This window comes from Budorcas taxicolor, chromosome 6 (genome assembly GCF_023091745.1).
Source record: "Budorcas taxicolor isolate Tak-1 chromosome 6, Takin1.1, whole genome shotgun sequence".
NCBI classification, from domain to species: Eukaryota; Metazoa; Chordata; class Mammalia; order Artiodactyla; family Bovidae; genus Budorcas; species Budorcas taxicolor.
This window is the reverse complement of record NC_068915.1, coordinates 4,128,039-4,272,217: the sequence shown is the minus strand read 5'-3', so window position 1 is coordinate 4,272,217 and position 144,179 is coordinate 4,128,039. Positions and strand designations below refer to the sequence as shown.

General features: G+C 39.0%; 1 pseudogene; it reads left to right on the top strand.

Moving 5' to 3' along the window:
• Positions 1–64,474: 64,474 nt before the first annotated feature.
• Positions 64,475–65,669, top strand: LOC128049991 (eukaryotic initiation factor 4A-I-like; annotated as a pseudogene).
• The last annotated feature ends 78,510 nt before the right edge of the window (positions 65,670–144,179 follow it).

Sequence of the window (144,179 nt, the reverse complement as noted above, 5' to 3'; positions counted from 1 at the left end):
TCCGACGCTTTGCGACCCCATGAATCACAGCACGCCAGGCCTCACTGTCCATCACCAACTCCCGGAGTTCACTCAGACTCACGACCATCGAGTCAGTGATGCCATCCAGCCACCTCATCCTCGGTTGTCCCCTTCTCCTCCTGCCCGCAATCCCTCCCAGCATCAGAGTCTTTTCCAATGAGTCAACTCTTCGCATGAGGTGGCCAAAGTACTGGAGTTTCAGTTTTAGCATCATTCCTTCCAAAGAAATCCCAGGGCTGATCTCCTTCAGAATGGACTGGTTGGATCTCCTTGCAGTCCAAGGGACTCTCAAGAGTCTTCTCCAACACCACAGTTCAAATGCATCAATTCTTCGGCGCTCAGCCTTCTTCACAGTCCAACTCTCACATCCATACATGACCACAGGAAAAACCATAGCCTTGACTAAACGGACCTTAGTTGGCAAAGTAATGTCTCTGCTTTTGAATATGCTATCTAGGTTGGTCATAACTTTTCTTCCAAGGAGTAAGCGTTTTTTTAATTTCATGGCTGCAGTCACCATCTGCAGTGATTTTGGAGCCCCCCAAAATAAAGTCTGACAGTGTTTCCACTGTTTCCCCATCTATTTCCCATGAAGTGATGGGACCGGATGCCATGATCTTCGTTTTCTGAATGTTGAGCTTTAAGCCAACTTTTTCACTATCCACTTTCACTTTCATCAAGAGGCTTTTTAGCTCCTCTTCACTTTCAGCCATAAGGGTGGTGTCATCTGCATATCTGAGGTTATTGATATTTCTCCTGGCAATCTTGATTCCAGCTTGTGTTTCTTCCAATCCAGCGTTTCTGATGATGTATTCTGCATATAACTTAAATGAGCAGGGTGACAATATACAGCCTTCACGTACTCCTTTTCCTATTTGAAACCAGTCTGTTATTCCATGTCCAGTTCTAAGTGTTGCTTCCTGACCTGCATACAGGTTTCTCAAGATGCAGGTCAGGTGGTCTGGTATTCCCATCTCTCTCAGAATTTTCCACAGTTTATTGTGATCCACACTGTCAAAGGCTTTGGCATAGTCAAGGCAGCAGAAATTGATGTTTTTCTGGAACTCTCTTGCTTTTTCCATGATCCAGCAGATGTTGCCAATTTGATCTCTGGTTCCTCTGCCTTTTCTAAAACCAGCTTGAACATCAGGGAGTTCACAGTTCACATATTGCTGAAGCCTGGCTTGGAGAATTTTGAGCATTACTTTATTAGCATGTGAGATGAGTGCAATTGTGTGGTAGTTTGAGCATTCTTTGGCATTGCCTTTCTTTGGGATTGGAATGAAAAGTGACCTTTTCCAGTCCTGTGGCCACTGCTGAGTTTTCCAAATTTGCTGGCATATTGAGTGCAGCACTCTCACAGCATCATCTTTTGGGATTTGAAATATATTATGTATCACAAATATATAATTTATAAATATATACATTTATATAATATAAATATATATGATATATATAATTTATAAATATATCAAATTTTATATATTATAAATATATAATATATTTTATACCATTATAATTATTATATATAATATAATATTATATATATATTCCTATATAGACAGAAGATGAGATGGCTGATGGCATCACCTACTCCTTTGACATAAGTTTGAGTGAACTCCAGAAGTTGGTGGTGGATAGAGAGGCCTGACATGTTGCAAATCATGGGTCATAAAGACTTGGACACTACTGAGTGACTGAACTGAACTTATATAGTCTTATATATTATTACATTATAATAATATATAATATAATATTGTAATAATTAATATATATTATCATAATTATATTGCATATAATTTATATATAATTTTTATGTCATAAATTTCCTGAAAATTATATTTTTCTGGAATTTAGCAACATGATTTTTTCTAGTGAGGATTCCCTCTCTGTGCTGAAACACTCTTCTCCACAAATGTCTACCATTGATGAATGGAATTTCCTTTTTCCCTTATCCCTTTTAAAATGAGCCTCCCTGGAACAAAACATCCACTGAAAAATCATCCTTTGACTAACCTGTTCCTTAGGGAGTCACGCTGGGGATCAGGATCTCAAAATCTGTTCATAATAGGTGTGGCTGCTGAAGAGAGTACACCCTTAGTTCATTAGAAATGACTTTTACTGGGACGTTTGCTCAGGAATCTCAACTTATTCATATTAAATTGTTAATATTAGTTTGTGGCCACCTTTGAGATTTCCTAGGCTTCAGAGAAAAACAGTGATATGAAAAGGGAGAATCATAAGATGGAGCAGATAGAGATTTTATGTTTGCTTCTCAAATGACTTCACAAATGATCATTTAAATGTGCCCTTCTTAACCTAAGTCCTTTCTAATATATCCAGTTCTAGTTCATTCTATGTGTTACTCTCAATGGTGTTCTGTGCACTAAATCAAAACCAAGAAGTGACTCCTTTAAAAGACTTTTAAAGATCATTCTCCCAAGGGGAAAGGGACAGGGAGAGGAAAGGAGGGAGGGGCAAAATAGGGGTAGAGAATTAATTTATACATGATTGATTTATAATTATAAAATAAGCTATAAAAACATCTTGTACAACATGGGGAATATAGTCAATATTTTATAACAACTACAAATGGTGTATGTGTTAATTGCTCAGTCATGTCCAGATTTTTGCAACCTCATGGACTGTAGCCCACCAGGCTCCTCTGTCCATGGTATTTTCCAGGCAAGAATACTGGAGTGGGCTGCCATTTCCTTCTCCAATAAATGGAGTATAATCTTTAATTGTGAATCACTATGTTACACACCTGTAACAATATTGTATATCAACTATACATCAGTAAAAATCTTTGAAAAATAAAATAAATTCCATAAAATAATAAATATTAGATATAACACTGCACCGAAAACAGTCTCTGTTTATCATGTTCCCCAAACTGAAATATTTAAGGGTTAAATCTATAATTCCTTTTCAAGTATATAAATAAAAAATAAATAAACATAAAATCAAAGAAAAGAAAAGCCCCAAACCAAATTATTTAAAAGCATCCTATGGCAAAGAATAATTGACTTTCAATATATGGAACAATTACATGAAAAGAGAACAGTTACATGAAAAACTCCAAAAATAGCACTGCTTTCTAAGAAGACTTCCTTGACAATTTGTAGGATTTGTAATTTTGATATATCACTGGCCTTGACTGAGAATTTTCAGAGTCCCTGTTAGTGAAAAGATGTATGTGCTCAAGGAATTCAACCTCAGGGAAAATTTTGTATAAATATATTGATTCATCTGTCAATACTAATGACAGCACCAAACTATTTCATTATTATAGCATTATAGGACATTTTATTACAGTATTCTTGATATTTATTTAATTTCTTGAATATTTTCATTTATCTTTTCAATGATATTTAGACCAAATGATGGCTGAGGAGAGACTCCTTTACAAGCCTTTTAAAAATTCCTAGAAAAAGAATCTGCATCAGTTTCTCCAAAAAAATTTCTACTGGGACTTTACTTGGAATGGCATTCAACTTAGCAACTTGGGAGAAAGTGATATGTTCAAATAACCTTTTGTTTAATTTAAAAATTATTTTATGTCTTTCACTGAAGTGTTGGTTTATTCACAATTCCTACTAAAGTTGTTTCTTGGTATTTTTCCTATTGATTTTTTAGTAGAATCAATTTTTAAATTTTGCACTCTAATTGGTTTTAGTGAATTTAAATAAAAACAATTTTGTAAATTTGTCTTTATTTTTACTTTGCCAACAAAGATCCATCTAGTCAAGGCTATGGTTTTTCCAGTGGTCATGTATAGATGTGAGAGTTGGACTGTGAAGAAGGCTGAGCGCCAAAGAATTGATGCTTTTGAACTGTGGTGTTGGATGTCGGGAGCCACGTTAGGCATTACTAACAAAATGGAGGCACGGCCCCAACCCCCTCTCCTCATCTCACAGGCACGATCCTGGGATGAAGGAGTTAGGCCTTGTGATTCTGACTTGTTCTTTCCTTTCTTCAGTTGAGGTGGCCGGAAAGAATGTTAAGGTGCTTGAGAGAAGCATGAGAAAGCACAAAGCCTTCTGCAGTTGTACCCAGAATATAATCTATAAAATAACCATTGACATTTGTTCAAAGATCTTTATGAAGAACGTCCCAGGATGAGCACATAGGCCACAGCTTGAGGCCATGGGAAGGATTGTTTTCTGAGACCTGTTTGTGAAGGAAATATTTATGGCAAAAGTAGTTTGCTGAGTTTAGGGTTTAGAAATAATTAAAAATAGCTAGAAGTCTTTTTAGGATATAGTGATCTTAAGATGCTACAGGCAAACAGGATTTAGAAAGATAAGAAATAAACAGAGGAATGTGGTATGAGTCACAATGTAATCACAAGTTAAGTATAGGACACACAAGAGAAAGTAGATAATAGATAGTAAGGCCAATTCTGAGAGAATTGCTGAAGCAGGAACTCTGTTTGAAGGACAACAATGATTTCTGGAGATGATAAATCTGGGTGGGGAAAACTAAAAATGTCAAACCTCTGACCTAGTGCTTTTGTCAAAGTATAAAAGAAAACCTGAAGCTTGAAATAAACATGTGAGTCAGAGGCTACATCTTGGTCTGCCAACACTGCTCACCCCTTCAGGCTGATTCCCTGGCTGCTGGAGCTGGACTCTGGCAGTTGGAGAAGGCTCTTGAGAGTCCCTTGGACTGCAAGGAGATCCAACCAGTCCATCCTAAAGGAAATCAGTCCTGGGTGTTCATTGGAAGGACTGATGCTAAAGCTGAAACTCCAATACTTTGGCCACCTGATGTGAAGAGCTGACTCATTTAAAAAGACCCTGATGCTGGGAAAGATAGAAGGCAGGAGGAGAAGGGGACGACAGAGGATGAGATGGTTGGATGGCATCACCGACTCAATGGACATGAGTTTGGGTAAACTCTGGGAGTCGGTGATGGACAGGGAGGCCTGTCAGTGCTGTGGTCCATGGGGTCGCAAAGAGTCAGACATGACTGAGCAACTGAACTGAACTCCTTTTTAACTTTTTGACCTTCTTCACACATTTCTTCTACCCTCCAACCCAGACCTCTGGAAACCCAGACCTCTGTATCTATGACTCTATTTGTGTGTGTGTGTGTGTGTGTGTGTGTGTGTGTGTGTGTGTTTAATATATTTCATTAATAAGTAGAATTATTCATTAAGTATTTGTCTTTCTATGTCTGACTTACTTCACTTAGTGTAATGAATGCTTAAGGTCACTGATGTTATTGCAAATAGCAATATTTCATTCTATTATGGATGAATAATACTCCATTGTGTGTGGGGGGTGAGGGACAGGAATACCACATCTTTTTTATCCTTTCATTAATTGACACTCAGAGTTTTTCTACATTTTAGCTGTTGCAAATAATGCTGCAATAACCATGGTGGTATATGTATCTTTTTGAGTTAGTGTTTTTGTTTTTGGGGGTTAAATGTCCAGAAGTGGAATTTCTGGATCATATTGTAGTTTTGTGTGTGTGTGTGTGTGTGTGTGTGTGTGTGTGTGTGTGTGTGAAAACTTCATACCATTTTTAATAGTGGCTGTCCCAGTATACAACACCACCAACAATGCACAAAGAGAAGGTCCCTTTTCCTCCACATTGTCACAAAAATGTCATTTCTTGTCTTTTTGGTAATAGCCATTCTAAAAAGTATGAGATTATATCTTATTGTGGTTTTGATTTGCACTTCCACAATGATTAACAATATTGAGCATCTCTTTTTTTAATTGGGGTGTGGTTGCTTGACAATGTTGTTTTAGTGACTCAGCCATGTATTATGTTTTCTTTGGGAAAAGTTCTTCTTAGATCTTCTACCCATTTTTAATTGTATTGTTGGAGGTTTTTTTTATTTGCTCCATTTATTTTTGCTATTGAGTTGTATGAGTTTTTCATATATTTTAATCCCTTATTAGATATATGATTTGCAAAGATGCTCTCTCATTTAATAGGTTGTCTTCTCATTTTGTTGATCATTTTCTTTTTTGTTCAAAAGCCCTTTATAATGATATGATTCTACTTATTTATTTTTGTGGCTTTTGCTTTTGGTGTCAAATTAAAAAAATCATATCTAAGACCTCTGTCAAAGAGTTTATGGTTTGTATTTTCTTCTAGGAGTTTTATGATTTCAGGTCTTATGTTCAAGTCTTTGATTCATTTCAATATATTTTTAATATAATGAAAGACAGTAGATGAATTCCATTCTTTTGCACACAGCTGTCCAGATTTTCCAACACAATTTAATGAACAGAATATCCTTTCCCACAAGAGACTGAGCCAGACCTGCCTGTGAGTGTTTGCGGGTTTCCTGCAGAGGAGTGGATTGACAGTAGCCTGACACAGGATCAGGGCACTGGCAGCAGCAATCCTGGGAGGTGCAGCTTGTTGGCATAAGTTCTCTTGGAGAAAGTCACCATTAGCCCTACCATAGAGCCTGTAGCCCTACCATAGAGACTGAAGACTTCAAGACTGGGGTGACTCAGGCCAAACAACAAGTCAAAGAGGGAGCATAGCCCCACCCATCAGCAGAAAATAGGATTAAAAGTTTACTGAGCATGGCCATGTCCACCAGAGCTAGACCCAGGATTCCCCACAGCCAGACCCTCCCATCAGGAAGCTTGCTTGCACAAGCTTCTTATCCTCACCATAAATGGAAAGATGGAAGAAGCAAGAACCACAATCCCATGGCCTCCAAAAAGAAAACTAACCAAAATGATTGCATGAACCACAGCCTTGTGTAACTCAATGAAACTATAAGCCATGCCATGCAGGGCCACCCAAGATGAATGGGTCATGGTGGAGAGTTCTGACAAAATGTGGTCCACTGGAGAAGGGAATGGCAAGCCACTTCAGTAAACTTGCCTTAAAAACCCCATGAACAGTACAAAAAGGCAAAAAGATATGACACCAGAAAATGAGCGCCCCAGGTTGGTAGGTATCCAATATGCTACTGGGGAAGTATGGAGAAATAGCTCCAGAAAGAACAAAGAAATTGAACCAAAGCAGAAATGAAGCCCAGCTGTGGATGTGTCTGATTGTAAAAGTAAAGTCTGATGCTGTGAAAAACGATATTGCATAGGAACCTAGAATGTTAGGTCCATGAATCAAGGTAAATTGGATGTGGTCAAACAGGAGATGACAAGAATGAAAATTAACATTAGGAATTAGTGAACTAAAATGAATAGGAATGGGTGAATTTAATTCAAATGACCATTATATATACTACTGTGGGCAAGAGTTCCTTAGAAGAAATGGAATAGCTCTTACAGTTAACAGAAGAGTCCAGAATGAAGCAGAGCAAAGTCTAACAGAGTTTTGTCAAGAGAGTGCACTGGACATAGCAAATACACTCTTCCAGCAACACAAGAGATGACACATGGACCCCAGATTCTCAATACCAACGTGAGATTGATCATATTCCTTGCAGATGGATAAGCTCTATACAATCAGCAAAAACAAGACCTGGAGCTGACTGTGGCTCAGATTATAAGCTACTTATTCCAAAATTCAGGCTTAAATTGAAGAAAGCAGGAAAAAACCACTAGGTCATTCAGGTATGACTTAAACCAAATCCCTTATGATTATACAGTAGAAGGGACAAATACACACAAGGGATTAGATCTGATAGTGTACCTGAGTAACTATGGAAGAGGGCCATAACTGTGTACATGAGGTGTTAACTAAAACCATCCCTAAGAAAAAGAAAAATGAATCCCTAAGAAATCCCTAAGGAAAAGAAAAAGAAGGCAAAATGGTTGTATGAGGAGGCTTTACAAATAAATGAGGAAAGAAGAGAAGTGAAAGGCAAAATAGAAAGGGAAAGATATACCAACTGAATGCAGAGTTCCAAAGAGTAGCAACGAGAAATAAGAAAGCCTTCTTAGGTGAACAATGCAAAGAAACATAGGGGAAAATAGAATGGAAAAGACTAGATATCACTTCAAGAAAATTAGTGATTCTATGGGAACACTTCATGCAAACATGGGCACAACAAAGTACAGAAACAGCAAGGACCTAACAGAGGCAGAAGAGATTAAGAAGAAGGGGGCAAGAATACACTGAACAATTGTATGAAACAGGTCTTAATGACCTGAAAAAACCATGATAGTATGATCACTCACCTAGAGCCAGACCTCCTGGAGTGTGAAGTCAAGTGGACCTTAGGAAGCATTACTACAAACAAAGCTTGTGGAGGTGGTGGAATTCCAGCTGAGCTATTTCAAATCTTAAAAGTTGATGCTATTAAAGCACTGTACTCAATATGCCAGCGAATTTGGAAAACTCAGCAATGGCCACAGGTCTGGAAAAGCTTAGTTTTTATTCCAATCCCAAAGAAGGGCAATGGCAAAGAATATTCAAATTACTGCACATTTTGAGCTCATTTCACAGGCTAGCAAGGTACTGCTTTAAATGTTCAAGCTATGCTTCAAACTATGCTTCAACAATATGTGAACCAAGAACTTCCAGATGTACAAGCTAGATTTAGAAAAGGCAGAGGAGCCAGAGATCAAATTGTCAGTATCTGCTGGATCATAGAGAAAGCAAGGCAATTCCAGAAAAAAAAAATCTATTTCTGCTTCATTGACTATACTAAAGCCTTTGACTGTGTGGATCACAACAAACTGTGGAAAATTCTTAAAGAGATGGGAATATCAGACCACCTTACCTGCCCCCTGAGAAACCTGTATGCAGCTCAAGAAGCAAGAGTTAGAACCAAACATGGAACAACTGACTAGTTCAAAATGGGCAAGGAGTATGTTAAAGCTCTGTACTGCAGAATGAAAGTGAAATTCTCTCAATTGTGTTTGACTCTGTGACCCCATGGACTATAAAGTCCATGGAATTCTCCAGGCCAGAGTACTGGAGTGGGTAGCCTTTTCCTTTTCCAAGGGATCTTTGCAACCCAGGGATTGAACCCAGGTCTCCTGCATTGCAGGCAGATTCTTTACAGGCTCAGCCACAACAGAAGCCCAAGAATACAGAAGTGAGTACCCTATCCCTTCTGCAGCGGATCTTCCTGACCCAGGAATCAAACTGGGGTCTCCTGTATTGTAGGTGGGTTTTTTACCAACTGAGCTATGAGGGAAGCCCTCATATGCGGAGTACATCCTGTGAAACGCTGGGCTGAAAGAATCACAAGCTGGGATCAAGATTGCTAGAAGAAATGTCAATAACTTCAGATATGCAGATGACACCACCCTAATGGTAGAAAGCAAGGAGATCCTAAAGAGCCTCTTAATGAAGCTGAAAGAGGAGAATGAAAAGGCTAGCTTAAAACTCAACATTCAAAAAATGAATCTGGTCCCATCACGTCATGGCAAATAAATCGGGGGAAAAGAAAGTGTCAGACTTTATTTTCTTGGCTTCAAAATCACTGTGGACAGTGACTGAAGCCATGAAAGTAAAAGACATTTGCTCCTTGGGAAAAAACCTATGACAAACCTAGACGGTGTATTAGAAAGCAGAGTCACCACTTTGCCAACAAGGGCCTATATATCAGACCTATGGTTTTTCCAGTAGTCATGTACAGATGTGACAGTTGGAACGTAAAGATGGTTGAGCACTGAAAAATTGATGCTTTCCAGCTGTGGTGCTGGAAAAGACTCTTAAGAGTCCCTAGGACTGCAAGGAGATCAAACCAGCCAATCCTATCAAATCAATCCTCAATATTCATTGGAAGGACTGATGCTGAAGCTGAAGCTCCAATACTTCAGCTGACGCTGAAGCCTCCATCAGGTGGCTCCAACACTTTGCCACCTAATGCAAAGAGCTGACTCATTGGAAAAGACACTGACGCTGGGAAAGATTGAAGGCAAAAGGAGAAAGAGGCAGCAGAGGATGGGATGGTTAGGCAGCATCACCAACCCAATGGACATGAGTTTGAGCAAACTCTGGGAGATAGAGAAGGACAGGGAGGCCAGGCATGCTGCAGTAGAGTCAGACATGACTGAGTGACTGAACAACAATATATAATATCATATCATGTGCAAATAGCTACAATTTCACATATTCCGTTTCAGTTTGAATGCTTTTTATTTATTTTTATTGACTAATTGCTCTGGCTAGGATTTCCAATACTATATTGAATAAAAGTGGGAGTGGGCATCCAATCTTAAAGGATTTTCATAGTTGAGTATGATATTAGTTCTGGGCTTGTTATATATATGGCCTTTAATATGTTAAGATATGTTTCCTCTATGCTCACTTTTTAGCAAGTTTTTTTTTAAAATCATAAATGGATGGTGAATTTTGTTATATGCTTTCTCTGCATCTGTTTATGTGACCATATGATTTTTATCTTTCATTTTAATAATGTATATCACACTGACTGATTTGTAGACGTGGAATAAATCCTATTTATCATGGTATATGACCCTTTTAATGTGTTTTTGAATTTGATTTGCTAATATTTCATTGTGGATTTTTTCATCTATGTTAATCAGACTTACTAGCCTATAATTTTCATTTCTCTTGGGGAAGTTTAGAAGATTTTTGGAACAATTTGAGAAGTGTTCATATTATTCTTTGAATATTCACTAGAATTCACAGTGGAGGTTTCTGGTCCTGGACTTTTGTCCACTGGAAAATTCTTTTTATTACTAATTTAATCTTTACCTGTAATAAATCTGTTGATATATTCTATTTCATCATGATTGAGTCTTTGGAGATTGTATGTTTCTAGGAATTTATCCATTTCTTCTAGATTGTACAATACGTTGGTGCATAATTGTTCAGAGTTCAGTCTTTCATTATCCTTTGTAATTAGATGTTATCAATTGTAACATTCCTTCTTTCATTTCTGATTTTTTTTTTGTCTGTCTTTTTTCTTGGCTTTGGTAACTCTAGCTACAGACTTATCAGTTTACTTTTTTTTTTTTTTTTTGAAAAACCAACTTTTAGTTTTTTGACCTTTTCTATGTCTTTTTAGTCTCTATTTCATTTATTTCTGCTCTAGTCTAGTACTTACTTTCGGCTTTGTTGTTTTTCCTTTTCAGAGTTGGCACACGTCTAATGGACTGAGGAACTTCTTCTAAGAAACATGGGCTGTGGACACCATTTTGGTGCTCTGTCTCTGACTTGCTCTAGCTCACTGGTATCTCTCAGAAAAGAACTTATACACGTGTCTGGAGCCCCCTAATTTTTGAGACTGCCACCTAGGGAACACAGCCAGATCCTCTGGCCAGCAAAGCTTACTCTTTAGGTCCCATAGGATTGTATATATTTGCATTCTTTCAAAAACTGCTGCCTGGGGATCTGGCTTCTGAATACCTTGAATCTACGTGCTGAAATACTTCCCTTAGGGATACTGACATGTCTTGGCATATCCTCAACTACCAGGGCTATTAAAAGTATAATAGGCTGCTTGGATGAGCACAAAGTTTTGAGAGACCAAAAAGAGCTAGGACAGGGTTGAATAACAAGGTTCACCACCTGTATAAGGTCATTCCTTCAAACTGTGAGAGGTGGTTGTTTCATCTACTGTATAGAAACCTACAAAGAGAGCTGAGTTAAATTAAGAAAGAAGGGATGGAGAGAGAACAGGATGGTGGGGGAGTAGATAGACATGGAGTAGTTTCTCTCCATGGAAACATCAAGAATACACCTTCAGACACAGAAGTGCTTGCAAAACACCAAATGAGAGCAGGCAGGAGAACCTGAGCACCAGAAAAGAACATATAGAACCAGGCAAAACTTGGCAGGATGAAGGAAGAAGTGGGAAAAGAGGAGCTAGGAGGACTAGACCTGCCCTTGGCAGGTAGAGGAACCGAAGCAGTGGTCTGATCCCCACATCAAGGGAATTCTTAGGGACAGAGGAGAAGCATTTGAGGCTGAAAGTGAAGCAGCTGATCTGTGACAGTCTAGATGGAATGAGAATCATACAGAAAATCCTTGCCACAGTCATTTGTACAGTCGTATGTACCCCAGACAGCGATGTGGGTCCCCTGGAAGGCACAGCAGCTGGGAGCTGGAGCATAGGGATTGTGGAGCAATCCCAGGGTAAGGGCTGCTGATAACTATGTTGACTGTGCTGACGATGCCTCCCAAGGGGATGGGAGAGTGAAGATTGTGGTGGGAAATACTTATGGATGAAAAACAAGCAGCCATGGAGGCAAGGCGGTTCTGCTGAGTCATGTGTAGACGGTGGAGCCGTGACTGTGGCCTCTCTCTCCCCACACACCAGCACGGGCAGCTGGACAACAGAGAGTCTGGCCCTTTAAGTGCCTGACATGCCAAACAACAGAATAGGACCCCAGTCATGGGGCCCCTTTAAGGGCCTGAACAGGTGAAACAACAGAGAAGGACCAGCCAAAGAGGCCTTCTGATTGCCCGCTGTGAGGCTAGGAAGACTGTAATGGGCCCATAGCTCCTGCAGCTGAGGCAGTCAGTGTCCCTGAACTTGGCACCACCAGGGTCCCCACAACCCAAGCAGCTGTGCCACCACCATCCTCAGTCTTCACTGGGGCAGAGTTACCACAGGCTGGAAAAAGCCCTTTTGCTGTTCAGTCGCTCAGTCATGTTCAACTCTGCGACCCCATGGACTGCAGCACACCAGGCTTTTCTGTCCTTCACTATCTCCTTACTCAAACTCATGTCCATTGAGTTGGTGATGCCATCCAACCATCTCATCCTCTGTGTGAGGCAGAAGAATGATATCTGAGGCAGAAGAATGGATAAGTGAGCTGGAAGATAGACTGGTGGAAATAACTGCTGAAGAGCAGAATAAAGGAAAAAGATTGAAAAGAACTTCAAACAGTCTCAGAGACCTCTGGGATAATATTAAATGAATCAAGGTTTGAATTATAGGGGTCCCAGAAGAGGAATAGAAAAAGAAAGGGTATGAGAAAATTTTTGAAGAGATTATAGCTGAAAATTTTCCCCAACATGGGAAAGGAAATAGTCAAGAAGCACAAAGAATCACATACAGGAGAAGCCCAAGGAGAAACACCTCAAGATATATACTAATCAAACTAACAAAGATTAAACACAAAGAAAGAATATTAAAAGCAGCACAGGAAAAGCAATAAGTAACATACAAGGGGGGAAAAATACAAGGGAAACCCATATGTTTAACAGCTGATCTTTCAACAGAAACTTCCAGACAAGAAGGGAATGGCAGGATATATTTAAAACACTGAATGGGAAAAATCTACAACCAAGATTATTCTACTCAGCAAGAATCTCATTGAGAATTGATAGAGAAATCAAAAGCTTTACAGACAACCAAAAGTTAAGCGAATTTAATACCACCAAACCAGCTTTACAGCAAATGTTAAAAGGACTCATATTGTCAGGAAATACAAGAGAAGAAAAAGATCTACAAAAACAAACCCCAAATAATTAAGAAAATGGCAATAGGAACATATATATCAATAAGTACTTTAAATGTAAATGGATTAAATGCTCCAAAAGACACAGACTGGCTGAATGGATATGTAAATAAGACCCAAATATATGCTGTATACAAGAAACCCACTTCAGACCTAAAGACACACATATAGACTGAAAGTGAAAGAATGGAAAAATAATTCCATGGAAATGAAAATCAGAATTAAGCTGGAGTAGGAATTCTCATATCAAATAAAATAGACCTTAAAATAAAGAATATTAAGAGATAAGGAAGACACTACATAATGATCAAGGGATCAATCCAAGAGGAAGACATAACAATTGTAAATATTTACACACCCATAATAGCAGCACATCAATACATAAGACAAAATTAATGGATATAAAAGGAGAAATTGACAGTAACACAATAATAGTAGGGAACTTTAACACTCCACTTACACCGATGGACAGATCATCAAAACAGAAAATCTAGTAAGGAGACACAGTCTTAAATGACACATTAGTGAATTTCATTGCTATCTTCAGGATATTGCATCCAAATGCAGAAAAAACACCTTCTCAAATGCACATGGAATATTCTCCAGGACAGACCACATCTTGGGTTACAAATCAAGCCTCAGTCAATTTAAGAAAACTGAAATTATATCAAGCATCTTTTCTGACCACAACGCTATGGTACTAGATATCAATTACTAGAAAAAAAAACTGTAAAAAACAGAAACACAGGGAGATTAAACAATATGTCTCTAAATAATAAACAGGTTACTGAAGAAATCAAAAGAGACATTAAAAAAAAAATCCCAGAAACATGACAAAGAAAACAGAACAACTCAAAACATATGGGATGTAGCAAAAGCAGTTCTAAGAGGGACATTTGTAGCAAAACAATCCTACCTCAAGAAACAAGAAAAACATCTAATAGACAACGTAACTTTACACCTAAACAAGTGGAAAAAGAAGAACAAAAAACTTCCAAAGATGGCAGATGGATAGAAATCATAAAAATCAGAACAGAAATAAATGGGGAAAAAAAGAAAGAAAAAATAGTAAATATAATAAAACTAAAAGCTGGTTCTTTGAGAAGACAAACAAAGTTGACAAACCTTTAGCCAGACTCATTAATAAAAATAAAAAGAAGATTCAAATCAACAAAATTAGAAATGATAAAGAGAGGTTATAACAATATAAAAATACAATGTAGAAACGTAGAAATGCAGAAATACAAAGGATAATAATGAGACTATATAAATTCATGTATATATATATCCCATATATAATATGTATATAATATGACCCACCTAGATAGCATATTTAAGAGCAGAGACATTCCTTTGCCAACAAAGGTCCGTCTAGTCAAGGCTATGGTTTTTCCTGTGGTCATGTATGGATGTGAGAGTTGAACTGTGAAGAAAGCTGAGTGCTGAAGAATTGATGTGTTTGAACTGTGGTGTTGGGGAAGACTCTTGAGAGTCCCTTGGACTGCAAGGAGATCCAACCAGTCCATTCTGAAGGAGATCAGCCCTGGGATTTCTTTGGAAGGAATGATGCTAAAGCTGAAACTCCAGTACTTTGGCCACCTCATGTGAAGAATTGACTCATTGGCAAAGACTCTGATGCTGGGAAGGATTGAGGGCAGGAGGAGAAGGGGATGAAAGAGGATGAGATGGCTGGATGGCATCACTGACTCGATGGTTGTGAGTCTGAATGAACTCCAGGAGTTGGTGATGAACAGGGAGGCCTGGCGTGCTGCGATTCATGGGGTCGCAAAGAGTCGGACACTACTGAGTGACTGAACTGAACTGAACTGAACTGAATATATATTATATATATGGTATATATTTATTATATATACCATATATACAGAATGTAGAATGTAGAAGTATATATATAGAATGAACGTAGACTTTCTGTTATATATATAGAATGTAGAATGTACAGAATTATATATATAATATATATATTACATATATAGAGAGAGAATGTAGAAATATAGAAATACAAAGGATAATGAGACTAATAATCTCATATATATCTCATATTGTATATTTATATTTTATATTATTATAATATAATAAATTATAATATTATATATTACATAATAAATATATAATATATATTATATATATTGTTTTGCTACAAACGTCCCATTTAGAATAGTTTTTGCTGCACCCCATAGGTTTTGAGTTGTTGTGATTTCTTTGTCATTTTTCAGGGATATATTATATATTATAAAATATAATATATATTAATTATATATACTATTATATATAATATGTTATAATTTATAATTATAATTATATTATATATATATTCTATACAGTACTAATATATGTACATATGAGTCAGTTCCATTTCAAGAACGTATTCATTAAGTACAACAAATTTAGCTTAGGTACCCAACTAACACAATCAGCTATATAGTACTGTACTACAATAGGTTTATAACACTTTTCACACAAATAATACATTAAAAAACTAACAAAAATAAACATTTTAATTCTTTTTTAAAATTTTATTTATTTTCTTTTTCTTTTTTTTTTTTTTTGCCTATGCCATGTTTATTTATTTATTTATTTACTTTACAATACTGTATTGGTTTTGCCATACATCAACATGAATCTGCCACGGGTGTACACGTGTTCCCCATCCTGAACCCCCCTCCCACCCCCCCATACCATCCCTCTGGGTCATCCCAGTGTACCAGCCCCAAGCATCCTGCATCTGCATCAAACCTGGACTGGCAATTCGTTTCAGTACCTTGGAAAAGCTACCGAGGGTTTTGATTCATTTGACAATTATATTCTGATGGGCTATTCATTCCAAGCACTGCACTAACTAAGGTCCAGGGGTGCAAAAAAGAATAAACAGGCTGCTGTTCTCAAGAGTCTCCTCTACAGAGTAACATTTGACCTATAGGCCAAAGAAGGGAATAGAACATATTTAAAATTTCCTTTTCAAGCTTTATTTTTAATGCTGTAATGTATAGAAACACACAGGTCTTGCACTTTGTAGATGTCCTGGATCTTGAAAATAAAGATGCTGATTGTAAACAATCTCTGTAATAGTTATTCAGTGGCCATATGCAGAAAGTAAATTACTAAAGTTGTTGCTGAACTCTAGCTTAAAAATGCATATAAAGACATATATACATGCATACATTACACAAACCAAGCACAAGGTTTTTATTTTTAAATGATTAAAGAAAAGAATAAAGCAAATGATGCATTCTGAAAAATAGATTGACAACAGGTGGAAAAAACAAGAAAAACAAATTCAAAGTCTACTAAATCATTTTCTATCTCCTCTAACTGTATTACCTTCTCTCCCACACTCCAAATTTTCTCTTCTACGTAGTTTTTGAAAATGAAAATTTTTTCAGACTACAAGCTTACAGCGCACTTACATTTAGGTCATCAAATATTGTTTCATGAAAGCTTTTAGATGTCTTGAAGTTTTTGTCATAAATATTTGAAGAACTTCCTCACCTCCTTTCCTTTCCCTCAAGAAAGAATGACAAACTTCAAAAGGTTCAAATTTCATCTGAAGTCAAAAAATCAAGGTTCATAAGTTCTCTCTCTGTGATTCCTCAATGAAATCAGTAAATGTTTGAACATTCACCTGTCACACTGGACAGGACATCTCCTTCATGGTCCTGAAAGGTGGTCTGTGATCTCCCAAAGGAGCTCAGACCGACTGTCTCTGTTTTGCAGTGGTGGCCTGTGGTTCTCTCCTCTATGCCTACATCCCTGGTGATCCCAGGGAGGACCAAGGAGGCTACATCCTGTGGAGTCCAAGCAGGATAACTGAAGAAGTCCCCACAGACTTCCTGTTTTTGGTCTCCCACAGAGCAGAACACCCAGGACTATGAAGAAGGCACACAAAGCACTTAACCAAAGGACTCATGCATCTCAGAAGAGCAAACTCACACAAAGTCAGGATGAAGAGAAGTTATAGTTTTATTTAGCTTAATATTTCCGTTATAACACACCAAGACTCAGAAAGGGTATCCCAGGTAGCTGTTTCCTCTTTCCAATCCCCGTCTCATCCCTCTTCTATCTTTAATTTCCTCTTTCCACCTAGCCTAGTTTTTTCAAGTCCTTTGATCAATCCCATCTCTCTATCCAGGGAAATCTTCACCTTGTCACAAGAAGAAAAATTTCTGTTCCCATCCTTTACCTCAGTTCTTCCCTGAACCTTGAAGACATTATTCTGTCAGATCATCAGATGCAATGCATATTTCCCATGTTTCACTGATGGTCTACATCCTTAAATGAAAGTGAAATGGGTCTTCAACCAGCAAGAGAATTTATTTGGTTTCCTTACTAGCAAGTTCACCTATTGTTAGAGGTTGGGTTATTTGGACCATATTTGGAAATAAGGTCTTCACAGAAGTGATCCAGTTATCATGAGATCATGAGGTTGCCCCTAATGCAATTTGACTGGTGCCTTCATAAAAAGGGACATTTAGACACAAAGATGGAGAAGCTCTATAGAGTCAGCAAAAACAAGACTGGAAGCTGACTGTGGCTCAGATCATGAACTCCTTATTACCAAATTCAGACTCAAATTGAAAAAGGTAGGGAAAACCACTAGACCATTCAGGTATGACCTAAATAAAATCCTTTATGATTATACAGTGGAAGTGAGAAATAGATTTAAGGGATTAGATCTGATAGACAGAGTGCCTGATGAACTATGGACGGAGGTTCATGACATTGTACAGGAGACAGGGATCAAGACCATCCCCATGGAAAAAAAATGCAAAGAGGCAAAATGGTTGCCTGAGGAGGCCTTACAAATAGCTATGAAAAGCAAAGGAAAAAAGAAAAGATGTTCCCATTTGAATTCAGAGTTCCAAAGAATAGCAAGGAGAGATAAGAAAGCCTTCCTAGGCTATCAATGCAAAGAAATAGAGGAAAACAACAGAATGCGAAAGACTAGAGATCTCTTTAAGGAAATTAGAGATACCAAGGGAACATTTCATGCAAAGATGGGCTCAATAAAGGACAGAAATCGCATGGACCTAACAGAAGCAGAAGATATTAAGAAGAGGTGGCAAGAATACACAGAAGAACTGTACAAAAAAGATCTTCATGACCAAGATAATCACAATGGTGTAATCACTCACCTAGACCCAGACATCCTGGAACGTGAAGTCAAGTGGGCCTTAGGAATCATCACTACAAACAAAGCTAGTGGAGGTAATGGAATTCCAATTGAGCTATTTCAAATCTTGAAAGATGATGCTGTGAAAGTGTTGCACTCAATATGCCAGCAAATTTGGAAAACTCAGCAGTGGCCACAGGACTGGAAAAGGTCAGTTTTCATTCCAATCCCAAGGAAAGGCAATGCCAAAGAATGCTCAAACTACCTCACAATTGTACTCATCTCACATGCTAGTAAAGTAATGCTCAAAATTCTCCAAGCCAGGCTTCAGCAATATGTAAACCATGAACTTCCAGATGTTCAAGCTGGTTTTAGGAAAGGCAGAGGAACAAGAGGTCAAATTTTTGGCAAAGTAATGTCTGTGCTTTTTAATATGCTGCCTAAGTTGGTCATAGGTTTTCTTCCAAGGAGCAAGAGTCTTTTAATTTCATGGCTGCAGTCACCATCTGCAGTGATTTTGGAGCCCAAGAAAATAAATCTCTCACTGTTTCCATTGTTTCCCCAACTATTTCCCATGAAGTGGTGGGACCAGATGGATGCCATGGTCTTAGTTTTCTGAATATTGAGCTTTAAGCCAACTTTTTCACTCTCCTCTTTCACTTTCATCAAGAGGCTCTTTAGATCTTCTTCTCTTTCTGACATAAGGGTGGTGTCATCTGCATATCTGAGGTTATTGATATTTCTCCTGGCTATCTTGATTCCAGCTTGTGCTTCCTCCAACCTGGCATTTCACATGATGTACTCTGCATTTAAGTTAAATAAGCAGGGTGACAATATGAAGCCTTGACGTACTCCTTTCCCAATTTGGAACCAGTCTGTTGTTCCATGTCCAGTTCTAACTGTTGCTTCTTGACCTGCTTACAGATTTTTCAGGAGGCAGGTCAGGTGGTTTGGTATTCCCATCTCTTTAAGAATTTTCCACAGTTTGTTGTGATCCACACAGGCAAAGTCTTTGGCATAGTCAATAAAGCAGAAGTAGATGTTTTTCTGAAACTCATTGCTTTTTTTGATGATCCAGCATATGTTGGCAATTTGATCTCTGGTTCCGCTGCATTTCCTAAATCCAATTTGAACATCTAGAAGTTCACAGTTCATATACTGCTGATCTCTGGCTTGGAGAATTTTAAGCATTACTTTACTAGCATCTGAGATGAGTGCAATTTTGTGGTAGTTTGAATATTCTTTGGCATTGCCTTTCTTTGGCATTAGAATGAAAACTGACCTTTTCCAGTCCTGTGGCCACTGCTGAGTATTCTAGATTTGCTGGCGTATTGAGTACAGCACTTTCACAGCATCATCTTTTAGGATTTGAAATAACTCAACTGGAATTCTATCACCTCATTAGCTTGGTTTGTAATGATGCTTCCTAAGGCCCGCTTGACTTTGCATTCCAGAATCTCTGGCTCTAGGTCAGTAATCACACCATCGTGGTTATCTAGGTCCTGAAGATCTTTTTTGTATAGTTCTTCTGTGTATTCTTGCCACCTCTTCTTAATGTCTTCTGCTTCTGTTAGGCCCTTTATTATGGACAATTATAAAGGACTATTTCTGTCCTTTATTATGCCCATCTTTGCATGAAATATTCCCTTGGTATCTCTAATTTTCTTGAAGAGATCTCTAGCCTTTCCCATTCTATTATTTTCCTCTATTTCTTTGCATTGATCACTTAGAAAGGCTTTTTTTTTTTTTTAATCTCTCCTTGCTATTTTTTGGAACTCTGCATTCAGATGGGTGTATCTTTCCTTTTCTCCTTTGCCTTTACCTTCTCTTCTTTTCTCAGCTATTTGTAAGGCTTCCTCAGGCAATCATTTTGCTTTTTTGCATTTGTTTTTCTTGGGAATGGTCTTAATCACTGCCTGCTGTACAATGTCACAAACCCTCATCCATAGTTCTTCAGGCACTCTATCAGACCTAATCCCTTGAATCTATTTGTCACTTCCACTATATAATCATAAGGGATTAGATTTAGGTCATATCTGAATGGTCTAATGGTTTTCCCTACTTTCTTCAATTTAAGTCTGAATTTAGCAATAAGGAGTTCATGATCTGAGTCACAGTCAGCTCCGAGTCTTGTTTTTGCTGGCTGTATAGAGCTTCTTCATCTTTGGCTGCAAAGAATATAATCAGTCTGATTTCAGTATTGACCATCTGGCGATGTCCATGTGTAGAGTCTTCTCTTGTGTTGTTGGAAGAGGGTGTTTGCTCTGACCAGTGTGTTCTCTTTGCAAAACTCTGTTAGCCTTTGACCTGCTTTGTTTTGTACTCCAAGGCCAAATTTGCCTGTTACTCCAGGTGTTTCTTGACTTCCTACTTTTGCATTCCAGTCTCCTACAATGAAAAGGACATCTTTTTTGGGTATTAGTTCTATAAGGTCTTGAACTTGAACTTTCTGTGCTTGAACTTAAGCACAAATTGTTGTACTTAAGCTCCTCATAATTTGGAGTACTTGTTAGGTTAGGAAACCACTGCTAAAAAGTCACTCTAGAAATATGAATTCATCACATTAAATTTCTGTTGTGAACAAATCCATTATTTCTAGCACTTTTTAGCCACTCTACACCCATGATAACCACTCACGTTTCAGATGGTAATCAATGAATTAAATAGGGAATAGCACACTTCTGTGATTGGAGGGAATATTGTCCCCAGTGAACAACCCCCGTTGGTGTTTTTCTTTGGCTGGGCTCAGCAGTTGTGTCTACAGTGTGAGTAACCAAGGCAGGAAGCCCAGTGCCCAGTGCAGGGGCATCTCCCAAAGTGTTAGTCACTCAGTTGTGTCCTACTTTTTGCGACTCCATAGACTGTAACCCACCAACATCCTCTGTCCATGGAATTCTCCAGGCAAGAATACTGGAGTGGGTAGCCATTTTCTTCTCCAGGGAATCTTTCTTCCCAGGGATCAAACCCAGGTATCCTGTATTGAAGACCGATTCTTTACCATCTGGGCCAACAGGGAAGCCCAGTTCCCAAAGGTTCATTATTAATCACCATGATGAAGAGAGAGAGCTGGTAAGTAAGAGAAATGGCAGCCACACACATTCTGGTTGCTTAATAAGCAGCACCTTATATTTCCTGAGATCTTCTGGTCTCAAATTTCCCCACTGTCATCCCTAGCCAGCTGCTGAAATGCCTCCAGTTATGGATGTACCTGGGCTGGTGCAGGCCTGCCATACGGCTTAGTTTCCCCAGAGCTACGGCTAGTACATTTACCCTGGGCCATCTCTCAGGGTGCTTGACAGGACACATAGTTTCCTCACTCTGGCCCCAAATCAGATTCATAGGGGTAGCCCAGGGCAAAATTTGGAAGCAGTTACTTGCCCTGTGAGGCTACAATCATCCTGTAGTCAAATAAATGTAGATGACTCACCAGTAGATGAGTGTAGGGATACCCAGAGACCAGTTTATGGCTTAGGAGCTATTATGAATTTAACTGATGTTTGGATCAACTAAAGCAACTATAATCATGGCTTCAGAGTACTGGGAGAGCAACCTCTGTACTGAATAAGGCCTGAAATGGAAACAATGATATGTATAGAAACATTACAGGAGAGACAATGTTCTTGATCATTCCATTGAACTGGTTGAAGTAGTGCTGCATTAATGAGAAGAGACTTGGGTTCTTTATCTAGCCCTGCCAGGAAAGCAAAAGTACCTCCTACAACAAGGCACTCACCTCAGTGAGGTGGTTGAAGTGATCACAGAGGAATTTCAGTTTCAGTGTATTATGCTTTTACAAAAACAAACATTCTCCTCATGGACTATTTTTAAAAGGTACAAGCTAAAGACTGAAGACTAAGTATGCTGAAATCTCTATACAGCTCTAGAGGCAACTTCTACATTTTTTTGATGACTTCCAAGAATATGAATGAAAGCTTTCAAAAATTTGTGTGGCAAAAAAAAAAAAAAAAAGTCATCCTCCCAGAAAGAAATTTCCTTTCAGAAAGCGTAGGCTGAATTCTCATGAATCTTTTATGCTTAAAATTAGCCAAGTCAGTCAGTTCAGTAACCAGACTTGTCCAACTCTTTGCAACCCCATGGATTGTAGCACTGCTTCCCTATCACCAACACCCGGAGCTTGCTCAAACTCATGTCCATTGAGTCAGTGATGCCATCCAACCATCTCATCCTCTGTCATCCTCTTCTCCTCCTGCCTTCAATCTTTCCCAGCATCAGGGTCTTTTCTAATGAGTCAGTTATTCATATCAGGTGGCCAAAGTACTGGAGTTTCAGCTCCAGCATCAGTCCTTCTAATGAATATTCAGGACTGAATTCATTTAGAACTGACTGGATCAAGTCAACCCTTTTGAGTTTCCTTGGAGTTATAGTGACTCTCAAGAGTCTTCTCCAATACTACAGATAAAAAGCATCAAGTATTCAAGAGTCAACTTTCTTTATAGTCCAACTATCACATCCACGCATGACCACTGGAAAAACCAGAACTTTGACTGGATGGACTTTTGTCTGCAAAGTAATGTCTCTGCTTTTTAATATGCTGTCTAGCATATATGCTGGTCATAGCTTCTCTTTCAAAGAGCAAGCGTCTTTTAATTTCATGGCTGTAAATCATCTGAGGTGATTGTGGAGCCCCCCCAAAAATAAAGTCTGGCACTCTTTCCACTGTTTCCCCATCTATTTGCCATGAAGTGATAGGACCAGATGCCATGATCTTAGTTTTTTAAATGTTGAGTTTTGAGCCAACTTTTTCACTCTCCTCTTTCAGTTTCATCAATAGGATTATTAGTTCCTCTTCACTTTCTGCCATAAGGGTGGTATCATCTGCATATCTGAGGTTATTGATATTTCTCCCGGCAATCTTTATTCCAGCTTGTGCTTCATCCAGCCCAGAATTTGGGGTGATATACTCTGCATATAAGTTAAATAAGCAAGGTGACAATGTACAGCCTTGATGTACTCCTTTCCTGATTTGGAGCCAGTCTGTTTTTCCATGTCCAGGTCTAAGTCTTATTTCTTGACCTACATACAGATTTCTCAGGAGGCAGGTCAGGTGGTCTGATATTCCCATCTCTTTAAGAATTTTCCAGTTCTTAAAAGCTATGGCGTAATCAATAAAGTGGAAGTAGATGTTTTTCTGGAACTTTCTTGCTTTTTCTATGATCCAGCAGATGTTGGCAATTTGATCTCTGGTTCCTCTGCTTTTTCTAAGTCCAGCTTGAATATCTGAAAGTTCACAGTTCATGTACTGCTGAAGCCTGGCTTCGAGAATTTTGAGCATTACTTAGCTATCATGTGAGATGAGTGCAATTGTGTGGTAGTTTGAACAATCTTTGGCATTGCCTTTTTTTGGGATTGGAATGAAAACTAACCTTTTCCAGTCGTGTGGCCACTGCTGAGTTTTCCAAATTTGCTGGCATATTGAGTGCAGCACTTTCACAGCATCATCTTTTAGGATTTGAAGCAGCTCAACTGGAATTCCGTCACCTCCAGTAACTTTGTTCATTATGATGCTTCCTAAGGCTAACTTGACTTCCCATTCAAGGATGTCTGGCTCTAGATGAGTAATCACATCATCGTGGTTATCTGAGTCATGAAGATCTTTTTTGTATAGTTCTTCTGTGCATTCTTGCCACCTCTTCTTAATATCTTCTGCTTCTGTTAGGTCCATACCATTTCTGTCCTTTATTGTGCCCATCTCTGCATGAAATGTTCTTTTGGTATCTCTAATTTACCTGAAGAGATCTCTAGTCTTTCTCATTCTATTTTTTCCCTCTATTTCTGTGCATTGATTCCTGAGGAAGGCTTTCTTATCTATCCTTGCTACTCTTTGGAACTCTGCATTCAAGTGAGTATATCTTTTTTTTCTCTCCTTTGCCTTTCACTTCTTTTCTATGTTTTTTGGGGTTATTTTTAGTAAATTTTATATTGAAGAATAATTGCTTTACCAAATTTTGTTGTTCTCTGTCAAACCTTTTGAAACTCCCTCTCATCTTCCACCCCATCTCACCCCTCTAGATTGATACAGAGCCCCTGTTTGTGTGTCCTGAGCCATAGTAAATTCCCATTGGCTATCTATTTTACATATGGTAATGTAAGTTTACATGTTACTCTTTCCATACATCTCACCTTCTCCTCCCCTCTTCCCATGTCCACAACTCTATTCTTCATGTCTGTTTCTCCATTGCTGCCCTGTAAATAAATTCTTCAGTACTATTTTTCTGGATTCCATATAAATGCATTAGAATATAATATTTATCTTTCTCTTTCTGACTCACTTCACTCTGTATAATAGGTTTATCTACTTCAAGAGAACTGACTCGGATGCATTCTTTTTATGGCTGAGTAATATTCCACTGTGTATATGTACCGCAACTTCTTTATTCATTCATCTGTCGATGGACATCTAAGTTGCTCCCATGTTCTGGCTATTGTAAATAGTGCTGAAATGAACAATGGGATATATGTGTCTTTTTCAATATTTGTTTCCTCAGGGTATATGCCTAGGAGTGGGATTGTTGGGTCATATGGTGGTTTTATTCCTAGGTTTTTTTTTTTTTTAAGGACTCTCCATACCATCTTCCATAGTGCCTGTATCAACTTACATTCCCACCACCAGTTCAAGAGTATTGCCTTTTCTCCACACCCTTTCCAGCATTTATTGTTTGTAGACATTTTGATGACGGACATTCTGACCAATATGAGGTGATATATCATTGTAGTTTTGTTGAGCATCTTTTCATGTATTTGTCAGCCATCTGTATGTCTTCTTTGGAGAAATGTCTGTTTAGGTCTTCTTCTCACTTTTTGATTGGGTTGTTTGTTTTTCTGGCATTGAGCTGTGTGAGCTGATTGTATATTTTGGAAATTAATCCTTGGTCAGTTTTTTCATTTACTGTTATTTTCTCCCATTCTGAGGGTTGTCTTTTCACTTTGTTTATAGTTTCCTTTGCTGTGAAAAAGCTTTTAAGTTTAATCAGGTCCCACTTGTTTACTTTTGTTATTATTTCCATTACTCTAGGAGGTGGGTCATAGAGGATCTTGCTTTGACTTAATCATTGAGTGTTCTGCCTATGTTTTCCTCTAAGAGTTTTATAGTTTCTGGTCTTATATTTAGGTCTTTAATCCATTTTATCTTTGTGTATGGTATTAGAAAGTGCTCTAATTTATTGTTTTTCATGTAGCTGTTCAGTTTTCCCAGCACCATTTTTTGAAGTGGCTGTCTTTGCCCCATTGTATATTCTTGCTTCCTTTGTCAAAAATAAGTTACTCATAGATGCATGGGTTTATTTCTGGGCTTTCTATCTTGTTCCATTGGTATATATTTCTGCTTTTGTGCCAGTACCACACTGTTTTGATGAAGTAGCTTTGTAGTATAATCTGAAGTCAGGAAGATTGATTCCTCCAGCTCCATTCTTCTTTCCCAAGATTGCTTTGGCTATTCGGGGTTTTTTATATTTCCATATGAGTTGTGAAATTTTTTGTTCTAGTTCTGTGAAAAATGATATTGATAATTTGATATGGACCACACTGAATCTGTAGATTGCATTTGGTAGTATAGTCATTTTCACAATTTTTTTTTCTTGCTACCCAGGAACATGGAATATCTCTCCATCTGTTTGTCATCTTTGATTTTCAGTGTCTTATAATTTTCTGTGTACAGTTCTTTTGTCTCCTTAGGAAAGTTTATTCCTAGATATTTTATTTTTTTTTGTTTCAATGGTGAATGGGATTGATTCTTTAATTTCTCTCTCTGCTTTTTCATTGTTAATATATACAAATGCAAGTGATTTCTGTGTATTGATTTTGTATCCTGTGACTTTGTTAAATTCACTGATTAGCTCTAGCAATGTTCTGATACTATCTTTAGGGTTTTCTATGTACAGTATCATGTCATCTGCAAACAGTGAGAGCTTTACTTTTTCTTTTCCAATCTAGATTCCTTTTATTTCTGTTTCTTCTCTGATTGCTGTAGCTAGGACTTCCAGAACTAAGTTGAATAATTGTGGTGAAAGTGGACACCCTTGTCTTGTTCCTGATCTTAGGGGGGAATGCTTTCAGTTTTTCACTATTGAGAATAATGTTTGCTGTAGGCTTATCATATATGGCCTTTACTACATATAAAGGCCATATATGGTAGGTTCTTTCTATGCCCATTTTTTGAAGAGCTTTAATCATAAATGGGTGCTGAATTTTGTCAAAAGCTTTTTCTGCATCTATTGAGATGACTATATGGTTATTATTTTTCAACTTGTTAATATGGTGTATCACATTAATTGATTTGCATATATTGAAGAATTCTTGCATTCCTGGAATAAACCCAACTTGATCATGGTGTATGAGCTTTTTAATGTGTTGCTGAATTCTATTTGATAAAATTTTTTGAGGATTTTTCCATGTATGTTCATCAGTGATATTGGCCTGTAGTTTTCTTTTTGTGTATTGTCTTTGTCTGGTTTTGGTACCAGGGTGATGTTGGCTTCGTAGAATGAGTTTGGAAGTGTTCCTTCCTCTGCAATTTTTTGAAAGAGTTTTAGAAGGATAGGCATTAGCTCTTCTCTAAATGTTTGATAGAATTCTCCTGTGAAGCCATCTGGCTTTTGTTTTTTGGGAGAATTTTGATCACAGGATCAATTTCAGTGCTTATAACTGGGTTGTTCATAATTTCTATTTCTTCCTGGTTCAGTCTTGGAAGATAGAACTTTTCTAAGAATCTGTCCATTTATTCCAGGTTATCCATTTTGTTGCCATATAATTGTTCATGATAGTCTCATAATCCTTTGTTTTTCTGCATTGTCTGTTGTAATCTCTTTTTTTCATTTCTAATTTTATTGATTTGATTCTTCTCTCTTTTTTCCTTGATGAGTCTGGCTAAAGGCTTGTCAATTTTGCTTATCTTCTCAAAGAAACATCTTTTAGTTTTATTAAACTTTACTATTGTTTCTATACTTTCTTTTTCATTTATTTCTGCTCAGATCTTCATGATTTCTTTCCACCTATTAATTTTGGGGTATTTCTGTTTTTCTTTTTCCAGTTGTTTTAGGTGTAAATTTAGGTTGTCTAGTCGATGTGTTTCCTGAGATGGGATTGTACTGCTATAAACCACCTTCTTAGTACTACTTGTGCTGCATCCCATAGGTTTTGAGTTTTCGTGTTTTCATTGTCGTTTGTTTCTAGAAATTCTTTATTTCCCTTTGATTTCTTCAGTAACCTATTGGTTATTTAGGAACGTGTTGTTTAATCTCCATGTGTTTGCATCTCTTACAGTTTTTTTCTTGTACATGATATTTAGTCTCATATCATTGTGGTCAGAGAAGATGCTTGATATGATTTCAACTTTCCTAAATTTATTGAGGTTTGATTTGTGACCCAAAATGTGGTCTATCCTGGAGAATGTTCCATGTGCACTTGAGAAAAAGGTGTATTCTTCTGCATTTGGATGGAAAGTCCTGAAAATATCAATGAGATCCATCTCATCTAACCTATCATTTAAGACACTAATTAGACACTAATTAGACACTAATTATATTAGTATGTGTCTGTTTTGATGATGTCTCCATTGATGTGAGTGGGGTGTTAAAGTCTCCTCTTATTATTGTGTTACTGTCAGTTTCTCCATTTATGTCTGTTAGTGTTTGTCTTATGTATTGAGCTGCCCTGATGTTGGGTGCATATTTACAATTGTTATATCTTCCTCTTGGACTGATCCCTTGTTTATTATGTAGTATCCTTCCTTATCTCGTGTAGTCTTCTTTATTTTAAGGTCTACTTTGTCTACTTTGATATGAGGCTTGCTACTCCAGCTTTCTTTTGCTTCCCCTTTGCATGGAATATATTTTTCCATCCTCTCACTTTCAGTCTATATGTGTCTTTAGGGCTGAAATGGGTTTCTTGTAGACAGTATATATATGGGTCTTGTTTTTGTATCCGTTCAGTCAGTTTGTGTCTTTTGGTTAGAGTATTTAATCCATTTACATTTAAAGTACTTATTGATACATATATGTTCCTCTTTCCATTTTCTTAATTGTTTGGGGTTGATTTTGTAGATCTTTTTTCTTCTCTTGTATTTCGTGAGTATATAAGTCCCTTTAACATTTGTTGTAAAGCTGGTTTGGTGGTGCTGAATTCTCTTAACTTTTGCTTGTCTGAAAAGCTTTTGATTTCTGCATCAAATTTGAATGATATCCTTGCTGGGTGCTGAAATCTTGGTTGTGGATTTTTCCCTTTCAATATTTTAAATATACTCTGTTATTCCCTTTTGGCCTGCGGAATTTCTGCTGAATATTCAGCTGTTTAGCATATGGGATTTCCCTTGTATGTTGCTTTGTTGCTTCTCCCTTGCTGCTTTTAATATTCTTTCTTTGTGTTTAATCTTTGTTAGTATGATTAGTATGTGTCTAAGCATGTTTCTCCTTGGGTTTATCTTGTATGGGACTTTTTGTGCCTCTTGGATTTGATTGACTATTTCCTTTTCCATGTTGGGGAAATTTTCAACTATAATCTCTTCAAAAATTTTCTCATACCCTCTGTTTTTCTCTTCTTCTTCTGGGACCCTTATAATTCAAGTGTTGGTATGTTTGATATTGTCCCAAAGGTCTCTGTGACTGTCCTCAGTTCTTTTCATTCTTTTTATTTTATTCTGCTCTTCAGAAGTTATTTCCACCATTTTATCTTCTAGTTCACTGATTCATCCCTCTACTTCAGATATTCTGCTACTGATTCCTTCTGTAGTATTTTAATTTCAGTAATTGTGCTGTTTGTTTCTATGTTTATTCTTTAATTCTTGTAGGTCTTTGTTAATTGATTTTTGCATTTTCTCTATTTTGTTTTCAATGTTTTTTATCATCCTTACTGTTATTATTCTGAATTCTTTTTCAGGTAGTTTCCCTGTTTCCCCTTCATTTATTTGGACTTATGTGTTTCTACTTTGTTCCTTCACTTGTGTCATATTTCTCTGCCTTTCCATTATTATTTTTTTAAACTTATTGTACTTGATGTCTCCTTTTCCCAGGCTTCAATGTTGAATTCCTACTTCCTTTTGGTTTGTGCCCTCCAAAGGTTAGTCCAGTGGTTTATGTAAGCTTTGTAAAGGATGATATTTGTGCTGAGTTTCTGTTTATTTGTTTTTCCTCTGATGGGCAAGGCTGAGTGAGGTGGTAATCCTGTCTGCTGATGATTGGGTTTGTATTTTTGTTTTGTTACATTCTGTTCTTTTTGAGATTGCAACCAACTACTGCATCTTGGACTCTTTTGTTGACTCCGAGGGATACTCCATTTCTTCTAAGGGATTCTTGGCCACAGTAGTAGATACAATTGTCATCTGAGTTAAATTCACCCATTCCAGTCCATTTTAGCTCATCAATTCCTAAAATGTCAATGTTTACTCCTTTTTGACCACTTCAAATTTGCCTTGATTCATGGACCTAACATTCCAAGTTCCTATGCAATATCGCTCTTACAGCATCAGACTTTACTTCCATCACCAGTCACATCCACAACTGGGTATTGTTTTTGCTTTGGCTCCATCTCTTCATTCTTTCTGGTGTTATTTCTCCACTGATCTCCAGTAGTATAGTGGTCACCTACTGACCAGGAGAGTTCATCTTTCAGTGTCCTGTCTTTTTGCCTTTTCACACTGTTTGTGGGGTTCTCAAGGCAAGAATACTGAAGTGGTTTCCCATTCCCTTCTCCAGTGGACCATGTTTTGTCAGAACTCTCTACCATGACCCATTTGTCTTGGGTGGCCTTACACAGCATAGCTCATTGTTTTATTGATAAGACAAGGCTGTGGTTCATGTGATCAGTTTGATTAATTTTCTGTGACTGTGGTTTTCATTCTGTCTGCCCTCTGATGGATAAGGATAAGAGACTTATGGAACCTTGCTGATGGAGAAATTGACTGTGGGGGAAAGTGGGTCTTGTTCTGATGGGCAGGACCATGCTCAGTAAATCTTTAATCCAATTTTCTGCTGATGGGTGGGACTATGTTCCCTCCCTGTGTGTGACCTGGGCCAAACTATGGTGGAGGTAATGATGATAATGATGCCCTCCTTCTAAAGGTCTCCTGCATGCCCTGATGCACTCAGTGTCCCTGACCCTGTAGCAGGACACTGCCAATCCATGCCTCTGCCAGGAGTCTGGACACTCAGAGGCAAGTCTGGGTCAGTCTCTTTTGGGGTCACTGCTCCTTTCTCCTGGGTCCTGGTGTTGCACAAGATTTTGTTTGTCCCCTCCAAGAGTCTGTTTCCCCAGTTCTGTGTAAGTCCTGTTGTCAAATCCCACTGGGCTCCAAAGTCAAATTCCCTAGGGGTTCTTAGTCCCTTTTCCAGATCGCCAGGTTGGGAAATCTGTTGTGGGTTCCAGAACTTTCTTAACAGTGTGAGAATTTATTTGGTATGATTTTTCTGCAGTTTGTGGGTCATCTGCTCGTCAACTCTATGGTGGGGTTAATGGCAACCTCTTCCAAGAGGGCTTAGTCACACCCTGGACTGCTTGCACCCAGAGGCCTTGCCCCTGAGGCAGGCCACTGGTGACCCCTACCTCTGCAGGAGACACTCAAACACTCAAAGGCATGTCTGACTCAGTCTCTGTGGGGTCTCCTGGTGTAAACAAGGTTTTGTTTGAGCCCTCTGAGCATCTCTGTTATGTATAGGGTTTGATTCTAAATGTGATTTCAACCCTGCTACCATCTTGCTGGGGCTTCTCCTTTGCCCTCAGACATGGGGTATCTTTTTTTGGTGGGATCCAACATTCTTCTGTTGATGGTTGTTCAACAGCAAGTTGTAATTTTGGAGTTCTTGCAGGAGAAGATGAGCGCATGTCCTTCTACTCTGCCATTTTGATTTGATTTAAATCTCTGACATAAATCTCTTACATAATCTTTCTGACTTAAATCATAGCAGTATATTTTCTGATCCATCTCCTAAAATAATGAAAAGAAAACAAAACAAATGAGATCTGTTGCTGCTAAGTCACTCAAAAGCTTTTGCACAGCAAAGGAAAATGTAAACAAAATGAAAAGACAAGCCACAGATAGGGAGTAAATATCTGCAAATGATCTGACTGATAATGGATTATTGTCCAAAATTTACAAACAGCTCATGATGCTTAATAGCATCAAAACAAACAACCCCCTCAAAAAATGGGCAGAAGACCCATATAGACATTTCTCCAAAGAAGACATACAGATGGCCAATAGGCATATGGAAAGGTGTTCAACACTGCTAATTATTAGAGAAATGCAAATAAAAACTACAATGAGATATCATCTCACACCAGCCAGAATGGCTATTATCAAAACATCTACAAACAGTAAATGCTGGAGAGGGTGTGAAGAGAAGGAAGCCCTCCTCCACTGTTGGTGGGAATGTAAATTGGTACAGACACTATAGAGAGAAGTATGGAGGTTCCTAAAAAAACTAAAAGTAGAGCTCCCATATGACCCTGCAATCCCACTCCTGGGCATGTATCTGGGGGGAAAAAAAAAACATGATCTGAAAGGATACATGCACCCCAATGTTGATTTCAGTGCTGTTTATGGTAACCAAGTCATGGAAGCAACTTAAATGTCCATCAGCAAAGGAATCAATAAAGAAGATGTGTTACATATATATGATGGAATATTACTCAGCCATTAGAAAGGATGAAATAATGCCTATTGCAGTGACAAGGATCAACGTAGACAGTGTCATACTGAGTTAATTAAGTCAGACAGAGAAGAAGAAATACTGTATGACATCCCTTATATGTGGAACCTAAAAAGAAATTAAATAAATGAACTCACATATAAAATAGAAATAGACTCACAGACTTCTAGAATAAGTTTATGGTGGCTTGGGGAAGGATGGAGGGGAGGGATAGTTAGAGCATTTGGGATAGACATGTACACACTGATCTATTTTAAATGGATAACCAACAAGAACCTACTGAATAACACATGGAACTATGCTCAATGAAATGTGGTGGCTTAGATTGGAGGGGAGTTCAGAGGAGAATGGATACAAGTATATGTACGGCTGAATCCCTTTGCTGTCCATGTGAAACTATCACAACATTGTTTGTCAATAAGCTATAACCCAATTTTTAAAAAATGCTAAAAATATTTTAAATGTTAAATGCTGCTGAGAAGTAAGATGTAGATTTTCATATGTCTGAATGAATTTACAACAGTTCAGCTCAGTTCAGTCACTCAGTCATGGCCAACTCTTTGCGACCCCATGGACTGCAACACACCAGGCCTCCCTGTCCATCACCAATTCCCGGAGTTTACTCAAATTCATATTTACTGAGTCAGTGATGCCATCCAACCATCTCATCCTCTGTTGTCCCCTTCTCCTCCTGCCTTCAATCTTTCCCAGCATCAGGGTCTTTTCAAATGAGTCAGTTCTTCACATCAAGTGGCCCAAGTATTGGAGTTTCAGCTTCAGCATCAGTCCTTTCAATGAATATTCAGAACTGATACCCTTTAAGATGGACTGGTTGGATCTCCTTGTTGTCCAAGGGACTCTCAAGAGTCTTCTTCAACACCACAGTTCAAAAGCAACACTTCAAGAAAATTAGAGATACCAAGGGAACTTTTCACACAAAGATGGGCACAATAAAGGACAGAAATGGTATGGACCTAAGAGAAGCAGAAGATATTAAGAAAAGGTGGCAAGAATACACAAAAGAACTATACAAAAAAGATCTTCATGACCCACATAATCACAATGGTGTGATCACTCACCTAGAGCCAGACATCCTGGAGTGTGAAGTCAAGTGGGCCTTAGGAACATCATTATGAACAAAGCTAGTGGAGGTGATTCAAATCCTAAAAGATGATGCTGTGAGAGTGCTGCACTCGATATGCCAGCAAATCTGGAATACTCAGCAGTGGCCACAGGATTGGAAAAGGTCAGTTTTCATTCCAATCCCAAAGAAAAGTAATGCCAAAGAATTTTCAAACTACTGCATAATCGCACTCATCTCACATGCTAGCAAAGTAATGCTCAAAATTCTCCAAGCCAGGCTTCAACAGTACATGAACCATGAACTGCCAAATGTTCAAGCTGGATTTAGAAAAGGCAGAGGAACCAGAGCTCAAGTTGCCAACACCTGCTGGATCATCTGGATCATCAAAAAAGCAAGACAGTTCCAGAAAAATATTTATTTCTGCTTTATCGACTATGCCAAAGTCTTTGACTGTGTGGATCACAACAAACTGTGGAAAATTTTTCAAGAGAGGGAATACCAGACCACCTGACCTGCCTCTTCAGAAATCTGTATGTAGGTCAGGAAGCAATAGTTAGAACTGGACATGGAACAACAGACTGGTTCCAAATCAGGAAAGAAGTATGTCAAGGCTGCACATTGTCACCCTGCTTATTTAACTTTTCTGCAGAGTACATCATGAGAAACACTGGGCTGGAAGAAGTGCAAGCTGGAATCAAGATTGCTGGGAGAAATATCAATAACCTTAGATATGCAGATGACACCACCCTTATGTCAGAAAGCGAAGAACAACTAAAGAGCTTCTTGATGAAAGTGAGAGGGGAGTGAAAAAGTTGACTTAAAACTCAACATTCAGAAACTAAGATCATGGCATCTAGTCCCATCATTTCCTGGGAAATACATGAGGAAACAATGGAATTTACAACATGACTTGGTTAATGACCATACAAAATTCTTCCCTAACATCCTAATGAAATTAAACTTATCTTCATTTTGTCCCTTATTTGATCTCTTATCACAATGCAATACAAATATCTTTAGATACCTATGTTTCTCCCACTAAACCGGAAGCTACTTATTGGTAAGGAATAGTTCATATTAATACTGTTAGCATTTTTATTTTAGGACTTAGAGCTTGATACACAGTAAAGGCTCAAGCGATGTTTGTTAAAGAGATAACTCTGAACCTCTCTATTTTCTTACCTGCCCCCCAATACACTATTTTCAACTACCTATATGACACCTTAGTCCAGCCTTCTAGCCATCTCCTCAAACTCAAAGGCTCACGTTATTCATCCCATGATGAACCGGTTAATATTATGTTTTCTGAATATATCTGGAAAAAAGAATTTTAATGTTAATTCTCTGTCATATAAAAGAAACCTGGAGCTGAAATGATTTCATGGTGACATCAGGAAACCAGTGTCCTATTTTTCTGTTCTGCCATCCTCAGCACTTAGCTTCCATCATTAAGAGTAATTTTGGCCCAAGATGGCTGAACACACCACTAATAAGTAACAGGAGGAGAAAGGAGAGGATAAAAATAACATCTCTCAGCTGAGTCAACTGCCTTTAAGCAGCCTTTCCTGAACTTCTATAGAATTTTTCCACCTACAAGTTTCTAGATCAAACTTAATGACCACTCTTAGTTCCAAAGGAGGTTGGAGTATATATTCACTCTGACAAAAAAAAAAAAGCGCCCAATTCAAACTTAGGGTTCTATTATCAGGGACAAAGAATACAATGGACATTCTTGTATCTCTGGACCTCTTGTCTGTCATTTCTATCTCTGTCATCAGTGCTTTAATTTTTGGGTTCCATTTGACCTTTCTTTGCACTTGAGAAACAATACTCTAGTAGCTAAAATTGGAAGTGGAGCAGACCAGGCAGCAAGGCTGCTGTAGAAATTCAAGAGAGAGAAGATAAAGCACTAAGTCAAAGCAGTGACAGCAGGTATAGAGAAGAGGATGTGGAAGAACATAAAAAGAACAAAGATTTGCAGGACTGCTGAGAACCTACATTTTTGAATCAAACACGAAAGACTATATGATGCCCAACAGGAATAGCCCTACCTACATAAAACACCATGATGCTGGCAGAAAGCCAATTACTTAAATGATATTCAGCAATAAGTAGGCAGAAAAACTTGCAAAAATATTTTAGAATTTATTAAGGATCTTTGAAAAATATGTGGGTGTGTTGCTTGCTTACTTGTTTGCTCTATTAACAGAGCTAATCACTCTGAATAGGTTGCAGTAGTTCTGAATTTGGGATGTATGAGAAGGTGTATGTATTAGTATATCAGAATGCATTGAGAAAAACATTGTGATTCATAAATATGTGTCCAATGATACTTTTTACCTTCCAAGGTTTTGCATGAATAAAAATTACATTAATTGGGTTTTTTTAATCTGATGCAAACAAATACAAAGAGAGGTGAGATGGGCATAAAGATTAGATAGAGAAGAAATAAAAAGTCCTTCTCCCTTTGTATTCAAGGTCTCAGCTGTAGAGTGAGTCCACTTGCCGTAAGGATGTAAGAGAGAGAAAAATGATTTGCAATATGAGGTTTTTAATCTGTAAAAACAGATGGTCCTTTAAATTAAGAAAGTTAACTTCATATACCATGTAATATAAAAGAAGTGATGTCTTATTATATTTAAATATATTAAGGTAGAACAAAATTTAAGGCATGGCAAAAGATTCCTAATACCAGCCTCCAAATGAATTGACCCTAGCATTAGGGCCCACTCAGACAGAAACTAAAGGTTCAGCCTGCCATGGTTCCCAAGTCCACTCTTATTCATCCAACAAATATTTGTTTGGTGTCTGTTATGTGCCAAGCCCTATCATAAGCACTAAGGATAATGTACTCATTGAAATTCACATTTCTTCCTACATTAACTTACATTTCCAACCTCCCCTTCAGTTTAGGTGGGACCATGGGATCAAATTCTAACCTACAGAATCTTCTCTGCAGGCCCCTTTCACAATCTTCTCTGATTTTTCCTATCCTTCAGCTGAACAGAGAACACCTGGACCTGGGTTTGGAGGTGTCAAGAGAGCACCAGGATGGAAGGAGCCTGTGTCCCAAATGACAGTGTGGAATGAAGTCAGGGCTCCTTACTCTTCTCCATCACCAAACCACATAAAACCATGAACTTCAGGAGAAATAAACTCTGGTTGTGCTTAAATGCCATTGACATTTTGGAGTTTTGATAATGGATCCTTCTATGCAGACCTTGAGACTGCAGAAGCTTGGCCTATTCACAGAAGAGACATGTTAGTGTGACTTTAGCTCAGTTATAAAAGGGAGAAACTATAGGAGATGATGCTGGGGTAGTCCTGAGAATAGGAAATGTAAGCCTTTTATAGAAGTTAAGGTAAGGCCTTGGATTTTATTGAGATGAGGGTGCCACTGAGGGTTTTAAGGAGAGTGACAAGACCACATTCAGAATGTTTTGAATGCCATATTGCATAGCATGATGAAACTCCTTCCAAGGTTGGAAACAGTTGAGGGACTATTGCAAGAACCAATTGAGAAAATTTAGCTTGGACTAAAGTCACAGCTATGAAAGTAATTTTTTTTTAAGTCCTATTTTGGATACATTTTGAAGACAGAGCCAAGATTCCTAATGGGGCATTATTAACATTTTTATCCCAAATACCCAACTGGGTATAGAGAATAAACAATTAGGTGGATGAGTCAGTTGTTCCTAGGAGAAGTAAGATATAACTTGTAACTATAAATTTTGGAGTTGTCAGCAGATAGATAAAACTGAAAGATATGAGATTAGATAAGACCACCAAGGAAATAACAGAGAAAATAAAACCAAGGGTCAAGGCTTGGGACACAGCAACATGAAGCAGGTAAGAAATCAACAGGGACAAGCAGAGAAAGCCAAGAACCAACAAAGAGTAAATAAACTAAGAAAATAACCAAGAGAGACTGAGTCTCTGAAGCCAAAGTATCTGGAAGATTGCCTTTTATGAAGCCAAGTGAAGAAAGCATTTCAAAAAAGGAGGAAATGTTCCACCAATGCCACCTTCCCCTTAGAGAGCAGGAGAACTGAGGATAAAGAACAAACCATTTGACAACATGGAGGTCATTGAACTTTATAAGAACAGTTTCAATGGTGGGAATGAAAGCCTGACAGAAAAAAAGTTTTTGAAAGAATAAGGGTTCTTAAAGTAGAGGCAGAGAGCATGGAATTTGTTTCTGAGGAGTTTTACCAGGAAGCTGGCTTGCCCCAACATTTCTACAGGAAGAGCCAGAATGTAAATGGAAGTCCCAGAACTTTTGTCCCCTGCCCTCTTTATTTCCACTTCTCCACACAAATGCATGTGGACACCCCAGGCAGCTCACTCAAGACTGGTCCACCTCTTGCATAGAACTATCTTTTGACCACCTCCAGTGTGTACATGGGCGTCCATGGTGACTCAGAGAGTAAAGAATCTCCCTGCAATGCAGGAGACCCAGGTTCGATCTCTTGGTCGGGAAGATCCCCTAGAGAAGGGAATGTCAACCCACTCCAGTATTCTTGCCTGAAGAATTCCATGGACAGAGGAGACTGGCGAGCTACATACAATCCATGGGGTCACAAAGAGTCAGACACAACTGAGCAACTAACATTTCACCCTTCAGGGTGTGCACACTGGTTGTGTCTAGATATTAGGGAAGAAGCTCACAGAAGCAGAAGCGGTGTCAGTCAGTTCAGTGCAGTCGCTCAGTCGTGTCTGACTCTTTGTGACCCCATTGTACTGCAGCATGCTAGGCTTCCCTATCCATCATCAACTCCCGGAGCCTACTCAAATTCATGTCCATCGAGTCAGTGATGCCACCCAGATATCTAATCCTCTTTTGTCCCCTTCTCCTCCTGCCTTCAATCTTTCCCAGCATCAGGGTCTTTTCTAGTGAGTCACTTCTTCACAGAGGTGGCCCAAGTATTGGAGTTTCAGCTTCAGTATCAGTCCTTCCAATGAATATTCAGGACTGATTTCCTTTAGGATGGACTGGTTGGATTTCCTTGCAGTCCAAGGGACTCTCAAGAGTCTTCTCCAACACCACAGTCTAAAAGCATCAACTCTTCAGTGCTCAGCTTTCTTTATAGTTCAACTCTCACATCCATATATGACTACTGGAAAAACCATAGTTTTGACCAGACAGACCTTTGTTGGCAAAGTAATGTCTCTGTTTTTTATTATGCTGTCTAGGTTGATCATAGCTTTCTTTCCATGGAGCAAGTGTCTTAATTTCGTGACTGCAATCATCATCTGCAGTGATTTTGGAGACCCTCAAAATAAAATCTGTCACTGTTTCCATTCTTTTCCCATCTATTTGCCAAGAAGTGATGGGACCAGATGCCATAATCTTAGTTTCCTGAACATTGAGTTTTAAGCCAACTTTTTCACTCTCCTCTTTCACTTGCAACAAGAGGCTCTTTAGTTATTCTTTAATTTCTGCCATAAGGGTGATGTCATCTGCATATCTAAGGTTATTGATATTTCTCCTGGAAATCTTGATTCCAGCTTGTGTTTCATCCAGCCTGGCATTTTGCATGATGTATTCTACATATAGGTTAAATAAGCAGGGTGACAATATGCAGCCTTGATATACTCCTTTCCCAATTTGGGACCAGTCTGTTATTCCATATCCAGTTCTAACTGTTGCTTCTGGATCTGCATATAGATTTCTCAGGAGGCAGGTCAGGTGGTCTGGTATTCCCATCTCCTGAAGAATTTTCCACAGTTTGTTGTGATCCACACAGTAAATGCTTTGATGTAGTCAATAAAGCCGAAGTAGATGTTTTTCTGGAACTTTCTTGCTTTTTTGATGATCCAGCAAATATTTTCAATTTGATCTCTTGTTCCCCTGCCTTTTCTATATCCAGCTTGGACATCTGGATGTTCATGGTTCATGTACTGTTGAAGCTTGGCTTAGAGAATTTTGAGCATTGCTTTACTAGCATGTGAGATGAGCAAAACTGCACAGTAGTTTGAACATTCTTTGGCATCGCCCTTCTTTGGGATTGGAATGAAAACACCTTTTCCAGTTCTGTGGCCACTGCTGAGTTTTCCAGATTTGCTGGCATTTTGAGTGTAGCACTTTCACAGCATCATCTTTTAGGATTTGAAGCAGCTCAACTGGAATCCCATCACCTCCACTAGCTTTGCTCGTAGTGATGTTTCCTAAGGCCCACTTGACTTTGCATTCCAGGATGTCTGGCTCTAGATGAGTGATCACACCATTGTGATTATCTGGGTCATGAAGATCTTTTTTGTATAGTGTCATTTTGTACAGTGTCATTGCGGAAGTGAATTCTGTGGTCCCAAGTGTCATTTTGTACAGTGTCACTGGGGAAGTAAATTCTGGGGTCCCAAGTATCCAGAGCATGGACTAGCAGAGAAGGGGCAATGACAGACAGCATGCATGGAGAAAGATGAGTCAGGACCCTATGAAGTGCAGGCACTCCACTTGTCCCTGTCTAAGGGGAACACAGGCAGTTTTCACTTTTCATAGTAATGCACAACCATAGAAATGAGCATACAAGCTGAAACCATGCAAAGCGATCTTAATAATCATGAGGAAAATTAGGGTTGTTCCATGCCCTTTAAAAATCTTTTTCAAAACATTAAAAACTCTTCTGTTGATAGTTATAAATATACCAATTTAGTACTACTGCTGCTGCTAAATCGCTTCAGTCTTGTCCGACTCTGTGTGACCCCATAGACAGACGGCAGCTCACCAGGCTCCCCCCATCCCTGGGATTCTCCAGGCAAGAACATTCAAGTGGCTTGCCATTTCCTTCTCCAATGCATGAAAGTGAAAAGTGAAAGTGAAGTCGCTCAGTCATGTCCGACCCTCAGCGACCCCATGGACTGCAACCTTCCAGGCTCCTCCATCCATGGGATTTTCCAAGCAAGAATACCAGAGTGAGGTGCCATTCCCTTCTCCGAGTTTATTTAGTACAATGTATTTTAAAATACTGGAAACATTGAGGTAGTTAAAGTTTTTTATTTCTTTGTAAAAAATTATCAAGAATAGATTGATCAATGCTTGCTTTCTTCTCATCATGTTGTTGTTCAGTCACTGTGTCGTGTCCGACTCTTTGGGACACCATGAACTGCAGCATACCAGTTTTCCCTGTCCTTCAGTATCCCCTGGAGTTTGTTCAAACCTACTATATGGAGCAAGCATCATTTCCATGCAAATTGTCATATTCCTAAGTTTGGCTCATCTTTCAGTATTTTACTTTTTGTGCTTTCAATGTATCTCCAAGAGTTCCTTTAATGTGAAGTGTCTGACAGCATTACTTCATCTGGGACATCTTCATTCACAACCACTTTGCTCGTTTATATTTCTAAGTTCACCTTTACTGACATGCTCAAGATATGTATCTCAAGGCTCTTGAAGACAAAGGTTCAGCAATTTCATGGTCAGCTATCACTTCTATATTTCCACCAATGTCCAATTTGACTTATACTTCCAGTATGAAGTATAACACTTCTCTTTCTTGGATGCAATTTCATCTTCATTGGCCAATTTCCAGATGAGAGTATCCATTTCTGTAAAACATTTCACATGAGTTTATTACTCAAAGGCAAGACAACTTTGTTGCCCGTGTGTAACTGAGTATCAGATGTGCCTTTCAAAGAAATATCATGACTACTCACTGATCAGGATGTATGACTGTTATTTGCATAGTGATTTGTGACCTGAAAAGATGGCAGCTGAGTTTGTACTTTTGCCATCATTCACCTAACATACTCAGTTCAGTTCACTTGCTCGGTCGTGTCCGACTCTTTGCGATCCTATGGACAGCAGCATGCCAGGCCTCCCTGTCCATCACTAACTCCAGGAGTTTACACAAACTCATGTCCATTGAGTCGGTGATGCCATCCAGCCATCTCATCCTCAGTCATCCCCTTCTCCTCCTGCCCCAATTCCTCCCAGCGTCAGGGTCTTTTCCAATGAGTCAACTCTTCACATGAGATGGTCAAAGTATAGGAGTTTCAGCCTAAGCATCAGTCCTTCCAGTGAACATTTAGGACTAATCTCCTTTAGGATGGACAGGTTGGATCTCCGTGCAGTCCAAGGGACTCTCAAGAGTCTCCTCCAACACCACAGTTCAAAAGTATCAATTCTTCAGCACTCAGATTTCTTCACGTTCCAACTCTCATATCCATACATGACCACAGAAAAAACCATAGCCTTGACTAGATGGACCTTTTGGCAAAGAAATGTCTCTGCTTTTGAATATGCTATCTAGGTTGATCATAACTTTTCTTCCAAGGAGTAAGCGTCTTTTAATTTCATGGCTGCAGTCACCATCTGCAGTGATTTTGGAGCCCAAAAAATAAAGTATGACACTGTTTCCACTGTTTCCCTATCTATTTCCCATGAAGTGATGGGACCAGATGCCATAATCTTAGTTTTCTGAATGTTGAGCTTTAAGCCAACTTTTTCACTCTCCTCTTTCACTTTCATCAAAAGGCTCTTTTGTTCCGCTTCGCTTTCCACCATAAGGGTGGTGTCATCTGCATATCTGAGGTTATTGATATTTCTCCCGGCAATCTTCATTCCAGCTTGTGCTTCTTCCAGTCCAGTGTTTCTCATGATGTACTCTGCATAGAAGTTAAATAAGCAGGGTGACAATATACAGCCTTAATATATTCCTTTTCCTATTTGGAACCAGTCTGTTGTTCCATGTCCAGTTCTAAGTGTTGCTTCCTGACCTGCATACAGGTTTCTCAAGAGGCAGGTCAGGAGGTCTGGTATTCCCATCTCTTTCAGAATTTTCCACAGTTTATTGTGATCCACACAGTCAAAGGCTTTGGCATAGTCAATAAAGCAGAAATAGATGTTTTTCTGCAACTCTCTTGCTTTTTCGATGATCCAGCAGATGTTGTCAATTTGATTTCTGGTTCTGCTGCCTTTTCTAAAACCAGCTTGAACATCTGAAAGTTCATGATTCACATATTGCTGAAGCCTGGCTTGGAGAATTTTGAGCATTACTTTACTAGCATGTGAGATGAGTGCAATTGTGTGGTAGTGTGAGCATTCTTTGGCATTGCCTTTCTTTGGGATTGGAATGAAAACTGACCTTTTCCAGTCCTGTGGCCACTGCTGAGTTTTCCAAATTTGCTGGCATATTGAGTACACTTTCACAGCATCATCTTTCAGGATTTGAAATAGCTCCACTGGAATTCCATCACCTCCACTAGCTTTGTTTGTAGTTATGATTCCTAAGGCCCACTTGACTTCACATTCCAGGATGTCTGGCTCTAGGTGAGTGATCACACCATCGTGATGATCTTGGTCATGAAGATATTTTTTTGTACAGTTCTTCTGTGTATTCTTGCCACCTCTTCTTAATATCTTCTGCTTCTGTTAGGTCCATGTGATTTCTGTCCTTTATTGAGCCCATTTTTGCATGAAATATTCCCTTGGTACCTCTAATTTTCTTGAAGAGATCTCTAGTTTTTCCCATTCTGTTGTTTTCCTCGACTTCTTTGCATTGATAGGCTAGGAAGGCTTTCTTATCTCTCCTTGCTATTCTTTGGAACGCTGCATTCAGGTGCTTATATCTTTTCTTCTTTGCTTTTTTCTTCTCTTCTTTTCACAGCGACTTGTAAGGCCTCCTCAGACAGCCATTTTGCTTTTTTGCATTTCTTTTCCATGGGGATGGTCTTGATCCCTGTCTCCTTTCAGTTAGTTCAGTTCAGTTCAGTCACTCAGTCGTGTCCGATTCTTTGCAACCCCATGAGCTGCAGCACACCAGGCCTCCCTGTCCATCACCAACTCCCGGAGTTCACTCAGACTCACGTCCATCGAGTCAGTGATGCCATCAGCCATCTCATCCTCTATCGTCCCCTTATCCTCCTTCCCCCAATACCTCCCAGCATCAGAACATTTTCCAATGAGTCAACTCTTCTCATGAGGTGGCTAAAGTACTGGAGTTTCAGCTTCAGCATCATTCCTTCCAATGAACACCCAGGACTGTCTCCTTTACAATGTCTCAAACCTCTGTCCATTGTTCATCAGGCACTCTTTCTATCAGATCTAGTCCCTTAAATCTATTTCTCACTTCCACTGTATAATCATAAGGGATTTGATTTAGGTCATACCTAAATGGTCTAGTGGTTTTCCCTACTTTCTTCATTTTAAGTCTGAATTTGGCAATAAGGAGTTCATGATCCAAGCCACAGTCAGCTCCCAGTCTTGTTTTTGCTGACTGTAGAGAGCTTCTCATCTTTGGCTGCAAAGAATATAATCAGTCTGATTTCAGTGTTGACCATCTGGTGATGTTCATGTGTAGAGTCTTCTCCTATGTTGTTGGAAGAGGGTGTTTGCTATGACCAGTGCATTCTCTTTTCAAAACCCTGTTAGCATTTGCCCTGCTTCATTCAGTACTCGAAGGCCAAATTTGTCTGTTACGCCAGGTGTTTCTTGACTTCCTACTTTTACATTCCAGTCCCCTAGAATGAAAAGGACATCTTTTGTGGGTATTAGTTCTAAAAGATCTTGTAGGTCTTCATAGAACCATTCAACTTCAGCTTCTTCAGCATTACTTGTTGGGGCATAGTCTTGGATTACTGTGATACTGAATGGTTTGCCTTGGAAATGAACAGAGATCATTCTGTCGTTTTTGAGATTGCATCCAAGTACTGCAATTCAGACTCTTTTGTTGACCATGATGGCTACTCCATTTCTTCTAAGGGATTCCTGCCCACAGTAGTAGATATAATGGTCATCTGAGTTAAATTCACCCATTCCAGTCCATTTTAGTTTGCTGATTCCTGGAATGTCAACATTCATTCTTGCCATCTCCTGTTTGACCATTTCCAATTTGCCTTGATTCATGGACCTGACATTCCAGATTCCTATACAGTATTGAATTTCACAGCATCGGACCTTGTTTCTATCACCAGTCACATCCACAACTGGGTATTGTTTTTGCTTTGGCTCCATCCCTTCATTCTTTCTGGAGTTATTTGTCCACTGATCTCCAGTAGCAGATTGGGCACCTACCGACCTGGGGAGTTCCTTTTTCAGTATCCTATCATTTTGCCTTTTCATACTGTTCATGGGGTTCTCAAGGCAAGAATACTGAAGTGGTTTCCCATTCCCTTCTCCAGTGGACAATGTTTTTCAGACCTCTCCACCATGACCTGTCAGTCTTGGGTGGCCCCACACGGCATGGCTTGGTTTCATTGAATTAGACAAGGCTGTGGTCCATGTGATCAGATTGGCTGGTTTCCTGTAATTATGGTTTCAGTGTGTCTGCCCTCTGATGCCCTCTTGCAACACCTATCATCTTATCTGGGTTTCTCTTACCTTGGACATGGGGTATCTCTTCATGGCTGCTCCAGCAAATCACAGCCACTGCTCCTTACCTTGGATGAGGTTGCCCCTCCTGACCTTGAACGTGGAATAGCTCCTCATGGCCCTCCTGCACCCACACATCCGCCGCTCCTAGTAGCTTACATACTATGGTAACTGAAACTAGAATCTTGCTGTTGAGGGATTGGTATTATTCAACTAAACTATGGAAACTGAAATCCACGCCTATTAGAACCATGCAGGTGAAGAATGCCTTCCTGCTTTGCAAAATTGCAAAGAACATGAGTGGCAATTTGAGGTGACATTTTTGATCAGAGGAGGATTTTTTTTCAGGGGGGGAAATTACAGCCTGTCCATATAATGATGGGAATGATCCTAAAGAAAGAAATAATAGGCAATAGAGAAGAAAGATATATTTACAAGCTCAACCTCCCTGCATAGGTAAAAAGGGGATAAAATCTAGTGTATAAGTGTAGGACTGGTTTTAGGAACACAAACAGTTCTTCCATTTTAAATATGAAGTGGAATACATGGTCGTGGACACTGGTAGGCTGTGGTGGAAAAACAGGTTCTGTCTTGCTTGCTACTATTTTCTCAGCAGAATAAAAAGCCAAGTTTTTAAATGAGAATAAAGAAGGACTTTGAAGTAGTAAAGCCTTGAGGAAAAGAGAAACTGTGAAATGTATTTTGTCTTGGAGAGAAGAAAAGTGAATTGACGATGGAAATGAAGTAAGATTTCTGAACGCTCTAAGAATTACTCAAGATTAGTGATTAAAGAGGTCTGTCAGCTTACTTACATGTTTTGCTCCAGTCATTTCTCTCTGTCTGAATCCTATAAAAAAAAAAAAAAAAGCCTATTTTCCTCCTCTTATTTCCAACTAAAACCTCACAGCCACTGAGATTCTATGCTCAGAGAATACAGATTGACTCCAGTGGCAATCCACTCCAGTACTATTGCCTGGAGAATCCCATGGACAGAGGAGCCTGGTAGGCTACAGTCCATGGGGTCACAGAGAGCCGGACACGACTGAGTGACTTCACTTTCACTTTCCAGTACTACACATGTACCCCAGCTCCTAAGACAGTTTCTGTCTTATCACCACTAAGTACGTAATAGTCAAAGAAATCAAAAGCACAACCCAAGAAAGTTGTTACAGTTATAACAATAAGTAGAAAAATACATTGATTTATCCTATTCCAGTTATTTAACATCAACTGAAAAATAAATATTTTTTAGAAAATTTTGAAGCAAGACACTCACAGATCAAATAATAATTTCTTTGTTCTTTCACCTAAATTTCTATGGCTTCCTGACTTTATTTTCCATATTGTGACTTCCATATAAATGAAAAATTTGAAACAGTTGAGTAGATTTTGAGTTGAAGGCAAAATGCAGTAAAATAAACCAACTAAAAGAAAATCCAGAAGTCAGGCTGGGTTCAATGCATGGGTCACACAGTAAAAAGTCAACAAAGCAGGAATATCTCTTTTCATGTAATAATCATCACAGAAAAATTAAAAATGCTGTGAAGACTTTGATGTCCTAACAAGAAAGATACCTTATATCTTTCTGAGATCAATGTAGTGTTTAAATAACTGAACTGAACTGAACTAAATGAAAGAATAAATTTAATCAAAAAAGGAGTTGGCAAATTATTCATCTCTGAATAACAAAACAAAAAGCCTATTCTGAATTCCACCCATCTCCTTTATCCCACTTCAATTTTTTTCCTTATCAGTACCAAGTAAAGCCTAAAGACAAGGCTGCCCTTCCATCTCTCAACATACCCAGCTCTCCCCAACCTTATGAGTTTCCCACACACCTTGCAACTTCTTACTACAACACTTCACCCCATTACTTCTTTTAGCTGGATCCTATACAACTGAGCTGAGCACCAAAGAATTGATGCTTTTGAACTGTGTGTTGGAGGAGACTCTTGAGAGTCCTTTGGACTGAAAGATGATCAAACCAGCCAATCCAAAAGGAAATCAGTCCTAAATATTCATTGGATGGGCTGATGTCAAAGCTGAAGCTCCAATACTTTGGCCACCTGATGTGAAAAACTGGCATCACCGACTTGACATCAGTTTGAGCAAGCTCCAGGAGTTGGTGATGGATAGGGAGGCCTGGTGTGCTGTAATCCAAGGGATCACACAGAGTGACTGAACTGATACTGATATGCAACTTTCAGATCACACCATAGGTATTATTTCCTCAAAGACCTTTCCTTTCTTCCACCAAGTAATTTGTTTCCCTATCAATAACCTCAGATATGCAGATGACATCACCCTTATAGCAGAAAGTGAAGAGGAACTCAAAAGCCTCTTGATGAAAGTGAAAGAGGAGAGTGAAAAAGTTGGCTTAAAGCTCAACATTCAGAAAATGAAGATCATGGCATCCGGTCCCATCACTTCATGGGAAAGAGATGGGAAAACTGTGGAAACAGTGTCAGACTTTATTTTGGGGGGCTCCAAAATCACTGCAGATGGTGACTGCAGCCATGAAATTAAAAGAGGCTTACTCCTTATAAGAAAAGTTTTGACCAACCTAGATAGCACGTTGAAGAGCAGAGACACTACTTCGCCAACAAAGGTCCGTCTAGTCAAGGCTATGGTTTTTCCTGTGGTCATGTATGGATGTGAGAATTGGACTGTGAAGAAAGCTGAGCACCAAAGAATTGATGCTTTTGAACTGTGGTGTTGGAGGAAACTCTTGAGAGTCCCTTGGACTGCAAGAAGATCCAACCAGTCCATTCTGAAGGAGATCAGCCCTGGGATTTCTTTGGAAGGAATGATGCTAAAGCTGAAACTCCAGTACTTTGGCCACCTCATGCAAAGAATTGACTCATTGGAAAAGACTTTGATGCTGGGAGGGGTTGGGGGCAGGAGGAGAAGGGGACAACCGAGGATGAGATGGCTGGATGGCATCACTAACTCGATGGACGTGAATCTGAGTGAACTCTGGAAGTTGGTGATGGACAGGGAGGCCTGGCATGCTGCAGTTCATGGGGTTGCAAAGAATCAGACACGACTGAGTGACTCAACTGAACTGATCCTCTTCCTACCTCTCAAAACACCTTATGTTTTACTTCACAGGACATAGCACAATTTGTAATAAAACATTCTCAAACACTTATTTATAAACTGTGGCCCCCACTGGATTATAAACCTTACGTGGGTAGGAATGAGTATGGTTTAGTCCTGGCATGGACAACAGCTAGCTCAGTGCCTGGAAGGTGGTGGGCAGGAATACTTATTCATAGACCAAGTACAGTATTCACAAATAAGTACAGTACTTTTCACAGAAGACCATAATCGGAGGCAGAGGATTATCTCCTGTGTTGAAAGGTTTTGAAGAAACAAATCAAGGAGAAAAAAAAATAGAAGCCCCACAACTATTACTGGAGTACAAAACTGAGCAAGGGATCCAGAGAAGCCACTAGAAGACATGACTGGGAGTCAGATTACCTCGGATTCACAGCTTCAGATCCATGGCCCAGTCACTTAGCAGCCATGGCGACTTCGAGAAAGGAACAACCTCTCTTAATCTCAAATCCGAAATCAGGAAAGGCGAATACTACATAACATCTAAACAGAAGAGGCTCTCTGGCATCTCCCCTCTCATTTTTCAGATGCAACTTGCCACAGTATAGTTTAACAGCCCTAAACCTTTTAAGGTCATAGAAATCATACACAGGCACACACAAAACAATTTTTTTTTTTTAATCTCAGGAGTTTTACTTGATTATTACCAGCCCCTGGCTTTATTTTAGATAGCTAAATTACCCATTTGGGTACCTCTTAAGATCTCTGAATACTGAACTTCCCATTTCATCCTTCCATTTTATGTGGTAAGACTCTCATATGGAAACAAAGAAAGTTATATTAGTACAAAGAAAAACATAATCTCTTATTATGTGGAATTATTAAAGTGGAACAATATACATGAGATGTTGCTCCCCAGGAAATCAAGAGAATGATTTAATTTTGAAAATATATTTTGCCCTTTCTAATTAAAATTTCAGATCGCACATTTCTGATTAGGTATGCTTATGCAGTATTTGTGCTTGAGTTCTTCCTGTGTTTTGATTACCAGACAATTATTGAAAGCTGCATTAGCTAGAGCCCATTGAATATGTCATAAATAGAGCTATCTACTGCCATTTCACTATACATTTCACACACCACCATCAGTTACCCCCTGAAGTCTAAAAGGATCTAATTTCTTCCAATAGTTCTTTGAGAAAGAACACATTATAATGTAAACCTACAAATTTGGAGTCGGAAAGTCTGGGTTTGAATCCCAGCTTTGTTATTTACTAACTATCCCATTTTGAGCTAGATCATTTGCTCTTTCTGAATCTCAGTTATCTCAACTTTAAATGAAGGGCACTGGAGTAGATAAACTCTCAGTGTGAAAGTCGCTCAGTCATGTCCAACTCTTTGCGATCCCATGGACTGCAGTCTGTCAGGCTCCTCTGTCCATGGAATTCTCCAGGCAAGAATAATGGAGTGGGTTGCCATTTCCTTCCAGGGGATCTTCCCAACCCAAGGATCAAACCCGGTTTCCCACATTACAGGCAGATTCTTTACCATCTAAGCTCCTAGGAAGCCCATAGATAAACTCCAAAACCCACTGTAATTCTAAAAGTGCAACAGAGCCGACCAATTGTAAGTGCTCAATAAGTATTTTGCCTTGGGTTTATGCGGGGTTCAGGAGGTGTTTTTATTGAATTACAGTTGATTTACAATGTTGAGTTAATTTCTGACGTGCAGAAAAATGATTGTTATACCTATATACACATATATTCTTTCTCACTATGGTTTATCACAGGTTATTAAATATATATATATAGTTCCTTGTGCTATAAAATAGGACCTTGTTGTTTATCCATTCTGTACATAATAGTTGCATCTGCTGGTGCCAAATTACCAATCTAACTCCCCACTCTTTGACAACCACAAGTCTGTTCTCTATGTCTGTGAGTCTGTTTCTGTTTTGTGCACTTAGTTGCTCAGTCATGTCTGACCCTTTGCGACCCTATGTACTGTAGCCTGCCAGGTTCCCCTGACAATGGGGATTCTCCAGACAAGAATACTGGAGCAGGTTGCCACGCCCTCCTCCAGGGGATCTTCCCAGCCCAGGAATCAAACCCAGGTCTCCTGCATTGCAGGCGGATTCTTTACCATCTGAGCCATCATTTGTGTCATATTTTAGATTCCACATTTAAGTTATATCATATAGTATTTGTGTTTCTTGCCTTGGGTTTTTATTGAATCTGAATTTAAAACTCAGGGGGAAGAATAAAAATGGGAGCATAGGAGGTGGTCAGTAGCAATTTACCCTCAACATGGTCTAAACTAGCCCTCCTTGTTTCTGACAAAGCAGTGTGAAACAGCTGGCACTGCTAGGATGGGATGACCTCCTCCATTCTCCCTTCTGCTTCTAGACAGGATAGCATTTAAACCACCCCCAGAGTGACTATGCTTATTCTCAAGAGCTCAACAATGGAATGGATTCCATCTATTTCTCTTTTTTTTTTTAATTTAAATTTATTTATTTTAATTGGAGGCTAATTATTTTACAATATTGTATTGGTTCTGCCACACATCAACATGAATCCGCCATGGGTGTACACTTCAAGCACTAGCTCCCGTGCACTAGAGCTGTCCTTTTCAGAAAGTGCTATTTTATTTTTAAGTTAATGTCTATGTTCATTTAAAGAAAAAGGGCTTGTGTACTCATAGGAGTGAGCTTCTGATGATTTTAGAAAGTAGTGTTGCAATAGGGGTCCTGAACATGCCTAGATTCAGCCTCACTAATCACCTCCTGTTTTATTCAGGACTCTTTTCTGGATAAGTGACAGAAAGCCAACTCAAATTACTGAAAGAAAAAAAAAAAAGTAGGAACATGCTTATGTAATGGAAAATCCAGGAATTTGTCTACATTCAGGCTCAGTAAGAATAGACACTCAAAACAGTGGCCTTGGAGAGTCTCTTTCTCTTTTCACTCTTTCTTCTGCTTCCTTCTGTGTTAATGGCAATCTCTTCAGAAAGTGCTTTCCTTCAACTCCTGACCTCAGAAAGATAGGGCCACTTCTCTCTTCTCAACCTTCTCATCAGACCCAGTGACAACTATCCCTTACTCCACTTCTTTTTTTTTTTTTTAATTTTTATTTTTACTTTATTTTGCTTTACAATACTGTATTGGTTTTGCCATACTTTGACATGAATCACACTTCTTTACACACAATTTCCAATGAAGAGAGGAAGATGCAAGAAATAGTAGCCAAATGGGAAACCAAATGGCCCCTCTCCCCACAATCAATCAAGATACAATTCTCTGCTGACACGTGACAGCTGTAGGCTACAGCTTAGTCCTGGAGACCTTATTAAGGTTTCCTACTTTCTCTTCTTCCAACTGAAGATGGTGGATTCTGAAAAGCCAGCCCTGGCTTATTGAACCAATCAATTTCAGAGACAGAAGAGGGAGAGGAGAAAACTTAAGCCTACTTCATAAAAGGAAGGACGGTGCACAGGGACCCTACCAATTACAAGGTGAGCCCCAAGGAACAACCCCCTCAGCTCTCCATTCACCTGTTGGAAAAAAGGTGAGTAGAACTGACCGGGACCTGGCAAAAAATGCCCCATAAACCTTTATGCCCATCTCTGGGGGTTCAGCATGGTTCTCACACACAAATAAGATATCCAAATTTGAACTGCTTGAAGTTACACAGTAAGAAGAGGAGCAGAGGAAATTCCTTTTCTGCAGAAAAGAATTGTGAGCTGGCCAAGCTGGAGGGGCTCCCTTCCACCAACACTCCCCACCAAGTGAAGCCGGTTTGTCCTAGGGCTACATCCCGCCACAGTCTGTTTCCCACTTGGTTATAACCCGACCTTCAAGAGAAGCCAATCTGTCCTCTAGAGCCTGTACTCTGCGATTGCCACCCGCAGGCACTGCCAACCACTTAATCGTGTTTTGATTTTGTTCTCTGGCTTCAGGAAGGGTATTTCCATTTCGATAGTCAACTGGCAGATCTGCATTTTCTCACTGTTTGGAATCTAGAATGTAACTATTTCAAGTGTATCTATGAAATGCACATTTCTTAATATACTTTTCATTTATTACACTTTTTTTTTTTAATTTTCAAGCTATAATTTCTGTACCCACTTTCTCCACTTCACAACCTGACCTCTCCCATCTCTGTGACCATGAGGCCATGGTTCAGTGACAATTCCCTGTGGAGGTTTCTTCAAACCCACGCCTGGTCCTTGCCCTCTCTGCTTTTCAGAGTAGCTAGATGCCATTCATCCAATGTGAACTCTCTAGATTTCTCTTTCCTTTGTCTCAAAGTTTAATTAACATTCTCCCTGCATCCTCTCTCCATTCTGCTTGAAAGGGGCCCTATTTCAAGGCTGATGACCCTCTTGTGTTCTTGATCTCAAGCCCCCAATTTGTTCTTGCCCTCTCTTTTCTGCCTTCCATCTGGATATTTCCCTCAGCCCAGAAATATGCTTGTCTCTGCATTTAAAAAAGTAAACAATTCAATAAATACAAATTGAAAATTTTCCCTCAGATATTACTTTTCCATCAAGCAATCATTTCCTCTCTTTCCTGTAACTCTTAGATTGGTTAATAGCTGAGTCTTCCTTTGCTCTTGACCAATTCTAACCTCCAGTTTGCTCCTCGTTGTTGTAAGTTAACTTCCATAAACCTACTGTCCTTTAACTCCACTCCTCAGCTCCCCTTTCATTCTAGTTAACTCTCATGAGGATAGAGATCTTGTGACCATTTTATCCCAGCATTTCTCACATCTAACACAAATTTTATGCTCAGTTAATATTTGTTTGGTTAAATGGAAACAATGTCAATTTTCATTTTCTTGGGCTCCAAAATCACTGCCGATGATGACTGCAGCCATGAAATTAAAAGACTCTTTCTCCTTGGAAGAAAAGCTATGGCAAACCTAGACAGCATACTAAAATCAGAGATATCATTTTGCCAACAAAGGTCCATCTAGTCAAGGCTATGGTTTCTCCAGTAGTCATGTACGGATGTGAGAACTGGACCATAAAGAAGGTTGAGCACCAAAGAATTGATGTTTTCAAATTGTGTTGCTGGAGAAGACTCTCAAGAGTTCCTTGGACAGAAAAGAGATCATATCAGTCAGTCCTATAGGAAATCAACCCTGAATATTCACTGAAAGGACAGATGCTGAAGCTGAAGCTCCAATACTTTGAAGCAAAGAGTTGACTCACTGGAAAAGACCCTGATGCTGGGAAAGATTGAGGGCAGGAGGAAAAGGGGGCAACAGAGGATGAGATGGTTGGAAGGCATCACTGACTCAATGGACATGAGTTTGAGCAAACTCCAAGAGATAGTGAAGACAGAGAAGCCTAGCATGCTGCAGTTTATAGGGTGGCAGAGTCGGACATGACTTCTCAACTGAACAACAACAAAGATGAAGATGGCAATGAAGGAGGTGTGCATTTGAGGCCATCAGAGCACATGAAAAGGCTTCCCAGGTGGCGCTAGTGGTTTAAAAAAAAAAAAAAAAAGAAACCCTTCTGCCAGCGCAGGATACGTAAGAGATTATAGGTTCAATCCCTACATCAGGAAGGTCCCCTGGAGAAGGGAATGGTAACACACCCCTGTATTCTTGCCTGAGGAATCCCACAGACAGAGGAGCCCATGGGGGGCTACAGTCCCAAGGACTGCACAGAGTCAGACACGACTGAAGGAACCTAGCATGAGCACATGAAAAAACTCACAGTCTAGTGTGTTAAAATTGGAAAAATAGTCTTGAGGAAGATAGTCACTGGAAGTGTTTCAAAAGATTTAGTCTCTGATGTGAGTCTTGAAGGTAGAGTACTAATTAGGTAAAGAAATGATTAGAATACAGAAATATAGAGAGGAGAATTTAGCACAATGTATGACAGGGACTTTCTAAGAGGCAAGAATTTGTGATTCAAATCTGCAATACCCAATGTGTCTTGCTCTATGTTCTCTAATGGAAAATCTTTACATCCCTCTAACATCACACACATTTATATCTATTACACAAGGCTATCCAGGGGTGACCTATAATATCAAAAATAGCTGGTACACGTTGAGTATATACTAAATGCCCAGTATGGCTCTAAATGCTTTTCTTCTTAATTGATTCTCAGGAAAATCCTTTTAAGTATGAATTATTATTCCTCTCACTTTATAGTTGAGGAAACTAAGGTCCAGAAGGAATTGGACCTGAAATATAGCTCTCTAGTCAGAAGTTATGCTCTCATTCATCATACGGTATGGTCTCCTTTGGGGCTTAAAATATTTTGCCTTCACCTTCATCCTTGTGGGATTTATGTAACTTTGGAATTTGCTCATCAGATAATGTAAATAAAGACCCAAGACATATCCTTTGTGCTAAGCTATCCAAAACTTCTGTCCCTAATTGAAATTTTTAAAGGCTCATGAGAGGGGGAAACAGTGGAAACAGTGTCAGACTTTATTTTGGGGGGCTCCAAAATCACTGCAGATGGTGATTGCAGCCATGAAATTAAAAGACACTTACTCCTTGGAAGAAAAGTTATGACCAACCTAGACAGCATATTAAAAAGCAGAGACATTACTTTGCCAACAAAGGTCTGTCTAGTCAAGGCTACGGTTTTTCCAGTAGTTGCGTATGGATGTGAGAGATGGACTGTGAAGAAAGTTGAGTGCCGAAGAATTGATGCTTTTGAATTGTGGTGTTGGAGAAGATTCTTGAAAGTCCCTTGGACTGCAAAGAAATCCAACCAGTCCATTCTAAAGGAGATTAGTCCTGGGTGTTCTTTGGAAGGAATGATGTTAAAGCTGAAACTCCAGTATTTTGGCCACCTCATGTGAAGAGTTGACTCATTGGAAAATACTCTGATGCTGGGAGGGATTGGGGGCAGGAGGAAAAGGGGGCAATAGAGGATGAGATGGCTGGATGGCATCACCGACTCGATGGATGTGAGTTTGAGTGAACTCCGGGAGTTGGTAATGGATAGGCAGGCCTGGGGTCACAAAGAGTCGGACATGATTGAGCGACTGAACAGAACTGAACTGAACTGAACTGAGAGGGTTTCACAGACAACACATGTTAAATGATCTAAATTAAAATGTAGCCACAAAATGTATGCAAAGATTGGTGGAATTATCCACATACCTTTCCTGATAATGATCTAATAGTTGTCATGGATTGTGGGTTGTTATGGTGATGAAAGGAGACTGAATTTTAAGGAAATATAAAATGATAAAATGTGGAAGAAGCTTTAAAAAATTATAAAACCATTCATCCAAAGATACCTACTTCAACGTATCTACTTTGTATCAGAAAATATTCTAAAATTGGCTACGTAAAAATCACCTGATTTTCTCTTCTTATCCGAAAGAACACAAGTGGTTAGAACTAATATAAAGACACAGTTGCAGAAACTTTTTAAAATCAGATTTACCAGACAAGTATCAAAAAAAAAAAAAAAATGTGGTGTGAAAGATGAAACAGAAAAAGTGCCTTCTAAGCTACACAGAGCAGCTTGGACTTTAACTTACAAGATTAAGGCCAGTTGAAATACTTAAGATCACATTAGTCAGGGACAGCAAGACTACAAGGTGTGTTTTGTCTGCCGTGCATCCTATATCAGCATTCAGAAGCTAACAGCTGGAAGTAAGTTTAGAAGTATCAAGTTCAACCCTTCTTATCACTTCTTTTCCTAGATAAATAAAAGTTCAGTTCAGTTCAGTTCAGTCACTCAGTCGTGTCCGACTCTTTGCGACCCCATGAATCGCAGCACGCCAGGCCTCCCTGTTCATCACCATCTCCCAGAGTTCACTCAAACTCACGTCCATCAAGTCAGTGATGCCATCCAGGCATCTCATCCTCTGTCGTCCCCTTCTCCTACTACCCCCAACCCCTCCCAGCATCAAAGTCTTTTCCAATGAGTCAACTCTTCACATGAGGTGGCCAAAGTACTGGAGTTTCAGCTTTAGCATCATTCCTTCCAAAGAAATCCCAGGGCTGATCTCCTTCAGAATGGACTGGTTGGATCTCCTTGCAGTCCAAGGGACTCTCAAGAGTCTTCTCCAACACCACAGTTCAAAAGCATCAATTCTTCGGTGCTCAGCTTTCTTCACAGTCCAACTCTCACATCCATACATGACTACTGGAAAAACCATAGCCTTGACTAGATGGACCTTTGTTGGCAAAGTAATGTCTCTGCTGTTGAATATGCTATCTAGGTTGATCATAACTTTTCTTCCAAGGAGTAAGCGTCTTTTAATTTCATAGCTGCAGTCACCATCTATAGTGATTTTGGAGCCCCCAAAAATAAAGTCTGACACTGTTTCCACTGTTTCCCATGAAGTGATGGGACCGGATGCCATGATCTTCGTTTTCTGAATGTTGAGCTTTAAGCCAACTTTTTCACTCTCCTCTTTCACTTTCATCAAGAGGCTTTTGAGTTCCTCTTCACTTTCTGCCATAAGGGTGGTGTCATCTGCATATCTGAGTTTATTGATATTTCTCCTAAGGCAGAAATGGTGAATTGGTTTACACACGACCTGATTAGTGACAGAAACGGGTTTCCTAAGCTCCTAACTCCAACATCAATGTTTTTTCTGCAACTGAATACTTGTCTACTCAAAGGTTCCAGTTTGGCAAAGTTTGATCCTATGAGAAACTATGGTTATTTTCATTTTCTCCTTTTTGTTACCAGAAATTTCTTATGATCCTTTAAAAACTTAAAAGGAACCAATGACATGATGGTGGCTGGGGAGGAGGTGGATTGGATCAGTGAAAGAGAACAGCCTCGGGTAAAGAAGAGCATTTACCACTGATACCATTTAGAATTGTCAGCACGTGGTAATTATAAAAGCTAGAGCATATTTTGGTCAGTTTTATTACCATTTTCCAATTTAAAACAACACACTGTCTTATTGCCAACACATGGGGTGGCAATTCAAAACTGTGTCAGTAGTAGAACATGTTTCTCTGGGCTCTGGAAAGCACAAAAAGGACAAAAGAAGCAAATACATTCAAGCAGTAAATTACACCAAATGTAAAATGATCTCCACTTCCCAATAAGTAGACCCTACAAATAAAAAATTTTGGCTTCCTTGAAAATATAAAAACTAAAAAACTAAAAAGCCTCTTGATGAAAGTGAAAGAGGAGAGTGAAAAAGTTGGCTTAAAGCTCAACATTCAGAAAACAAAGATCATGGCATCCGGCCCCATCACTTCATGGGAAATAGATGGGGAAACAGTGGAAACAGTGGCAGACTTTATTTTTGGGGGCTCCAAAATCACTGCAGATGGTAAGTGCAGCCATGAAATTAAAAGACGCTTACTCCTTGGAAGAAAAGTTATGACCATCCTAGATAGTATATTCAAAAGCAGAGACATTACTTTGCCGACTAAGGTCCGTCTAGTCAAGGCTATGGTTTTTCCAGTAGTCATGTGTGGATGTGAGAGTTGGACTGTGAAGAAGGCTGAGTGCTGAAGAATTGATGTTTTTGAACTGTGGTATTGGAGAAGACTCTTGAGAGTCCCTTGGACTGCAAGGAGATCCAACCAGTCCATTCTGAAGGAGATCAGCCCTGGGTGTTCTTTGGAAGGAATGATGCTAAAGCTGAAACTCCAGTACTTTGGCCACCTCATGCGAAGAGTTGACTCATTGGAAAAGACCCTGAAGCTGGGAAGGATTGGGGGCAGGTGGAGAGGGGGACGACCGAGGATGAGATAGCTGGATGGCATCACGGACTCAATGGACACGAGTCTGAGTGAAGTCTGGGAGATGGTGATGAACAGGGAGGCCTGGCGTGCTCCGATTCATGCGGCCGCAGAGTCGGACACGACTGAGCGACTGAAATGAACTGAACTGAACTGAACTGACAATATAACATTTTAGGACTGTAGATAAAACAGTAAGATCACTCCATAAAAGTAGAATTTGTTCATTTTGTTATATATGTATTTTAAATTGTTTGTTTCAGTTCAGTTCAGTCACTTAGTCATGTCCAACTCTTTGTGACCCCATGGACGGCAGCACACCAGGCCTCCCTGTCCATCACCAGCTCCTGGAGCTTGCTCAAATTCATGTCTACTGAGTCACTGATGCCATCTAATCATCTCATTCTCTGTCCTCCCCCTTCTCCTGCCTTCAATCTTTCCCAGCATCAGGGTCTTTTCCAGTGAGTCAGCTCTTTGCATCAGGTGGCCAAAGTGTTGGATCTTCAGCATCAATCCTTCCAATGAATATTTAGGACTGATTTATTTTAGGACAGACTGGTTGGATATCCTTGTTATCCAAGGGACCCTCAAGAGTCTTCTCAAAAACCACAGTTCAAAAGCATTGATTCTTCACTGCTCAGCTTTCTTTATGGTCCACTCTCACATTCATACAGGTGTATGATGTAAAATGACAATAAACATGACAATTTTAAAACACTGAATTTTTCCCCATCCTTACACTGCACGAAGATATTTATTCAAGCTCTTCACATGCAACCTTGATAGCACTGCCTCCCTAATCACTAGAACCACTGAACAGTTTCCACAGTATGGCACTTCATTTCCTTCTAAATTACTACATATTTCATATTTTCTCTGAATCTCTGTAGAAAGCTATCTCCAGAACTTTTACACAAGGCAAAATTAGTCATTCCCATAAGCTCTAAAAAATTTGTTTAAATTGGAGTATAATTGCTTTACAATGTTGTGTTAGTTTCTCCTGTACAACATCATGAATCAGACATCAGTTCAGTTCAGTTCAGTCACTCAATCATGTCTGACTCTTTGCGACCGCATGAACCACAGCACATCAGGCCTCCCTGTCCATCACCAATTCCCGGACTTCACTCAAACTCATGTCCATTGAGTTGGTGATGCCATCCAGCCATCTCATCCTCTGTCGTCCCCTTCTCCTCCTGCCCTCAGTCTTTCCCAGCATCAGGGTCTTTTCAAATGAGTCAGCTCTTCGCATCAGGTGGCCAAAGTATTGGAGCTTCATCTTCAACATCGGTCCCTCCAATAAACACCCAGGACTGATCTTCTTTAGGATGGATTGGTTAGATCTTCTTGCAGTCCAAGGGACTCTCAAGAGTCTCTCCAACACCACAGTTCAAAAGCATCAGTTCTTTGGCGCTCAGCTTTCTTCACAGTCCAACTCTCACATCCATACATGACTACTGGAAAAACCATAGCCTTGACTAGAAGGACCTTTGTTGACAAAGTAATGTCTCTGCTTTTTAATATGCTGTCTAGTTTGGTCATAACTTTTCTTCCAAGGAGTAAGCGTCTTTTAATTTCATGGCGGCAGTCACCATCTGCAGTGATTTTGGAGCCCAGAAAAATAAAGTCTGACACTGTTTCCACTGTTTCCCATCTATTTCCCATGAAGTGATGGGACTGGATGCCATGATCTTCGTTTTCTGAATGTTGAGCTTTAAGCCAACTTTTTCACTCTCCTCTTTCACTTTCATCAAGAGGCTCTTTAGTTCCTCTTTACTTTCTGCCATAAGGGTGATGTAATTTGCATATCTGAGGTTATCAATATTTCTCCCTGCAATCTTGATTCCAGCTTGTGCTTCTTCCAGTCCAGTGTTTCTCATGATGTACTCTGCATATAAGTTAAATAAGCAGGATGACAATATACACCATTGATGTACTCCTTTTCCTATTTGGAACAAGTCTGTTGTTCCACGTCCAGTTCTACCTGTTCCTTCCTGACCTGTATACAGGTTTTTCAAGAGGCAGGTCAGGTGGTCTGGTATTCCCTTCTCTCTCAGAATTTTCCACAGTTGATTGTGATCTACACAGTCAAAGGCTTTGGCATAGTCAAGGAAGTAGAAATAGATGTTTTTCTGGAACTCTCTTGCTTTTTTAATGATCCAGCAGATGTTGGCAATTTGATCTCTGGTTCCTCTGCCTTTTCTAAAACCAGCTTGAACATCTACCCCCTCCCACTCAAACCTCCCTCCCACCCCCACCATCCCACCCCTCTACATCACAACAGAGCACTGAACTGAGCTCCCTGTGCTATACAGCAGCTTCCCACTAGTTATCTGTTTTACAAATAGTAGCATACATATGTCAGTGCTATTATTTCAGTTTTTCCCACCCTCTCCTCCTTCCCTCTGCTGTGTCCACAAGTCTATATATCTGTCCTGCAAATAGGTTTATTGGTACCATTTTTCTAGATTCCATATGTATGTGATAATATACAATATTTACTGGGTTTTTTTTTTTTTCTGATTTAATTCTCTCTGTATGACACACTCTAGGTTCATCCACAAAACTACAAATGACCCAATATCATTCTTTTTCATGGTTAAATAACATTTCCCTGTTATATGCCCAATATATTCTTTATCCATTTATCTGCCAATGGACATTTAGGTTGTTTCCATGTCCTGGTTATTGTAAATAGTGCTGCAATGAACACTGGGGTACATGTGTCTTTTTGAATTATAATTTTCTCAGGGTATGTGACCTGTAGTGGGAATGCTGGGTCATATGGTAGTTTTATTCCAATTTTCTTAAGGAATCTCCATACTGTTCTCCACAGCAGTTGTATCAGTCTACATTCCCATCAACAGTACAAGAAGGATCCTGTTTCTCGACATTTCTCCAGCATTTATTGTTTGTACATATGTCATGGTTAAGTGGAGATTACACCAAGGATGCAATGAATCTTCAATAATGCAAATATATCAATGTGAGAAAACCATATTAACAAATTGAAAGATAAAAAAATATGACAATGTCAATAAATGCAGCAAATGCTTTTGACAAAATTAAACACCGACTTATGATAAAAGCTCTAAAAAAATTGGGCATAGAAGGAACTTATCTCAACATAATAAAGGCCATATATGGTAAACCCACATTGGAAATTATTCTCAATTGTAAAAACCTGAAAGTATTTCCTCTAAGATCACAAACAAGACAAGGCTCCTCACTCTCAATATTATTATTTGGCATACATCTGGAAGTCCATAGTTCTGGAAGTTCATGGCAATCAGAGAAGAAAAAGAAATAAAAGGAATCCAGATTGGAAAAGAAGAAGTATAACTGTTATTGTTTGCAGATGACATGATACTATACACAGAAAATTCTAAAGATGGCATCAGAAAACTACTAGAGCTAACCAATGAATTCAACAAAGTCACAGGATACAAAATTAATACACAGAAATAAATCTCTTGCATTCCTATACACTAACAGCAGCAAATAAAAAAAGAGAAATTAAGGAATAATCCCTTTCAACACATCAAAAAGAATAAAATACTTAGAAATAAATATGCCTAAGGATAAAAAAGATCTGTATGCAGGAAACCGTGAAAGAAATCAAACACAACACAAACAGATGAAGAGGTATACCCTGCCTTTGGATTGGAAGAATCAATATTGTGAAAATAACTATACTGCCCAAAGCAATCTACAGATTTAATACAATTCCTATCAAATTACCAATAGAATTTTTCACAGAAATTGAATAAAATATTTACAATTTTAATGAGAACACAAAAGACCCCAAATAGCCAAAGCAATCTTGAGAAAGAAAAATGGAGCTGGAGGAATCAACCTTCCTGACTTCAGACTATACTACAAAGCTACAATAATCAGGACAGTGTGGTACTGGCACAAAAACAGAAATATAAATCAATGAAACAGGATAGATAGCCTAGAAATAAACCCACACACCTACGGACACCTTACTTTTGACAAAGGAGGCAAGAATATACGATGGAGAAAATAGAGCCTCTTCAATAAATGGTGCTGGGAAAACTGGACATCTATATGTAAAAGAATGAAATTAGAAGACTTCCTAACACCATACACAAAAATAAATTCAAAACGGATTAAAGACTTAAATGTAAAGCCAGAAACTATAAAGCTCTTAGCAGAAAACATAGGTAGTACACTCTTTGACATAAATTGCAGCAAGATCTTTTTTGACCCACTCCTGGAGTAATGGTAGTAAAAACAAACAGGACCTAATTAAACTTTAAAACTTTTGCGCAGCAAAAGAAACCATAAACAAGATGCAAAGACAGCCTTTAGAGTAGGAGAAAATATCTGAAAATGAAGCCGCTGACAAAGGATTAATCTCCAAAATATACAAGCAGCACATGCAGCTCAATATATTAAAAAAAAAAAAGACATTTTAGTTAGAGAAAGGCAAGCCCATAAACTTTTAAATAGTGACTTTCATTTTGTTTTGTTTTTAGTTTATACTGTAGTTGATAATTTTTTGCTGGAAGGTTTTACTGTATTGCTTTTTAAAATGGCATACACACCGAGGAAACCAGAATTGAAAGAGACACATGTACCCCAATGTTCAGCGCAGCACTGTTTATAATAGCCAGGACATGGAAACAACCTAGATGTCCATCAGCAGATGAATGGATAAGAAAGCTGTGGTACATATACACAATGGAGTATTACTCGGCCGTTAAAAAGAATTCATTTGAATCAGTTCTGATGAGATGGATGAAACTGGAGCCGATTATACAGAGTGAAGTAAGCCAGAAAGAAAAACACCAATACAGTATACTAACACATATATATGGAATTTAGAAAGATGGCAATGACGACCCTGTATGCAAGACAGGAAAAAAGACACAGCTGTGTATAACGGACTTTTGGACTCAGAGGGAGAGGGAGAGGGTGGGATGATATGGGAGAATGGCATTCTATCATGTATACTATCATATAAGAATTGAATCGCTAGTCTATGTCTGACGCAGGATACAGCATGCTTGGGGCTGGTGCATGGGGATGACCCACAGAGATGTTATGGGGAGGGAGGTGGGAGGGGGGTTCATGTTTGGGAACACATGTAAGAATTAAAGATTTTAAAATTAAAAAAATTAAAAACTATTAAAAAAAAAAAAAGAAAGGTTTATTTTAAGCAATATCCAACCTTGAAATTGTGAGATTAGACTCCAAGGAATAATTACTAAATCCTTGAATATCATGCCTCCATTTTAACCTAATCTGTAAATGACCTCACCTTATCTTTGGGCATAGAAGTTAAGTAATTCAGTCTCAAGCTGGCATTAAGAAGAAAGCAATGACACACAGTGCTGTGGGAGAACATAAGATCTCTCTGCTTTCACTTTAAGAGTATTAACAGTAAATTTGATAAGAAAGATGTTTGACTAATAAATGAAGACAAATCCAAATACCTGTAGAATAGACTATGCTGTGAAAACTTTGACTGTTGATTAAATTATTTCCTTTAAATTTTAGGCTAGGCAGAGTATTAGAATTTTTAAAAATGAGAGAAATGTAACTCTTATCTTTAGCCTTCTATGGCATCTTGGGCAAATCAACTAGACTTGTTGGGTTTATTTTCTTAACTGTAAAATAGATGCTTAAATCCCAGGTCCCTATAAAATTCTATGAAGATGACATTTTAAAGTTATGTGAGAAAGACATCTGAATTTAACTATCTGTCAAAAGACATATTCAGAGTACATGAGCCATCTAAAAAGCCAAAAACAAAAAACAAAAAAAAAAAGAGGTGGGGGGAGGGACAATTCATATTTTTAACAATAGGTAAAGACTTGAAAAGGCACTTCAGAAGAAAAGGACATTCATATTTCCAATAAGCACACAAAAAGATGCTCATCTTTGGTCATAAGAAATGCAAACTGAAAATGCAATGTGGTAACACTACATCCCACTAGAATGATTTTTTTAAATTACCAAGTATTTGCAAAGACATAGAGCAAATAGAACTAATGGGAATGTAAAGTAGTATAGCCATTTCATAAAACTGTCAATATGTGCTAAATCTGAACATGATCCAGCACTTCTACTCTTAGATGTATGTCAACAACATAAAATATTCATATAAACTTTACACATAACAGAAAAATCTAGAAACAACCTTAATGTCCATCAGTAGTAGAACGAGTAAACTAATTGTAATGTTATATACTGAAACTTATATACAATTATGAAAAAGACTGAATTACTGCTACATTCAACAGCATGCATGAATCTCAGAGATATTAACAATGTGAAAAAGAAGCCAGACACAAAAGAATATTTTATTTACATGCAGTTCAAAGACAAGCAAAATTAATCCTTGGTGACAGAAATCAAAACAGTGGTTACCTTTGGGAGCAGAATACTGATTGGGAGGCTGAGAATGTTTTAAATTTTGATTTAGGTTGTAGTTGTATGGTTTTATTCATTTATAAAAATGCATTAAGCTTTATTATACCCATTGTTAATTAAAATTAGATTTATAAAATTTATCATTTTACAGTATTATATGATGTCATATGAATTAGAAGATGATTGCTGCTTGGCAGGAAAGCTATGACAAACCTAGATGGTGTGTTAGAAAGCAAAGACATCACTTTGCCAACAAAAACCCATATAGCCAAGGCTGTGGTCTTTCAGTAGTCATGTACAGAAAGAGCTGGACCATAAAGAAGGTGGAGTACTGAAGAACTGATGCTTTCAAACTGTGGTGCTGGAGAAGACTCAAGAGTCCTTTGGACAGCAAGGAGATCCATCTTGAAAGAAATCAACCCTGAATACACATTGGAAGGACTGATGCTGAAGCTGGAGCTTCAATACTTCGGCCACCTGATGTAAACAGCCTACTCACTGGAAAAGACTCTGATGCTGGGAAAGATTGAAGGAAGAAGGAGAAGAGGGCAACAGAGGATGAGATGGTTAGATGGCATTACTAGTTCAATGGACACGAGCTTGGGAAAACTCTGGAAGATGGTGAGAGACAGGGAAGCCTGGCATGCTGAAGACCAGGGGATCTCGAAGAGTCAGACACAACTTGGCAACTGAACAATAACATGATGTCAAAAAATTCACTCCCCAAATTTTTATGATTGAAAAAATATAGATCTGAAGTTTGCTAACTAATTCAGTAAGGATCATGTCTGCAAGTCAAGATTCCCAACCCAGAGAAAATAGCCCCATTGGGATGAAGCCCTAAGGCATCATCAAGAGTAACAAGAAAAAGATTGGTGACAACTTTGATGACATGAACCTCTCTGAGTGCCTCCTCCATGACATCTACACCTATGGTTTTGAGACAACTGCCATCCAGCACTGAACCATTCTTCATTGTATCAAGGACTATGATGTGACTGCTCAAGCCCAACTGGGATTGGTAAAATGGCAACCTTTGCCATATCAATTCTGCAACAGAATTAATTTGATCTAAAGACCATCAGGCCTTGGTCCTAGCAGCCATTCAGAGTTGGCTCAGCAGATACAGAACGAAGTCACAGCATTAGGAGATTATATGGGTGCCCTCTGCCATGCCTCCATTGGGGGTACACCCACTGCGAGTACTAATGTGTGTGCTGAGGGGCAGAATATACAGGTAGGAAGCTCTCATTTCACTGTGGGTACCCTAGGCCATAGGTTTGATATGCTTAAAAAGAGACATCTTTCTCTCAAACACATTCAGATACTTATACCAGATGAAGTTGATGAAATGATTAAGGACCAGAATATCTATGACATATTCCAAAAGCTTAATAGCAAAACCCAGGTGGTTCTGCTGTCAGCTACAATGCCTTTCAATGTGCTTGAAGTGACCAAGAAGTTCATGAGGGACTCAATTCAAATTCATGTCAAGAAAGAAGAGTTGACCCTGGAGGGTATCCACCAATTCCACATCAATGCGGAACGAGAGAAGTGGAAATCAGACTCACTGTGTGACTTAAACAAAACCTTGACCATTACACAGGCAGTCATCTTCAACACCTGAAGGAAGGCCTCCTGGTCCACTAAGAAGATGCAATCCTGAGACTTCACTGTCTCTGCCATGGGCAGAGATATGAACCAAAAAATGAAATGTAATCATGACGGAGTTCCCCTCTGGCTCTAGCAGAGTATTGATTACCATTGACCTACTGGCTAGAGGTATCAATGTGCAGCAGGTTTCCTTAGTTATAAACTATGATCTTCCCACCAACAGGAAAAAGTAAGTCCATATAATCAGTCATGGTGAACATTTTGGTGGTGGTAGTGTGGCTATTAACATGGTGACAGGCCTTGCAGACAATTCCTGCAACATCTCCAATGAAGAGCTGCCCCTCAGTGTGGCTGACTGCATCTGACAGCAGCTGTTCTACTATCTAGCCCCAGCCAGGAATCGACCTTGGGGGACCAAGGAGCAGCAAGAAGGGGGAGGAAGGGAGCCAAGGGCTGGACATCTTGCCATTTTTTTTCTTTGAATAAATGTTGCTTTTGGGGGCAAAAGAAGGAACCATGAATATTCTGGAAACCCATTTCTTTGGGGGTAGGCCCCAAAACACTAATCACTTTCCCTAACCTAGTCAGCCTCTGAACTCCAGAGGCTCTCTCCCCCCTGGCTGAACTCTTCTGGAAAATTGTTCAAAGGTGGGGAGGGGGCTGTAAGCTGTCACTCGTTTCACATACTGGACCAAATCTGGAGGGAGGGCACCTGAGTTAGCTGGGCAGCAGATCGCCCCAGGTGACAGGGGTAGCCCCTGTTACATTGATTTGTATAGTACTGATTCATATATACCAATTCAGGAAATCAATTAAATGAGTTGGAAATTAAATGACTTAGAAACTGAAAAAAATTATTCTTTTAATTACTATTTCTTCAGTTTAAGTATCAATTTTAATATTTTATTTTTAAATCAAATGTTTAGTGTATGATCCCATTTTCCTAAAATTATTTCTACTTATATAGCCAAATATGCAATTTTCACAAAATATTCACCAAATGTTAATGATTTTTCTCCAGATGGTGAAATTGAGAGAAAAACTTACTTTTGTCATATCTTTTCTATATTGTTTGATTTTTTTATAATGGAATGTATAATTTTAACAAAAATCATAGAGCCATTATGCTTTAAGAAAGATGAATAAAGCTATATTGATAACATGCCTGGTGACTGGCCCTGGGAAAGATAATCAATGGAGTTTGAGTAACTCAACATTGGCAACACAACACATAGCCAGCATCATTCTAAAATCCCTGCCTACTTTTTGCTCCTTTCTCTTTGCCAGCTGCACTGTTGTTAATGACTGCTGCTGCTAAGTCACTTCAGTCATGTCCGACTCTGTGCGACCCCATAGATGGCAGCCCACCAGGCTCCACCGTCCCTGGGATTCTCCAGGCAAGAACACTGGAGTGGGTTGCCATTTCCTTCTCCAATGCATGAAAGTGAAAAGTCAAAGTGAAATCACTCAGTCATGTCCGACTCTTAGTGACCCCATGGACTGCAGCCCACCAGGCTCCTCCGTCCATGGGATTTTCCAGGCAAGAGTACTGGAGTGGGTTGCCATTGCCTTCTCTGGTTGTTAATGACTGAGGATACCACTAAGAAGCTCTGTAGCTCATCTCAGGGCTGAACCTGTTCCATGAGCCCATGGCTACCATATGATCCGGCAATCCTACTCCTGGGCATATATCTAGAAAAAACCATAATTTGAAAAGATAGGTACCCCAGTGTTCACTGCAGCACTATTTATGATAGCCAAGACATGGAAGAAATCTAAATGTCCATTGATGGAGGAACAGATAAAGAAGATGTTATATATACACACACAATGGAATATTACTCAGCCACTAAAAAGAATAAAATAATGTCCCTTGAAGCCATATGGATGGACCTAGAGCTTGTTATACTGAATGATACAAGTCACACAGAGAAGGACAAATATCATTTGATATTGCTTAAAAGAGGAATCTAAAAAAAAAATAGTACAATTGAACATATTTTAAAAACAGCAACAGAGTCACAGATATAGAAAATAAACTTATGGTTGCCATGAGGAAGGGGAGGAAGGATAGACTGGGAGGTTGGGACTGACATATACACACCACTGTATATAAAATAGGGAACTAACAGGAACATACTGTATAGCGTGGATAACTCTATTCAATACTCTCTAATGACCTATGTGGAAATGGAATCTAAAAATGAGCGGCTATATGTACAACTGACTTACTCTGCTATACACCTGAAACTAACACATTATAAATTAATTTACTACAATAAAAATTAATTTAAAAAAAAAATCCTTTGGCTACTCTTCCCCTACTGGTGTCACCCTTACCCTTCTCCCAGTCACCTCTCCCACAGTGGCAATTATGGCCTACTTTTCCAGGTCCTTTAGCCATCCACACTGCTACGGACAGGATGCCTCTTCCTGCTGAGATAGGCTCTAATGCATATGTGCTTTCTTTTCCCTGAGTCAAGCTGAACCCATGAAGATTATAGGAAGTCTGAATATATGCATTATTTCCCACAGCAGAGGGCTGTTGACCCCCAAATTGGGGATATTTGTCAAAGTTGATGCTATTACTTTTACAATCTGATTATCTTTCCTAACTGGAGGAAGGGTTTCCCTTTGTAGATCTTTTTTAAGAGACAAGGTCTCAAGATGGCAGAGGAAAAGGGTGGAGAGACCACTTTCTCCCCCACAAATTCATCCAAAGAACATTTAAACGCTGAGTAAATTCCACAAAACAACTTCTGTATGCCAGCAGAGGACATCAGGCACCCAGAAAAGCAGCCCATTGTCTTCAAAAGGAGGTAGGAAAAAATATAAAAGAGAAAAAATGAGAAATGTCTCTGCTTTTGAATATGCTATCTAAGTTGGTCATAACTTTTCTTCCAAGGAGTAAGCGTCTTTTAATTTCATGGCTGCAGTCACCATCTGCAGTGATTTTGGAGCCCCAAAAAATAAAGTCTGACACTGTTTCCACTGTTTCCCCATCTATTTCCCATGAAGTGATGGTACCAGATGCCATGATCTTCGTTTTCTGAATGCTGAGCTTTACACCAACTTTTTCACTCTCCTCTTTCACTTTCATCGAGGGGTTTTTTAGTTCCTCTTCACTTTCTGCCATAAGAGTGCTGTCATCTGCATATCTGAGGTTGTTGATATTTCTCCCTGCAATCTTGATTCCAGCTTGTATTTCTTCCAGTCCAGCGTTTCTCATGATGTACTCTGCATATAAATTAAATAAGGAGGGTGACAATATACAGCCTTGACATACTCCTTTTCCTATTTGGAACCAGTCTGTTGTTCCATGTCCAGTTCTAGCTGTTCCTTCCTGACCTGCATACAGATTTCTCAAGAGGCAGGTTAGGTGGTCTGGTATTTCCATCTCTCTCAGAATTTTCCACAGTTGATTGTGATCCACACAGTCAAAGGCTTTGGCATAGTCAATAAAGCAGAAATAGATGTTTTTCTGGAACTCTCTTGCTTTTTCCATGATTCAGGGGATGTTGGCAATTTGATCTCTGGTTCCTCTGCCTTTTCTAAAACCAGCTTGAACATCTGGAAGTTCATGGTTCACATATTGCTGAAGCCTGGCTTGGAGAATTCTGAGCATTACTTTACTAGCGTGTGAGATGAGGGCAATTGTTCGGTAGTCTGAACATTCATTAGCACTGCCTTTCTTTGGGATTGGAATGAAAACTGACCTTTTCCAGTCCTGTGGCCACTGCTGAGTTTTCCAAATTTGCTGGCATATTGAGTGCAGCACTTTCACAGCATCATCTTTCAGGATTTGAAACAGCTCAACTGGAATTCCATCACCTCCACTAGCTTTGTTTGTAGTTATGATTCCTAAGGCCTACTTGACTTCACATTCCAGGATGTCTGGCTCTAGATTAGTGATTACATCATCGTGATTATCCAGGTCGTGAAAATCTTTTTTGTACAGTTCTTCTGTGTATTCTTGCCACCTCTTCTTAATATCTTCTGCTTCTGTTAGGTCCAGACCATTTCTGTCCTTTATTGAGCCCATCTTTGCATTAAGTGTTCCCTTAGTATCTCTAATTTTCTTGAAGAGATCTCTAGTCTTTCCCATTCTGTTCTTTTCCTCTATTTCTTTGCATTGATTGCTGAAGAAGGCTTTCTTATCTCTTCTTGCTATTCTTTGGAATTCTGCATTCAGATACTTATATCTTTCCTTTTCTCCTTTGCTTTGTGCCTCTCTTCTTTTCACAGCTATTTGTAAGGCCTCCCCAGACAGCCATTTTGCTTTTTTGCATTTCTTTTCCATGGGGATGGTCTTGATCCCTGTCTCTTGTACAATGTCACAAACCTCATTCCATAGTTCATCAGGCACTCTATCAGATCTAGACCCTTAAATCTATTTCTCACTTCCACTGTATAATCATAAGGGATTTGATTTAGGTCATGCCTAAATGGTCTAGTGGTTTTCCCTGCTTTCTTCAATTTAAGTCTGAATTTGGCAATAAGGTCTTCATGATCTGAGCCACAGTCAGCTCCCAGTCTAGTTTTTGCTGACTGTATAGAGCTTCTCCATCTTTGGCTGCAAAGAATATAATCAATCTGATTTCGGTGTTGACCATCTGGTGATGTCCATATGTAGAGTCTTCTCTTGTGTTGTTGGAAGAGGGTGTTTGCAATGACCAGTGCATTTTCTTGGCAAAACCCTATTAGTCTTAGCCCTGCCTCATTCCGCATTCCAAGGCCAAATTTGCCTGTTACTCCAGGTGTTTCTTGACTTCCTACTTTTGCATTCCAGTCTCCTAGAATGAAAAGGACATCTTTTGTGGGTGTTAGTTCTAAAAGGTCTTGTAGGTCTTCATAGAACCGTTCAACTTCAGCTTCTTCAGCATTACTGGTTGGGACATAGACTTGTATTACAGTGATATTGAATGGTTTGCCTTGGAAACGAACAGGATCATTCTGTCGTTTTTGAGATTGCATCCAAGTACTGCATTTCGGACTCTTTTGCTGACCATGATGGCTACTCCATTTCTTCTGAGGGATTCCTGCCCACAATAGTAGATATAATGGTCATCTGTGTTAAATTCACCCATTCCAGTCCATTTTAGTTTGCTGATTCCTAGAATGTCGATGTTCATTCTTGCCATCTTCTGTTTGACCACTTCCAATTTCCTTGGTTCATGGACCTGATATTCCAGGTTCCTATGCAATATTGCTCTTTACAGCATCGGACTTTGCTTCTATCACCAGTCACATCCACAGCTGGGTATTGTTTTTGCTTTGGCTCCATCCCTTCATTCTTTCTGGAGTTATTTCTCCACTGACCTCCAGTAGCATATTGGACACCTACTGACCTGGGGAGTTCCTCATTCAGTATCCTATTATTTTGCCTTTTCATACTGTTCATGGGGTTCTCAAGGCAAGAATACTGAAGTGGTTTGCCATTCCCTTCTCCAGTGGACCACATTCTGTCAGACTTCTCCACCATGACCCACCCATCTTGGGTTGCCCCGTGGGCATGGCTTGGTTTCACTGAGTTAGACAAGGCTGTGGTCCTAGTGTGATTAGATTGACTAGTTTTCTGTGAGTATGGTTTCAGTGTGTCTGCCCTCTGAAGCCCTCTTGCAACACCTACCATCTTACTTGGGTTTCTCTTAGCTTGGGCGTGGGGTATCTCTTCACGGCTGCTCCAGCAAAGCACAGCCGCTGCTCCTTACCTTGGACGAAGGGAATCTCCTCACTGCCGCCCTTCCTGACCTTCAACGTGGGATAGCTCCTCTAGGCCCTCCTGCACCAGGGCAGCAACCGCTCCTTGGACTTGGGTTGATCTTCCCGGCCGCCGCCCCTAGCCTTGGGTGCGGGGTGGCTCCTCCCGGCCTCTGCCCCTGGCCTCAGGCGCGGGGTGGCTCCTCCCGACCGCGGTCCCTGGCCTCAGATGTGGGGTGGCTCCTCCTGGCCCCTGACCCTGGCCTTGTACGCGGGGTGGCTCCTCCAGACCATTGCCCCTGACCTCAGACGCGGGGTGGCTCCTCTCGGCCGAGCTGAGTGTGCCAGCCATCGCAGCCGCTTGTGCTGAGTGTGCCGGTGGTTACAGCCGCTTGCGCTGAGTGTGCCGGCTGTCACAGCCAGAGCTAGAAGGGGGGAAATCGCAGCCCCAGAGAGGCATTATCTGTCAAACTGCAAGCATGATTCTTTGCTAAGACTTCTTGGGGTTCTGGATGGTCAACATCCACCTGAAAAGGTGCGCCAGTTATACACCCAGAAAACCAAGCAGCAGGGACGGGGGAGGGGATAAGTCACAGCGACCGCCCTCGCCAAACACCTCATCACCTGAGCTTCTCGGACCTGGGAAGGGCACAAAACGCAGGCACAACTGAGTCTGTGCCTCTGAGGACTACTTGATTGCCTGAACCTGAGCGGCTTAGACCTGGGAGGTTCATGCAGCCCAGGGCGGGGCTCGGATGGTTCCCAGTGGAACAACCTAGAGCCTGAGCTCTGTAGGAAGGGAGGGCACACGTGCTGTGAGTGGTAGCAGGCCCAGTGTGGCTGAGGCACTGCGAGCACACACCAGTGTTATTTGTTTGCAGCATCCCTCCCTCCCCACATCATGACTGAACAAGTGAGCCTTAAAAAAGTGTCCACCACCGTCCCCCTTGTGTCAGGGCTGATATCAGACACTGAAGAGACCAGCAAACAGAAGAAGCTAAAACAGAGGACACCGCCTTGGAAGTGACAGGTGCAATAGATTAAAACCCTGTGGTTAGTACCAACTACATAGCAATCACAACAAACTGTTGAAAATTCTTAAAGAGATGGGAATACCAGACCACCTGACCTGCCTCCTGAGAAATCTGTATGCTGGTCAAGAAGCATCAGTTAGAACCAGACATGGAACAACGAACTGGTTCCAAATCAGGAAAGGAGTATGTCAAGGCTGTATGTACATCATGTGAAATGCCAGGGCAGACGAAGCACAAGCTGGAATCAAGATTGCTGGGAGAAATACCAATAACCTCAGATATGCAGATGACACCTCCCTTATGGCAGAAAATGAAGAACTAAAGAGCCCTCTTGAGGAAAGTGAAAGAAAGACGAGAGTGAAAAAGCTGGCTTTAAACTCAATATTCAGAAATCTAAGATCATGGCATCTGGTCCCATCACTTCATGGCAAATAGATGGGGAAACAATAGAAACAGTGACAGACTTTATTTTCTTGGCCTCCAAATCACTGCAGGTGGTGATTGCAGCCATGAAACTAAACTTGACTTCCTTCTTGCCCCTTAGAAGAAAAGCTATGACCAACCTAGACAGCATATTAAAAAGCAGGGACATTACTTTGCCAACAAAAGTCCATCTAGTCAAAGCTATGGTTTTTCCAGTAGTCATGTATGGATGTGAGAGTTGGACTAAAGAGGAAACTGAGTATGGAAGAACTGATGCTTTCGAACTGTATGCAGTGGTGGAGAAGACTCTTGAGAGTCCCTTGGACTGCAAGGAGATCCAACCAGTCCATCCTAAAGAAAATCAGTCCTGAATACTCATTGGAAGTACTTATGCTGAAGCTGAAGCTCTAGTACTTTGGCCAACTGATGCCAAGAGCTGACTCATTTGAAAAGACCCTAATGTTGGGAAAGATTGAAGGCAAGAGGAAAATGGTACTGTGGGAAAACATCCAGATGTCTTTTTGAAGCTTTGAGAAAACAACAGGAAATACAGTTTAAAGTAACCAGGGTACATGGGTTGATTAGCTGAGGTCAGTGAGACCCGCATGAACAGTGAAAGGACAGGAGGTGCGGACTTAGGAATAACAGGTCAGCGCAAGTTAGAATGCTGCCTGTGAACACATTGATTGTTCTCTGATATTCTTGCAAGGATCGCTACCCCTGCTGTGTGATGTCCTTGGTACTAGGAGATAACATAAAGATACAAAGAAGAACATTAACCCTGGGATGTGACTGGGGGCATGGGAACCATGTGTTATCTATAAAACTAGACATCACCAGCATACCAAGAGCTCAATAAAGGCGATGTGGAATTGGTCAGTTGGACTCTTGATCCTTGAGGTTTTGAGTCCCCCGTCACATCTTTCTTGCTATTCTGTCTCCGCATTTTCTTATGTTCTGCCGCACCCATTTCTCACCCCATTTAGCTGACATGGTTGGATGGAATCACCGACTAGATGGACATGAGTTTGAGCAAGCTCTAGGAGTTGGTGATGGACAGGAAAGCCTGGCATGCTGCAATCCATGTGGTTGCAGAGTTGGACACAACTGAGTGACTGAACTGGACAGAAAGCCTAATCCCCCTTCCATTACTTTTTTCTCAAGTGAAGCCTGAAGAAAACTAACATTACTGCTTCTTGAGCCTATATCACTGAAAAAGGTTCCAGTCATTGCCATCTCCCCATATCATCCACCATCTCCCTGGGATAACTGCTTTCCATCACTCCCAGAGAGTTTCCATATACACTGGGTCTGTTGAGTTGATGCTTTCCCCTTGAAGTCCCTCAGCTTTTATGAAATCCATTCATTAAAGAGCAAAAGTCAATCTTTTTTTCCTAGATCACCTTGAGGTTTTGTAAAAGGGTGACATTTACGAACATACTTGTATCTGGAAATAATTTAAGATCTTCCTGCCAAAGTTCATTGTTCTTTCAAATATTCTATATCTTGGCTATTATGTATTGGGCACATCTATACTTGACATACAAATTCATAATTGTGAAGGTAAAAATCAATCGACAACCCAATATCCAAGGGCCACTGCCATTTCTACCTTAGTTTCTTACTCCTGAGCTGCTATTTAAATGCAAGACTAAATGAAACCACACCAGAGATTGGGAGGGAATTATATACGTCCTTGTCCATGATTGACTTCCTGATTTATCAGAGGATATAATGGATATCTGCCATATCTTGAGGTTGCATAACCTGTACACAACCTCACATATATGGGAATTTCCAACCATTAAAGTTCTGCCTCCTGCAGGTAAAAGAGTTTACCCAGAGCCTTCACAACTTGGACTCAGGTAATGACCGAGGGTTCTGCCAGTCAACTGCTCAAGGCAAGGCTAACAGGAAGAGGGAAGAGTTGAGGGGAGTACATTCATCCAAGGTAAATATGATATGACATTGATCTGCTTTGAAATAGAACATTAGCAGCCAGTCTTGAGTGATGTGAGCTGCCACACCTGCCCATCAGTAGCAGGGCATGGTTTGAACAATCTGCTGGCTTTTCAGCCTTGAAATCTGCTAAATCTCCTAGAGATTTGTATAGCCACATAACTGTTGGTAATAAATTTACATTTTAAAAAAACTAATTAAAGCAGGACCCCCACTAAGAATCCTGAGTAAGAGATAGTAGGGAAATTGTTTGTACAATGAATTATTTTTATATCCCTTCCTATTAAACAAAGAAACTTATCATGACATGAAATACCCTTAAAAATCCTAGTTCGTGAAATTATCTATTACTAATAGTCCTTCCTACATAAAATGTCTCCCCCCCAAAATATTATTCATAGTGGTAATAAATAACTAGCTCTCGGGTTGCAAGAAGTATTTTTTTTTTCTTAAGAAACTAAATCTCACTGAATGCTGTTCACATTCATCTTCAAGGAAGGTAAATAATACCATTGTTTAGTCTGAAATGAACCATAAAAAAAAAAAAAGATTGTGTTATCTGTGATGTATTGAACCAGTAATTATTGTTCAATAAGTATCATTCAGTAACTATGGCACTGCACCAATTGTGTAGGAGATAATTTTATTTTTTTTCAATACTTACATAGAACTAAAGCTTATTTATTGTTAACTATCTTTGTGAGTCTGTTACTACACTGTCAAAGAGCTAACAGTCACTTTGTTATCTTGCTTTTGAGTTTGTTGACTTCTTCAGCTAGCTGCTGCTGCTGCTGCTGCTGCTGCTGCTGCTGCTGCTAAATCGCTTCAGTCGTGTCCGACTCTGTGTGATCCCATAGACGGCAGCCCACCAGGCTCCCCCGTCCTTGGGATTCTCCAGGCAAGAACACTGGAGTGGGTTGCCATTTCCTTCTCCAATACATGAAAGTAAAAAGTGAAAGTGAAGTCGCCCAGTCGTGCCCGATGCTTAGCGAACCCATGGACTGCAGCCTACCAGGCTCCTCCATCCATGGGATTTTCCAGGCAAGAGTACTGGAGTGGGGTGCCATTGCCTTCTCCGTCTTCAACTAGACAAATATTTAAAAGATTTATGTGGTATATGAAACTCATTATAGTTTTGTGTAGAAGGGTGAAATATAAAAAAAGCTCAAGCCCCTCTATACGGCTCCTATCTCTAAGCCAAGGCAAAGACTCAGTAGGAATCATTTTACTTGGGCAATGTGTTTAAGCTTAAAAGCGGCATATATAAGCATTATACCTACAGAAAAAATTCCCACGTAAAGAATAACTAATAATCCCATAACATGCTTTATATCTTTATCCATCTATTAAATTCTACTGCACCTTCTTTAATTTACCCTCGTACGAGTTGGTCAGGGTTCATAGTCCCAGACAACACAATCTTCTTTACCTGGTTAAAGAAGAAAGGAATTACTAAATGATATGAATCATTCCTAGAATTGCTGAGTGAGCTGTGAAAACGGACCATGTGGTGACCTCACTAACCATAGCACAGAACTGGGCCTCTCAAGGAGTTTCTATCTTTACCTCCACTTGATGGATTCATGTTTCAATCAGTTGGCTGGTGTTAGACCTTCCCAATAACAACAGTTCAAGCTCCAAAATTATGCCACTTCCTCTAGTTTTCCACCCCAGCAAACTGGATCTTCATAGTCTGCCTCTCATGAAACTCAGCTTCATAGCAGTTTTTTGTTTTGTTTTGTTTTGTTTAGCTTTTACTTTTGTGTGAATGCATCTGTACATAGTACAGGCCCTAAGTCATGTATTATGGGAGTTTGGGAAGATGTTCGTTTTGGATTTTCAGCTCTTACATTATGAAAGAACTTCCCTTGTTGCTCAGCTGGTAAAGACTCTGTCTGCAATGTGGGAGACCTGGGTTTGATTCCTGGATTAGAAAGATCCCCTGGAGAAAGGAAAGGCTACTCACTCCAGTATTCTGGCCTAGAGAATTCCATGGAATTCCATATATAGTCCATGGGGTCGCAAAGAGTTGGACATGACTGAGTGACTTTCACTTCACATTATGAAAAGATATAATAGAAGGGAGTTGAAATAAGAGTTGAATCAAGCCTTATCTGTAACATGCTTCATAATCACTTTCACATGTTTCCACTGAAGCCAGAAGAATCTTTGAAATGGAACACTAATGTTTTCCACCCCTCATAAAATCCTTCTGGAAATCCAAAGATACTCAACATGGTAATTCCGCAGCATGACTTATAGACCTTTTGTAATCTGACCCCTGTCCAGGTCTCTAGTCTCATCTCTTTCCCTCATACATGCATTTTCTCTCAAGAAATCAAGGACATTATTTGGTTACAAGCTTCCCAATCTTTGCAGAATCTGTTCCCTCTGCCTGGAACTTCTTTCTCTGTCATTTTCTCTAATTCCTACTAGCCCTTCAAATTAGATTTCATATTATCACTTGTTGCCAAAGATTCCCACCTCATATAATCTTACTCATCTGATTTTCTGTAATACCCTAGGCAGATTGATACAGCACAGACTTCCACATTAAACCATAACTAAGGCAAGAATTAAAATCTATTACCTCTATAACCCCAGTACTTACCCCAATGCCTAACTTATAAAAAGATTTTTAAAATAAATGGAGAATGAATAAATGAGTGTAGTCAAATGCAATGCAGCACAGGGCTAAGGGAGGGAGTTTCCAAACATGTGCTTAGGAACAGAGTTAGAGGTGACAGTGCTTTCATAAAAACAGATGGAATAACAGTCAGCAATGTTGTCTAATCTCTCTGATTTACAGAGGAGGAAGTAAAGGAACATTAAGTCATTTTCTCAAGATCACACAAATATAATCTGAGCAGGATACACAAGTGTTTCATTTCTAATTTCTTCCTTGAATAACTCTGGACCACTGACACAGTCAAGCAGACATAAGCCAGTCCAGAGTCTAAAGAATTAGGCTTTAAAAGTCAAGTAGGGACTTAAATCTTTGAGTCTATTAAGGATGAACTCATGTATTTTCAAGCAAACTATTATCAGGAGACTCTCCAGAGTCCTTTCTCAAAATGAATTTAGAGTTTACAACTAACCTTTGTGACTTTTAAGCAGAAAACTAAATAAAGCTGCTAAAGGACAGGGAGGCCTGGCGTGCTGTGATTCATGGGGTTGCAAAGAGTCGGACAGGACTGAGCGACTGAACTGAACTGAAAGGATATAATGAGATAAAGTATGAAAAAGGAAATACAAGGCATTATCATGATTAAATATGTTTCTTTTATAACAATATTTGCCCTATGATAGAAAGTGAATAAATATCTTTTAAAAAATTATAGGCTTGTAATTCATTTTATGAGGCTCCATATACCTTGGCTTAAGAGGAAAAAATTGAGAGAAAAGCTGTCTATCCTAGTAAAGACTGTGGCTTAATATTTCTTTTCCTGATAAATAATTCTGCATGCCTCCAAACAGAAGAAAAATAATTTTAAAATATTTTTATTTTTGTACTTGATTTAACTTTAATAAGATGTAACACTTTAAACTGCAGTCTTAGAGAAATTTACACTCTATTTAGTATCATCACCATCTGTTCAATTCAGTATTTTGATTCTTAATGAGAAAACCTGTGAAATGTCATCAATAAATGTGAAAACTTAGATGAAATTTAACAATTACTAGAAAAATATAATTTGTGAAAATTGAGTTAAAGGAAATAAAACCTTTGAATAGACAGAGAGCTATTAATGGGCTTCCCAGGTGGCTCAGTGGTAAAGAATCTGTTTGCCAATGCAGGAGACACAAGAGAGGCTCATTCTATCCCTGGGTCAGGAGATCCCCTGGAGGAGGGCATAGCAACCTACTCCAGTATTCGTGCTTGGAGAGCCCATGGACAGAGGAGCCTGGTGAGATACTGTCTATAGGGTCGCAAAGAGTCAGACACAACTGAAATGACTTAGCATGCATGCATGCATAGCTATTAAAGGAATTGAACTAATAACTCAAAATCTTTCCACAAGGAAACTAGGCCTAGAGGATTTTATCAACAGTCAATGACAGATAATTCTAATCTGATGCAGTCTCTTGATTCCCATCAGGTTGGTCTAAACCTTATAACAAAAGCAAGGCAAGAACAAATGAAGAAATAAAAACCTATCAAACTCATGATATAGGTGTAGAAATCCTAAACAAAACATTAGAAAACCAAATCCAATCAATAGCTTATAAAATATGATAAAGATGGGTTTACCTAAGGATTGCAATAGAAGTTTTATATTAGAAAATCTATTGGTGTTACTTACCACAATAACAAAATTAAGTAGATAAATCATATCATTATGTCTATAGACACAAAAAGGCATTGAATTAATTCAATATTTTACTCGTGATAAAACTATAACTATTGTAAGACAAGTTCTGCAACTTGAGAAGTATATCAAACAAAAATGTATGGCAAACTTCACACTCGGCAATAAAGATTAAAAAGTAATAAGTAAGTAATAAGGCAAGAAAAGAATGAAGTGTCACAGATTGAAGACTGTGATCAATTCTACCACCTGGGCTTTTAAAATAAGCAGATAAGTTATTAGAATAATGAAAGAGCTTGACAATGATATCAATTTAAAAAATCAACTGCATTTCTATATACCAGTGACAAGATAGGCCATGTAATTTACAAAGATAAGCCATTTAGAATAGAGATGGGCTGTATTTTTGTATATATTATAAAATATATACAAAATTATAATTGCGCTCATCTCACATGCTAGTAAAGTAATGCTCAAAATTCTCCAAGTCAGGATTCAGCAATACATGAACCATGAACTCCCTGACATTCAAGCTGGTTTTAGAAAAGGCAGAGGAACCAGAGATCAAATGGCCAACATCTGCTGGATCATCAAAAAAGCAAGAGAATTCCAGAAAAACATCTATTTCTGCTTTATTGGCTATGCCAAAGCCTTTCATTGTGTGGATCACAATAAACTGTGGAGGATACTGAGAGAGATGGGAATACCCGACCACCTGACCTGCCCCTTGAGAAATCTGTATGTAGGTCAGGAAGCAACAGTTGGAACTGGACATGAACAACAGACTGGTTCCAAATAGGAAAAGGAGTACGTCAAGGCTGTATATTGTCACCCTGCTTATTTAGCTTCTATGCAGAGTACATCATGAGAAACGCTGGACTGGAAGAAACACAAGCTGGAATCAAGATTGCCAGGAAAATATCAATAACCTCAGATATGCAGTTGACACCACCCTTATGGCAGAAAGTGAAGAGGAGCTAAAAAGCCTCTTGATGAAAGTGAAAGAGGAGAGTGAAAAAGTTGGCTTAAAGCTCAACATTCAGAAAATGAAGATTATGGCATCTGGTCCCATCACTTCATGGGAAATAGATGGGGAAACAGTGGAAACAGTGTCAGACTTTATTTTTTGGGCTCCAAAATCACTGCAGATGTTAACTGCAGCCATGAAATTAAGAGATGCTTACTCCTTGGAAGAAAAGTTATGACCAACGTAGATAGCATATTCAAAAGCAGAGACATTGCGTTGGCAACTAAAGTCCGTCTAGTCAAAGCTATGGTTTTACCTGTGGTCATGTATGGATGTGAGAGTTGGACTGTGAAGAAGCCTGAGTGCCGAAGAATTGATGCTTTTGAACTGTGGTGTTGGAGAAGACTCTTGAGAGTCCCTTGGACTGCAAGGAGATCCAACCAGTCCATTCTGAAGGAGATCAGCCCTGGGATTTTTTTGGAAGGAATGATGCTAAAGCTGAAACTCCAGTACTTTGGCCACCTCATGCGAAGAGTTGACTCATGGAAAAGACTCTGATGCTGGGAGGGATTGAGGGCAGAAGGAGAAGGGGACGCCCGAGGATGAGATGGATGGATGGCATCACTGACTCGATGGACATGAGTCTGAGTGAACTCCGGGAGATGGTGATGAACAGGGAGGCCTGGCGTGCTGCGATTCATGGGGTCGCAGAGTTAGACACGACGAGCGACTGAACTGACTGACTGATATAAGATATTATAAAACTTCACTGAAAGGCATTAAAGAGGACCTAATAATTGTAAAGAGATATCATGTTCATTGGTAGGAGACTCAGTATTGTAAAAATGTTCATTTCAGTTCAGTCGCTCAGTCGTGTCCGACTCTTTGCGACCCCATGAATCGCAGCACGCCAGGCCTCCCTGTCCATCACCAACTCCCGGAGTTCACTCAGACTCACGTCCATTGAGTCAGTGATGCCATCCAGCCATCTCATCCTTGGTCATCCCCTTCTTCTCCTGGCCCCAGTCCCTCCCAGGTTCAGAGTCTTTTCCAATGAGTCAACTCTTCGCATGAGGTGGCCAAAGCTGAAACTGGAGTTTCAGCTTTTACATCATTCCTTCCAAAAAAATCCCAGGGCTGATCTCCTTCAGAATGGACTGGTTGGATCTCCTTGCAGTCCAAGGGACTCTCAAGAGTCTTCTCCAACATCCCAGTACAAAAGCATCAGTTCTTCGGCACTCAGGCTTCTTCACAGTCCAACTCTCACATCCATACATGACTACTGGAAAAACCATAGCCTTGACTAGACTGACCTTAGTTGGCAAAGTAATGTCTCTGCTTTTGAATATGCTATCTACGTTGGTCATAACTTTTCTTCCAAGGAGCAAGTGTCTTTTAATTTCATGGCTGCAATCACCATCTGTAGTGATTTTGGAGCCCCAAAAAATAAAGTCTGACACTGTTTCCACTGTTTCCCCATCTATTTCCCATGAAGTGATGGGACCGGATGCCATGATCTTCGTTTTCTGAATGTTGAGCTTTAAGCCAACTTTTTCACTCTCCTCTTTCACTTTCATCAAGAGGCTTTTTAGCTCCTCTTCACTTTCTGCCATAAGGGTGGTGTCATCTGCATATCTGAGGTTATTGATATTTTCCTGGCAATCTTGATTCCAGCTTGTGTTTCTTCCAGTCCAGCGTTTCTCATGATGTACTCTGCATAGAAGCTAAATAAGCAGGGTGACAATATACAGCCTTGACGTACTCCTTTTCCTATTTGGAACCAGTCTGTTGTTCATGTCCAGTTCCAACTGTTGCTTCCTGACCTACATACAGATTTCTCAAGGGGCAGGTCAGGTGGTCGGGTATTCCCATCTCTCTCAGTATCTTCCACAGTTTATTGTGATCCACACAATGAAAGGCTTTGGCATAGTCAATAAAGCAGAAATAGATGTTTTTCTGGAACTCTCTTGCTTTTTCAATGATCCAGCGGATGTTGGCCATTTGATCTCTGGTTCCTCTGCCTTTTCTAAAACCAGCTTGAACTTCAGGGAATTCTCGGTTCACATATTGATGAATCCTGGCTTGGAGAATTTTGAGCATTCCTTTGCTAGTGTGTGAGATGAGTGCAATTGTGCGGTAGTTGAGCATTCTTAGGTATTGCCGTTCTTTGGGACTGGAATGAAAACTGACCTTTTCCAGTCCCGTGGCCACTGCTGAGTTTTCCAAATTTGCTGGCACATTGAGTGCACCACTTTCACAGCATCATCTTTCAGGATTTGAAACAGCTCAACTGGAATTCCATCACCTCCACTAGCTTTGTTTGTAATGATGCTTTCTAAGGCCCACTTGACTTCACATTCCAGGATGTCTGGCTCTAGATGAGTGATCACACCATCGTGATTATCTGGTCGTGAAGATCTTTTTTGTACAGTTCTTCTGTGTATTCTTGCCACCTCTTCTTAATATCTTCTGCTTCTGTTAGGTCCATACCATTTCTGTCCTTTGTCAAGCCCGTCTTTGCATGAAATGTTCCCTTGGTATCTCTAATTTTCTTGAAGAGATCTCTAGTCTTTCCCATTCTGTTCTTTTCCTCTATTTCTTTGCATTGATCATTGAAGAAGGCTTTATTATCTCTTCTTGCTATTCCTTGGAACTCTGCATTCAGATGCTTATATCTTTCCTTTTCTCCTTGGCTTTTCACTTCTCTTCTTTTCACAGCTATTTGTAAGGCCTCCCCAGACAGCCATTTTGCTTTTTTGCATTTCTTTTCCATTGGGATGCTCTTGATCCCTGTCTCCTGTACAATGTCATGAACCTCAGTCCATAGTTCATCAGGCACTCTATCTATCAGATCTAGGCCCTTAAATCTATTTCTCACTTCCACTGTATAATCATAAGGGATTTGATTTAGGTCATACCTGAATGGTCTAATGGTTTTCCCTGCTTTCTTCAATTTCAGTCTGAATTTGGTAAGAAGGAGTTCATGATCTGAGCCACAGTCAGCTCCTGGTCTTGTTTTTGTTGACTATTTAGAGCTTCTCCATCTTTAGCTGCAGAGAATATACTCAATCTGATTTCGGTGTTGACCATCTGGTGATGTCCATGTGTAGAGTCTTCTCTTTTGTTGTTGGAAGAGGGTGTTTGCTATGACCAGTGCATTTTCTTGGCAAAACTCTATTAGTCTTTGCCCTGCTTCATTCCGCATCCCAAGGCCAAATTTGCCAGTTACTCCGGGTGTTTCTTGACTTCCTACTTTTGCATTCCAGAGGAGCCTGGTAGGCTACAGGCCATGGGGTCACAAAGAGTCGGACACAACTGAGCGACTTCCCTTTCCCTTTCCTCTATAATGAAAAGGACATCTTTTGGGGGTGTTAGTTCTAAAAGGTCTTGTAGGTCTTCGTAGAACTGTTCAACTTCAGCTTCTTCAGCGTCACTGGTTGGGGCATAGACTTGGATTACTGTGATATTTAATGGTCTACCTTGGAAACGAACAGAGATCATTCTGTCGTTTTTGAGATTGCACCCAAATACTGCTTTTCGGACTCTTCTGTTGACCATGATGGCTACTCCATTTCTTCTGAGGGATTCCTGCCTGCAGTAGTAGATATTATCGTCATCTGAGTTAAATTCACCCATCGCAGTCCATTTTAGTTCGCTGATCCTAGAATGTCAACGTTCACTCTTGCCATCTCCTGTTTGACCACTTCATATTTGCCTTGATTCATGGACCTGACATTCCAGGTTTCTATGCAATATTGCTCTTTACAGCAATGGACCTTACTTCTATCACCAGTCACATCCACAGCTGGGTACTGTTTTTGCTTTGGCTCCATCCCTTCGTTCTTCCTGGAGTTATTTCTCCAATGATCTCCAGTAGCATATTGGGCACCTACTGACCTGGGGAGTACCCCTTTCAGTATCCTATCATTTTTGCCTTTTCATACTGTTCATGGGGTTCTCAAGGCAAGAATACTAAAGTGGTTTGCCATTCCCTTCTCCAGTGGACCACATTCTGCCAGACCTCTCCACCATGACCCACCTGTCTTGGGTTGCTCCCGGGCATGGCTTAGTTTCATTGAGTTAGACAAGGCTGTGATCCTAGTGTGATCAGATTGACTAGTTAACTGTGAGTATGGTTTCACTGTGTCTGCCCTCTGATGCCCTCTTGCAACACCTATCATCTTACTTGGGTTTCTCTTACCTTGGGCATGGGGTATCTCTTCACGGCTGCTCCAGCAAAGCACAGCCGCTGCTCCTTACCTTGGATGATGGGTATCTCCTCCCGCCACCCTTCCTGACCTTCAATGTGGGATGGCTCCTCTAGGCCCTCCTGTGCCCGCACTGTCACCACTCCTTGGACGTGGGGTTGCTTCTCCCGGTTGTTCCCCCCGGCCTCGGGCATGGGGTTGCTCCTCCCAGCCGCTGCCCCTGGCCCCGGGCACCACCCCTGGCCTTGGATGCAGGGTGGCTCCTCTCGGTGGTCGCCCCTGACCTCGGACTTGGGGTAGCTCCTCTGGGCCGCTGCCCCTGACCTTGGACATGGGGTAGCTCCTCTCAGCCCTTCCGATCACGGTGCCCATGCAGTCGTTCTTCAGCTTGAAGGAGAGTGGTGGTTCTCGAATACCCGCACCCTCAGGCTGTAAAAATATTAATTCTCCCCAAATTGATATAAATTAAAATTTTAATCAGTGTTGCACATGAGCTTTTCATGGAGTATAAAAAATGGATTATAAAGTTTATACTGAGATACAAAATGTCAGGACTAGATAAAACACTCAAAGGATAAATTAAGTATGGCAGCAATTTATTCTATCAAATATCAAGATTTATTTTAAAGTTTTAGAAATTAAAATAGTGTAGGCTGATATTGAGGAAAGAGATAGAAGCCAATCAAATAGAATAGAAAGTCTAGAAACAAATCTACCTAAACACGGAAACTTAAGCTATGACAGAGTTGTCATTGTAACTCATTAGAAGAGGATGAATATTCAATAAACAGTTTTTGGACAACTGATTACCTATGTGGAAAAGAATAAAATTGAATTCCCTACACACACACAATAATCATTTCTGGATGAAGTAGTTTTAAAAAGCAAAACAAAGTTTTCAGAAGAAACACAAATGACTGTTTTTACCTTAGAGAGAAAGAAACAAGGCATTGTTTGGTAAGAAGCACAAAGATGCTTAGCAAAACATATAACCCTCTGAGACTGAGGGAAGAAATAGAAAGCCTGGGCAGACCAATAAATAAGGAGTTTGAAGGAGTAATCAGAAAGCTCCCAAGACAGAGAATGGCGTCAAACTTTCAAAAGCTCTATGTTAAAGTCAGAAAAAAGTTTTTATGAAGTATCAGCACTCATACAACAGCAGACTTAAACTTTAAATAAAACAAACAAGTCTGAGTACTGGAACTTACTTTCTCATTTTACATGATCTTCTAGGAAGTTCAGTCACCTGGCATGCCTACTTCACTTCTTTAAAGACGAAGAGTATGCTAAAAATATGTTTCACCTTTGTTTCTTTTTCTGCCACTGTAACTTTTTGAATGTATTAAATGTAGCTTTGATATGACACTGTGAATGGTATGGTGAACTTGAAAGTGTTTCTAGTCTTTAAGATAAAATTGAATGTTTGGTATTTAATTGCTTAACTGTTAAAAGTTTCTATTAATAATGAAACAGGTGGAGGCAGAATTGAAACTGCAGAGTAGGAAAAGTCCGAGCTCGCCTCCCACAACAAACGCATCCAAATTACAACTACATGTGGAGCAACTTTCTCTAAGTATAATCTGAAAACTAGAAGAATACCTCTGCTATGAAAAGGGTTATAAAGAAAGAACTGCTGCTGCTAAATCGCTTCAGACATGTCCGACTCTGTGGGACCCCATAGATGACAGCCTACCAGGCTCCCCTGTCCCTGGGATTCTCCAAGCAAGAACACTGGAGTGGGTTGCCATTTCCTTCTCCAATGCATGAAAGTGAAAATTGAAAGTGAAGTCGCTCAGTCATGTCCGACTCTTCGGGACCCCATGGACTGCAGCCCACCAGGCTCCTCCGCCCATGGGATTTTCCAGGCAACAGTACTGGAATGGGTTGCCATTGCCTTCTCCAAAGAAAGAACTACATGGATTTTAATAGAAGAGGGGGTGAAGAAACCTGGTTATGACCCATACTCCTGGCAGATGACCCAGAAGAAGAGAGAGATATCACAGGCTAGAGGCTCTTCAGGGTTTTGAGCCCCACATAGACACCCCAGTCCAGGAATGCAGCATTCATATGTGTACCTTTGGCTGGTTTAAAGATCAGTGGGGTTTCCTAGATGGCTGTAAGAAACCAAGAATATTCTCTTGGAGAGTGCATGCAAGGCATGCTTGCTCCCACTTCCAGCACAGCGGCAGCAGACTGAAAACTGCCTGGTATGCCCTGGGCAGCCGACTAGAGACACCCCAGCCAAAGCTGCAGTCTGTACCAGGGCTCTGGCTTCTGCACCTCCGGCTCTGGCCCTGCTCCCTGACCAGGCAGCAGCCATTGTCATGCACAAGGAGAAGCCAAGGTTCATACGAGGCTCCTCAGTCTAGAGGATGACTGCCACCATCCCAGGAAGAACGTGAGCTCTCCCAGGACTGCAGTTGCAACACTTCAGGCCCTGATCCCAACCCTGGACCACGTGGCAACCACAATCATGCCAAGGAGAAGCTGAGTTTCCTCAGGACTGTGACTCCAGCCCTCAGAATTTGGCCTCACCCTTGGCCTGAGCAGTGACCACCATCACGCAAGGGAGAAGCCAAGCCTCCTTGGGTCTATGGCTCCAGCCCCTCAGACCCCAACGTGGCAGAGACCACCATTTCATGAGAGAAGCCTGGGCTGACCCTGGGCTTTGGTTTTAGCCCCTCCAGGGCTAGCGTTACTCCCCACCAGTGTGTCAGCCACAGGTGACCACCAGAAGATTCAATCCACACTGTATCCAAGTCCAGTTCCCTTATCAAAGCCGCTGGGCACAAAATGCATAAGATGGGAACATATCTCAACATAATAAAGGTTATTTAAGACAAACCCACAGTAACATCTTACTCAGTGAATGAATATTAAGGCTTTTGCTCTAAGGTCAGGAATAAAATAAGTATGTCAGCTCTCACCACTGTACTAAATATTCCATTGGAAGTCATATCCACAGCAATCAGACAAGAAAAGGAAATAAAAGGCATCCAAATTGGAAGTAAAGGAGTAACACTGTAACTCAGTTTACTTGCAGATGACAGGATACTATTTATGTATAGAAATGCTGAAGACTCCACCAAAAAATAATCTTAGAATTCATCAATAAATTCAGTTACAGGATTACTGGTATAACTATTAGTAATATTACTATAGAGATATTACTATACAGATATCTATGGCATTTCTATACATGAATTATGAACTCTCAGAAAGGGAAATCAAAAAACAACCTCATTTACAATTCAATAAAAAAAAATGCCCAGGAATAAATTAACCAAGGAGATGAAAGACATGTTCTCTGAAAACTAAAGACATTGATTAAGGAAAATGAAGATAATATAAATAATGGAAAGACATCCTGCATTGATGAATTGGAAGAACTGTTAAAATTTCCACACTACCCAAAACAATCGACAGATTTAATGCAATCCCTATCAAAATACCCATGATTTTGTCACAGAACTAGAACAAATAATTCTGAAGCTTGTTTTAAACACAAAAGCCCCTGAATAACCAAAACAACCTAGAGAAAGAAAAACAGAACTGGGTAAACCTTGCTCCCTAACTCCAGACTATACTATAAAGCTAGAGTAATCAACATAGAATGTTAGTGGTACAAAAACAGACACATAGATCAATGGAACAGAAAGACAGCCCAGAAATAAACCCACACACGTGGTTAATTAATCTATGACAGAGGAGGCAGTCTCCTCAATAAGCGGTGTTGGAAAAACTGGGCAGCACATGTAAAAGCATCAAAGTAAAACACTTCCACACACCAAATATAAAAATAAACTCAGATGGATTAAAGACCTAAATGTAAGACCTGAAACCATAACACTCCTAGAAGAAAAGACAGGCAATAAGCTCTTTGACATTGGTTTTATTAATTTTTTTTTTAATTTGTCTCCACAGGCAACGAAAACAAAAACAAAATAAACAAATAAGACTTAATCAAACATATAAGCTTTTGCACAACGAAGGAAACCATCAAAAAAAAAAATGAAAAGGCAACCTATTGAATAGGAGAAGACTTTTTGCAAATGATGTATCTGATAAGGGGTTAATATTCAAAGTGTACAAATAACTTGTTGAAGTCAACATCAAACAAAATCCCAAACAAATCAATCAAAAAACAGACAGAGGGCCTTAAAAAACTAAACATCTTTTCATACAATTATTACTCATTTGTGTTTTGTCCTCTGTGAAATATCTAAGTCTTTGATATTTTTGCAAACATATATTGTGAATTGTTACTGATGGCTTAATGTGGTGTACATATCTTTTCCTATTTTATGAATTGTTTTTTATCCTGTTCATGGTATATATATGGTATCATATCTATAAATTTGTATATGTGTTCAGTCATGCCTGACTCTATGCTCCCATGGACTGTAGCACGCCAGGCTCCCCTGTCTATGGACCTTCTAAGCAAGAATACTGGAGTAGTGGCCATCTCCTCCTCCAGATCATCTTCCTGACCTAGGGAGTGAACCTGCGTCTCCTGCACTGCAGGCAGATTCTTTACTGCTGTGCCACCTGGGAAGAGCTTTCGAAATTTAACATAGCTAAATTTATATTGTTTCCTTGACAGTAGGAACTTCTGTATGCTTTGAGAAATTTCTCCTTATCCTGAAGTCCTAAAGATATTCTTATTTTTCTTTTTTTGTCTGATTGGAGTTTGATTTGTTTTCTTTTTAATATTTTAATTTTATTGGGCTACAGTTGATTTACAATGAGGTGCTAGTTTCAGGTGTTAGTTAGCAAGGTGACTCAGTTATACATATGCATATGCATATACTTTTTTAGATTTTTTTTTCTCATATAGGTTATCACAGAATATTGGTTAGAGTTCTCTGTGCTATACAGTAGGTCCTTGTTGGTTATTTATCTTATATATGGAAGTGTGTGTGTGTCTTCATCCTGAACTCTGAATTTATTCCCCCGATCCACGTTTCCTCTTTGGTCACCATAAGTTTGTTTTCAATTTCTCTAAGTCTGTTTTATAAATAAGTTCATTTGCATCTTTCTAAAATTACATTCCACATATGAGTGGTATCATATTTGTCTTTCTCTGTCTGACTTACCTCACTCAGTATGATGATTTCTAGGTTTATCCACGTTGCTGAAAATGTCATTGTCTTGTTCTTTTTCAAGTTTGAGTAATATTCCATTGTATATACATACTACCTCTTTTTTTAGGGTTTCTTTTTAAAATTTATTTGTAATTGGAGGGTAATTGCTATACAATGTTGTGCTGGTTTCGGCCATACATTAACATGAATCAGCCATAGACATACCTATGTCCCTTCCCTCTTGAACTTCCCTCTAACCTCCCACCCCTTTAGGTTGTCACAGAGCACCAGTTTGAGTTCTCTGCATCATAGAGCAAATTCTCACTGGCTATCCATTACTATCTTGCACATGGTAATGTATATGTTTGCATGCTATTCTCTCAACCCTTCCACTAACTTCTTCCCTCACTGTGTGCACAAGTCTGCTCTCTACATCTGCATCTATTCCTGCTCTGCAAATAGGTGCATCAGTACCGTCTTTCTAGATTTCATATATATGCACTAATATACAATATCTGTTTTTCTCTGACTTACTTCACTTTGTATAATAGGCTCTAGGTTCACTCACTTCATTAGCACTGACACAGATGTGCTGCTTTTTATGGCTGAGTAATCTTCCATTGTATATATGTACCACGGCTTCTTTATCCACTCATCTATCGATGGACACTTAGGTTGCTTCCATGTTTCAGCTATTTTAAATAGTGTTGCAATGAACACTGGGATGCAAGTATCCTTTCACATTATGGCTTTCTCCAAATACATACTCAGGAGTGATACTGCTGGATCATATGATAGTTCTATTTTAAGTTGAAAGAATCTCCATACTGTTCTCCACAGTGGTTGTACCAATTTACATTCCCACCAGCGATGTTAGAGGATTCCCTTTCCTCCATACCCTCTCCAGATTTTATTGTTTGCAGACTTTTGGATGATGGCCTTTCTAACCAATGTGAGATGATACCTCATTGTAGCTTTTTCATTTCTCTTATAATTAGTGATGATGAACATATTTTCATGAGCTTTTTGCCCATTTGTATGTCTTCTTTGAGGAAACGTCTATTCAGATCTTCTGCTCATTTTTTGATTGGGTTGTTTGTTTTTTTGACATAGAGCTTCATGAGCTGTTTGTATATTTTGGAGATTAATCCCTTGTTAGTTGCATAATTTGCAAATATTTTCTCCCATTCTGTGGGTTGTCTTTTCATTTGGTTGACAGTTTCCTTTGCCGTGAAGAAGCTTTTAAGTTTAATTAGGTCCCCTTTGCTTACTTTTGTTTTTATTTTCATTACTCTAGGTGGTGGATCAAAAAATATATTGCCACTATTTATGTCAAAGACTGTTCTGCCTAAGCTTTCCTCTAGGAGTTTTATAGCGTCCAATCTTACATTTAAGTCTTTGATCCATTTTTAGTTTATTTTTGTGTATATTGTTCTAATTTCATTCTTTTACATGTAGCTGTCTAATTTTCCCAGCATTGCTTGTGCTTTTCATGGTGTTTTGTGCTTCCAAATAAATTTTAAAATTTATATTTCCTTTTAAATGCTGTACTATTTTACATTTCATATGTTAGTTTTGCTTCACCTAGAAGTCATTATTGCATATTGTGAAATGTAGAGAATTGATGAAACATTTCCATGGAAATAACCAATTTTCCAAAAATTATAGGTAATTTTCCCAGTGTTCTACAAATAACAAATTTCTATATACACTTAGGTCTGTTCTGGCCTATTTCTCGTGCCATCTCTCCCCTCCCCCACTCCATTCCCTGGTCTGTCTTTTGTGCCTACACTACACCATCCTAATGGCCATACTTTTATAGAAGATATGGTACCTAGAGCAAGTAGCCCTGCCTTGGTTCTTCAAAGATTGTCTTGCTATTGTTGTTGTTGTTTAGAGGCTAAGTCGTGTCTGACTGTGACTCCATGGACTGCAGCACTTCAGGCTTGCCCATCCTTCACTAGCTCTCAGACTTTGCTCAAATGCATGTTCATCTCATCCTCTATTGACTTCTTCTCCCCTTGCCATCAATCTTTCCGAGCATCAGGGTTCTTTCCAGTGATTATTTAGGGTTGATCTCCTTTAGGATTGACTGACTTGATCTCCTTGCTGTCCAATGGACTCTCAAGAGTCTTCCCCAGCACCACAATTCAAAAGCTTCAATTCTTTGGCGCTCAGCTTTCTTTATGGTCCCACTCTCACATCTGTACATGACTACTGGAAAAACCATGTGTGTTAGCTATTTACTCTTGTCTGACTCTTTTGCAACCCCATGGACTGTAGCCCACCAGGCTCCTCTGTCCATAGGCTTTTCAGGCAAGAATACTAGAGTGGGTTGCCGATACTTTACTGTTTAAGCCACCGGGAACCATAACTTTGACAAATTACACATTTGCCAACAAAGTGATCTCTCTGCTTTTTAATATGCTGTCTAGGTTTGCCATAGTTTTTCTTCCAAAGACCAGGTATCTTTTAATTTTATGGCTGCAGTCACTGTCTGCAGAGATTTTATAGCCCAAGAAAATAAAATCAGTCACTGCTTCCACTTTTTCCTCTATTTTCCAAGAAGTTATGGGATCGGATGCCATGATCTTTGTTTTTCGAATGTTGAGTTTTAAGCCAGTTTTTTTTCACTCTCATCTTTCACCCTTATCAAGAGGCTTAACCTGCTATTCTTAGACCTTTGTTATTCCATGTAAATTTTAGGATTCCTATTGTGATTAAGATTGAAATTGCATTGACTTTAAAAATCAATTTGATTTTCAAATTGATTTGCTCTTGCTATCACTGTTTTGATCATCATGAGGACATTTTCAAGTCATCTGGAAACAGTTTCTGTGTATATTACCAGGTTCATGTTTTTTAGTTTCTGGGTTATTTAAGATACATTTTCTTGGCATCTCTGTAGGATACTCCAGAAACTTTGTATAACCCAGAACTAATCATTCATGTAACTCTGAGATAGTGAGAGGCTTTTTGTTTTGTTTGTACTACAGTTGAATATTTTTAGTGAAAAAACTTACTTTAATGCTTTTTAATATATACTTTGAAAAAAGATTATTTAATGCTATTTCAAACTTTGAAATTGTGAAATATTGAGTGTACATCTCTCCATTTTTTCAGTCTCCTGGGCTCTTATTTACTGACTGTCAATAAAGGCTTACACTTTTCTCTATAGTTGTCATGCACGTTTTGTTAGATTTACTCCTGGATACCCTATATGTTTTTGTTTCTATTGTAAGTGAATGTTATTTTCAGTCCTAAATGTTCATTGCTAGTGTTATGCTGCACTTTTTTACCTGTAATAATTTGGAATATTTCCATGAGGTATATAATCAGAACAAAAAGAAACAGTTACTATTAATCAGCATTTTATGAATAAAAATAATGAAAACTAGAAAAACTGATTATTGAGCCCTTCTGTTCTAAGCATTGAATTAGGAACTCTACACATTATCTCACTTTACTTATATTGTGTGTGAATGGGTGCTCAGTGCTCAGCTGCGTCAGACTCTTTGTGACCCCACGGACTGTAGCCTGCCAGTCTCCTCTGACCATGGGATCCTCCAGCAAAAATGCTGGAATGGGTTGGCATTTCCTCCTCCAGGGGTTCTCCCAACCCAGGAATTGAACCCATGTCTCCCACACTGGCAGGCAAATTCTTTACCACTGAGGCACCCAGGAATCCCTTATTACCTATATTAACTCTTGTTAAACAGTGTAAGAGAACATTTTATTCTCATTTTATGGTTCAGGAAACTGAGGCTCATATGATTAAGCAAATTTCATTATGATGTGAAAATGGAAGGGAAGAATAGGAAAACGAAAGGAATGAAGGTGAGGACAGGCAGTAGAAGATGAGAGAAGGCAGGAAAGGCGAGATGGGGAGAGAATTACAGGAAGCAAAGAGCAGCCTGGGGAAACGGAGAAGCACAAGGGAACATGGGTTAAGTTCCCCGTAACTCCTGAGCCTTCTTCCTGCTCAGCACCCACCCACCCACAATATGAGACAAGAATTCATCTAAAGGTCTCCTTGATTTCCTGTTCCCTGAGGCCTTCACTAATTTTACCAAAATACATGCTTTCTTAAAATGCTATTGATTTGTACATTTGAAATTATTTCCAAATGCAGAGTTAAAAATAATAGACAACTTTAGTCAAGAAGAGCATTGTTTGCAAGGAATTCCCAACCCCCTGGAACATGTTGAGTTCCTGTAATTACAGGCAGAGCTGGCTTTCCTTGCCTTCTGTCCCTGCTTCAGGTGGTCCCTGGTTATCACAGAATTAACTGTCATTCCACCTGGACAGAATTTTCCTGGGTCCTGCACTCAGGGCTACTTTCTCTCCACATTATTACCCTCCCCTATTAAAACCAGCGCCTGTGCATTTCAAACCCGGAAGACTCTCCTCTCTCACAGCAGACTAATGTAAATCGGTTCTTTTTATTCTGGGTTTTTTAAGTTAATTTTTTTCTAGACTATAGTTGCTTTACAATGTTGTTAGCTTCCACTGCACAGCAAAATGAATCAACGATACCTATACATATACCCACATGACCCAGAAATCCCAGAGAAAACCATAGTTCAAATAGACAACATGCATCCCAATATTCATAGCAGCACTATTTACAATAGCCAGAACCTGGACACAACCTAAATGTCCAACAACAGAAGAATGGATAAAGATGTGGTACATATATATAGAATGGAGTAATACTCAGCCATAAAAAGAATGAAATTAGCTCATTTGTAGAGAAGTCCATGGACCTAGAGAGTGTCATACAGTGTAAAGGAAGTCAGAAAAACAAATATTGTATATTAACACATATATGTGGACTCTAGAAAAATGGTATAGACGATCTTACTTGCCAAGCAGAAATAAAGACACAGATGTAAAGAACAAATGTGTGGATACCAAGGGGGAAAGAAGTGTTGTATGAGAAGTTAGGATATACACTATGGATACTATGTGTAAAACACACAAATGGAAACATACTGTACTGCCCAGGAAACTACTTTACACACTGTAAATCAGTTCTTGATAGCCTAAATTCATGTCTCCTTTAAAATATGTCAGAGAAAAGAAAAATAGAAAAATAACGTGAAGTATATAATTTAAAAAATATTGTGAATACGTGGGTCCTAAGCCAGGTCCCAAATGACACTATGTCAGTAGCTGTCTACTCTCTCTTCTACAAAAGCTTGTCTTGCTAGAATGATAAACAGATGGGAGGCAGAGGAAAGCAACAGAGAGTCTTTTTAGCATAATACCTCAAGGATGTAACACTGACAGAATTTTTTTTAATATTATGATACATTATGCTAAAAATTGAGCAATATTAGCAGGACTTGATCAATCAAAGGAGCACAAAGACTCCATCAATACAATAAGCACCAGGATGTACACTGAGAGACAGTCTGTCTGAGCAGGGGCAGCTTGTTCCCTTGTATATCTCCCTGAAGTTGGACCAGGAAGCTCTCTTTTTCTTTATTCTTTTCTTCTACCTGCCACATCTGAAGCGCCCTCATTCCAGGTGCTTCCAGGGAAAAACTGAAATGAACTGAAAAACTGACAGCTCAAATCAAAGCCTGAAAGATGAAGAAGCAGATTTCCATGAGCGTCTGTGTATGAAGGGAAAGAGGCAGGCATGGGACCGGTGGATGAAAACAAGCAGAGTTGGTGTCAAAGGCAGAAAAAAGAGGGTGACTCCTGCTCATGGTTGTCATGTTGGAAGTGGCTAAGGGATTGAAGGAAAGAAACCAAGAACAGTCTTGCACAACTTCCTGCTTCTCCTGGATGTGCCTGATTACTTATTAGTGAGATTTTTTTTCAATAATGAACAGTATTTTTTCTTTGCTATTCTAAGCATTAAAAGCATAGCTAAGGGATATATACATAAACATTTCCTTCGTAGATTACATAAGCAGGTCATCATCACTTTATGATACAACAAAGAGGAAAGACTTCCTCTCACTATTTTGCATTTTATGAGATCAGGCTGGAAATCATTTTCTACTTATTTTCTCCCCCTGATCTTTTCTGCCACTTTTCAGATCAACAAAATAGAATGATGATGTCTCACAACTTTCCTACAATTTGTATCACGTGATTCCTTAAGAATGACCTCCTTCTCAATAAGTGAATCTCAACCCTTGTACCTGCTGAATAGATTCATGTTTATTCATTTAATCATTCATTCAACTGATAATAACTAAGCATCTGTTGTATATCATGTTCTCTTCTAAGGGCATGTCCTAAGTCTCTACTCCATCAATGATGAGAAAACTGACATAGCCTGAAATTTATTAAAATAAGCTTTAGAAAAAATAATTCAGGCTTAGTTGTTTATGTCATTATTGCCTTTCTACAGAGATATTCTTACAGCCTAAACTAAAATTGACAAACAAAAATGAATTCTATAATTGCATAATTACAATTCTATAATTATATACAGTTACAATTATTCTTCCATCTTTTCCCAATCCCAACTCTCTGCTTTTCAATAAAATCTCTATTAATGCTAAAGAGAAAAATTCTATGGATATTTTTATATCATAAACAAAAAGTTATTTCACCAAAACATTCACGTATTCTAGAAGCCCTTGCACATTCATATATGATGATTGCAACTTGTGAAAACAAGGAAATAAAGAGTAATATTTCTAGGTGATAATTCTTTTGGTATAAAAACCAGAAGATAACTCTGCACACATTATTTATTAGAAAGATAACAATATACTCATGGGATTGAGGAAAAGGTTGAAGAACCGGTGTCAGAAAGGAACAGGAACTAGGCAGCTTGAGAGAGTTGCAGCAGCAGGACTGTCACCTACAGAAGCAGGTGACCTGCTAAGGTGAGTAAAATCCAGCCATCCTCAGACCTTGTTTCCTCTGAGCATAATTCATGTTCTAGGTAGGCAATGGGTCACAGGGAATATCCTGCTCCAGCTGAGTGCCTCGAGAACAATTCACCAGGCTAACTTCAAAGGAGCACAGGCAGTATATTCATTTTTAGCAACTGATATAACAAATCACACAATCTTGGTGGCCTAAAACAGCATAAATCTATTCTATCATAGTTCTGGAGGCCAGAAGTGGCGCATCAGTTTACACTGGGCTGAAATAACAGTCTAAGAAGAGTCCTGAGCCACTGAAAAGAATTGGTTCCTGACTCTACCAGCCTCTGATGGCTGCTGGCATCCTTTGGCTTATAATCACAAAACTCCAATCTCTGCCTCTGTGGTTACATCACCTTCTTCTCATAAAACCTGCCTCTGCCACTTGGGATAATCCAGAAAAATCTACCATCTAAAGATGGTAGATTATTACCTTAATCTAGACCCAGCTACAAGTCCTTTTTTGCCATAAAGTTACATTCCCAGGATCCCAGGGTTAGGATCACCTCAATATCTTTGGGAGGCTATTTTTTAGCCTACTACAAATAGAAAGAGAGTCAGGGTGTTAACCTCAAAAAACAGACTAGCCCGAAGTCGGAAGCAATCAAGATGTCCTTCAATATGTAGATGAATAAACTGTGCTAAGTTTACAATGGAATATCATCTACAATAAAAAAGAGAGGAGCTGTTAAGCCACAAAAGGACATGTAGGAAATTTAAAAGGAAATGGCTACATGAAAGAACCCAGTCTGAGAAGGTTATACAGTGTATGATTCCAACCATAACACATTCTAGGAAAAGGAAAAACTACAGAGATGGTAAAAAGATCAGAAGTTTACAGGTGCTCTAAGGGGGTGGGGGTGGTAGTTGGAAAAATAATTAGGTAAGCACAGGATATTTCTAGGACAGTAAAACTATTCTGTGTAACACAGTAAAACTAGATGCACGGCATTATGCAGTTAACAAAATTCAAAAACTATGTAACACAAAGAGTAAATCCTGATGTAAACATTGGACTTCAGTTGACCATAAGGTATTAATTTTGGTTCATTAGTTGTAGCAAAGGCACCGCATAATTGCAAGATGTTAATAAGAGGGGAAGCAGTGGTCGTGGGGAGAGATGGGGATATATAAGACCTCTCTGTACTTTCTGTTCAGCTTTTCCATAACCTGAAACTGCTCTAAGAAAGTCTATTAGTTTTTTAAATAAAAGCATATGCTTGGCAGCAACAATAATAATAGTAAACACCGTGTCTCAAAGTCAAATCATTATAGCAGCCAATCCAGGTCTTCCCTGATTCTGATGGAACACTGGACAAACCAGTGAATTAATCACTATGTATAATATTAGGAGAACAAATACATGAATAACTATAGATCATAAATAATCAAAGTGTACTATCATTTATGAAAATAGAAAATGATTTAAATAGGAAATAAACTGCTTTTCCTGACCCTTCTCTCATTCCCAAATATACAATGTGTACAGGTAATAAAACAGATGTAAATATTTTATTTTTTCCCTTCCCCAGCTTACCTCTTGGAGAAGTGTTAAAAACAAGAGGAGAATTAAAGACTTGAACATTAGACCTGAAATCATAAAACTCCTATAACAAAACATGGGTGGTTAGATCCTTGATGGCTAGGATGGTTAGATCCATAGGTGGTTAGGTCTTGGTGGTGATTTTTTTTAATTTGGCATCAAAGGCAAAGGCAACAAAAGCAAAAATAAGTAAATGAGACTACATCATAAAAGCTTCTGCACAGCAAACTAATCCATCAACAAAATGAAAAGGCAACCTACTAAATGAAAGAAAACATTTGCAAACCATATACTGATAAGAGGTTAATATCATATATATATATAAACTAAATCAACTCAAAAGGAAAAAAAAATGTGAGTAAAACAATGGGCAGAGGTGAGTGTGGCTAACATGACAAAGTAAAAAGACCCTAAGGTCACTCTTCCTGTGGGCACAAAAAAAATTACAATTACTTACAACTATCAATGATAAATACCTAAAGACCTAGCAGAAAAGATTTTCAACAACTGAAGAGCCACATGAGATGAATAGGAGGAACAGAGACACAGTACAATCAAGACCACACACCCAAAGAAGGATAACCACAATAAAGAGATTCTCTCCAGAGTGAAAGGTCTCAGCCACACATTGGGTTCTCAGGCCTGAGAGTCCTCCACCAGGAAAATAAGTATACCCAGAATGTCAGACTTTGAAGGCCAGCAGGGCTTAAGTATGGGAGAGCTGGCAGGCCATAGGAAAGAGACTCTACTCTTAAGGGATGTACACAAACAAAATCTCACATGCTCTGAGTTCTTCTAGTGCACAGGAAGTCATTTGAAAGGATCCTGAGTCAGACCCAATTGCACACCAACAATCCAATACTCACTACACACAGCAGGGACTGGTAGCCAGTTAGTCAGTGACCAGGCCCACCTACCAGCACGCCCAATGTAGCCAGCCCTGCCACAACAGAAGGGACCCTTGAGCCCATATTGGGGCAATCCTAGAGCATACAGCTCTGATGACCAGAGGGAAGTGAGCTGCTATGCCACATAAGACATCTCCTATATATGGGCAATTCTCCAAGATCAGGAAGCATAAGAAACCTGCCCAATACTATAAAGAAACAAAGACAATTAGGTAAAATAAGACAGAGGAATATGTTCCAAATAAAGGAATAAGGCAAAACCTTAGAAAAATAACTAAACAAAGTGGAGATAAGCAATCTACCCAATAAAGAGTTAAAGGTATGGTCATAAAGATGCTCAATGAATTCAAGAGAAGGATGGACGAAAACAAGGGGAATTTTAACTAAAAGTTGGAAAACATAAAGAAGAATCAAACAGGTGAAATCAAACAAACTGAAATTTTTAAAAAGCAATAGAAGGAATCAACAGTAAATGATACAAAGGAATGGATCCATGAACTGGAAGACAAAAATGGAAATTACCTAAGCTAAATAAAAAAAAAGAAGAAGAAAAGAATTTTTAAAAAATAAAGGTAGTTTAAGAAATATATGAGACAAAAAATAAAGCACACTATCATTTACATTATAGAGGTCCCAGAAGGAGAAGAGAAAAAGAGGCAGAGAACTGCTTTGAATAAATAGCAGAAATAAATAGGGTTTCTTTTCCCTAACCTGGGGAAAGAAACAGACATCCAGGTCCAGGAAGCACAAAGAGTTCCAAACAAGATAGAACTAAAGATGTTCACAACAAGATACACTGTAATTAAAATGTCAAAAATTAAGTATAAAGAGAGACCTTAAAAACAGCATGAGAGAAACAACTAGTAGGTAAAAGAGAACTCTCATAAGACCATCAGCTGATTTTACAGCAGAAACTTTGCAGGCCAGAAGGAACTGGCACAATATGGTCAAAGTGATGAAAGGAAAAACCTACAAAAAAGAATGTGTATGTTCAGTCACTAAGTTGTTTCTGACTCTTTGCAACCCCATAGACTGGGGCTTTCCAGGCTCCCCTGCCCATGGAATTTCCCAGGCAAGAATGCTGGAATGGGTTGCCATTTCTTTGCATATCAGGGCTATCATTCAGATTTGAAGGAGATCTAGGGATTTTTACAGACAAGCAAAAGCTTAGATCAGCACCACCAAACTGGCTTTATAATATATGTTAAAGTGATTTCTCTAAATGAAAAGACCACTATGAAAAATATGAAAATTATAACAGGAAAAAAAACCCTCATAGGTAACAGAAAGAAACAGTAAATGTAGTAGATAAATCACTTATAAAGTTAGTAGGAAGGTTAAAAGCCAAAAATAATAAAGAATAACTGTATCACAAAAAGTATTTAAGGGAAACATAAAACAAAAAGATGCAAAATATAATGTCAAAGATATTAAACATGGAAGGTGAATAAAATGCAGAGTTGTTAAAGGCATTTGAATATCAACTTAAACTATACTTAAAATTTTTTAATACGCCTTAAGCTTTATATATATATATATATATATACACACACACACACACACATATATAGTTATAGAGACAGAGATATAGTTATGTATATAGATCACATGCTAGGTGACAAAATAAGTCAATAAATATAAGACTAAGGTTTTTTTCAAGCAACCTTTCTGCCCACAACACTGAGACTAGAAATTAAATGTAAGAAAAAAACTGGAGAAAACACAAGCACATGAAGCCTAAACAATATGCTACTAAACAACCAATGGGTCATTGAGGGACTCAAAGAAAAAATTTTAAAAATCCCTGGAGACCAATGAAAATGGAAACACTAGAATCCAAAATCTACAGATGCAACAAAAGCAGTACTAAATGGGAAGGTTATAGCAACACAAGGAAACAAGAAAACTCTCAAATATGCTATCTAAAGGAGCTTGTTCCTAAAGGAAGTAAAAAATAAATAAATAAATAAATGAAGAAGAAGAAGAAGAAACAAAACCCAAAGTTTGCAGAAGAAAGATATAATAATGATCAGAACAAAAATACATAACATGGAGACCAAAAAAGCAACAGAAAAAAAAAAAAAATGAAACTAAGACCTGGTTCTTTGAAAAGATTGCTGTTGATGTTTAGTCATAAGTCATGTCCAACTCTTATGACCCCATGGACTGTAGCCCTCCAGGCTCCTCTATCCATGGAATCTCCTAGGCAAAAATCCTGGAATAGATTGCCACTTCCTTCTCCATTGAAAAGATCAACAAATTTGGTAAATCTTTAGCCAAACTCATCAAGAAAGAAAAAGAAAGGGATCAAGCAAAGAAGTCTAAATGAAAGAGAAGTGACAACCAAAACTACAAAACTACGAAGTATCACAAGAAATTACTATGAAGAGTTATACATCAATAGAATGGACAACACAGAAGTAGTGGATAAATTCCTATCCTATTACTAGAAACATACTATCTTTGAAGACTCAAATAAGGAAGAAACAGAAAATCTGAATAGATTGATTGCCAATAATATATACTAGTAATTTTTTTTAACTCCCCAAAATAAAAGTTCAGGCTTCACAAGTAAATTTTAGTGAAAATTCATATAACACCTAACACATATCTTGTTTGACCAAGTCCAAAAAATTGAAGAGGGAGGAACACTTCTGAACTCATTCTATGAGGCCAGCATCACCCTGACAGACATCACACACACAAAAAGAATATTACAAGCCAATATCACTGATGAACATAGATACAAAAAAACCTTCAACAAATATTAACAAACCAATTCATAATACAATAAAAAAGATTCCCTGATAGCTCAGTTGGTAAAGAATCCATGTACAATGCAGGAGACCTCTATTCAATTCCTAGGTCGGAAAAATCCACTGGAGAAGGGATAGGCTATCCACTACAGTATTCTTGGGCTTCCCTTGTGGCTCAGCTGGTAAAGAATCTGTCCACAATGTGAAAGACCTGGGTTCAATCCCTGGCTTGGGAAGATCCCCTAAAGAAGGAAAAGACTACCCACTCCAGTATTCTGGCCTAGAGAATTCCATGGATTTTATAGTCCACGGGGTCGCACAGAGTCAGACACAACTGAATGACTTTCATTTCACTTTGTGATCAAGTGGGATTTACTCCAGAAATATCCACAAACTCAACAGGATACATGACATTAACAAATTAAATAACACATTAAAAATAATATGACAAGCCCACAGGCAGCATAATACTCAACAGTGAAAAGCTATAAATACTTCCTCTAATATCAGGACAAAACATGGATTGCCTACTCTCCCCACTTCTATTCAACATAGTATTGCAAGTTCAATTCACAGCAACCAGGCAAAATATAAGACATCCAAAATGGAAAGGAAGAAGTATTAGATTGGTGCAAACGTAGTTGTGGTTTTGCATTGCTGCACTTTGCCATTTGATATTGGAATACATTCTTAAATAAATGTAGTAATATTATACATCATTTTAATGCACATTTCTTCCTTTATGTTTTTTGCCAATGAATTATTACTTGCTGTTTATTTTATATTTTAGACTATGGAAATGTTGCTTCCCTTGTGGCTCAGCTGGTAAAGAATCTGCCTGCAACATGGGAGACCTGGGTTTGATCCCTGGGTTGGGAAGATCCTATGGAGAAGGGAAAGGCTACCCACTCCAGTAATCTGGCCTGGAGAATTCCATGGACTGTATAGTCCATGGGGTTGCAAAGAGTCAGACACAGCTGAGCGACTTTCATGGAAATGTTATACAAAAAGCAAATTAGAGCGACTTTCTTATTCAAATTCAAAATGGATCATAAAGCAGCAGAGACAACTTGCATCATCAGCAACACATTTGGCCCAGGACTGCTAATGAATGTACAGTACAGTGGTGGTTCAAGAAGTTTTGCAAAGGAGACAAGAGCCTTGAAGCTGAGTGCATAATATCCAGCCATCAGAAGTTGACAGTGACCAAAGGAGAGCATCCTCAAAGTTGAAAGTGAAAGTGAAAGTGAAAGTCGCTCAATCATGTCAGACTCTTTGCAGTCCCTTGAACTATACAGTCCATGGAATTCTCCAGGCCAGAATACTGGCATGGGTAGCTGTTCCCTTCTCCAGGAGATCTTCCCAGCCCAGGGATCAAACCCAAGTCTCCCACACTGCAGGCGGATTCTTTACCAGCTGAGCTACCAGGGATGCCCTGGTAAGATGTGAGAGGATCATCGAAACTGATCCTCTTACAACTACATGAAAAGTTGCCCAAGGATTCAACATCAACCATTCTATGGTCATTAGGCACTTGAAGCAAATTGGAAAGGTAAATCTAACCAGTCCATCCTAAAGGAGATCAGTCCTGGGTGTTCATTGGTAGGACTGATGTTGAAGCTGAAACTCTAATACTTTGGCCACCTGATGTGAAGAGTTGACTCATTTGAAAAGACCCTGATGCTGGGAAAGATTGAGAGCAGGAGGAGAGCGGGATGACAGAGGATGAGATGGTTGGATGGTATCACTAACTCAATGGACATGGGTTTGGATGGACTCTGGCAGTTGGTGATGGACAGGGAGGCCTGGCGTGCTGCAGTTCATGGGGTCACAAAGAGTTGGACATGACTTAGAGACTGAACTGAACTGAACTGGAAAGGTAAAAAAGCTCGATAAGTGGGTGCCTCATAAGCTAACTGCAAATCAAAAGAAGAAATCATTTTGAAGTATTGTTTTCTCTGATTTTATGCAACAACAAACCATTTCTATGTTGGATTGTGATGCATGACAAAAAATGGATTTTACACGACAGCTCAGGGGTTAGACTGAGAAGAAGCTCCAAAGCACTTCCCAAAGCCAAAGCTGTGCCACACAAAATGTCATGGTCACTGTTTGGTGGTCTGCTGCTGTCTGATCCACTACAGCATTCTGAATCCCATCGAAACCATTACATATGAGAAGGAATGCCTAGAAAATAAATTGACACACCTAAAACTGTAATGCTTGCAATGCCTGCAACTGGCATTGACCAACAGAAAGGGCTTAATTCTCCTCAACAACAGCACCCAACCACACATTGCACAACCAATGCTTCAAAAGTTGAATGAATTGGGCTATGAAGTTTTGCTTCATTCATCATATTCACCTGGCCTCTCACCAACTGACTACCACAAGCATCTGGACAACCTTTTGTAGGGAAAATGCTTCCACAACCAGCAAGATGCAGAAAATGCTTTCTGAGAGTTTATCGAATCATGAAGCACAGATTTTTTTTTTTTTTTTGCAAAAGGAATAAACCAACTTATATCTCATTGGCAAAAATGTACTGATTGTAATGATAATTATTTTGATTACTAAAGATGTGTCTAGCCTAGTTATAATGATTCAAAATTCAGAGTCCAAAATGACTATCACTTTTGCACCAATCTAATAAAACACTCACTGTTTGCAGATGATGTGATACTATCTATCAAAATTTTAAAGATGATGTAAAAAAAATTTAGAACTAAACATGAATTCAGTAAAGTTTCAGAATATACAATTAATATAAAACTGTTATGTTTTTATATACTAACAAACTATCAGAAATTATAATTAAGACAATTCCATTTAAAATCAAATCAGAAATAATAAAAATACCTAGGAGTTAAAAACATGTACCTGGAAAATGATATGACACTGATGAAAGAAACTGAAGATGATATAAACAAACAGAAACAGACTAGGTTCACGGATTAGAAAAATTAATATTGTTAAAATGAAGGCCAACTATAGATTCAGTGTGATCTCTATAAAAATACCAATGTCATTTATCACAGAACTAGAGCAATGATTCTAAAATTTGTATGGAAACAAAATGACTCAAAATAGCCAAAACAGACTTGAGAAAGAGAACAAGGCTAGAGGTAACACGCTCCCTGACTTCAGGCTATACTCAAAGCTACAGTAATCAAAACAGATACTGGCACAAAAACCCGACACACATCAATATAACTTAATAAGGGTCCAGAGATAAACCCATATACTTACAGTCAGTTGATCTATGTCAAAGTAAGCAAGAATATACAATTAGGAAAAGACAGCCTGTTCATTAAATGGTATTGGGAAAACTGGACAACTATATGCAAAAGAATCAAACTGGGGACTTCCATAGTGGTCCAGTAGTTAAGAACCTGCCAGCACAAAGGACGTAGGTTCAGTCCCTAGCTGGGGAACTAAGATTTCACATGCCATGGGGCAAATAAGCCCACGTGCCACAACTGAAAAACCCATGCTCCACGACTGAGAAGCCTGCGTGCTGTAACCAGGAGCCCATGCACCACAGTGAAGACCCAGCACAGCCAAAAAATAAGTAAATCGTACTGGATTATCTTCTCACCCCATATACAAAAATAAACTGAGAATGGATTAAATGCTTAAATGTAAGACTTGAAACCATGAAACTCCTACAAGAAAATAAAGATAGTGTGTTCTTTAACACTGATCTTAAATAAATTATTTTTTTGTATGTGTATCCTCAGGCAACAGATACAAAAGGAAAAATAAGCAAATACTTGACTACATTAAACTAAAAATAATTTTCACGTGAAAAAACTATTAATAAAATTAAAATACAGACTACTGAATAGAAGATGATATTTGCAAATGACATATCTGACAAGCTGTTCATATGTAAAATATACAAAGAACTCATAAACCTCAACATTAAAAAAAAAACAAACCTAATTTTAAAAATGGACAGAGGATTTGAATAGATATTTTCCCTAAAAAGACATATATATATGACCAGCAGACATGAAAAGATGCTGAACAACTTTATGCTCAGCATCTTTGGTGCTCAACTAATCATTCAGTTCAGTTCAGTTCAGTCGCTCAGTCGTGTCCGACCCTGCGACCCCGTGAATCACAGCACGCCAGGCCTCCCTGTCCATCACCAACTCCTGGAGTTCACTCAGACTCACGTCCATCGAGTCAGTGATGCCATCCAGCCATCTCATCCTCTGTCGTCCCCTTCTCCTCCTGCCCCAAATCCCTCCCAGCATCAGTCTTTTCCAATGAGTCAACTCTTCGCATGTGGTGGCCAAAGTACTGGAGTTTCAGCTTTAGCATCATTCCTTCCAAAGAAATCCCAGGGCTGATCTCTTTCAGAATGGACTGATTGGATCTCCTTGCAGTCCAAGGGAATCTCAAGAGTCTTCTCCAACACCACAGTTCAAAAGTATCAATTCTTCGGCACTCAGCCTTCTTCACAGTCCAATTTTCACATCCATACATGACCATTAGAAAAACCATAGCCTTGACTAGGCAGACCTTAGTCGGCAAAGTAATGTCTCTGCTTTTGAATATGCTATTCAGGTTGGTCATAACTTTTCTTCCAAGGAGTAGGCATCTTTTAATTTCATGTCTGCAGTCACCATTTGCAGTGATTTTGGAGCCCCAAAAAAATAAAGTCTGACACTGTTTCCACTGTTTCCCCATCTATTTCCCATGAAGTGATGGGACCAGATGCCATGATCTTCATTTTCTGAATGTTGAGCTTTAAGCCAACTTTTTCACTCTCCTCTTTCACTTTCATCAAGAGGCTTTTTAGTTCCTCTTCACTTTCTGCCATAAGAGTGGTGTCATCTGCATATTTGTGGTTATTGATATTTCTCCCGGCAATCTTAATTCCAGCTTGTGTTTCCCCCAGTCTAGCGTTTCCCTTGATGTACTCTGCATAGAAGTTAAATAAGCAGGGTGACAATATACAGCCTTCACATACTCCTTTTCCTATTTGGAACCACTCTGTTCTTCCATGTCCAGTTCTACCTGTTGCTTCCTGACCTGCATACAGATTTCTGAAGAGGCAGGTCAGGTGGTCTGGTATTCCCATCTCTTTCAGAATTTTCCGGTTTATTGTGATCCACACAGTGAAAGGCTTTGGCATAGTCAATAAAACAGAATATGTCAATAAAGCAGAAATAGATGTTTTTTCGAACTCTCTTGCTTTTTCCATGATCCAGTGGATGTTGGCAATTTGATCTCTGGTTCCTCTGACTTTTCTAAAACCAGCTTGAACATCAGGAGGTTCATGGTTCACGTATTGCTGAAGCCTGGCTTGGAGAATTTTGAGCATTACTTTACTAGTGTGTGAGATGAGTGCAATTGTGCGGTAGTTTGAGCATTCTTTGGCATTGCCTTTCTTTGGGATTGGAATGAAAAGTGACTTTTCCAGTCCTGTGGCCACTGCTGAGTTTTCCAAATTTGCTGGCATATTGAGTGCAGCACTTTCACAGCATCCTCTTTCAGGATTTGAAATAGCTCAATTGGAATGCCATCACCTCCACTAGCTTTGTTTGTAGTGATGCTTTCTAAGGCCCACTTCACTTCACATTCCAGGATGTCTGGCTCTAGATGAGTGATCACACCATTGTGATTATCTGGGTCATGAAGAATTTTTTTGTACAGTTCTTCTGTGTATTCTTATCACCTCTTCTTAATATCTTCTGCTTATGTTAGGTCCATACCATTTCCATCCTGTATCGAGCCCATCTTTGCATGAAATATTCCCTTGGTATCTCTAATTTTCTTGAAGAGATCTCTAGTCTTTTCCATTCTGTTCTTTTCAGCATCTTTGGTGCTCAACTAATCATTAGGGAAATGCAAGTGAAAACCACAAGGAGCAAATTACTTCACACATGTCAAAATGACTATTATTTAAAAGATAATAATCAAGAAGTATTTGTTAGCATTGTAGAGAAAAGGGAACCCTGCTACATTCTTTGTGGTATTATAAACTGGTAAAGCCACTACAGAAAACAGTATGGAATTTCCTCAGAAAAATTAAAATAGAACTACCATATGATTCAGCAATTTCACTTCTGGGTATTTATCTGAAGAAAATAAAAACCCTAACTCAAAAGCATATATGCATGTTAATATTCAATACAATATTATTTACAATAGCCAAGACATGGAAGTAATCTCAGTGTCCACTGATATACAAATGGATAAAGAAGATAAACACACACACACGCACACATATATATGCACACATATACACACAAATACATACATATATACCACATTGTACATATAATGACATATATAATAAAATATGACTCTCAGCCATAAAAAAAGAAGGAAATTTTGCCATTTACAACAATGTGAATGGGCTTAGTGGGTATTATATCAAGTGAAATAACTCAGAGAAAGACAAGTACCATATGGTCTCACTTATATGTAGAATCCAAAACACAAAACAAACAGAACAAAATGAAAAAAAGACTCATAGGTACAGAGAACAAACTGGTGGTTACCAGAAGGGAGAGGGTTAGGGTGTGGGGGAAATAGGTATAAAGGATTTGGAGGTACAAGTCTCTAATTTTACAGTAAATAAGTAAAATTCGGGAGTTGATGATGGACAGGGAGGCCTGGCGTGCTGCGATTCATGGGGTTGCAAAGAGTCAGACACGACTGAGTGACTGAACTGAACTGAAGTAAAATTTTATTTGAGCATAAAATATAGCATAGTTGATCTATCCATAGGTGTGACTGGGGTATTAAAGTCTCCCACTATTATTGTGTTATTGTTAATTTCCCCTTTCATACTTGTTAGCATTTGTCTTACATATTGTGGTGCTCCTATATTGGGGGCATATATATTTATGATTGTTATATCTTCTTCTTGGATTGATCCTTTGATCATTATGTAGTGTCCTTCTTTGTCTCTTTTCACTGCCTTTGTTTTAAAGTCCATTTTATCTGATATGAGTATTGCCACTCCTGCTTTCTTTTGGTCTCTGTTTGCATGGAATATCTTTTTCCAGCCTTTCACTTTCAGTCTGTATGTGTCCCTTGTTTTGAGGTGGGTCTCTTGTAGACAACATATATAGGGGTCTTGTTTTTGTATCCATTCAGCCAGTGTTTGTCTTTTGGTTGGGTCACTCAACCCATTTATGTTTAAGGTAATTATTGATAAGTATGATCCCATTGCCATTTACTTTATTGTTTTAGGTTCGTTTTGGTTGGGTCACTCAACCCATTTATGTTTAAGGTAATTATTGATAAGTATGATCCCATTGCCATTTACTTTATTGTTTTAGGTTCGAGTTTATACACCCTTTCTGTGTTTCCTGTCTAGAGAATATCCTTTAACATTTGTTGGAGGGCTGGTTTGGTGGTGCTGAATTCTCTCAGCTTTTTCTTGTCTGTAAAGCTTTTGATTTCTCCTTCATATTTGAATGAGATCTTTGCTGGGTACAGTAATCTGGGCTGCAGGTTATTTTCTTTCATCACTTTAAATAAGTCTTGCCATTCCCTCATGGCCTGAAGAGTTTCTATTGAAAGATTAGCTGTTATCCTTATGGGAATCCCCTTGTGTGTTATTTGTTGTTTTTCCCTTGCTGCTTTTAATAATTGTTCTTTGTGTATGATCTTTGCTAATTTGATTAATAGGTGTCTTGGGGTGTTTCGCCTTGGGTTTATTTTCTTTGTGACTCTCTGGGTTTCTCGGACTTGGGTGATTATTTCCTTCCCCATTTTAGGGAAGTTTTCAACTATTATCTCCTCAAGTATTTTCTCATGGTCTTTCTTTTTGTCTTCCTCTTCTGGGACTCCTATGATTCGAATGTTGGAGCATTTCATATTGTCCTGGAGGTCTCTGAGATTGTCCTCATTTATTTTAATTCGTTTTTTCTTGTTTCCTCTCTGATTCATTTATTTCTACCATTCTATCTTCTACTTCACTAATCCTATCTTCTGCCTCCATTATTCTACTATTTGTTGCCTCCAGAGTGTTTTTGATCTCATTTATTGCATTATTCATTATATATTGACTCTTTTTTATTTCTTCTAGGTCCTGTTAAACCTTCCTTGCATCTTCTCAATCCTTGTCTCCAGGCTATTTATCTGTGATTCCATTTTTATTTCAAGATTTTTGATCATTTTTACTATGATTATTTGGAATTCTTTATCAGGAAGATTCCCTATCTCTTCCTCTTTTGTTTGGTTTGGTAGGCATTTATCCTGTTCCTTTACCTGCTGGGTATTCCTCTGTCTCTTCATCTTGTTTATATTGCTACATTTGGGGTGGCCTTCCTGTATTCTGGCAGTTTGTGGAGTTCTCTTTATTGTGAAGTTTCCTCACTGTGAATGGGGTTGGACAGGTGTCTTGTCAAGGTTTCTTGGTTAGGGAAGCTTGTGTCGGTGTTCTGGTTGGTGGAGCTGAATTTCTTCTCTCTGGAGTGCAATGAAGTGTCCAGTAATGATTTATGAGATGTCAATGGTTTTGGAGTAACTTTGGGCAGCTTGTATATTGAAGCTCAGGGCTGTGTTCCTATGTTGTTGGAGAATTCACGTGGTATGTCTTGCTCTGGAACTTGTTTGCCCTTAGGTGGTGCTTGGTTTCAGTGTAGGTATGGAGGCATTTGATGAGCCCCTATCGATTAATGTTCCCTGGAGTCAGGAGTTCTCTGATGTTCTCAGGATTTGGACTTAAGCCTCCTGCTTCTGGTTTTCAATCTCATTTTTACAGTAGTCTCAAGACTTCTCCTTCTATATAGCACCATTGATAAAACATCTAGGTTAAAGATGGAAAGTTTCTCCACAGTGAGGGACACCCAGAGATGTTCACAGAGTTACATGGAGAAGAGAAGAGGGAGGAGGGAGTTAGAGGTGACCCAAATGAGATGAGGTGGAATCAAAAGAGGAGAGAGCAAGATAGCCAGTAATCACTTCCTTATGTGTGCTCCGCAGTCTGGACCGCTCAGAGATGTTCATGGATTTATACAGAGAAGAGAAGAGGGAGGAAGGAGACAGAGGTGCCAGGAGGATAAAGGGGGGAATGAAAAGGAGAGAGACAGATCCAGACATTAATCAGTTCCCTAAGTGTTCTCCACCGTCTGGAACACACAGAGATTCACAGAGCTACATAGAGAAGAGAAGGGGGAGGGAGGAGACAGAGGTGACCTGGTGGAGAAAAAGGAGAGTCCAAAGGAAGGGAGACAAGCCAGTAATCTCACTCCCAAGTAAAAATGGGTACTGGAGATTGGATTTTTAAAGGTACAAAATTGATAACAAATACCAAAAAGTAAAGATTTAAAATTTAGAGTAGAGGCTGGATTTTCAAAAATACAATATTAAAGAAAAGAAGAAGAAAAAACAAACTCACAAAAATTATTTTAAATATATATATATATATATGACGTTTGCTTTAAAAAATAAGGTCATTTTTTTCAAAAGTAATAGAAAGTTATAAAAATTAAAATTAAAGGAGTAATAAAAGACTTAAAATTTTTTTAAAAAAGTTTTTAAAAAAAGAAAAAAGAATGATCATAAAAATAGTAAAGATATATCTAGGACTTTCTCTGATGTTGTTGTGGGCAGTGTGGGGTCAGTTCATTTTCGGATAGTTCCTTGGTCAGGCTTATATTTCTCAAGATCTATAGGCCCCTTCCTATGTAGTCAGTATTAACTACAGGGTTTAAATATATTGCATCTGTCACTTACAAGGCAGTTTCCTCTGTTTTAGCTTCTTCTGTTTGCTGGTCTCTTCAGTGTCTGATTTCCACCTTGACACAAGGGGGGCAGTGGTGGACACTTTTTTTTAGGCTCACCTGTTCAGTCGCGCTGTGGGGAGGGAGGGACGCTGCAAACAAATAACATTGGCATGTGCTTGCAGTGTCTCAGCCACACTGGGCCTGCCCCCACTCAACTAAACAGAAAATTAACAAAGAAATGCAAACTTTAAATGATACAATAGACCAGTTAGACCTAATTGATATCTATAGGACATTTCACCCCAAAATAATGAATTTCACCTTTTTCTCAAGCACACACGGAACCTTCTCCAGGATAGATCACATCCTGGGCCATAAATCTACCCTTGGTAAATTCAAAAAAAAATGAAATCATTCCAAGCATCTTTTCTGACCATAATGCAGTAACATTAGATCTCAATTACAGGAGAAAAACTATTAAAAATTCCAACACATGGAGGCTGAACAACACACTTCTGAATAACCAACAAATCACAGAAGAAATCAAAAAAGAAATCAAAATATCCATAGAAACGAATGAAAATGAAAACACAACAACCCAAGACCTGTGGGACACTATAAAAGCAGTGCTAAGGGGAAAGTTCATAGCAATACAGGCATACCTCAAGAAACAAGAAAAAAGTCAAATAAATAACCTAACTCTACACCTAAAGCAACTAGAAAAGGAAGAATTGGAGAACTCCAGGGTTAGGAGAAGGAAAGAAATCTTAAAAATTAGGGCAGAAATAAATGCAAAAGAAACAAAAGAGACCATAGCAAAAATCAACAAAGCCAAAAGCTGGTTCTTTGAAAGGATAAATAAAATTGACAAACCATTAGCCAGACTCATCAAGAAACAAAGGGAGAAAAATCAAATCAATAAAATTAGAAATAAAAATGGAGAGATCACAATAGACAACACAGAAATACAAAGGATTATAAGAGACTACTATCAGCAATTATATGCCAATAAAATGGACAACGTGGAAGAAATGGACAAATTCTTAGAAAAGTACAACTTTCCAAAACTGAACCAGGAAGAAATAGAAAATCTTAACAGACCCATCACAAGCACGGAAATTGAAACTGTCATCAGAAATCTTCCAGCAAACAAAAGCCCAGGTCCAGATGGCTTCACAGCTGAATTCTACCGAAAATTTAGAGAAGAGATAACACCTATCCTACTCAAACTCTTCCAGAAAATTGCAGAGGAAGGTAAACTTCCAAACTCATTCTATGAGGCCACCATCACCCTAATACCAAAACCTGACAAAGATGCCATAAGAAAAGAAAACTACAGGCCAATATCACTGATGAACATAGATGCAAAAATCCTTAACAAAATTCTAGTAATAAGAATCCAACAACACATTAAAAAGATCATACACCATGACCAAGTGGGCTTTATCCCTGGGATGCAAGGATTCTTCAATATCTGCAAATCAATCAGTGTAATACACCACATTAACAAATCGAAAAATAAAAGACATATGATTATCTCAATAGATGCAGAAAAACCCTTTGACAAAATTCAATTATATCCATTTATGACAAAAACTCTCCAGAAAGCAGGAATAGAAGGAACATACCTCAACATAATAAAAGCTATATATGACAAACCCACAGCAAACATTATTCTCAACGGTGAAAAATTGAAAGAATTTCCCCTAAAATCAGGAACAAGACAAGGGTGCCCACTTTCACCACTACTATTCAACATAGTTCTGGAAATTTTGGCCACAGCAATAAGAGCAGAGAAAGAAATAAAAGGAATCCAAATTACAAAAGAAGAAGTAAAACTCTCATTGTTTGCAGATGACATGATCCTCTACATAGAAAGCCCTAAAGACTCCACCAGAAAATTACTAGAGCTAATCAATGAATATAGTAAAATTGCAGGATATAAAATCAACATACAGAAATCCCTTGCATTCCTATACACTAATAATGAGAAAATAGAGAAATTAAGGAAACACTTCCATTCACCATTGCAACGAAAATAATAAAATACTTGGGAATATGAAAGAAACTAAAGACCTATATATAGAAAACTATAAAACACTAGGGAAAGAAATCAAAAAGGACACTAATAGATGGAAAAATATACCATGTTCTTGGATTGGAAGAATCAATATAGTGAAAATGAGTATACTACCTAAAGGAATCTATAGATTCAATCCAATCCCTATCAAGCTACCAATGGTATTTTTCACAGAGGTAGGAAAAATAATTTCACAATTTGTATGGAAATACAAAAAAGCTCAAATAGCCAAAGCAATCTTGAGAAAGATGAATGGAACTGGAGGAATCAACCTGACTGACTTCAGGCTCTACTACAAAGCCACAGTCATCAAGACAGTATGGTACTGGCACAAAGACAGAAATATAGATCAATGGAACAAAATAGAAAGCCCAGAGATAAATCCACGCAACTATGGACACCTTGTCTTCGACAAAGAAAGCAAGAATATACAATGGATTAAAGACAATCTCTTTAAAAAGTGGTGCTGGGAAAACTGGTCAACCACTTGTAAAAGAATGAAACTAGAACACTTGCTAATACCATACACAAAAATAAACTCAAAAGGGGTTAAAGATCTAAATGTAAGACGAGAAACTATAAAACTCCTAGAGGAGAACATAGGCAAAACACTCTCCGACATATATCACAGCAGGATCCTCTATGACCCACCTCCCAGAATATTGGAAATAAAAGCAAAAATAAACAAATGTGACCTAATTAAAATTAAAAGCTTCTGCACAACAAAGGAAACTATAAGCAAGGTGAAAAGACAGCCTTCAGACTGGGAGAAAATAGTAGCAAATGAAGCAACTGACAAACAACTAATCTCAAAAATATACAAGCAACTCATGCAGCTCAATTCCAGAAAAATAAACAACCCAATGAATAAATGGGCCAAAGAACTAAACAGACATTTCTCCAAAGAAGATACAGATGGCTAAACAAACACATGAAAATATGCTCAACATCACTCATTATCAGAGAAATGCAAATCAAAACCACAATGAGGTACCATTTCACGCCAGTCAGAATGGCTGCGATCCAAAAGCCTACAAGCAATAAATACTGGAGAGGGTGTGGAGAAAAGGGAACCTTCTTACACTGTTGGTGGGAATGCAAACTAGTACAGCCACTACGGAGAACAGCATGGAGATTCCTTTAAAAAACTGGAAATAGAGCTGCTGTGTGACCTAGCAATCCCACTTCTTTGGGCATACACACCAAGGAAACCAGAATGGAAAGAGACATGTGTACCCCAATGTTCATCGCAGCACTGTTCATAATAGCCAGGACATGGAAGCAACCTAGATGTCCATCAGCAGACAAATGGATAAGAAAGCTATAGTACATATACACAATGGAGTATTATTCAGCCATTCAAAAGAATACATTTGAATCAGTTCTAATGAGGTGGATGAAACTGGAGCCGATTATACAGAGTGAAGTAAGCCAGAAAGAAAAACACCAATACAGTATACTAACATGTATATACGGAATTTAGAAAGACGGTAACGATAACCCTGTATGCAAAACAGAAAAAGAGACACAGATGTATAGAACAGTCCTTTGGACTCTGTAGGAGAGGGAGAGGGTGAGATGATTTGGGAGAATGGCACTGAAACATGTATAATATCATATAAGACACGAATCACCAGTCTAGGTTCGATGCAGGATACAGGATGCTTGGGGCTGGTGCACTGGAATGACCCAGAGGTGGGAGGGGGGTTCCAGATTGAGAACACGTGTACATCTGTGGTGGATTCATGTTGATGTATGGCAACACCAATACAATATTGTAAACTAATTAGCCTCCAATTAAAATAAATAAATTTAGATTTTAAAAATGATTGTAATAAAAAAAAATAAAATGTTGTAAAAAAATAAATATAGCATAAGGGAAGTGGTCAGTATAATTATGATAACTTTGCATGTAGACAGATTACTAGATTATAGATTACTAGAATTAAAATGATATTTTCATAACATATGCAAATATCATTGACTATGTAATACACCTACAACTAACATAATAGTGTACATCAACAATATTTCAATTTTTAAAAATGGGCAGAGGATCTGAATAAGCATTTTTCTAGAGACATACAAATGGCCAATAGGTATATGAAAAGATGCTCAACATCACTAATCATTAGGTAAATACAAATCAAAACCACAGAGATATATCCCTCCACATCTGGTAGGTTGACTCTCATCAAAAAGACAAATTACAGTGTTGGTGTGGATATTATGAAAAGGAAACCTTGTGCACTGTTGGTAGAAATGTATATTTATGCAGCAAATATGGAAAACAGTTTGAAGTTTCCTCAAAAAATAGAACTACCATATGATCCAGCAATTCCACTTCAAATTCATTTATATGAAGAAAGTGAAAACACTAACTAAAAAAGATATATGCACACCCATGTTCAATGCAGCATTATTTATAATAACCAAGACACAGAAACAGCCAAAATCCACCTACAGATGAATGCATAAAGAAAATGTGGTGTGTATATATACACACCACAATATATATACAAATTGTATTTGCATACATACATATACATGCATGAATATTATTCAGTCATATAAAATGAAACCTTGCCATTTATGATAACATGGATAGACCCTGAGATCATTATGCTAAATGAAATAAGTCAGAAAGAAAAAGATAAACACTCTAAGATTTCACTTATATGTGAAATGTAAAACAAAATTTTAAAAAATAATAAAAATAAAACCAAGCTCATGGATACAGAGTTGGACCATAAGGAAGGCTGAGCACCAAAGAATTGATGCTTTTGAATTGTGGCGCTAGAGAAGATTCTTGAACAGCAAGGAGATCAAACCAGTCAATCCTAAAGGAAATTAGCCCTGAATATTCATTGGAATGTCTGATGCTGAAGCTCCAATACTTTGGCCACCTGATGTGAAGAGCTGACATACTGGAAAAGACCCTGATGCTGGGAAATATTGAGGGCAGGAGGAGAAGGGGTGACAGAGAATGAGATGGTTGGATGGCATCACTGACTCAATGGACATGAGTTTGAGCAAATTCCGGGAGACAGTGGAGGACAGGAAAACTAGGCATGCTGCAGTCTATGGGGTTGCAAAGAGTTGGACATGACTTAGCAACTGAACACGGATACAGAGAACAGATTTTGGTTCCCTGAGGTAGGGGGAGGAGCGACAGGTGAAGTGGATGAAGGGGATCAAAAGGTACAAATTTCCAGTTATAAGATAAATAAACCATAGGGATGCAATGCACAGTGACTAGAGTTAACCATACTATATTGTATATTTTAAAGTATTTAAATATGCATATCTTGAAAGTTCTCATCACAAGAAAAAGAATTACTTGTAACTGTGTGTGGTGATGGATTTATTGTGGTGGCCATGTCCAATAAATACTAATGTTAAATTGTTCCATTATACACATGAAATTGATATTATTTTATATCAATTATATCTCACTGAGAAAAGTGAGAAGGACCAAAAGGCAGATGAAAATAATGGATGAAATAATGAATGGAAATGGACTTGAGAAATTTACAAATCATACCTTCATTCCCCAAACTAATTGTTCTTTAAAAATCCACCTTGCCCCACCCAATATCAGGAGAAAAATATCATCCTTTCAGTTTGCACATGAACCTGGGAATACATTAACAAGATTATGGCACTGCATGATATAACATGTGCACTCCCAATATAAGGCCACACTGACAGCACCTCTTTCAGAAGCCAAGGGAGGCAGTCTTGAAATTAGGAAAATTCCGTCCAATAATCACTTCTAAGGATTGATTTGTCCCAGAACATTTTTGCAGCTGAAATTTTAGCAGACACTTATTCTAAGCCTGCAACATGCTCACTTATTTCAAAATGACACTGCAGTTTCAAATATATCAGAACACTGTTGCTGATATGTGTTCTGATATGTGGCAGAACACATATCAGCCACATGTGTGTAGGCTGAGTAATTATACTTTACCAATCAGAAACCCTCATTAATTAGTATAGAGTATTTTCAAAGGTAACCCCAGAACTCATCCCCAAAGAAAATATTCTTTCTCAGACTTCTCTATGCAAAGTATTTTATGTACAAATGAGATTCAGCATATTTTCTACACAGTCCAGGTCAGATGAGAATCTTTGAGTCCTTACACTTTGCTATTTCATGAAAATCCTGCCGATTCAAAGAAAGTAGCACAGTCTCAAGGGAAGGAAAACAAGTGCAGGGTTCCTACTGCAGACTATTCTGACATTCTATCTCCTGTGCCTACGGTGTGTTATGAGAAATATATTTGCAGAATCACACACCAAGAAATACTATTTTCTGTTTTCTCATTTAATTCTCTGGAGTTATTATACGCATTTTTTGAAACCTGGCTCCCTTGTGATCTGCCTGTCCTATAGACAAATGCAAGAACCACCAACCCCTGATTTCACCACTTGCCCCAGAGACTCAAAACCAGCCTTGCCAACACATAACTAAGCAATCTCTTGTTTATCTTACTTTTCACACTGTGCAACTAATAAATATCTATTTTTTAAAACTCTCCTCATTTCCTAACATCATTATTTCAACACTTCTGAGAGTATCTGAAATACCAGAAAAACATTCCTTTTCCATGGTCCAATTATCAGAAAAATTTAGATTATATATTGGGTTTTTTTGGCCAAACCGATACTTTAAATGCTGGGTATCACTTGTTTACAAGCACAGAGATTTCCTGGTCTATCACAGAAAAATGGCAACCCACTCCAGTATTCTTGCCTGGAGAATCCCATGGACTGAGGAGCCTGGTGGGCTACAGTCCACAGGGTCGCAAAGAGTCGGACACAACTGAGCGACTTCACTTCACTTGCCTTAAGCATGAGCAATAACGTGAGAAGACGCTGCTTTGTGATTCTAAATGTAGTCGTGGGGCTGCCAGATGCACTGGCTCCAGTTCTCTCAACAGCCATAAATGAATAGCAGTGAACAAAAAGGAGATGGGTGTGACAGTCCAGTTTCTGTTCATCCTGGACTGGTGAGTGAAAGAGTGAAAGTGTTAGTTGCTCAGTCATGTCTGACTCCTTGCAACCCCATGCTGTAGCCCTCCGGGCTCCTCTGTCCTTGAAATTCTCTAGTCAAGAGTACTGGAGTGGGGAGCCAATCTCTTCTCCAGGGGATTGAACCTGGGTCTACTACATTGCAGGCAGATTCTTTACCATCAGTCTGAGCCACCAGGGAAGCTGCTTAATCAGAATGGTTAGGGGAACAATGAGCCTCGCTCTGTGGGCCCGCTATCTGCACTGGGGGCATCTATTTCTCGCTTCAGGTCTTAAAGTACTACAAGTTTAGTCTTTGCTTATACTCATATGCAAAGTATTTGGGTGGCCAACAGTCAACCAATTGATTTTCTCCCGAAGGCTTTGTTTCCATTCATTCCCCATTCAGAAGTATTTATTACCTACTACCTGCCCATTCTAGGCAGTGAGGAAAGAGCAGTAAACAAGACAGGCATGTCCTTCATCCAGTATGTTCTGAAAAGCAGAAGCCTCCTGCTGCCCACACTATCACTGCTGTTAGAATCTTCCCTAATCTGTCATATGTCTACACTCTCTTCCCAGCTAAAATATCAAGGGCATAATTCCTGTCACTGGAAAAGTGACTGGCTTGAAACTCTTCTTTAGAAGGCTTTTGGGATTTTGTGAGCTATGCTGCACACAGATGCTCTCCTTCAGTAAGTCATACAGGCCAGAACACTGTATCAATATTTATGCTGTGAGCTCCTTTCCTTCCCCAGCACCCACCAATCTCAGGAAGTGTTTCTGTATAACCACTTAAATCAGTTACTACTTTGGGCTTGCTTTCAAGGAGGTTCTAATGGAGATTCCAGAACTAGGTGATCAAATTTCACTATATGGATAGACATTCAGGCTCTCCCTAATTTACAGAATGAACATCATCCCTATGACTTGGTTATTTCTCCCTCTTCATAGGCTTATGATTGGCAATGATTAAATTAGGATATCAATTTAGGATGAGGAAAGAGTTCTACAAGATACATAACCCTTGCTGTTTTGCCTAATAGACACACACAATTTCTCTCATTTGGTATTACAACATAGGACATTGTATCAATAATTCACACTTTCCCATAAAAGACAGCATATACTTGAAGCTAGACTACATAAAAATAAAGCTACCAAAGACTTCCCTGGTGGTCCAGTGGTTAAGAATCCTCCTGGTAATGCAGGGGGCACTGATTTGATCCCTGGTTTGGGACAATCCCATATGTCTCAGAGCAACTAAGCCCGTGGGCCACAACTCCTGAAGGGTGCACATCACAAGGAAAAGCGGCCCCCACTCACAGCAACTAGGGAAAGCCTCTGTGCAGTAACAAGAACCCACCACAGCCAAAACATATATAAATAAATAAATCTTTAAAATATATTTCAAAAAATTAAACTGCTAATATTTTTATATCCTTCTTAATTAACAAAATATTGAAAACAGCCCTACTGTCCATCTAGGGTAGAATGCATGATATGGATTTCTGCAACTGGAAAACTATACAGCAAAACGAATGAACAAACTACAACTGCACTCCACAATATGGATAAATTTCACAACCAAAATGTTGAGCAATAGAAACTAGACCCCAAAGAATACCATAACGAATCCCATTATAGAAAGTTCAAGTGTGCAGAGATAGAAATAATCAATCTATAGTCTTACGTGTTATAACAGTTGTTACCCATGGTGGGAGATACGGAACAGCGACTGGAAGGGTTTCTTGATCTGAAAGCTGGTTGCAGAGACGAGCTCTTTAAAAAAAAAAAAAAAATGTAGTTCACTACATACATTTTATGTCTCAGTAGACAAAATAAACCATCATTAAACAACCTACACAAAATTTTAATCTGTTTCATGTGATATAATATCACTCACAGATGAAAATCATTCACAGATGCAAAAGATTTCTCATAACACTACCCAAATAACTTAGGACATCTGCAGCCATGAAATTAAACCTTTGCTACTGACTAAAAGTCAGTGACTGTGACTACCAAAAGCCTTTATGGTAATAGTCAAGAAAACAGAAAAGTTGGATGGGATGAAAATTAACGGAAAAGTAGAGGCAATTTTCATTGCACCTATACAAAAAATTCAAAGTTCCTAGATTAACAATTTAAGTAGCTACTAAGTATAAAACTCAGATAATCTACCATACATTACCCATTAATTCTAACATCAATACACCCGTGGTGGATTCATGTCAATGTATGGCAAAACCAATACAGTATTGTAAAGTAAAATAAAGTAAAAATAAAAATTAAAAAAAAATAAAAATAAAATAAATTTGAAGAATGATATCTTTGCATGAACTATTATAAAAGAATTTCATCAATTTCTACAGCTAAAAAAAAAAAAAAAACAGCTTTCAGAACTTTGCTAGATACAAGGAGAGGGGACTAAAATAACACAATGAGAGGAAGGGATGACACTAGAACAGGTTACTGGGATTCTAACACTGTGAGAGCCCATGGTCTCTAGCCACATTGCCTGCCACGTGGCTCCTTCCACCAAAGACAATTTATGTTCCAAATCTCCCTAAGCACTTTTATCTTCCGAAATCATTATGTTGTTTAATGTCAAGTGGCCCCTCTTCATTGCATGCATCCCCCACTCCCAGCTACCTGACAGTCATTGTAATTTCAAGACCCTACTTAACTTTCTGAAAATTTCCCCTAACTTTCACATTTCTCCTCTCACTCTGTTAGAATGCACGACTCTCCCTTTCATGCCCACACTCTGCCCCATACACATTATTGTTACACCCCTTTGAGAACACTTACAGGACTTATTTTTATGCTTGCCTTGTTCCCAGACCAGTAAAATGGGAACCAGCAGGCCTCTCTGACTCATCTTGCATCCGTGTCACTTAGTACAGTGCCCATGTCACCAAGTACGCCCCAGACACAGCTGATGCTCAGCAAATAATTCTTCAGTGAACCTGTCATCAGAATGCTATTCAACCAAAAATCTAACCTTCTGCTCAAATCAAACCACCATACCAGAGCACATGCATTTAATAGGATTTAGAGGAAAGTTTAAGAGATTCTGGGTGTTTTAAAATCTCATCCCAGAGTTAAACATGTTGATGAGTTCTTTGACAGACATCCATCAGTTAAGGATGATGAGTAGAACTGAAACCCCCACAAGAAATAACTTTATGTCACTTGTCGCATCAAAATATATAGCTTAAGAGATTTGAGGCATATTGTAGAATACAAAACAGCTCTGCATTCCTGACAGTCCTGGGATGCAGGTTAGAACCAAAAACACCTCATTTTTCTTTCTAATTTAAGCCTGTTTCCCAGTCCCATCCATCACCCCTACCCATAGACAATCATTTTAAGACCGAAGTGCGACTGTGTGTTCTGGAAAAATGTATAGGGTTGTTTTGTGTCCATGTGTTTTTACTTTACATAAATTATAACTTGTGATGCATATACATTCATATAAAGAGATACATATATGCACATATACTTACGTTTTTTTCCACTCTACTCAGTGCTTTAAGGCCTACCCACATCTAACAGCATCACTAATTACACAGCACGCAGGGGTGCAGCTAGCACATTCTATTTTCCTGTTACCATCAACCACTTTCTACCATCTCCCAACACCTCAAGTAATACTACAATAAAATCCTCAAACATGTCCTCCAGAAAACATATGTAAACATTTTACCAAGATATATACCCCGGAGCAGAACTGCTACATCACATTTTTACACACTTACTTGGACTAAGGGCAGCCTGTGCCCACCTATACTGCCACCATCAGTGCAAAAGGGCATAAGAATGCCTACATGTCCACATCACCATCAACACTTGGTAGTACCCAGATTTAACAGTTTTAGTGAAACATAACTGATGTATAATAAAATGTACTTGGAATATTCAATGGTAGAAATTTTAAAATATGTATACATGTGATTCTATATCAAGATAATGAATCACTCTCAGTAGTATTCTCATGATCTATTGTTGTCTGATTTTTGTTTGATTTTTGCACTGATGATTCTTATTATTTTATCTTATTATTCCTTGAGTTTCACTTGCTCTTTTTATAGTACATTAAGTCAAAGTTTTTGCTTGAAGATCTTTTCCTCTAAAATAAGTGTTTAGAAAGTCAGACTTCATCTTCAGTATTGTTTTAGAAACAACCCACAATTTATGGTATCCTGGGTTTCCACTTAAAGTGTATCATTTATTTTCCAAATATTGGGGGCTCTTCAGATAGCTGTCTGTGATTGATTACTGCTTCCATTTAATTATGATTAGAGAACATACTTTGTATTACTTGAATCTTTGTAAATTTATAAAGACTTGTGTTATGGCCTGGTCTATGTTTTATCTTGATAAATGTTCTATGTGCATTTGAAAAGAATGTATTTTCTCCTGTTGTTAGTTTGAGTGTTCTGTAAAAGCTAATTAGGACACTTTGGTTGATTAAGCAGTTTAAGAGCCTTAATTCCTTACTGCTTCTCTATTTGTTCTATCACTTACTGAAAGACATCTTGAAATTTACAACTATAAATTTTGCTCTATTTCTCCTTGCATTTCTGTTTTTGCTTCATGTGCTTTGAAATTCTGTTACTGAATGCATAAATATTCAGGATCGTTATATCCTTTTGATGAAATGACCCCTTTATCATTCACAAAAGATCCTCTTTATTTCTGATGATAGTTTAACCTGAAATCTTTGTCAGACATAAATATAGCAAGTCCAGCTTTCTTTGGATTACTGTGAGCATGGTTTATCTGTCTTTTATACCACTAACATTTAAAGTGATTATTAATAGGATTGAATTAAATCGATTATCTTGCAACTTGTTTTCCATTTGTTCTGGTCTTTGGTTTCTTTTTCTGCCTTTTTCTGGATAAATTGAGTATTTCTTTACAATTCCACTTAGTCTTTTTTCACTGCTCGTGGTTTGTAAGTCATCACTCTATGTTATGTTATTTTAGGGATTGCTTGAAGGTTTACAGCATACATCTTTAACTCATCAAGTCTGCCTCCAAGTAATATTGTCCTATTTCATGAATAATACACTTCTATTTCTCTCTTTCTAGGTTTTTGCTTTGTTGCCGGGAGCCGCATTAGGCATTACTGACAAAATGGAGGCATGGTCCCCAGCCCCTTCTCCTCATTCCGCAGCATGGATCCTGGAATGAAGGAGTTAGGCCTTGTAATTCTGACTTGTCTTTTCCTCTTCTCAGCTGAGTTGACTGAAAAGGAATATTAAGGTGCTTATTGTTCTTGCGAGGAGCATGAGAAGGCACAAAGCCTTTTGCAGCATTGCTCAGAAAATAATTCATAAAGTTAATCACTGACATTTGTTCAAGGACTTTTCGGAGACGGCGATGGCACCCCACTCCAGTACTCTTGCCTGGAAAATCCCATGGACAGAGGAGCCTGGTAGGCTGCAGTCCATGGGGTCGCAAAGAGTCGGACTCGACTGAGTGACTTCCCTTTCACTTTTCACTTTCATGCGTTGGAGAAGGAAATGGCAACTTACTCCAGTGTTCTTGCCTGGAGAATCCCAGGGACAGGGGAGCCTGGTGGGTTGCCGTCTATGGGGTCACACAGAGTCGGACATGACTGAAGTGACTTAGCAGCAGCACCAGCAAGGACTTTTACAAAAGAGTGTTCCAGGATAAGAACATAGGCTGTAGCTTGAGGTCATGGGAGGGATTGATATCTAAAGCCTATTTGTGAGGAGAATGTTTATGGCAAAGAAGTTTACTGAATTTAGGGCTTAGAAATAATTAAAACAGTTAGAAGTTAAAGATTTAAGGAATGTTGTAAAGTTAGCATATTTTACTATAGCTTATAGAAGTTAGGAATTTTTAGAGACACTATAGCTAGAAGCCTTTTTAAGAGAAAGTGAGCTCAGGATGTTAGGGGCAAACAGGATTTAGGAAGATAAGTAGTAAACTGGACCATTCAGGCATGACCTAAATCAAATCCCTTATGATTATACAGTGGAAGTGAGAAATAGATTGAAGGGCCTAGATCTTTTCCTCTTCTCAGCTGAGTTGACTGAAAAGGAATATTAAGGTGCTTATTGTTCTTGCGAGGAGCATGAGAAGGGCCTAGATCTGATAGATAGAGTGCCTGATGAACTATGGAATGAGGTTTGTGACATTGTACAGGAGACATGGATCAAGACCATCCCCATGGAAAAGAAATGCACAAAAGCAAAATGGCTGTCTGGGGAGGCCTTACAAATAGCTGTGAAAAGAAGAGAGGTGAAAAGCAAAGGAGAAAAGGAAAGATATAAGCATCTGAATGCAGAGTTCCAAAGAATAACAAGAGATAAGAAAGCCTTCTTCAGCGATCAATGCAAAGAAATAGAGGAAAACAACAGAATGGGAAAGACTAGAGATCTCTTCAAGAAAATTAGAGATACCAAGGGAAAATTGCATGCAAAGATGGGCTCAATAAAGGACAGAAATGGTATGGACCTAACAGAAGCAGAAGATATTAGGAAGAGGTGGCAGAATACACAGAAGAACTGTACAGAAAAGATCTTCATAACCCAGATAATCATGATGATGTGACCACTAATCTAGATCCAGACATCTTGGAATGTGAAGTCAAGTGGGCCTTAGAAAGCATCACTACGAACAAAGCTAGTGGAAGTGATGGAATTCCAGTTGACCTGTTTCAAATTCTGAAAGATGATGCTGTGAAAGTGTTGCACTCAATATGCCAGCAAATTTGGAAAACTCAGCAGTGGCCACAGGACTGGAAAAGGTCAGTGTTCATTCCAATCCCAAAGAAAGGCAATGCCAAAGAATGCTCAAACGACTGCACAATTGCACTCATCTCACATGCTAATAAAGTAATGCTCAAAATTCTCCAAGCCAGGCTTCAGCAATACGTGAACCGTGAACTTCCAGATGTTCAAGCTGGTTTTAGAAAAGGCAGAGGAACCAGGGAACCAACATCTACTGGATCATCGAAAAAGCAAGAGAGTTCCAGAAAAACATCTATTTCTGCTTTATTGACTGACTATACCAAAGCCTTTGACTGTGTGGATCACAATAAACTGTGGAAAATTCTGAAAGAGATGGGAATACCAGACCACCTAACCTGCCTCTTGAGAAATCTGTATGCAGGTCAGGAAGCAACAGTTAGAACTGGTCATGGAACAACAGACTGGTTCCAAATCGGAAAAGGAGTATGTCAAGGCTGTATATTGTCACCCTGCTTATTTAATTTCTATGCAGAGTACATCATGAGAAACTCTGGACTGGAAGAAACACAAGCTGGAATCAAGATGGCTGGGAGAAATATCAATAACCTCAGATATGCAGATGACACCACCCTTATGGCAGAAAGTGAAGAGGAGCTAAAAAGCCTCTTGATGAAAGTGACAGAGGAGAGCGAAAAAGTTGGCTTAAAGCTCAACATTCAGAAAACAAAGATCATGGCATCTGGTCCCATCACTTCATGGGAAATAGATGGGGAAATAGTAGAAACAGTGTCAGACTTTATTTTGGGGGGCTCCAAAATCACTGCAGATGGTGATTGCAGCCATGAAATTAAAAGACGCTTACTCCTTGGAAGAACAGTTATGACCAACCTAGATAGCATATTCAAAAGCAGAGACATTACTTTGCCGACTAAGATCCGCCTAGTCAAGGCTATGGGTTTTCCTCCGGTCATGTATGGATGTGAGTTGGACTGTGAAGAAGGCTGAGCACCGAAGAATTGATGCTTTTGAACTGTGGTGTTGGAGAAGACTCTTGAGAGTCCCTTGGACTACAAGGAGATCCAACCAGTCCATTCTGATGGAAATCAACTCTGGGATTTCTTTGGAAGGAATAATGCTAAAGCTGAAACTCCAGTACTTTGGCCACCTCATGTGAAGAGTTGACTCATTGGAAAAGACTCTGATGCTGGGAGGGATTGGGGGCAGGAGGAGAAGGGGACGACTGAGGATAAGATGGCTGGATGGCATCACGGACTCGATGGACGTGAGTCTGAGTGAACTCCGGGAGTTGGTGGTGGACAGGGAGGCCTGGCGTGCTGTGATTCATGGGGTCGCAAAGAGCTGGACACAACTGAGCGACTGAACTGAACTGGGGAATGTAGCATGAGTTACAATGTAATCACAAGTTCATTATAGGACACATTACAAGAGGTAGATAATAGATGATAAGGCTGATTCCAAGAGAATCACTGAAGCAGGAACTCTGAAGAGCAACAGTGATTTATGGAGATAATAAATCTGGGAGAAGGGAAACTGAAAATGTCAAACCTCTGGCCTAATGTTTTTGTAAAAGTATAAAAGAGAATCTTAAACTTGGAATAAACTGTCAGTCCAAAAGGAAAATGAGAGGCTGTGTCATCGCCGACACCGTTCAGCTCTTCAGCTCTTTGACATTTGTATGTCCTCACTGGTGAAATGACTTTTCATTCTTTTAACAGGGTCACTCACAGAGCAAAAGTTTTTAATTTTAATAAGGTATAATTTGTCAATTTTTCTTTTAGAATTATATTTTTGGTATCTAGTCTAAAAACCCTTTGCCTACTTCTAGGTCTTGAATATTTTTCCTATAGTCTGTTTTAGAAGTTTTATAATTCACATTTTAAGTCCATGATTACTGCACCTTTCATGTATGATGTGCAGTTTAAATCAAGATTGATTTTTGATGTTGTTGTCCAATTTTCTATTGGCTTTTTAACTTGATCTTTTATCTGACAAGCTTACTGAACTTTTATTAGTAATAATAGCTTGTTGTTAACTTTAGTGCTTTCTCTATGCAACATTTGTGTGCAAAGTCCTGCAATAAAAAAAATTTATTTCTCTACAATAAATTCTCAAAAGTACAACTTCTGGGTCTCATGGAAAATCCATTTTTATTTTGAAAATAACTGCTTAACTATTTTCCAGCATGACAGCACCATTTTACATGTCTCCCTGCAATGTATCCGTGATGTAGTTTCTCCATATCTTTGTCAGCATTTGTATTATCACTATTTTTTATTTTCATCTTTCTAATAGATGTATAGGGATATCTCATTGTAGCTTTACTTTTCATTGCTCTATTGACTAGCGATGCTGTTGAATACCTGTTCTCTTGTTTATTTGCCATTTGTATATCCTCACTGGTGAAATGACTGTATATGGTCTTTTGCCATTTCCTAAATAGAATGTTTACCTTAATATTGACTTTTGAATGTTTAATACATTCTAGACTTTAGATCTCTTCTAGGTATGTGACTTAGAAACATTTCCTCCCAGTCTGTAATCTGTCTTTTCATCCATTTACATAAGTAAACTCAGATTATGTATTGTTAACAATCAATAATTTTTTCTACACTCTTAAAATTCTTCTGTCCCTAATTTTTTTTTTTTCTGAAAAGTGTCTATTTAACAAGCTTCAAAAGGTGCCAATTGGAAAAGGTACAGAATTTAGGTGTGATTACATTCAATTCTTATGTCTGCCCTGATCATTGCCTTTCCTCCAACTCTAGTCACTTATCTACAAAAAATAAAATAATAATAAAGGAACAGTATTCTTCAAAGAAATTACTTCTCTGTAAATTCTCTTTTTTTTTTGTAGAATAATTGACTAGTACAGCAATTTGATTGCCCACACAGTGGCTTGTCTGTAACTTATTATTTACTATCTGAAATCAGGTTAACAGCACTGTGTGTCTCCTTGGGATTCTCTCAGATAAAAATCCATGTGTAGTACAAAGTGCATTTAGGGATATAAACATCTACTTTCTGTGTTTCACAGTAAAAGAAACACTATTAAATAGTACCGTTAAAAATACTAAGTGATCAAACCAAATACAGAGCGTTAATAACACTTTATGAATTACCTTGAGTATTGATGAAAACTCTTAACACTGTAATTGTAACAATAACTAACTAAAGCATAATATATATTGAGAAACAGAAGATTCAGAAATAATTATTGTTAACATTTTAATATTTCTCTGAAATTTTTATTCTATGTAGCTCAATAAAATTTGACACAAAGTATTTGCAAAATTTTGGATACTGCTTTTATTAATTAATAATTTAACATATCCCTTTCCCATATTAGTTAATATGCTTAAGACAATGTCACCACCACCATTCTGGTGATGTACAATATTCTATAATATGGAAATATCAAAAACTATTGAACCGTTTCTTCTATGTTCACAGTATAAATAATATTTTCATGAGATATTGCGAAATCAAGTAAGATTAATCCTTTAAATTACTCAAAATAAATCCTAGCAGATATTAATCACTACTTAGCATAGCAAAATAGTTACTTGCTACTTTTGATATTACTGTAAGTTATAACTAATTTTTCAGTTCGGTTACTCATTTGTGTTCAACTCTTTACAGCCCATGGACTGCAGCACGTCAGGCTTCCCTGTCCTTCACCAACTCCCGGACCTTGCACACACTCATGTCCATCGAGTTGGTGATGCCATCCAACCAGCTCATCTCATGTCATCCCCTTTTCCTGCCTTCAATCTTTCCCAGCATCGGGGTCTTCTCCAATGAGTCAGTTCCTCACATCAGGTGACAAAAGTATTGGAGTTTCAGCTTCAGCATCAATTTTTCCAATAAATATTCAAGACTGATTTCCTTTAGAATGGACTGGCTTGATCTCCTTGCAGTCCAAGGGACTTTCAAGAGTCTTCTCCAACCCCACAGTTCAAAAGCATCAATTCTTTGGCATTTTGGTTTCTTTATGGTCCAACTGTCACATCCATACATGACTACTGGAAAAACCATAGCCTTGACTAGATGGACCTTTTGGCAAAGAAATGTCTCTGCTTTTGAATATACTATCTAGGTTGGACATAGCTTTTCTTCCAAGGAGCAAGCATCTTTTAATTTCATGGCTGCAGTCACCATCTGCAGTGATTTTGGAGCCCAAAAATGTAAAATATCTCACTGTTTCCATTGTTTCCCCGTCTATTTGCCATGAAGTGACAGGACCAGATGCCATCATCTTAGTTTTCTGAATGTTGAGTTCTAAGCCAGCTTTTCCCTCTCCTCTTTCACTTTCACCAAGAGGCTCTTCAGTTTCTCTTCACTTTCTGCCGTAAGGGTGGTGTCATCTGCATATCTGAGGTTATTGATGTTTCTCCCAGCAACCTTGACTCCAGCTTGTGCTTCCTTACAGTAAAATTTTCATGAGTTTTAGCTGTGAGATTAAATGCATTTAATCCAGTTTTATTATAACTTTTAAAAAAACCCAATTCTTTACAACTTTTAGAAATTATATCAAGAATTTGAATATAAAATTTTTCTATCACTGAATCAAATGAAAATGAAAGTGTTAGTCACTCAGTTGTGTCCAACTCTTTGTTACCTCATGGACTATAGCCCACCATGTTCCTCTATCCATGGAATTCTCCAGGCCAAGAATACTGGAGTGGGTTGCCATTTCCTTTTCCAGGGGATCTTCCCAACCCAAGGATCAAACACAGGTTTCCTACATTGCAGGCAGATTCTCTACTGTCTGAGTCATGAGGGACCCAAATTTGTATTTGTATTTATATATCACATCATATTTGTATTTATGTATTTCCTCAGTGACTTATGCTATCTCATTTTACATGAAATATATGTATGTGTTCAATAAAATAATTTCAATATATATTTCTAAAAATAAAACAAATAAATAGTATTATTTAAATAGCACCTTACCTAAGTCAATTTCAGTGCATTAAGTAAGCATTATCAAACTGCATCAAACTCCTAGCAACATGGTAAAATTCTCCTGACTGACACTCAATACCCTGGTTTACTCATAAAACAAAGAAATTGTAACTGAAATAAAAGGAATATGCAGCTGAGTACAGAAAGAAATAAACTGAGGTTCTTGTCATCTTTTGTTTTCTGTTCTGTGACTGCCTAAATAAAGTTTACTTGAATAGACATTAAGAAAGAAGCTGACTTGGAATAGATAACATCATCCATTGATTTGAAATTTTAAAATATTGCTTATCTTCAATCAATAAAATGTATTATAAAATGTTCTATGTTATTGATAATCATTCATAATTTTATTAAATATCTACTATTGGTAGGTACTGCTCTCAATTTTTGAAATTCAAAGACAAGCACATCATTGTTCCTGCTTTCAATGATCTTAAATGTTGATTAAGAAAAGAGGCTAAGCAATAAATATTTTTGATAGTGTGCTATGTGTCTAAAATAGAGTGGAGTGACAAAGCACCTGTAAGTTTACATCTTTATGGAAACCACGAATTTAAGATAATCAGAACTGGACAGCAATGTATCTTGAAGTAGTATTAGTTGTTCAGTCATGTCCGACTCTTTGTGACCCCATGGACTGTAGTAGCCCACCAGGTTCCTCTGTCCACGGGCTTCTCCAAGCAAGAATACTGGAGTGGGTTGTCATGCCTTTCTCCAGGGGATCTTCACAACCCAGGGATCAAACCTGGGCCTCCCACATCACAGGCAGATTCTTTACCATCTGAGCCACCAGGGAAGCTGTTATGTATTTTAACAACTTGGCAAAAACTGTCCAGAGAATTTTTCTCCTATCACTGATGCAAAAAACAAGAGTAAGGGGTGGCAGTTCAAGGTGGTGGTACAGGATTTTCCTGAAGTCACCTCATCCTACAGACACACTAAATCTACAGTTATGTGTCAAACAACATAATTTTCAGCTCCTAGTTGAACTAGTTGAACAGCTCTTTCACGACAAACACTAAAAGGGCCACTTCAATATGAGTAGATGAGGCAGAGACCTAATTTTGCAAATCGCTGCCCACCCCCCAAGTCTAGCAAAGCCTGGTTGGGAGGAGTCTCACTATTCCAAGCTTTCTCCCTGAGCAGTGATGGGTTCATGCCCCACACCAGGAAACCCAACCCTTGGGACATGCAACGGAGAAAACAAGCCCTCAGAACATCTGGCTTGGAGGACCACATGGCTCATATCCAGGGGACTGGAAGGGCCGTAGGGAATTGTGTCACTTTCCTTTAAGGGCTCTCATTTGCCCCAGGGACCAGTGCAGAAACAGTAACGTGTCAAGTATCTAAACTATACAAGAAAAAGGTACCCTTGCTAATCTTGAAAGCATCTGTCAGAGGGCAGGGATCTGCTTGGACTCTGGACTGAGGCCACTTTGCACCCTGCCTCCACTGTGACCATGTAGGTGGGCATGCCCCCAGCCACACGCTCCATATGGCTACAGAACACAAGGGGGTGTGCCCCCATCCTGGCTCACTGCATCCCCACAAAAGCCAGGAGGGGCACCTGGCCCTGCACCACTCCTCTGCCTGCGAAAAATGGCAGGCACACCTGGATCTGCACTCTTCCACTGCCTCACTGAAGTCAGCAGGTTCAGTGCAGACAGGGACTGCCCCTTAATGTGCTGCCCCTAGGGGCTTGTGTCCTGAGTCCCACAGGACTGCAACAACTAGAGAAGACAGTTCTTGGCAGGCCACCACCACAGGAACTACAAAGACAGCAACTGAAACACTGCCCAGTCTTTCTGTGAAAGAAGGCCACTGTACTTATCCTGGAACTCAGTCTTAGGCGCAGAATTCAGGCTGGCCACTCATCTAGAGGATACTGAGCTGTTCTCAGGGAACAGAGGCAGCGAGCTACCATCTTTGCAAACTCCCTCAGCCTCCCCACAGTTCACTGATATTGACCAGAAAGGAGCTTTATATTGTACACTCATCTGAAGCCCCAATTTCTGTAATCTCACCCCTGGTACGTGTCCAGATTGCCTGGTCTGGAGGTCAGCAGGGCTAATGATTACAGTCCCACAGGACCATACATATTTAGCTACTCTAAAAGCTGCTGTCTGAGAGTTTGCTTCCAATTAGCCTAAACCTATGTGCTAACTGATATTTCTGCTTTTGAAAGACTGACAGAGCTTGGCACACCCTTAACAACTGGCACCTATCAAGAATAAAAGGATACTGAGACAATTACAAAGATTCATGTGATAGCCAATAGTTAGTTCAAGATTGAAAGGTAAGGTTCATCTTCTACATAGACCACTCCTTCAAGACAGAGGAAGGGAGGAGTTTTACCTAATACATGGAAGCAAACACAGTATCAAAAGAAACAAGGAAACAGAGAAATACATTCCAAATGAAAAAAAACAAGATAAAACTTCATTAAAAAAACAAACAAACTTCAAAACCCACTCAAAATCCTTAAGCTCGTCTTCATCAGTATGTGAACCAAGAACTCCCAGATGTACAAGTTGAATTTAGAAAATTCAGAAGAATCAAAGATCAAATTGCCAAGATCCATTGGATCATAGAAAAAAACCAAAGAATTTCAGAAAAAACATCTGCTTCTGCTTCATTGACTATGCTAAAGCCTTTGACTGTGTGGATCATAACAAACTGTAGAAAATTCTTCAAAAGAGATGGGAATATCAGATAATTTTACCTGTCTCCTGATAAATATGTATGCAAGACAAGAAACAACAGTAGAATCAGACATGGAACAATGGACTGGTTCAAAACTGGGAAAGGAGCATAACAAGTTTGTATACTGCCACAGTATTTATTTAATGTCTATGTAGAGCACCTTCTGTGAAATGCTGGGCTGGATGAATCACAAGCTTGAATCAAGATCACTGGAAGAAATAGCAACAACCTCAGATATGAAGAGAATACCACTCTAACAGCAAAAAGTGAAGAGGAATGAAAGAGCCTCTTGAAGAGGGTGAAAGAGGAGAGAGAAAAAGCTGGCTTAAAATGTAGCATTCAAAAAATGAAGATCGTGGCATCTGGTCCCATCATTTCATGACAAATAGAAGGGGAAAAAGTGGAAACAGTGACAGATTTTCTTTCCTTGGGCTCCAAAATCACTGCAGACAGTGACTGCAGCCACAAAATTAAAAGATACTCCATGGGGGGAAAAAAAAGCTATGACAAATCTAGGCAGCATCACTAAAAAGCAGAGACATAACTTTGCTGATAAAGATGCATGTAGTCAAAGCTATGGTTTTTCCAGTAGTCATATATGGATTTGTGATTTGAACCATAAAGAAGGCTGACCACTGAAGAATTTATGCTTTTGAGTTGTGGCACTGGAGAAGACTCTTGAGGGTCCCTTGAACAGCAAGGAGATCAAACCAGTCAATCCTAAAGGAAATCAACCCTGAATATTCATTGGAAGGACTGGTGCTGAAGCTCCAATACTTTGGCCTCCTGATGTGAAAAGCTGACTCATTGGAAAAGATCTTGATGCTGGGAAAGACAGAGGGCAGGAGGAGAAGGGGACAATAGAAGATGAGATGGTTGGATGGCATCAACAACTCAATGGACATGAATTTGAGAAAACTCTGGGAGATGGTGAAGGAAAAGGAAGCCTGATATACTGTATCCCATGAGATTGCAAAGAGTCAGAAATGACTTAGGAACCAAACAACAACAACACCTTAATAAAAAGAAGATAAGTGCTCAAAATAGGGATCACAAAGATGCTCACTGAACTTGCGAGAAGAATACATGAAGACAGCGAAAACTTCAACAAAGAGAAAATATGAGAAATTGTTAAACAGACATCACAGAGGTGAAGAATACAATAAGTGAACTGAAAAGTACACCAGAAGGCTTCAACAGTGAAGCAAAAAAAGGATCAGCGATCTACAATACAGAAGCAGAAGGCACCTAAACAAAGCGGGAAAAGAAAAAGAAAAGAAAGCAAAGATAGCTTGAATGACCTATGTTAATTGTTAATCAATCAGATTAACATGTATATTATAAGAATTCCAGAAGAAGAGAGAGAGAAGGGGGCAGAAAATTTTTTGAAGAAATAATGGCGAAAACTTTCCTAACATGGGGAAGAAAACAGACATCCAGATCCACAAGGCCTGGAGAATTCCAAACAGGGTGAACCCAAAAAGATTGACCCTAAGATATATTATAATTAAAATTTCAAAAGTTAAAGACATGGAGAGAATCTTAAAAGCAAGAAGAGAAAAATAAATAAATAAATGTGCTCTTTTTAAGGAAATCTCCATAACACTACCAACACATTTTTCAGAGATAATTTGAAGGCCAGAAAGGAGTGACATGATATATTCAAAGTGTAGAAAGGAAAAAATTCCAACGAAGGATACTCTATCTAGTCAGATTATAATTCAGGACTGAAGGAAAAATAGAGTTTCCCAGATAAGCAAAAGTTAAGAGCTCATCACCACTAAATCAGCCAAACAAGAAATGTTAAAGGAACTTTTGTAAGCAGAAAATAAAGGGCATTAATTAGTAATTAATTTATTATTTTAATTAATTAAAAATGTGAATATAAATTTTACTGGTAATGATAAATATATAGAAAAAGTAGTGGATAAATCACTTATAAAGCCAGTGTGAAGGTTAAGAGGAAAAAGGTAGTAAAAATAACTATAATAATGACTTAAGGAATACACAAAATAAAAAGATGTAACATATGACATCAAAAATATGAAAAATGAGTACGGAGAGTAAAAATGTAGAGTTCTATAATGTTTTTAAACTTAAGTTGCTATCAAGTTAACATAGAATACTTTATGGGCTCTTATATATGAGCCTCATGGTAACCACAAAGCAAATATGTGGGGAGCCACATTAGGCATTACTGACAAAATGGAGGCACGGTCCAAGAGCCCTCTCCTCATTCCGCAGGCACAGTCCCAGGATGAAGGAGTTAAGCCTTGTAATTCTGACTTGTTTTTCCTTTCCTCAGCTGAGTTGACTGAAAAGAATATTAAGGTGCTTATTGTTTTTGAGAGGAGCATGAGAAGGCACAAAGCCTTCTGCAGCTGTGCTCAGAGAATAATTCATAAAGTTAATCACTGACATTTGTTCAAGGACATTTACAAAAGAGTGTTCCAGGGTGAGCACGCAGGCTGCAGCTTGAGGCCACGGGAGGGATTGCTATCTGATGCCTATTTGTAAGGAAAGTGTTTATGGCAAAAGAGTTTGCTGAATTTAGGTCTTAGGAATAATTAAAACAGTTAGAAGCTAAAGATTTAAGGAATGTTGTAATGTTAGCATATTCTACTATAGCTTATAGAAATTAAGGACTTTAGAGACATTATTAGCTAGAAGCCCTTTCTAAGAAATAGTGAGCTTAGGATACCAGGGGCAAACAGGACTTAGAAAGATAAGAGATAAACTGAGGAATGTGGTATGCAGCCCAGACAGTAGCATGAGTTACAGTGTATTCACAAGGACACATGAGAAAAAGTAGATAAGAGAATTGCTGAGGCAGAAACGCTGTTTGAGGGGCAACAGTAATTTATGGAGACAGCAAATCTGAGTCAGTGGGAACTGAAAATATCAAACCTTTGACCTAATGCTTTTGTAAAAGTATAAAAGAAAATCATAAGCTTGAATAGGCAGTCCAAGAAAACTGAGAGGCTGCCTCACTTTCTCACTGACACCGCTCACCCCTTCAGGTTGAATCCCTGGCTGCTGGAGCTGGACTCCAGCAAGTGGCGCCCGAACAGGGACACTGAAGGGTAGGTAATTTGAGATTGTAACATGGGGCGGTTAGGATTGTACCTGTGGGTGGCCGGCACCCCTCTGCAGTTTAGGCAGGGGGAGGAGGGTACAGAATGAATAAGAATATTCTCTAGAAGAATGGGTTTCTCCATTCCATAGAATGGTTTCTACATCTAAGAATAGACAAATGTTTATTGAAATATTACTTCACATGATAGCCCATTAAATTTCTACGTTTGTTTTATACTTTGCATGGGCCAGAAAAGGTTCCTGTAGATGCTTTTGCTCTGTGGAATATGATTAGAAATGTCCTAGACCCTCATCATGAGGTTGTTAGACAGCCTATGGGGGAGGCTATAGCAGTGGATGGTGGGTCTCCACTTTCAGCCCAGATCATGTTTTCTGCCATTGACGAAAAAAAGGAGGGAGACTGTGCTCTACCTCCTGAGGAAGGAGAGGGCTTACAGAACGCTGCAGCCCTGGCAAGCCCCCTCCCCCTCTACACAAACCTTTAAAAACTTATCCACCACTTTCTGATTTAAGGCGATTGCCGCCGCCTCCATTTGGGCCTCCCAGGGCCCAGGAGTTCCCCCACTTTGCCCCCAAAGCCTCCCAAAGCATTGCCTAAGTCTGAGGAAGATAAGTTTTTTGAACAAAGGAGTTTTTAAAGCAGACGGGTGTACAATATGCAGAGCATGCTCCTTGGAGAAAACCCCCTCAGGGGGGCCTCACCCAGGCTAGGAGAGAAGCTGAAGGTAAGGGGAATTGGCAACAATATTAACCCCTGATGTGCTGGTTACTCTGATTCCAATGGGAGTGGCTGGCCCCCTACCTGAGGGCATTGTAGGGCTTGTGCTGGGGCATAGCTCGCTTTCTTTTCAAGGAATTTCGGTGATGCCTGGTGTAGCAGATTCTGATTATATTGGGGAAATTAAAGTTTTGATCTCGCCACCTACAAAAACTGTGCAAATTAATAAAGGTCAAAGAGTAACACAGCTTTTGCTTTTACCTTATTATCAGACAGGAAAAAACTTGACTTCTCAAGCTAGGGGCCACAGAGCATTTGGATCTAGTGATCTAGCCTTTTGGGTGCAGGAAATTACAGCTTCAAGGCCTTTGAAAGATCTTTTAATTCAAGGGAATAAAATGTCAGGGCTGTTAGACACTGGAGCAGACGTCTCTTGCATTGCTGGAAAAGATTAGCCCTCGTTCTGGCCGACACGCTTGACCAGTGCCGGCTTGGTAGGAATAGAGTCAATACCCTTGGTTGCTAAGAGCTCACAAATTTTAACCTGGTCAGATGAGAAGGGGGCACAGGGCACTTTTTGTCCATATGTGATTCCTTCACTACTTTTTTCTTTATGGGGAAGAGATATATTATCTCATATGGGAATGCTTTTATATAGCCCAGATAAAAAGGTTACTAATCAAATGCTGCAAATGAGGTATAATCCTGATAAGGGGCTTGGTGAAGATCAGCAGAAAATTGTTTCTCCATTAGAGGCAGTTCCTAACAAAAATACAGAAGGTCTAGGATATTCAAATTTATCCTAGAGGCTGTTGCTATTACCTGGAAATCTTATGATCTGGTATGGGTGGAACAATGGCCCTTAACAGCTAAAAAGCTACAGGCAGCTGAGGCTTTAGTTGTGGAACAACTGGCAGCGAGCTATATAGAGCCTTCTAATAACCCCTGGAATACTCCTATTTTTGTTATTAAGAAGACATCAGGAAAATGGAGAATTGTTACAAGATTTGAGAGCTATAAATGCAACTATGGCTGGTGGTGCAGAGGTTAAAGCATCTGCGTGCAATGTGGGAGACCTGGGTTCGATCACTGGGTCAGGAAGATCCCCTGGAGAAGGAAATGGCAACCCACTCCAGTATTCTTGCCTGGAGAATCCCATGGATGGAGGAGCTTGGTGGGCTACAGTCCATGGGTCGCAAAGAGTCGGACACAACTGAGCGACTTCACTTTCACATGGAAGACATGCGGGCCCTCTAGCCAGGCCTCCCTTCCCCAGTGGCTATGCCTTTTCAGTATAATGTGATAGTTATAGATCTGCAGGATTGTTTCTTTACCATTCCCCTGGCTGATCAAGATTGTAAAGAGTTTGCCTTCAGTCTCCCTTCAGCTAATTTTAAACAGCCCTATCCATGGGGTCCCTAAGAGTCGGACACAACTGAGCGACTTCACTTTCACATGGAAGACATGCGGGCCCTCTAGCCAGGCCTCCCTTCCCCAGTGGCTATGCCTTTTCAGTATAATGTGATAGTTATAGATCTGCAGGATTGTTTCTTTACCATTCCCCTGGCTGATCAAGATTGTAAAGAGTTTGCCTTCAGTCTCCCTTCAGCTAATTTTAAACAGCCCTATCCATGGGGTCCCTAAGAGTCGGACACGACTGAGTAACTTCACTTTCACTTTTCTCTTTCATGCATTGGAGAAGGAAATGGCAACCCACTCCAGTATTCTTGCCTGGAGAATCCCAGGGACAGAGGAGCCTAGTGGGCTGCCGTCTACGGGGTTGCACAGAGTCGGACACGACTGAAGCAACTTAGCAGCAGCAGCAGCAGCATAGAAGGTTTCAATGGAAGGTTTTGCCTCAGGGAATGAAAAATAGCCCCACCTTGTGTCAAAAATTTGTAGATCAAGCTGTACGAAATGTTAGAGGAAAGTATAAAGATCTATATTTGATACATTATATGGATGATATTTTGACAGCTCATAAGGACAGAGCCTTATTACAACAAATCTTATCTGAATTGATTGAGGCCTTGGAAAACTGGGATTTAAAGATAGCTCCAGATAGGATAAAAGTAAATCCTCCTTTTTCTTATTTAGGGAGGGTGTTAAATACCCATACTGTGAGTCATGCCCCTTTACAGCTGCGGAGATCACTTACTAACCTTAAATGATTTTCACAAATTACTAGGGGATATTAATTGTATATGCCCACATTTAAAACTGACTGCTGCAGATTTGAAGCCTTTGTTTGATTGCTTAAAAAGCGACCCTAATCCCAGTTCTACCAGCAAGTTGACTAGTGAGGCAGAGTCAGCTCTTGTTAAAGTGGATGAGGCTTTAAATGATCAGTTAATTAGGATTAATATTACCAGAGGATGGGATTTAATTATTCTCACCACAGAGCATACACCTACAGGATGCTTGTGGCAAGAAGGCCCATTGGAATGACTCCATCTACCAGTGACCCCAGGAAAAATAGTTTTATCTTATCCCAGCTTGGTGTCACAATTAATTATAAAAGGTAGAAAAAGAAGTGTGGAACTTTTTGGAAAAGAAGTAGCAAATATAATGATTCCATTCAATAAAGATCAACTGCGATTTCTTTTACAAAATAGTGATGATAGGCAGGTTGCCCTGATAGATTTCAGGGGTCAAATTTTGTTTCATTTGCCTTCAAGCCCCCTTTTGCATTTAAAAAAAAAAGGTCTAGGATACATCCAGTGATTTTTCTGAAGAAATTTTCTATTCAACCTTTGGAAGGGGCAATTTTAGTTTTCACAGATGGTTCCTCTAATGGTAAAGCAGTCACGATTGTTAATGGAAAATCCCATGTTCAGGTAACTGAAGAGACATCTGCCCAGAGGGCTGAGTTATGAGCAATTATTTGGGCTTTTCAACATTTAAGAGACCACACCTTCAATCTTCTGACTGACTCCTGACACAAATACAATTGATACACCAAAGATAATAAGAAATATAATACTAATAAGGAAAGTCACCAAGTTATAAGGGAAGAGGGCAAAACAAGAAAAGGAGAGGAACTATAAAACAGCCAGAAATTTAACAAAATGGCAATAAGTACATATCTATCATAATTACTTTAAGAAAGAAGGTGAAGTTGTGTCCAACTCTGCGACCCCATGGACTATAGCCTACCAGGCTCCTCCATCCATGGAATTTTCTATGCAAGAGTATTGGAGTATGTTGTCATTTCCTTCTCCAAGGGATCTTCCCAACCCAATCGAATCCGGATCGCCTGCATTGCAGGCAGACTCTTTACCATCTGAGCCACCAGGGAATCCTCAATAATTGCTTCAATTACTTTAAATATAAATACACTAGATTCTCTAACCAAAAGATATATTATTGGCTGAAAAAAAATGACCCATCTATATATCTATATCCTTCCTGTAAGAGACTTACTTCGGATGTAAGGATACAGACAGATTGTAAAGGAAAGGATGGAAAATGATGCTCCATGCAAATGAAAACCAAAAGAAAAGTGATATACTATACTCATATCAGGAAAACAGACTTTAACAAAAACTGTTTTTTTAAAAAAGTCTTTACATTAAAATAAAGTAGTCAGTCCAACAAGAGAACATACTATTTTTCAATATTTATGCATCCACTATAGGAGTACCTAAATATCTAAATTGGCATGCTGCAGTACATGAGGTCACAAAGAGTTGAACAGGCCTGGACGACTGAACAACAACAACAAAATATATAAAGTGGGCTTCCCTGGTGGCTCAGTGGTAAAGAATCCATATGATTTAAAAAATAAAATAAAACTCTCAACAAGTGGGCATAGAGGAAATGTACCAATAGCCAAAGCAATCTTGGGAAAGAAGAACAAATCTGGAGTAATCATGTTCCTTGATTTCAAACTATTTACCAGAGTTATAGCCATCAAAAAGTATGGTATTCACATAAAAACAGAGACATAGATCAGTGGGACAGAATGGAAACCCCAGAAATAAAACCACACAAAAACGGTTAATTGATTTACAACTAAGGAGATAAGAATATGCAATTGGTAAAAGGGAGCCTTTTCAGAAACAGCTCTGGGAAACTGGACAGTCATATGTGAAAGAATGAAGCCAGATTACCATCCTACACCATACACAAAACTTAACTGAATTAAAGACTTGAACCTAAGACCTGAAACATAAAGTTTCTAGAAGAAAACATGAATGGTAAGTAAACTCCTTGACATTGATCTTAATGATAATTTTCTGGATCTGACTCCAAAAGGAAAAGCAACAAAAGTGCAAATGAACAAGTGGGACTACATCAAACTAAAAAGCTTTAGCTATGCAAAGAAAATCATCAGCCAAATAAAACAGCAATCCATTCAATGGGAGAAAACATTTGCAAATCACATATCCAACAATTAATATCCAAAATATATTTTAAAAACTCATACAATTCTACAGCAGAAAATCAATTTGTTTTAAAAATAAACAGAAGATTTGAATAGATATAGTTTCCAAGGACATATGGATGGCCAAAAGATACATGAAAAGATGCTCGGCATCACTAATCATTGGGGGAAGGGGAGGGTGAGACAAATTGGGAGAGTAGAATTGACATATATACATTACCATGAGTAAAACAGAGAGCTAGTGGGAAGCAGCTATACAGAACAGGGAACTAAGCTCAGTGCTCTGTAATGACCTACAAGGCTGGGATGAGGGGGTGAAAGGGAAGTTCAAGAGAGAGGGAATAAATATATTTACACATGCAGCTGATTAACTTAATTGTACAGCAGCAATGAACATAATATTGTCAAGCAATTATACTCCAATAAAAAAATCACTAATGCAAAGTACAAATCAAATGCAAAGTGCAAACAAGTTACCATCTCATATTTGTCAAAATAGTTATTATCAGAAAGACAAGAAATAACAAGTGTTGGTGAGGATGTGGAGGAAGGGAACTTCTGTGCACCACTGGGGAAATATAAATTGGTGCAACCACTATGGGAGCTAGTACATAAATCCCTCAGAAACGGAAAAACAGCTATAATATGACTGACTAATTTCACTTTTAGGTATTTTTCTGAAGAAAACAAAAACATTAATTTAAAAAGATATATGAACTCTCATGTTCATTGCAGCATTATTTACAGTGATAAGCGAACAACCTAAGAATATATTAATAGATGAATGAACAAAGAAGTTGTAATATCTACATACACACATACATACATGCATGCATGCATGCACATGCACACATACACACACGATGGAATATTACTCAGCCATAATAAAGGAAATCTTACCATTTGCAACAACACGAATGGACCTAGAAGGTTTATCTTAAGTGAAATAAGCAGACAGAGAACTACATAGGCCACAGGCTTTTATTTTCACACAAACTCTAAAAATCAGAGCAAACAAAACAAAATGAAAACAGACCCACAGACACAGAGAACAAAAGGGTGGTTGCTGTGGGGAGGGTGGTTGGGGGTGGTTTAAACGGGTGAAGCTCAACAAGTACAGACTTCAGATAGTCAGGGGGATGTAACCTACACCATGGTGACTATAGCAACATATCGCACTATTTTTTGAAAGTTGCCAAAAGATTACATCTTGAAAGTTCTGATCACGAGAAAAACAATTTTTTGTAACTTTTATAGTGATAGATGGTAACTAGACTTATCATTGTGATCATTTCATAGTGTATTAAAATAACTAATATGAAACTAATACAAACATGAGTATGGTCCATATGCAAAGCAGCTATTGAAGAGCCTTAAATCCACAGATATTTATCTAGTTAGGAGACCTGACTCCTGGGGTTACTAGAACTCAGCAAGAAAACAGGAAAACTGCAATAAATCCTGAATGCCTCTGAAAACTGTATCAAAATCATGGGTGCTCATTCAGGTAAATTGCCAAGGTGATGATGCATGTGAAAAACAATAGCATTTCCTACACATAGTAATAAGGAAATCTGAATTGGTATCCAGAAATGTGGAAGGAAGACGAGGTCACTGGGCTGTGGGAGAGCCTGTCTGCTGAGGCCTGAGGCTCGCCACTGTCCCCTGGCCCAAGCTTGGCCTTTCTGGGGCACCCTGAGAGAGGATTACCACTAACCTTAGTCACTAACTCTGTTAGTCAGGGTTTTCCAGAGAAACAGATCAATAGGACACATATTCACATATGACGGAAAGATTTAAGGAATTATCTCATGAAATTGTGGGAGCAGACAAGTTCCAAATTCACAGGGCAAGCCAGCAGGCTGGAAATTCAGGTAAGAATTGACGGCGGAGTCTTGAATCTGAATTCCACCGAGAAGCAGACTTTCTGCCTTTCAGATAGGGTCTCTGTATTACAATCTTGAGGAGAATTTCTTCTGCTTTGGGAAGCCTCAGTCTTTGTTCTGCTCTGCTGTGCTGTGCTTAGTCGCTCAGTCATGTCTGACTCTTTGCGACCCCATGGACTGTATGTAGCCCGCCAGGCTCCTCTGTCCTTGGGATTCTCCAGGCAAGAATACTGGAGTGGGTTGCTATGGCCTCCTCCAGGGGGTCTTCCTGACCCAGGGATTGAAGCCAGGTCTCCTATATTGCAGGCAGATGCTTTACCAGCTGAGCTACTGGGAAAGCCCATTTGGTCTGTTAAGGCCTTCACCTGATTGGGTAAGTTTCACCCACATTATGGAGGATAATCTGGCTTACTCAAGTCTACTGAGTCAAATGTTAATTATATCTAAAAATCGTCTTCACGGTAATATCTAAACTGGCATTTGACCAACACTGGACACCACAACCTAGTCAAGTTGACACATAACTGATCATCACGGTGGCTCACACATCTGGTTCATATATTTGGTGTTTTTTGGAGGCCCTGGCTACATAGATCTCTAAGGTACAAAATAGCTTTACAGTATTTTGTAAGTTCTGCAAATGTATCTCCTTTTATAAGGGGAAAATTTTGTTTTTTCTTTAAATGCAGATCTGATATTTAGCTGGTATTCACTCATACTTCATATCATTTTGTTAACTGTTGCTAACAGGTGTTAATTCATTGGAATACCCACCCTGTCTTACTAGGTATTAACACAATGTGTTAACATTTAAGTTTTTTTCTTTTAAAATGGTTCATTGCTTGTAGAAATAAACCCATGCCCTAAAGCCAATTATTCTTTGACAAAGGAGGCATAAATACAAAATGGGAAGAAGGCAGTCTCTTCAGCAAGTGGTTCTGGGAAAGTTGAACAGCTGCCTCTAAAGCAATGAAGTTAGAACACATCCTCACACCATGCACAAAAATAAACTCCAAATGACTTGAAGACTTAAACAGAAGACAGGACATTATAAAACTTTTAGAAGGGAACATAGCAAAACATTATTTGACATAAATCATACCAATGTTTTCTTAGGTCATAGAAATAAAAACAAAAATAAACAATTGGAACCTAATCAAACTTACAAGCTTTTGCACAGCAAAGGAAACCATTAGAAAAGTGAAAAGACAACCTATGGAATCAGAGAAAATATTTGCAAATGATGCTACCAACAAGGACTTAATCCCCCAAATATACAAACAGCTTATACAACTCAACAACAAAAAACGAACAACCCAAACAAAAAGACAGATTTAGATAGACATTTCTCCAAAGAAGACACATAGATGGCCAGTAGGCACATGAAAGATACTTATCATTACCATTATTAGAGAAATGCAAATCACAACTACAATGAGGTACCACCTCACACCAGTCAGAATGGCCATCATTAAAATGTCTACAACTAGTGAGTGCTGGAAAGGATGTGAAGAAAAGAGAACCCTTCTACACTGTTGGTGGGAATGTAAGTTGGTGCAGCCACTATGAAAAACAGTATGGAAGTTCCTCAGAAAACTAAAAATAAAATTACCATATGATCCAGCAATCCCACTCCTGGGCATACACCTGGACAGAATCATAATTCAAAAAGCTATATGTACCCCTTTGTTCATGGCAGCCTTATTCACAATAGCCAAGACATGGAAACAACTTAGATGTCCATCGACAGATGAATGGATGCAGAATATGTGGTACACATATA